The sequence below is a fragment of the Myodes glareolus genome, chromosome 27 (genome assembly GCF_982192425.1).
Source record: "Myodes glareolus chromosome 27, mMyoGla1.1, whole genome shotgun sequence".
Lineage (NCBI taxonomy): Eukaryota > Metazoa > Chordata > Mammalia > Rodentia > Cricetidae > Myodes > Myodes glareolus.
The window spans coordinates 30,951,785-31,064,761 of NC_142052.1; the positions used below are offsets into that span (position 1 = coordinate 30,951,785).

At 37.8% G+C, this 112,977-nt stretch overlaps 2 protein-coding genes across 3 annotated transcripts; one reads left to right on the forward strand and one right to left on the reverse strand.

Annotated features, from left to right (window-relative positions):
• Nucleotides 1-40,197: 40,197 nt before the first annotated feature.
• Nucleotides 40,198-105,330, reverse strand: LOC148117665 (zinc finger protein 431-like). Of its 2 annotated transcripts, XM_087902267.1 has the most exons (5): nucleotides 105,236-105,330; nucleotides 76,626-76,793; nucleotides 59,774-59,900; nucleotides 59,518-59,578; nucleotides 40,198-40,372 (listed from the first exon to the last, which is right to left on the reverse strand). In XM_087902267.1, exons 2-5 carry the CDS (start codon nucleotides 76,635-76,637, stop codon nucleotides 40,324-40,326), a joined length of 249 nt encoding a protein of 82 aa, XP_087758393.1. In that variant the 5' UTR covers nucleotides 76,638-76,793; nucleotides 105,236-105,330; the 3' UTR covers nucleotides 40,198-40,323. The 2 variants fall into 2 exon arrangements, 1 of the variants encoding a protein (XP_087758393.1); XR_015736798.1 differs by lacking the exons at nucleotides 59,518-59,578; nucleotides 59,774-59,900.
• LOC148117666 (zinc finger protein 431-like) lies at nucleotides 43,505-46,617 on the forward strand. Its single transcript, XM_087902221.1, has 4 exons — nucleotides 43,505-43,525; nucleotides 44,283-44,409; nucleotides 44,603-44,663; nucleotides 46,599-46,617. The coding sequence occupies exons 1-4, from the start codon at nucleotides 43,505-43,507 to the stop codon at nucleotides 46,615-46,617; spliced, it is 228 nt and encodes a 75-aa protein (XP_087758347.1).
• Nucleotides 105,331-112,977: the final 7,647 nt, after the last annotated feature.

The window sequence follows — 112,977 nt, forward strand, 5'->3', positions numbered from 1 at the left end:
AAATTTTGACTTACGTACTTGGAGTTCCTCAAGCTCCTCAAACCATAAGAAGCTTTGGCTAAAGTACTGGTAAGGGTCTGAGCACTAGAAGGTGCAGGATGGATCAGAGACTGCAGAAGGAACCCAAGTATCTCCCATAACACATGAAGGTGGACCTCGGAACTCACATCATGTTTATGTCAGGACATAGAATTGGAGCTGGGGTGATCTAAAATCTAGAGATAGGGAATTCCTGAGGTATTTTTAATTTTTTGCTGTGTAAAAGCAAGGCAGGGCTAAGTAAAACACCTCTGTTCCTGGCTGAAACTGCCTTGCACTGTTCTACAATAGCAAGGAAGAAGATAGGAGCAGAAACCAACAATATAACACAAAAAAATGAAAAAACTAATAAGACCATAATACGATTCTTTTTAAAACCATGATCAGATTGTAAAAATTTAGAGGAAAAAGACTCATGTTCTTAGAATCAGAAAATAAATGGAAGACACCATTCTCAGTTTTGCAGAATAAGGAACATAAAGTAATAGTGTAACATCTTGTAGAAGATAAAAGCCTACAATGTTAAACAGTGTATTTGAGCCTAATGGAAACAAAATCTACTTTCTGAATCTTTTCAGCAAAGCTTCCAACAGTGTGGGTTCAGCAGACCAGTGCTGGCAACACAAGAGCTTATTTTCTGAACCAAATTTGGGCCAATGTTTTCTACTTTGTGAGTTTACTGCTAGGAAAAGCCATCTTAATTTAAAAATTGAAATTATATTTCAGGGTTCACTTTATTGTAAATGACTTCTGCCACAGCTGGCTGTTTAACTCAGTGCTGGAGCTCTTGCTTAGCATGCATGTCACACTGGATTTACGTATCAGGAAACAGGAGGGAGAAGAATGTGGAATAATAAACCTTAGAGAACAATATCTGCTCCTCTGTTTCAGAAAATCTAGATTTCTTGTCTTGTACGTGTTCTTGACAGACAATTCCATAAGTAACACAATGTATCTTGTTTATACTTTCTTCACAACCTTTATGCATGCTCTCTTTTTGCCCTAATTTTTCCTCCCTTCCTCACCCCCTATCTGCTGGAATGCTGACTGATCTAGTTGGATGGATCTTATTAAGGTCTTAAGCAGGCAACAACCACAAATATTTCATGAGTATAGTACCTATGTCATATCTAGAGGTCAGTAATTTATGTCCTCCAACTCGTCCAGCAATACTGGATCCTTTCCATGCTGATTGCAGATTTCTTTCTTCAGGGTGTCATAGTATCAAAAATTAGTAAAGCCTAGAGGCAACATGCACATTCACCCAACAGGAACACCAAAATTTTATATTTCCTATATCCCTAGGTCCATGATTCCTGCTTTTTATTATAAAATAGAGAGGGAATGTAACGTTCTGTCTCTTTAAGAGATGAGTCATGCACACTCCCTTCCTGCTAGCAGTCAGAAAGAAAAAACCCTTTTCTTTTCTTTTAATCTTCTCTCAAAGAGGCAACTTTCACCTCTCCCCACTTCTACCCTTCCTCTCTCTCTCTCTCTCATATCTTCTCCCCTTCTTCCTGCCCCTCAATAATCACTAAATAAATGTCCAATTCCACTCTGTATGGTGTGCCTATCTGTCTGTTTCCCACCTGTCGCCCATATGGCTCATCAGAGAACTGCCGTGCGGTCTCATGTGCCATACTGGGACCCACTATCTGCCATTGTTGGGATCCCACAGCAAGCTGCTGGGGACTCGCAGCATTTTTAATAATCCATTTCACACATACATCTGAAAATCCATTAAGTACCGATGATACTAGTATAAGATACCTCCATTTGGACACTAATGTTGAATTTCATTCCGTATGTCAAATTAATTTATTTTTATTTTATGTGTATTTATGCTTTGGATTTATGTATGTCTATGTGACTGTGTCATGTTTTCAAGAAATGGAGCTACAGACAGTTGTGAGATTCCATGTAGGTGCAGAAAATTGTGCCAAGGTCCACTAGAAGAGATGTCAGTACTCTTAACCACAATACCATCTCTCCAGCCCCATCATTCAAGTACAATTCCAAATTTGGCTTCAGAACTGCAGACGGAGTTTATTTTCTCAGTCACTAGTGGTTGGAGCTTTGATGGTGGTATTCCCCTTTTAAACATCAATTTACATAAGTTTTGAATTTTAATAGACCTGAAAAAATGACTACAAGATTTAATTAATAGATAAATAGATTTCCACTAACAAGTACCTACCAACTGGATCAAAACAAATAATAAATCTTGACATGGTTCTAATGACATCATCAGAAATATCACTCAACCCTATGTTTTACTGTTTCTTTATCTTATTACAGTATGAAAGGTTATTGTCTTCAAATGTATATAATTTGATAATAAAATATTTGCTATGATTGTTTGGATGTGTAGTTTGAGTATAAATAGAAAAATTAGGAACTAAAAGTTTAAAAATTTAATTGACTGAAAATCACAGTATATTAGTCAGGGTTTGCTAGAGTCACAGAACTTATTAACTAAAACCCTCTCTCCATCCATCTATCTATTTATCTATCTATCTATGTGTATATGGGGATTTATTGCAATAACTTCCAGAGTGCAGTCCAACAATGGCTGTTAGTGAATGGAAAATTCACGAATATAGTAGATGCTCAGTACCACAAGAATCTTCTCAGCTGCTTTGTGTATATGTTAACATCCCTAAGAAGTAAACTTCAATGACAATGAAGTAATACCTGTGCTGACAAGGTGAGGGAAAACAGAGAAATGTTGGAGTCCACAAGACTGTTAAGTGAATGCACAGCTGATAGACCATAGGCAGTTCCACTGGAAGTGTATACATACATGTCCACATGGAGCAATCAATTTTGCAGAGCTGCGGGAACACTTATTTTTTGGAAACATCACTATTATATCTGTGGAAACCCTGGGAAGCATGATTCTTCACTTTAAAATGAGATTTTTTCCTAAAACACCTCAGCAGTGTTACTTATGCAGGACAACTGAGTGAACTTGCTCCATAACCCCATACCAGGAGGCCTTAGAGGGATAACTTTCATTCTTGTTCTAGCAGTCAAATTTACATAGAGTTAATCCCACAAAATTACCCACTCACAGAGTACAGAAATTTTTATAGAAGACAGGCCCTAGCAGGAACGCAGCAAGTCCCACCTTTGCAAACAAACAAATCTTGGCATTCCCAAATCTGGTTATCACCAAAGAGATTTGATAAGAAGAATGGGTGAATCCAAGACTCAGGTGTGTTTATTAACTTTATAGTTGTTTGGAATGTAAGGAACCTCCTTTGGAATGCGGGCTCTTTCCTGGGTCGGGTCACCTGTTCTGGAGTACTGCTTTGTCAGGTTCTACCTGTCTCTTTTGTGATTTTGATATGCATATTATCATTGTGCTTGCCTGTGAAATATTCCAACTATGTCTGTAAAGACTAAAATCCTCATGGAGATCAGCCCTTACTCTTACTCTTATTCTTCTCCTTACTACTTCTACTTCTTCCCCTTACTTTCCTTTCTTCTCCTTATTCTTTCCTTTCTTTTCTGTTTATTGTTTTTCTCCACTGTGCACCTTTCATTTCATTTTCCCCTTGCATAAAAAATAAAGAAGATATTGAGTTAATGAACTTAAGGTTAATTTTTACACTCAGATCCTTGCCTGCCGTAGACATCCAATTCTGAGACCCAAGGGGTTACTGAGGCTGGTACACAAGGCACCTGATAGACAAATAACACCCCACTTTTCTTCATCAATTGTCCTCCCAGCAGAAAGTGTGACATATATTAAAACTGTCCTCCAGCTTCCAGATCTAGATTAAAGACATGTGTCATCTTTCCTAGGTACTTGGATCAAGTTCTGTTATCTTTTTACCTTAAGGTCCAGATCACAACTGTGACCTCCATTTCTGAATTGTAGTTATCCCAGATATAGTCAAGTCGACAAACAGGAACAGCTATCATAATCCACACCTTGCCAATCAGCATACAATCATAATACCTTATTAATTTCCAAATGAAAATCAATAAGCCAGATGTAATTATTCCTAAACATAAGTAAATAAAATACAAATGTATTATAAATTTATGATAGTGGTAATGTTCCTTGGAGGACATCTTTTTAGTATCTCAATCTTACTTCTGATAACCACAGATGTTCTCTTAATGATGTTGCAACATATAATAAAGAAATTCAAAGGTTATATAAATGACATTACAAATGCATTATCAACAAAATACAATACAAGTGCTCATATCAGTCAAAACTATCATTTTCACAATGGTCACATGGCCTTAGATGGTACTTAGAACTGCCATTCTCTGCTACCCATTTTGCATTTCTTCTAACATCTGCAAGCACTTCACAAAGGTTTTGCATCTTTTCCTAGGGAAGTGGTCCATCCTGTCATTGCTGAGAGATATGTGACATTTGTCATACTTATTGGATTATAATGTTCTTGTTTCTGATTAGTTTTAGTCACAAGGCATAATATCACAACGAGATGCCCTAAAGGCTCTCTTGCAGTTCAGACATAATCCTTCTTATCTCTTGTGCAAAGACAATCAAATTTCTCCATGCTAATCTGGATATATCACCCTGCATAAGGTTGTTATTTCTTTCTTAATCTTTTTTTAAGAGTCTTCAAAGCGCAAATGGCCAGGAGAAACTCTGCATTTAATGTTTAATAGAATATTTGCTGTTTCCTGAAAGGAAGTCTTCCTCTTTGGCACCATAACTTCTGGGCTAACAGAACTTAGGGTGGCAGAAATAGGACACAAAGATGTCTTAGAGGGTCAGTAGTAGGTATAGTGAGAGGAATTTTTCCCCTTTTCAGCCCTTGATTCCTGGACCCATTGATGCTGGCAATAGGAGAAACCATATCATACATTGCCTGCTGATTCAGAGCATACAGGGCTTTCTGGAGAACCTTGCGTCAGCTGTCAAGATGCTGAAATCTAATTGGTTTTGTAACTTTATCTTCAAAAGAACAAAGTACATTCAATCTTATAATCAGGGCAGCTTCTTAGGGATGCTGGAGAACATGTTAGTACTAGTGGATGACATGATTATGGGCCCTGTCTCATGTTTCTCTGGCTGTGATGAGAGTTTCTTGGTCAGAAGTTATACTGTGTAAAATATAGTGCAAGTGAACAATAAATTCTGAAAATGCATCAAAGCATTGCATGTAGGAAAGATAAATCCATAATCAGAATAAGCCTATCATCTGATAAGGACAAAGACGTGTCCTTTCCATGGATACTGTTGTCCCATGCAGTCAACCTGCTTGTAGGTTGCTGGCTGGTCACTCCAGAATGGTGTCATATATGGGGCTCAGTTTTGGCCTCTGATGATGTGCAACATCTCAACTTATCACCAGCTGTAGCCAAGTCAGCCATGATGAATGCAAGTCTATGTTGTTGAACCCATACCTATCTCTCATCTATGGCACTGTGTCCCTATTCCTCATGGGCCCATTGGACACAGACATGAAGAGTTGGTAAAAGAGGCTGACAGCAGACTCATTCTGCCTACTTGAGGGTTGAACTTCTCTGAATTCACCTTTTGATCAGCATTTACATGGAATATAAGTCTCTTTTTACACTTCTCCCATTTGCAGAGATTATTCACATTCTTCTTCCTCAGATGTCTTCTCTCACCAATTTTCTACTCATGCTCTTTACTAATCCCTGACCATCCAGCCAAGCCACTGGACAGAGTCCATCAATCAGTGAATTGCTAGTCACATATAAGGCCATTTCTCCTAGCAAATAAATCACATGGAAGTATGTACTGTTTGGATTTTAGCCCACTTTGAAGATTGACCTTCACAAGTGTCCTTCATGGTTGTCCCAGAAAGGGGATGTAATCCTGCAGCTGTTCAATTCTGCATTGTTCCAGCATGATGGAGAGACTCATCAGCCCGGCCTTAGTCTTCTCTTCTTCATTCAACCAATCTTAGGGAGTAAATACCTCATGAGACTATAGGGGTATGCTTGACATCAGAAGGCATAGTTACAAGAGCAGAAACCATTGGCATTTGGCCACTTTTTCATATAGCTCCTTTGTGCCTTCAAGACTTGCTTGTTCCTGATTTCTTATATACCATTTCCATTTGATAACAGATCACAGCTGTACATATTTTACTTTATAAATTGATGGAGCCAATGATACCCAGTTCATGATGGGCATTTCAGGTCACTTGGTAAGTTAGTGACCCTCTGTCAAATATTCAGTTTCTCCCAGTGCTTGGAATTAATGGCATGTGCTCACATGTTTCACTATATTTATGTTGAAAATTGATTATATGGGCAAAAGTGGCACATACTTTAAAGGAATTTAAGAGGTACCATATTATTACAACTCTCCAGTGCTTCTTTTCTTGTATGTTATTCAGTTCTCTCTCTCTCTCTCTCTCTCTCTCTCTCTCTCTCTCTCTCTCTCTTTCTCTCTGTCTCTTTCTCGATCTCTCTCTCCTCTCTCTTTCTGTCTCCCTCTGAGTGTATGTGTGTTTGTGTGCAGACTATTTACCACTAGCTACAAAATGCACATTGATGTTCCGGCCACTGTGTCCATATTAGTGGTACTAAATAATGTACTATCAGATACAGCTTGAAAAATAAATTTTATGTTGCACGCCTCTTTTTCTTTTCTTCTGTTTTCCCAATTATAAATAGGCATTGTATTTTAAGCAGGAATCCATACAAGTTTTATGACTTAAAGTTCTACAAAGTAGAAAAATTTACAAATAACCCCAAACTTTGCAGGATTCTGTTGTGGAATTCTGATTACTTGAAACATTTCTGGATTGATCTAAATTAGCATGTTCCAGCTGCTTTTCCTCTGCTTTGACCTGTTCTTCTTCATTTGTACTGGCAGAAGGAATGTGTGGACCATCTGCAGTATCTGTATTTAATCCACTGAGTCTTCTTGATCCTCACCAGTGCTGCTCTCTTCAACTGTCTGTGGCCAGGATGTGCTCATTAACACATCATTGTCTGGGGACTGGCGATTACTCAGTAGATTTGCCTGCCTTCTTTCTAAGCCAGTTGTTTATTTCTCTCAATCCTCTGTTGCTGCTCTTGTGATAGACTTCTTGATTCAGAGGCCAACTTCTTGCTTTCATCTGAGCTTTTTTTTGTGTGTTAGCATCTCCTTTCATTGTGTTGTTCTCTGCTTAATTAATTAGTTTGATTAATACGTTAGTTAGTTAATTTAATCATTCGAGGTAGAGTCATTCATTAGACTTGAATATATTTTTATCAGTTCAGATATGCTGACTGATTGGTCAATGAGATCTGACTTTACCTGCTCCACCCTCAAAATGCTGGAGTTACATATATATGTTCCATGTTCAAGGCATGCTTTTATGTGAGTGCTTGGGATCCAAACATAGCTCTTTATTCTTTTTTTTTCTTATCTTTTTTTCCTTATTTATTTATTTAAAGAATTTCCACTTCCCTCCTTCCAATATCTTCCTGCTCCCCCCACTCCCTCTCCTCCTCCCTCACCATTCCCAAGAGCAGTCAGGGTTTCCTGCCCTGTGGGAAATCCAAGTTCCTCCCCACTCCCTCCAGGTCCAGGAAGGTGAGCATCCAAACAGACCAAGATCCCAAAAAGCCAGTCCATGCAGACGAAACAAGACCCAGTGCCATTGTCAATGGCTTCTCAGTCAGCCCCAGAGAATTCACAACAGATGAACTTCGAATGGCCAAAAGACAATTAAGGTCAAGCTCAACCTCCTTAGCGATCAGGGAAATGCAAATCAAAATAACTTTGAGATACCATCTCACACCTGTCAGAATAGCTAAACTCAAAAACACCAATGATAGCCTATGCTGGAGAGGATGTAGAGTGAGGGGAACACTCATTCATTGTTAGTGGGAATGCAAACTTGTGCAGCCACTATGGAAATCAGTGTGGCGGTTTCTCAGGAAACTGGGAGTCCATCTCCTTCAGGACCCAGAAATTCCACTCTTGGGAATATACCCAAGAGATGCCCTATCATACTACAAAAGTATTTGTTCAACTATGTTCATAGCTGCACTATTTGTAATAGCCAGAACATGGAAGCAACCTAGGTGCCCCTCAATAGAAGAATGGTTAAAAAAGGTGTGGAACATATACACATTAGAGTTTTACTCAGTGGTAAAAAGCAATGATATCTTGAATTTTGCATGCAAATGGATGGAAATAGAAAACGTTTTACTGAATGAGGTAACCCAGACCCAAAAAGAGAAATATGGTATGTACTCACTCATAAGTGGATTCTAGCCATAGTTAAAGGTCTTTGAGTCTAGAATTTGTGATTCTAGGGAAGCTAAATAAGAAGGTGTCCCTGAAGAAAATCATATAGTTATCCTCCTGGATATTAGAAGTAGATAAGCTTGCCAAGCAATCTTGGGTGCATGGGGGTGGGGAATGGAAGTAAGGGGAGATGGTTAGGGAGAGGGGAGAGGGGGAGGATTGGGGATGGATTGGGGGAATGGGAGGGGGGAGGGAGGAGGGATGAGGCATGGTTTTGGGAGCAGGGAAGTTTATATCTCAACTAAGGGAGCCATTTTAGCATTTGCTAGAGACTTGATTCTGGAGGGGTTCCCAGTAAAAATGAAATAAAAAAATAAATAAAATAAAAAAATTAAAAAAATAATAAAAAAAAGAAAAGAAAACGCTTTACTGAGTCAGGTAAGCCAGACCCAAAAAGAGGAATATGGTATGTATTCACTAATAAATGGATTCTAGCCATAATTAAAGTTCTTTGAGCCTATTATTCGTGATCCTAGAGAAGCTGGATAGGAGGGTGAACCTGAAGAAAATTCAGGTAGTTTTCCTCCTGGAGATTGGAAATAGACAAGAGTCCCAGGTAACCTCGGGTGCATGGGGGGGTGGGAGGGTTGTTGGAAGGGGAGAGGGTTAGAGAGAAGGGAGCAGGGGAGGAATGGGGAATGCTCGGGGGACTGGGAGGGGGGAGGGAGGAAGGATAGATATGGGATCAGGGAAGAATATATCTCAACTAAGGGAGTCAGTTTAGGGTTTACTAGAGGCTTGATTATAAATGGGATCCCAGTTCCAAGGAGAGATCCCCAGATTGTTCTCTGGACAGAGGAGAGGGTGCCTGAACTGGCCTTGTACCATAACCATACTGATGAATATTTTGCTTATCATAGATCCTTCATCTGGCGATGGATGGAGATGGAGATGGAGACCCACATTGGAACACTGGACTTAACTCCCTAGGTCCAAACGAGAAGTAGAAGGAAAGAGAACGTGAGCAAGGAGGGCAAGACCAGAGGGAACCTTCATCCGACAATGGATGGCGATACAGACGGAGACCCACATTGGAGCACCGGACTGAGTCCCCAAAGGTCCAAATGAGGAGCAGAAGGAGGAAGAACATGAAAAAAGAAATCAGGACCGCGAGGGGTGCGATCACTCACTGATACAAGGGGACTGATCTAATGAGAGTTCATCAAGGCCAGTTGACTGGGACTGAGTGAGCACATGATCCAGCCAGATTCTCCGAATGAGGCCGGATTCTCTGAATGTGGCTGTCCCGGAGTCTTTCTGAAAAGCCATTGACAATGACACTGGGACTTGTTTCCTCTGCATATACTGGATTTCTGGGAAGCAGTCTGTTTGGATGCTCACCTTCCTGGACCTGCAGGGAGGGGGGAGGAGCTTGAACTACCCACAGAGCAGGAGACCCTGACTGCTCTTGGGGATGAAGAGGGAGGTGGGGAGGAAGTGGGGGGAGTGGGAGGGGGTTGGGAGGAGGGGCAGAAATGGAGACTTTTGTATTTTAATAAACTTTGAGAATAAATAAATAAATAAATAAACAAACAAACAAATTGGGGGTATAATTATGGTTACCAGAAGACTGTGAGTGGTCATCAGGATGGAAGATAGAAGGTGGTTACAAGGAATATTTTCTTGTAATAGTAAGATCGCTACAATTAATATATCATAAAAACATCACCCTTAAGAATAGCCACAAATAAAATATAATATTGTGGAATAACTCTAAAAAAGTGGAAGACCTATATGAGAAGAACTTTACACTTTGAAAGAAAGGAACTGAAGGAGAGACCAGAGTATGGGAAGATCTCCCATGCCCTTTGGTAGGTTGAAATTAATATAGTAAAAATGAAAAACTTTCCAAAGGCAATCAACTGGTTCAATACCATTCCCATGTAAATCTCAGCAAAATTTTTCAAAAACCTTAAAAAAATACTCAACTTCATATAAAAAAGCAAAAAGCCCACGTCATAAAACCAACCATATTGAATCACAAAAAAGGAGAATGTGGGAAGTATATTTGAGCTCATTTGCACAGGAGACCATTTTCTAAATATAACCCCAGCGGCACAGACACTGAGAGTAATAATTAATAAATGGTACCTCCTGATACTGAGAAATTTCTGTGAACCAAAGGACATGATCAACAATACAAAAAAGATTGCCTATAGTATGGGAAAAAGATCTTCACCTACGCCCCACTGGACAGAGGACTGATCTCCAAAACATACAAAGAACTAAAAAAAAATGGTCATCAAAAGAACAAATAATCCAATAAAAAGTGGGGTGCAGACCTAATCAGAGAACTCTCAATACATGAATCTAAATTGCCTGAGAGAAACTTAGGGAAATTTCCAACATCCTTAGCGTTTAGAGAAATGAAAATCAAAACAACTCTGAGATTCCATCTTACATCTGTAACAATACCCAAGATCAAAAATACTGATGACAACTTAAGCTGGAGAGGATGTGGGATTAAGGGAACGGTCCTCCATTGCTGATGGGAGTGCACATTTGTACAGCCACTTTGGATATCAACATGTTGATTTCTCAGAAAATTAGGAAGCAAACCACCTGGTGATGGTTTAATCCCTGCACTGAGGAGACAAAGACAGACAGATCTCTGTGATTTTGAGGCTCGCCTGGTTTACAATAGCTACTTCAGGACACGCTCCAAAGCTACAGAGAAACAATGTCTTAAAAAACCAAAAAATAAGAAAGAAAGAAAATAAGGTAACAACCTATCTCAAAACATAACCATACAACTTTTGGTTATGTAACCAATGAATGCTAAACCATACTACAAGGACAAGTGCTCAACTATGTTCACAGCAACATTATTTTTCACAGCCAGAACCTGAAAACAACCCCTCCACTGAAGAATTGATAAAGAAATTATAGTATATTTGCACAATGGAGTACTACACAGTGGATAAAAATAATGAATCTTGAAATTTATGGGCAAATTGCTGGATCTAAAAACATCATAAAAGAGTGAGTTAACCCAGACCCGGAAAGACAAATAGAATATGTACTCACTCCTAAGTGGTTTTTAGATATAAAGCAAAGGACAAATATCTTACAATTCACAATGCCAGAGAATATGGACAACAAAAAGGAGCCTACGAGAGACATACATGGATCTATTTTACATAGGACATAGAGAAAAACAATATCTCAATAAACATGGAGCATGTGGATCAAGAGTGAAGGGGAGTGGAGAAGAAAGGAAAGTAGTGGAAAATATATAGTTGAATAAAAAACAGTTTAAAAATCCTTGCTACACAGAAGATCATGGCTGAATTATCCAAAGTGAAAGTAATAAATGAATATCTGAAATATGGAACTTTGCTTAATTATGTAGTTGAATAAAATAACTCCTCATTCTAAGGAAAACTGACTTATGGCATCTAATTAAAAATAATCTACATATATTTTGCAACAGAAAATTGAATATTCTGCGTTGTTGCCACAGACTTTCCAGACTAATATTATGCCTTTCTGAGTTCTTTGATTGAGTTCAGAACTCTATAATTATAGTTTTCCTTAGTTATGGTGTGTGTAAATATAAAAGTTGAGACTCACCAAAGTAGTATAGATGATATACTTTACTGTGCCAAAAGTAAGTTGACTAAATATTGTAACTATAATTAAACCAATTAAAATGCCCATGTTTTATTAAGCACAGCACTCTTGGGTGGCTGAGAACATGGCAGGGGACACAGAAAACCTGGGAGCAAACCTCAGACTATGGGTTCCTTTTCTAGAAGCCCACTTAATACCCTGTTGAAGTGGTCTTAAACCCCTCTTGAGAAGGAATCAGGACCCGACATGCTGAGATTTGGAGTCCAAACCAATGAAACTCCCCAGCTGGTGTCTGGGATAGATGCCAGGGGCTAGGGTGTTGCTTCCAATTTAGCATTCCAGACTCTTTGGATATAGGGGTCACAGAAAGTTGAGATGATAATTATGACTGATATTTTAGGCACTCTTTGGAAAAGTGGTAAACTCAAGTCTGACTACTTCCTGTGGGCATGGGATGACATGGGAGGGGCAGAGTTGAAAGTTGGTGGGTGTAGAAGGAGCGGTGGGCTGCTTGCCACCCTGCCCGGCTCCTGGCCACCTGGCTAACTTCCAAAATAATTACATGGAAACTGTTTTCTTTTAAACACTGCCTGGTGCATCTCTCCAGCCACTTATTGGCTAACTTTCACATATTGATTCAACCCATTTCTAATAATCTGTGTAGTAGCACGAGCTCATGGCTTACGGGGAAAGACTCAGCATGTCTGACCTGGCAGCTTTATTGTGGGCAGCTCTCCTGACCCTGCTTTCTTTCTCCCACAATTCTCTTCTGTTTTCCCTGCCTACATATGTTCTGACCTATCAGGCCAAACAGTTTCTTTATTAATTAACCAATGAAAGCAACATATAGAAAGAAGACTCTCCTACATCAGGTGGGTATAGAAAGGCATTCTGTTCATTATCATCCCAGAAATTAGAGGCACCTACTTCTTGAGGGAGGTAAGAAGGCAGGAGTCAAGGAGAAAAAATATTGTCTCTACTGACTCTATGAAATGGAGCTATCCATGGGATTTGACACAATAGCAGGTGAAACTAGATTTTTGTTGGCAGGTGTTCTTAATCCAGAAGACCTGGCAGGTGTCCTTGATCTAAGAGAGCTGGTATCAATGGTAAGGTCCCAGGAGCTGGTACTGGTGCTTTTGGCATTACCCTCAGAGTGCCTTGTTGGTTGGTCTCAAGGTTAAGCAGCAGGAATGACCAACAAAATATGCTTAAAACTGGCTGGGGTTAATGTAACATAACACAACAAAAAAATTAAAAACCCTGGATTTTACCACACATGATTCTGATGTAACAATAGAATCTTTCCAGGAAATTGTAAGAGAACTGGAACAGATTTTATATCTTGGTGTAATAGCAAAAGGCTTCAGGTTAGAAGGCAATTAAAGGAAATTGAGAACTATGGACCTCTGAAGATTGAAACCTGTTAATCCTGGACTCTGAGGCCTGTTAAAGAAGAGTACCTTGAGTTGTCAAATGCCTTTAGACAGATCTGGGAGGAATTAATGAGCAAAAATGAGACAGCTTTTTGCTAGCAAGCAATCCCAAATCCTCTCCATGTTTTTAGAGAACATCAGTCTTAGAAGCAGTGCTTGCTATTAACTGCTGTGTGTGAGAGACCTAAAGATTTTCCTGTAAGGGGGAAGATTTAGTGTAACTGTCTTGCCAAGTTGAAGGGATCGATTCCCTGGGTGAAACATCCAGGAGATGAGTGGTACAAGGCCTCCTTTTGCTTCTGTGTGGGTGACTTTGCCAAACCCTGGGCAAGTCTGGAGATAGTCTTCTTGAAGAAGCCATAGGGTGCCACGAAATCTGGCATGTCTATGTGTGAGAAATTCTGGTTGTTCAAATGCCATGATCTCAGATCTCTAAAGACACTTGAGAGCCAGGTACTATTACCTGGTATTTTAAACTGGGCATATAAGCTAAATTTTTAGAGCTGTTGTAATTTGGAAGCACACATGTACATAAAACTTATGTTTAGAGTCTTTGTTATTCATGCCACAACTGTGAATGACAAGGCTGAGTGTCTGGCCTATGCTGCAGCTTAGGGGACAGGGCACATCAGAATCACACCAGAGCCCATCTTCTGGGCTTACCGGATGGCATGAGAGAGCTGTCTGTAAACAAGCAGGAGGGGGACAGGAAGTTGGGGCACTTGAGAATGAGGTCCCAACTGCGAGGAGGCAGCCAAGTGGGAGGGGGCTAAATGGAAGTTAGGGCAGAACAAGAGATCTGCCCTTGACTAAGCACACAGAGAGAGATGGAAATGGGGGCAGGATGAGAGAACTGTTTACAGAGCCTGAGCATCTGAACATAGGACAAGAGAGCTGTCTTCTAATGAGCAGACAAGGAAAGGCAGAAATAGTGGGTTGCCAACCACTTGGTTGCTTGGTTGCAAATAAACAGAGAGAGAAAAGCAGAAGGGGAGGGTAAGAATGAGGGTGCACTTAGAAAAGGTTGGATTTTGGAGCATAATTGCTTTAAGTTGGATAGTCTCAATAAAAAAAATTATAAATTCCTGCTTAAAGACATTTTGAAATTGGCTAGGAATCACAAGAAACCCACTTTAAATGCAGGCCTGTGACTCAAGGCCATTGCAGTGCATCCACTGGAATGGTGTTGAGTTAGGAAACCGGGGTACATGAGAAATTGGCCAGGGAGATCTCCTTCCCAATTCACATCTCAGCAAGAGGCCTGCTGCCTGTGTGTAACAGGCTTTTGGCATGTCTGAGTCTTCAGCAAAAGCCTTAAAAGTGAATGAGTCACCTCAAATCCCTACCCGCATGCAGTTTAAAAAGGGGATCTCACCAAGTAAAGCCAACGCACTTGATGGAGTACGTGGACAGGAAGGGCAATTTCCAGCATTGTCCTGGGACCTGAGTTCACAGAAAAAACTGAACCTCCTTGTTGGTACCTCCATGTTAGGAAAAAATTCTATGGCAAGCCACATTGCTGGCACACAAATGTCCAATTAAAACAGATTAAATCAAATTTAAATGTCCATGGTTTATTAAGTGCAATGCTCTCAGGGGGCTCAAAGCATGGCAGAAGGGGTAGGAAATGGGGGAGCACATGCAAACCCAGAACCACTTGTTCCTTGCTGGAAGCACACTTAAATACCTTGTGAGAGGGGCCAGGACCTGGCATGCTCGGTTTGGGGTCCACACCAAAGCAACTTCCAGGTCATGGGTCTGGGATGGATGTCAGGGGCTAGCATGACACTTCCAAGTTAACAATAATGTAGAACTGTAGGATTAGTGATAGAAAGGATTTACCAATGCTTAGGAAACAGTTAAATATCATAAAATAGAATGGAGCTCAGAAAAGACTGCATCTAGACGCTCAAAAGATAAAAATATGTTAATCAGGTTTGTTAGAGATAAGAATGCTTGGGTACACATTGTTCATCAGGATGGTACAGTGACTCCAAACCATTATAAAGAAGCCATCACTGGTTTAAAACCAGGCACTTTGCCCATCCCCATATCAAAGGACAGACCTCTAACAAACTGCTCAATGAGGCATTACAGGGTCACAACCAATCTTAAGGCCGATTAGCCATAAAGTTCCAGTTTTCTTTTTGAGAAAAACATAGTTCTGCCAGATGGACAATATGACAACAGGTGACATGTGTTTGAAATGTAAAACACTGTTGTATGAAGGACTGGCCTGATCAATCAAAAACTTTATTTTGAACCTAAGACAGGAAAGAGGTATAATCTTGGGAGACCTAGTATAATTTGGGACCTAAGCCTTATGCGTTTCACTGAGGACCTGATGTATTGATAATAAAACAGAGCTCCTTCAGTAATACTAGGAATATACTTTGGAGAGCTGGTAATGGCCTGGTGTCAAGGCCTTTGTGGAGGAGTTGCTGCAGATCTTGAGAAAACAGTTCTTTCCCCTATATGGGGCTATGGTTGTCAGCTCAAGGCAACTATGCACTTAGTAAATATTTCAAAAAACCCTGTGTACCTATTGTGTAGAGCTGTTGGACTAGCCTCCCCCTAAACTTGCCTCATTGTGTGATAGTTTCTACTGACTTCTTATAATTTATATATTTCTTCCATTTCTTTCTTGGAAGTATATAGTAATATTTTATTTCTTCCTTCCTTTCTTTCTTCCTTTCTTCTTTGTCTTCTTCTTCTTCTTCATCATCATCTTCTTCTTCTTTTTCTTCTTCTTCTTCTTCTTCTTCTTCTTCTTCTTCTTCTTCTTCTTCTTCTTCTTCTTTTGTTTTTTCAAGATAACGTTTAACTGGGACTGTCCTGACTCTCCTGGAACTCACTCTGTATACCAGGCTGTCCTTGAACTCACTGACAACCACATGGTTCTTCACCCTGAGTCTTGAGATTAAATGTGTAAACCACCAACTCCTAGGAAGAGGCTATTTTTCTTAAGAAGCCTCTAGGGTTGGGATGTATCTACTGCAATACCTCCCCACCCTATTTAACTTTTTAACTTTTACTTGTCCTGTCTCTTGTGTTCTTCACATTAAAACCCCATCAGTGAAGAATGACATGCTGTTTTCATCTCACTGGTGTACTCAAGAAAATATTCCTGAAATATCTTTGTTGTGTAACTCTCCCTTCTGACTAAATGGCCAGACTGGCAACTTGCCTGTTTCTATTTCAATTGTTCAAAATATAATCTTTATCATGAGCCTAAAGGACACTTAAGGATAATAGCATACATGGAATACAAAATCTGTCTAAGATGTCTCCTCTTTGAGCATTAGCCAGAGATTAATGCATACCATCATTAAAGAGATTTTTCTATATTAATCTCCTAAATGTGTAAAGTGATTTCTCGATGGAAAGGCATATTAATTCTAGAGCAGTTGTATTTCCCTCCTGTTAGGAAAGTTGTTTCTGAGACAATTTCTCCTAGGTAGACTCAAGTGGCCTTCATCCCTGTCTGTTAGTTTTCGGTGCAATTACCTTGAGTGTCCTCTATATTTTGCCTTCAAAATTTTTAAATGATTATACCACCACACAATTTTAAAATTATATATTTGAGTCATGTAGTTGATAATTCAATGCAGTCCCAGTAAAAGGATTTGAATATGGAGCATTCTTTCTGTCTTCAAACCAGAATAAGAGGAATAAATTATTGTATACTCTGCAGGAGAAAAAGCATTGGCATTCAGTTGTTGGAGCCGCCATTATAAAATATTGCCTGATTGTGGTAGGGGGAGTGATTTTGTATTTTTCCTGCATGTTTTAATTAATGTCATGTGAATGAACACAACAGATTGTGTGGTTGCACAGATTGGAATGTTTATTTTGAGCCAAAAAACATTGAATTTGCAATTACACAACTATCCTATGCAGATATAATTGATCTTGCTTGACACAGTTATGTCAGCTCAGAGATTGGAGAAACAGGCCACTGACTGTAACTCTATTTGTCAGGATCAGATCTCAGCAGCCAACATAAATATATGGGCAACATCCACCTATCTCTTATTAGTGACATCCTCTCTTTCAGGGAAGGGTCTACTCTTTTTTCAAAGTCAATATAAACATGTTGTATTTAATTTTAGAAGTGTATCGTTAGGGCTGGAGAGATGGTTCAGTGGTTAAGAACACTGACTACTCTTCCAACGGTCCTGAGTTCATTTCCCAGCAACCACGTGGTAGCTTAAAATTATGTAAAATGAGATCTGGTGCCCTCTTCTGGCCTGCAAGCATGCAGGCAGGCAGAACACTGCATGCATAATATATAAATAAATCTTTTTAAAAAGTGCATTTTTATCATCACTTTAAAAAAATCACTTTTTGGTATCATTTTTAAACACCTTCTTAAGTGTTTTGCTACTCTTATCTCAATTTGTTTCTGTTCTATCATGTTTCTATGTCATTAATATTTTCATTTCATTTCTCTAGCATTATCTTGGTTATTGATTTCTGTGTAGAGCAATGTCTTCTATAGTTAAAGCTTGCTCATTCTATGCAAATGAGAACTATTTTGAACACCTAATTTTACCTCTGCTGCCCAGTAATGGGACAACAGTCCTGTGAGTCCTTCCAGGTTTGACCTTGAGTATTCAGTGAGAAAAAAATTAGAGCAGTTAATGAGTGTCTGTAGATGGAGCAGTGGGCTGCATTTTCTCAGCAGCAGGCTGTGTTCTCTCCCGGATCCCAGCTAGCTTACCCCTAAAATAATTACACGGAACCTGTACTCTTTTAAACACTGCCTGGACCATTAGTTTTACCCTCTTATTGGCTAATTCTCACATCTTGATTAACCCATTTCTATTAATGTGTGTAGCACCATGAAGTGGTGGCTAACTGGGAAGATTCTAACCTATGTCCATCTTGGGCCAGAGCTTCATCATCTGCCTCACTTCCCTTCTTCACAGCATTCTGTTCTGTCGACTCCAAGTGTCTGCTAATCATTCTGGCTTGTATTGGGGACTTACAAGTGAAGAGAGACTGGTACAAGACTTGAACTCAATGATCAACTTTAAAGCTGGTGGAGGCACAGTACAGAAAGGGAGCACTTAGGCTAAGGGTGAGAGCTTTCCTCCTTCAACAGGCTTTGAAGTTAGCTATGTAGAATCAGGTAGTCAATGGTAGATGCTCTATGAATGTCCTGATTGACCACTGTTTGCACTCTACAGACCAGGGAAAACAAGATTCTGGGTAAGGGATTGACCTGATCTGAAACCTAATTGCTATATTTAAAGTAGTTTATCCAAAATAGAAGATCTGGGTAAAATATTGTGGCCCTACCTGACAGAACTGTTACTTCTCTGGATTACGATGTTTATCTTTAGAGAAAATATATGGAAAATGCTTAATATGTTCTAATACAAATTCCTAGGCTTTGGAGCACATGGCCATTAAGCCACTTTCAATATTTCTAAGTAATTTTTAGATTAAAACTGCACCATAGTCACATTATCTTTGCTCCGTCCAAGCCCTAACAAGATCCTGATTGTTTTGAATTCCTTCTATGTTTTTTAAACAAGTTACAAATTAATAACAGTTACAGAGTAGCAGTAGTTACTTTATGAATGTGACCTGTGTTTGTCTTCAGGACTTTGCATCTCTGAGGCAATGGGATGACTGCACTGGGAAGAGTGTGTGTAATGGAATGTGTGCACAAAGGTCACTGTACTTTGTATGAGGGGCAGGATGTGCTCTAGGAGAGTGGAATAATGTGTCCTAAATACAAACTTTCTTAGCTATGGCCCTTTCTTCTGGGCTGGAAGGGCAGAATTGGAAGGGCTGTACTGTATGAGTCATTTGATCTTTGATCCTCCAGAAGAGGAGCTGCTAATATTACGAGGCCCAGCTGGGTGGCCCTAGCCAATGAGAGATTCTGGGAAGTGTTAGCAGTCAGGTGTACTAGTGGCAAGTAGTTAACATGTTCTTTCTACAATTCTCTTCTCTCTCTGCTATAGGGAGTTGTAAGAAAGACCAGAAGCTACAGCATAGTGAGTGTTGGATATTCATAGCAGGTTTGTTGAACTGCCATTTCTGCTTTGGCTTGGATGAACCATGAGCCAGACTGTAATTATGTTGGTCCGTGTGGTTTTTGTTGGTGGTGGCCCTTCTTTTCTGAGACACACTATGTATGAATTGACTAGGGAAAGGCAGACTATGCTACCTGGAATTGGATGATATGACACTGATTGTATCGCTGTCCAGATTACACACATTGGCAATCCTTTTGTTTTGCAGTGAGAAGAGAGATTAGAAATCTGAAGGTAATTTTGGTCTCCTGCTATATCTCCTGCTAAAAAAAAGTGACCTTAATTAAATTCATTGCTTCTATGTTAGATGGACAGACCACTTCATAAATCCAGTGATTCTCACCCTCTCTGCAAGCTCCCAGATCCAAGATATCCAGTCTACCTGGTGTCTACTGCTCTTCAAAGTATTTTCTAGGGTCCAAGTGGGAAAAATTTACCAAGGATTCATTTTACCTGGACTAGGCTTTGAGTCCTAGAAGGCCTTCTTGACTTTCCACATCTTGTCTCTTCCCCCTTTCACCTCTGCCAGGATATTCAGATCCCATCATTCCCTCATGAATCTCCTTTCTGGCATTCATCAGGGATTTCTAGAGTCAAAGAGAGCCTTGAAATTGCACAAGCAACAATTAACAGAGTCCTAAAGCTTCTAACTTCCCTTTCTGAGAATTGAATTTCCTTGTGTTTCTGATATGTGCGTCCAGATTTCAATGTTGACAAGATTTTTGGTGTTATATCGATTTCTTAAATTAATAGTTATTAGTTCTATTCACTCCCACCATGTGGGTTTATATTGTATGTGAGTCTATACATCTGGGTTTGTGGGCATAAGAGTAGAACAGCACACATGTGGTGGTCAAAACACAACCTTATGGAGCTTCTTCTCTCTTGCCAACTGCATGGATATGGGAAATAGAACTGAGATCATCCTTTTGGCAGTGAGTGATTTTATCCTCTCAGTGATCTCCCCAGCTCAAGGCTGAAGGTTATAAAGCATTTCAGAGCTTGACAAATGAGACAGATTTCTTCTGGGCAAGTTGTTCCCCACCTATAATCCCAACACATTGGATATGGAGAGACGAGGATTTTGCCTTTCAGGTCAGGCTAGTCTACATAGCAAGAACCTGTCTCAAAATAAAGCATTAAACAAACATCGTACATGCCCATTTTGGTGGTTCATACCTCCAATCTCAGTACATAGCAAGCTGATGCAGGAGTATCACCAATAGTTTCAAACCAGGTCAATGTATCTTGTGAGACTCTGTGTCAAATGATTTCTCTTTCCCAAAAGATACAGACTGGTGTTCCTTTTACTATTTCTTAAACCTAACAAAGGTTCACCCATTTGTTTAGAAATGCTGAAACAAATACATAAAATGAAAATAAAGGGCTGGTTAACACTTACTGTAGGTTCTATCTCCAAAATTCTCAAGGGGAAAATTTATCTGAGCACTTTTTACTCCTTTAAATAAGCCAGCCTGTTCAGTTCAGTAACCCATTTTTTAATTTGGTTAATTAGAGTTTTAGTGTCTAGTTTCTTGAGTTCTTTGTATATTTTGGAGATCAGACCTTTGTCTGATGAGGGGTTGTTGAAGATCTTCTCGTAATCAGTAGGTTGCCTTTTTGTCTTAATGACAGTGTCCTTTGCTTTACAGAAGCTTCTTAGTTTCAGGAGGTTTTATTTATTCATTGTTGCTCTTATTGTCTGTGCTACTAGGGTTCTACCTAGGAAGTGTTCTGCTGTGCCCATGTCTTGTAAATTACTTTCTACTTTCTCTTCTATCATGTTCAATGTAGTCAGATTAATATTGAGGTCTCTAATCCATTTGAACTTGAGTTTTGTGCATGGTGATAGATATGGATCTATTTTCATTCATCTACAGGTTGACATCCAGTTATGCCCGCACCATTTGTTAAAGATGCTTTCTTTCATTTTTTTTATAGTTTTAGCTCCTTTGTTGAAAATCAAGTGTTCATAGGTTTGTGGACTAAGATCTGGGTCTTTGATTTGACTCCATTGGCCAACATCTCTGTTTTTGTGCCAATACCAAGCAGTTTTCATTAGTATAGCTCTGTAATAGAGTGTGAAGTCAGGGATGGTAATGTCTCCAGAAGTACTTTTATTGTATAGGTCTGTTTTGGCTATCCTGGGTTTTTTTTGTTTTGCCATATAAAGTTGATTATTGTTCTCTCAAGGTCTATGAATAATTTTGTTGGGATTTTGATGGGGTTTGCATTGAATCTATAGATTGCTTTTGGTAGAATTGCCATTTTTACTATGTTGATCCTCCCAATCCAAGAGCATGAGAATTCTCAACAGAAGATCAAATGGCCAAAAGAAACTTAAGGTCATCCTCAACCTCCTTAGCGATCAGGGAAATGCAAATCACAACAACTTTGAGATACCATCTTGCACCTGTCAGAATACCTAAAATCAAAAATACCATTAATAGCCTATACTGGAATGATGTGGAGTGAGAGGAACACTCATCCATTGTTGGTGGGAATGCAAACTCATGCAGCCACTTTGGAAATCAGTGTGGTGGTTTCTCAGGGAACTGGAAATCAACCTACCTCAGGACCCAAAATTTCCACTCTTGGGAGTATACCCAAGAGATGCCCTATCATACTACAAAAGCATTTGTTCAACTATGTTCATAGCAGCACTATTTGTAATAGCCAGAACCTGGAAACAGTCTAGGTGCTCCTCAATAGAAGAATGGTTAAAGAAGGTGTGGAACATATACACATTAGAATTTTATTCAGCGGTAAAAAAAAATGACATCTTGAATTTTGCATGCAAATGGATGGAAATAGAAAACACTTTTCTGAGTGAGGTAACCCAAACCCAAAAAGAGGAATATGGTATGTACTCACTCATAAGTGGATTATAGCCAATAATTAAAGAACATTGAGATTCGTGATCCTAGAGAAGCTAAATAAGAAGGTGAACCCAAAGAAAATCATATAGTTATCCTCCTGGATATTGGAAATATCAAGATTGCCAGGCAAAACTTGCGTGCATGGGGGAGGTGTATGTAAGGGGAGATGGGTAGAGAGGAGTGACAAGGGGAGGATTCCGGAGAGCTTGGGGGAATGGAATGGGTGCGATGGAGGAAGGGTGGATATGGGAGCAGGGCAGGAAATACCATAATTTAGGGAACCATTTTAGGGTTTGCAAGAGACTTCACTCTAGAAAGGTTCCCAGGTCCAAGGAGATATCCCCAGATTATTCCTTAGGCAGCAAAGGAAAGGGTGCCTGAACTGGCCTTGTCCCATAGCCACACTGATGAATATCTTGCATATCACCATAGAACCTTCATCTGGCATTGGAAGGAGATAGAAACAAAGACCCACAATGCAGCACTGGAGTTAGCTCCCAAATGGTCCAAATGAGGAGCAGAAGGAGGGAGAACGTGACCAAGGATGTCAGGACCACGAGGGGTGGGTCCACCCACTCAGATGGTGGGACTGATCTAATGGGAGCTCACCAAGACCTGCTGGACTGGGAGTGATGGAGCATGTGATCAAACTGGACCCTCTGAATGTGGCTGACAATGAAGGCTGACTGAGAAGCCTAGGACAATGGCACTGGGTTTTTAATTCTACTGCATGGACTGACTTTGTGGGAGCCTGGTTTGTTTGGATGATCACTTTTACAGACCTGGATGGAGTGGGGAGGACCTTGGACTTCCCACTGGGCAGGGAACGCTGACTGCTCTTAAGACTAGAGAGTGAGGAGGCGGAAATTTTTAATAAATAAATAAATAAATCAGCCTGTTAAATATACTATTAAATTAATTTTATTAAATACACAATTATTTACTATTTAGAGAAATTATGTGAGTAAAATCTATCTCAGAAATAATTTCAGATTGTAAATTCAGCACATCCAATACAGAAAGTCAGTGGTTTTTACTTTGCTGTGATTTTTGGATACTTTAAATAAAACCAGGTTGAAATTTTATTTTTTCACAATAACATAAAGAAAAATAAGGAATGAAATAAATCAAACAGTAGGAACCATGATATTTTGATAAAAATATTTTTCATTTGTGTACTTCATAATATTTTTCTATCCGATGTAAATTACACAAGTATTACAAAACAATTAGGCAGTAGAGTATGAACTTCTTTTTAATTAAGTACATATGTACCCCCAAAGCTAATCCTTGACATATAAGTTTTCATTCATGAATGCTTACATTTTATTGAAAGACACAATATAAGTTATCCTCCCAGATACTGCACTTAGTAGCAAAAGCATACTGAATACTCCACCTTATTCTAATTGAGTAACTACAGAGACAAGCCCAAATTCCTCACAGGTTGAATTCACCACAAACACTCTGGGAGCCAGCGCCATTTCATCTACTGATCCTGGGTACTCAATAAATCATTTCTGCAGTACATACTGTCCTTGTCACAAGCTATTAAATTTCCACTCAGAAGATATTCACAGTTTGCAGGACACATTCATCTTCACAGAAAAGAATAGAATGCCATTACAATTATTTATTAAGTTCTATTATTGTTTATCAATCATAGCATTCATTTGTAGTCAGCTCTTTCTTAGACTCTGATTTACAACTCACTGTATAACATATGTATCTTAACATTGTCAGAGCTCAGTCACTCTAAATTTCACTGAAACCACAGATCTTTCTTATACTACATTATGGATTAATTTATGTTACAAAATATAATTTTTAGATGTGTTACATGCATTTATGATGTGGAATATTTGTTTAATGATAAAGATATGTGTTTTTTTCCTTCGTATGTTTAAGTCTATAATACTCTGTTAATTTGCCCACCTGAAACACCTGATTAATCTAATATAGAGCTTATCAATCAAGAGCTATGTAAGAGAGATAAATATGTGGGGAAGGTGGGCAGAGAGAATAAAGAGGAAGAGATATCTAAAAGTTCAGAACAGAGAGAAATGAAGAAGACTCGAAGACTCCACGAGACAGCACCCCAATCATCCAGGCAGCTGCAGATTCAGAAGCAAAGATATATATATATATATATATATATATATATATATATATATATGTATATATATATATGTATATATATAGAGAGAGAGAGAGAGAGAAACAGAGAGAGAGACAGAGAGACAGAGAGACAGCGAGACAGAGAGAACAAGGAATAATAAAACTCCCAGTGAAAAAAGGAGTTAAAGAGAAATGGGACAATTTAAGTTAAAAAATCTGCCTAGTAACAAGCAAAGCCAAGACTGGGAATTCATAATTAAATGTAAGTCTCTATGTATTTATTGGGGAGCTGGGTGGTGGTTCCCCAAAGAGTAAATAAAAAGCAACTACAAATTTATGCACACAAAAATTTTGGAAAAGCAAATATTTCAAACATTAAACAAAAGCAAATGCCAATGACTATCCATTAGACAACAAGCTTTGTGTATGAGAGAGATCACAGGACAGATTGTGTGTTGAAGATGTCTAAGTTACTTTACATTTTCAAAGTGAAAATACATGACATGAGATTTTCTATGTGATCTAAGAAATACAGCTTTCCTGAAGATCAGAAGGTGGAAAAAAAATAATAAGTAACTATAGAGACGAGGCATAGGACAAAAGAAAAACAAAAATTTAGGAACTATTTTATTGCCACTAACTTCCTAATCTTCATCTTATTTTTATTCCTAAACATGGTTCTTAAGGTTTCAATATTATCTCAAAATTGTTGAGATTTTGTATATACATGTATATATTTTAAATTTTTATCATGATATTAATAGTTATCTTAAATGCTAACTAACTCTAGAAAAAGGCTTCATCTACCTCCCTATACATGATTTCGAGTTTGAGTCTTTATCTTTTTTCTCTAGTGAACCATGTCAATGACAACAGCAACCTTTGAAGTCTTCAAAAGAATGATGACTCCCGACAAGGAAGATTCCACAAGGACTATGATAACAGCACAAAGCTGAAAAACACCACCTAAAGATCTTATTTGGAATACAAACTGCTCAGGAAGATTTTGAGGTACCTAACTGAGATGACCCAGCCTCACAGACTACTTTAGCCAGGGCTTGAGACAAGCCCTGCACTGTCCCATTACACAGAGACTGAACATAAAGTTATATAGCTATCTCTCCCAAAATGTTATGATTAACCCTATTTTTATTTTAAGGATCCCATGAAAATGCAATCAACCCCAGGGAGCAGGAAATAAATTTAAGAACAAAACAATCACATCCCTAAGTAGATGAGTGATGTGGAATATCCTTTTGTACATGTGTTGCTTTAATTAGTTGATGAATAATGCTCTTTTGTCCAGTGGTTTTACAGAGGAAAACCAGAGAGGAAATCTGAACAGAAATATATAGAGAGAGTAGGTGGAGTCAAACAGACACCAGTCAGGTGCCAAGGAAAGAAGACATGTAGAAAATGAGGTAATGCCAAGGCCAGGTGACAATACATAGACTAATAGAAATGGGTTAAGATGTGAGATTTAACAGAATATGCCTGAGTTATTGACCACACTGTGCTGAAATTAATATAGTCAGTGTGGTTATTCAGTTGTAGGAGTCCTGAAATTCACAGCGCAGTGCTGTTCATAGTGGGACAGGTGGTTTGTGGTGATCAATGTATTATGTATTATTAAAGTGGAAGGGAAATGGAATCCACAGCATTCAGTATGAGGATTCATGGAGACAGGTTTTTCCCATTTCTGTCTAAGAATTCTGTAGAGGTAAAAGAGCTTTATAGTGATTAGCTCCTTTATTTCTCTGATATCTCTCAATATCTTTGGCTTTTTATATTTGAGAACAATTGGAATTTCTGCTACAGTGATATGTAAAATAAATTTCATTAGTCCATTAATTTCCAGAAAGCCAACAAAACTTTGTTGTTCATATTGTTTTTTAGAGTCTAATATAATTATCAACCCATCCGTTAAAAGCTTTTTATTTTAACCTGCCAGGATAGCTTTCTTTATTAAAGGGGAAATTGAGACAACTGTTATTGCTAAATTATTTGGATATCTGATTTAAACACACCCTAAAATCTGATTGGAAGATCTTTGGTAACTCCTATGGTTGCCTCTGGTTCTAATTTTATATCTTCAGCTTTAGCAACTAAACTATACACACATACCACTAAAATCACTGTAGTTGAGATGATACTAAAATAAGATACTTCCATTTAGCAAGTGATGTTGAATTTCATTTTATTCAGTTAAGTTGGTTTATTTTTATTTTATGTGTATTCGTGTTACATGTCCAAGTATGTCTGTGTGGTGCTGTCATGTCCCCTAAAACTGGAGCTAAACACAGTTGTGAGGTTTCATGTGGTTGCTCACAATTGAACTTGGGTCCTCTAGAAGGACAGTCAGTATTCTTACCCACAGTGTCATCTGCCCAGCCCATCAATCAACTACAATTCTAAATGTGGCTTTAGAAGTGGGGACAGAAGTTACTTTCTCATTTCTTGGTGGTTGGAGCTTTAATGATGGTATTTCCCTTTTAAGCATCAATTTGCTTAATTTTAAATTTTAATAGATGTGACCAAATGACTGCAAGATTAAATTAATAGATAAATAGCTTTCCACTAACAAGTACCAATTACCTTGATCAAAACAATTAACCAAATCTTGTCATGGATCTAATGGTTCTTACTGTTTAATAAATTTTTCATCAGAAATAACACTCAACCCTATGATTCATGGTTTCCCATATTCTTTAACTTATTTCAATACAAAAGGTTGTTTTCTGTAAATGTATATAATGTGGTATTGAAGTATTGCTAAAAGTGTTCAGATGTGTAGTTAGAGTATAAATTGAAAAGCTAGGAACTAGCTGTATAGAAATTTAACTGACTGGACATCCCAGTTTATTATTCAGGGTTCTCTAGAGTTACAGAAATTATGGGCTAAATCTCTCTCTCTCTCTCTCTCTCTCTCTCTCTCTCTCTCTCTCTCTCTCTCTCTCTGTCTCTCTGTCTCTCTGTCTCTATCATTCCCTATCTCTCAGCTATGTATGTGTGAATATATGGGGATTAATTTGAATAACTTTCAGATCTCAGTTCTACAATGGCTGGCACTAAATGGAAAGTCTAAGAATCTAGGCATTGCTCATTCTCACAAGACCGGGTTTCCCAGCTGTTTTGTGTTTGCTGAAATCTCAAAGAAGTAGACTTCAATGACAATGAAGAACCACATATGTTGACAAAGTGAGGGAAAGCAGAGAGAGAAATGACAGCCCACCTTTATTTTCCAATCACCCCACAGCAGAAGTTATGACCCAGATTAAAGTGTGTCTTCTAGCCTCAAGGTCTAGTTTAAAGATATGTTTAATCAATACTCACTATTTGGATCAAAGTCATGTTGTCTTCTTGCCTTGTGTTTCAGATAAAAACTGTGCCCTCCATTTCTGAATTATAGTTTATTCCAGATGTAGTAAACTTTATAACCAAGAACAGCTATCACAATGCATCCCTTGTCAACTTGTCATATAATCATATTAACTTATTAATTTCCAAATGGAAAGCAATAACCTGGTTGTAATTATGTCGAAAAATAATGTAAACATACTAAATACAATTACTAATGGATTATATGTTTAGAATAGTGACAATGTCCCTAGAAACATCTTTCTAGTGTTTCAAAATTATTTCTGATAACCACTGATATTATCTTAAATGATAGTGCAGCATGTGATAAGGAATTAAAATAATAGAGAAATAACCATACAAATGCATTATCAACAAAATAGAATGGAAGCACTCATCACAGTTAAAGTTTTCATTTCTTCTATAGTCACATGGCCTTGGATGGTATTTAGAACAGTCATTTTCTACTACAAATTCTGCATTTCTTTCACCCTCTGCATCACATGATTTACGGTCTTTTCCTAGAGAAGTGACTCATACCTTCACTTCTGATAGGTATGTGAATTTGTCATTCTTCCTGGATAAGACTGTTGTAGTTTTCCATTAACTTTAATCCCTGGGTACTGTACCACAAAGAGTAGTCATAAAGAATCACCCAGCCTTTTTGTGGGGGAGAGATCTTTTTTTGCAATCTGGTTCCTGCTTTTTTCTCATGGTTGTCTGAAATCCCTGTGACTACCTGGTAAAATGTACATTCAGTATATCTGACCTCAGCATGAATTCACACAACAAACATTTCCTTTTGTGATCTTAAAACTCTTTTGGTTGTTAATATTCTGAGCTGCCTTCTACATGTAGGACAGGAAATCACTCCACCAACCTAGCATAGTGTACTGTGCAAGCTAGCTTGCCACATTGTGTTCTTGAGAAAAAAGGCAAAGTTCCTATGGAGTGCAGGATTGTGGGAATGTCTGCTGCTGGAGACAGGCACAAGTGCTATTGAAATGCTTATCTTCGCAGATCTAGAAAAGACCTTTGATAGGGGCAGAAAAGAATGGACAGGAAACGTTGTGCTGTCTCTTTAAGCACACTTTAGCCCTTTGGGAGGTATTCTTGCCACTCAGGCCTTGGTAACCAATCAGGCCCTCCAGGAGGCCTGCCAGTCAGAAATGGTGCTGGGCTCTTCCTGTGACCCACTTTCATGATTGGTTTTCCTCAGGAGCTGGTGCCAGCGGTTTCCTGTGCTGTGGTGCATTTGCTGATACAGGGAGATGAGGAACTGAGAGCTTTGGCGAGCTGGGAAACAGCAATATGGTGAGCTAGGGAATGCAGGCTCCAGATGGGGAGGAGCAGAGGGTGAGGTGTAGGAGACAGTGTGGTGCATTCTCCCTGGATCTGGGTGGAAACCTGCCACGATATTCGCTGTGTCGTGAAGTCCCATGTGGTCCTAGCTAATTTGTGGACCTGCGGGCAGGCCTCTGAATAACTGCTCTGCAGGCTTCATTTTGTTTAGAGAGTTGGGAGCAGGGAGCTGTGTGTACAAACATCTTTCTTGTTAATTTCTGCACGCTTGATACATTCATGAAAACACATTGACCAACTCGGAGAGGCCTAGTTTCTCCAGTATCTTTCTGTCACTCGGTACTTTTAGTTAACCTTCACATATAGTAATCATTAATTTTAAATTTGTGGAGTTTATCAAAGGATTCTCGTGTTTTGGGTAGCATGCCACTGCTATGCTGTAATGTGGAAGAGGAGATTTGGTGATATATAGAGTATTTACCAATGCTTAGGAAATAGGGAAGTCTCACAAAGTAGAATGCAGTTGAGGGACAGCTGTGTCTAAAACACCCAAAATTTAAGTATATGCTCATCAGTACTGGTAGAGATTAGGATGCTTGGGTATGCATTGTTCACCAGTTTTTTTGCAGATATTTGTCTCCAAACTATTACAAAGAAGCTGTCACTGATTTAAAACTAGTCACTGGGCCCTTCTGCATATCAAAAGAGGACTCTAACAAGCTGCTCAAGGAGGCATTACAGGGTCAGAAACAACCTTAAGGCCTGGTGTGCCTTAAAGTTCCTGTTTTCTTTTTGAGAAAAGCATAGTTTTGTCAGATGGGCAATATGACATCAAGTGACAAATATTTGAAAAGTAAAATAGGGTTGTGGTAAGAACTGACATCATCAATCGAGGCTTTCATTTAGGATCTCAGGCAGAGAGAAAGAACATTCTTGGGAACATTCCCTAAGGGGCCAATGTATTGAAAATAAAAGACAGCTCCATCTCTAAAACCAGGAATATGTTTGAAAAAGCTGTAATGGTCGGGGGGGGGCTAAATTTTCCCACCATATGGAGCTATGGTTGTCACCCCATGGCCACTCTGCACTTAGTAAAGGTCTTGAGATACCCTGTGTTCCCTTTGTGTAGAATTGTTTCAATAGCTTCCACCTAAATTTGTGTGATTGTTTCTACTGACTTCTTATAATTCTCCCATTTCCTTCCATTTCTCCCCTGGAAGTATACAAGATACAGGATGCTTTTTTTCTCCATTTTTTTGTTTTTGTTTTTTGAACAGAGTTTCTCTGTAGGACTGACCTGACTATCCTAGACTGTCCTGACTATTCAAGAACTCACTCTGTAGACCAGGCTTGCTTCAAACTCACAGAGATTACTTGGCTCTGTCTCCTGAGTCTTGGGATTAAAGGCATGTGCCAGCACTGCCTAGCAAGAGGCTATGTTGCTTATGAAGCTTACAAAGCATAGGACATTCCTTCTCCAAGACCTCCCCACCCTAGCTTTTTTCCTTTTTACATTTTACTTGTCCTGTCTTTCTCATCCCCTGTGACCTTCACCTCAGAACCCTGTCAGTGAAGAATGCCCTGTTGTTTCAGGTCACCCTGGTACTTAAGAAATCATTCTGACAATATCTTTGATGTGTAACTCTCCCATTTGCCTAATTGTCCAACCTGGCAATTTGTCTTTTGCTATTTCAATTCCTCAAAGTGTAACCTGGAGCCTGAACCTAAAAGACATTTAGCAATAATGGAATATGTGGAACTCAAAATCTGTCTTAGCTGGCTCCTCTTCGAGCATTAGCCAGAGATGGAAGCATTTCATTAATATACAGACTTATCTTTATTAAATTCCTAAATGTGTGAAGTGGTTTCTCGATTGAAAGGCATATCAGTTCTAGAACAGCTGCATTTCCATCTTGTTAGAAAAATTGTTTCTGGGACAACTTCTGTTATATTGACTGTTGCTGTCCAGGGCAATGACCTTCTGTCCTCCATATTATACTTTCAAAATTCATAAACAAAAATATGTTGCATCCTCACAGCATTTGAGTCATGCAGTTGACTATCCAATGGAGTCACAGAAAAGGATTTGCATATGGAGCATTACTTCTGTCTTCAGAACAGGCGGAATAGTTTATTGTGTACACTGCAGGGGACACAACATGGGCAATCAGCTGATGGTGCCACCATTATGAAAAAAGGGCCCAACTGTAGTAGGGGAAATGATTTTGTAATTTCCAAACATATTTTTTTTAATTAATACCCTGTTAATGAATACAGAGCAGATAGTGAGGGGTGAACACTTTGGGAAGGTTGTTGTGAGCCAATGAATGTTGAATTTGCGATTAGGAAACAATCATATGAAGATATGAATGATCTTGCTTGGCACAGTTGTGTCTGCTCAGAGATTTAGAAAACAGGCCATTGACTGTAACTCTCCTTGTCAGGTTTGAGATCTCAGCAGCCAACATAAGCATATCCATCAATCTATCTCTTATTTATGATGTCCTATTCATCATAAGGGTCTATTCCTTTTCAAAGTCAATATAGCAAAGTTTCATTTAATCTTAAAAGTGTAGTATCTTTTTATCACTTTAGAAATCACATATTGGAATCATTTTCAAATATTTAATTTAAGTGTATTGCTGCTCTTTATTTGTTTCTGTTCTCCAATGTTTCTCAGTTATTACTAGTTTCATTTCATTTCTCTCCTGATGGTTGATTTCTGTGTAGAGCAGTGTCTCCTATAGGTTAGCCTTGCCTCATGCTACTTAACTGAGAATCATTTTGAACACCTAAGCCTGTCTCTATTTCCCAGTGCTGGGAAAAGAAACATGTAGCTTCTTCCAGGTTTTGCCTTGACTAGCAATGAGAAAGAAAAATAGGACAGTTAAAGAGTGTCTGCTGATCTTTCTGGCTTTTATTGGGGATTAAGAAGAAGAGGAACTTGTGCAAGGATTGAGCTCATTGACCAAATCTGAAGCTGTGGAGACACAGTACAGAAAGGGAGAGGATGGATGGAGGGTGAGAGCTTTCCTCCTTCAACAGTAGTTGAGGTAACCTATATGGAATCAGAAGTCTATTGTAGATGCGGTGTGATTATCCTGATTGACCATTGTTGGCCATGCACAGACCATGGCAATCAAGAATCTGAGGAATTTACAGACCTTATCTTTAAATATAATTGTTATATTTATAGTAGCTCATCCAAAATAGAAGATCTGGGTCAAATGTATTGGTTCTGCCAAACAGAACTGTTACTTTTCTGAATTAATACGTTCATCTTCAGAGAAAATATATAAGACATCTTTAATGGGCTCTAATACAAATCCCTTGTCTCTGGAGCACATGACCATAAAGTCTGATTCAACTATTCAAAATGATTTTTGTGATTAAACCTGTATCATATTCACATTCTCTTTGCTCCCTCCAAGCCCTAACATGACCCTAATTGTTTTTGAACTCCTGTTTGTTTTTTCATTAACAACAGTTTCAGAGTAACAGCAGTTATACAGTAACAGTAGTTACTTTATGAATGTGACCTGTGATAGTCTACAGGATTTCCCATCTCTGAGGCAATGGGATGGCTGCACTGGGAAGTGAGTGTGCACTGAAATGTGAGCACAGAGGACCCTGTGCTTTGGATGAGGAACAGGATGTGCTCTAGGGGAGTGGAATTGTGTACTAAAATAGACAGTGAACTAGGGAACTGTCTGCTGGGCTGGGAGGGCAGCACTGAATGACCTGTGCTGTCTGAGTCATTTGATCTCTAATCATCTTAAGGGGAGCTGCTAATATTCTGAGGCCCAGATGGATGACCCTAGCCAAGTAGGAATTCTGGGAAGGGTTAGCAATCAGGAGAACTAGTGGCAGGTTAGTGGGTTCTTTCCATGTTTCTCTTCTGACTCTGCAGTAGGAAGACCACAAGCTATACCATGTTGAGTCGAAGGTGTTCAGAGCAGGTCTGTTGAACTGTCATTTCTGCTGTGACTTGGATGGACCATGAGACAGACTGTAGTTATGTTGTTCTTGTTAGCTGGGGTCCTTCTTCTCTGAGCCTCCTTGTGTGTAGATTTACAGGTTAAAGGGAGACTCTGCAGCTCTGGAAATGGAGACTATGATGCAGGTTGTGTCACTCTCCAGGGTATCCACATGGGCACTGCTTTTGTTGTGCAGTGGGGAGTGAGATTAGAAAGCTGAAGGTCTAGATTTCAGAAGTTTTGAATATCTAATTCTAATTTCAGGTTTGTGGTATAAAGATTTTATATAGCTTGGTAACTTGTAGAAAAATGGTGGTATCAAACTTCTTACAGCAATGCATGTTTAGAAGGTTTTTTACCATGATGTTGCTGCTAACCACAATGATGTCATACAGTGAAGCTTACTTCCAGAAAACAAAAGGCATTTCTGAGGTACAGAGACTTCTCAGGTATTCATTGTGTTAGACAGGTAAATAGGGCACAATCCATATCTCCAGTCATATTCCATGTAGCAGGAAGCAAATTTTAAATTATTTTTTTGATTGTTTTGGATTGATCATCAGTGGGGCTGCATTTCCCATAAACCAAAAGAAAGCATGATGGGCAGGAGAGCCATTGAAAGAAATCTCCTCCATTTGAAAGACAGCATCTGTACCATGAGGTTTCTTTCTCTAGAAGAAATCAGTAACTTGCGGCATCAGAAATAACAGTTTAAGGATCATTTTGAAAAAAACCTTTGTGAAAATTGTAAAGTTTGTGATTATTTAATTTCTGTTCACATATTATCAAAGGCAGCTGGGTAACATTGGTCAAGTCACATTTTTCCTTACCTAAGGTTTCTTTGGTCTTTTGATTTAAACTTGACAATATTTCACTGCTTTTGTTCTTTGTTTCTCTCCAACCCTATTATTCTTTTACAAATATTGTACACATTCTTGATTGATGTGCATTTGTGGAAAGTAAAAAAGTCATATTATATGAACCTGTTTTTTCTGTTTATTGGTATAGTTACTGCGGAGAGACTCAATTTCTTTTATCTTAGATGCCTGCCTCTTTCCATTTACTGTTTCCATTTACAGTTGTTGATATCTTTGTATTTGAATCTCTGCTACTAAAGTGTTGGTATGATCAATACGTAATCCCTTTGAGCATTCTTTGTGTTTCCACTGTGATTGTAGCTTTGTATTCAGCTTTCCTGTTGTAAATTGTTGTAGAAAGTTATTGGATTCCATTCTTCTAATTGTGGAAATTTACCAGACACAAAATCTTAATTTTGATGCAACATTTCCTAAGGATAATTTCTTTACTTCTTTATTTATTTATGATTTGTTTTTTTCACTTTATCAATCTTAGATAGACTTGACCTATTGGATAGAAGATTTTATATGTCTTGGCAAGTGGCTCAGCACATATTCTTTTTGTGGATGACCTGAGTTCAGATAATTATACTAAATATGGGAAGTTTGTAAGTCTCTACTATTCTCAATCCATCAGATCTGACAGCCTCCTTTTTTGTATGTCACCTGTATACATATGCAAAACATTCTCTCTCATACACAAACATACACAAGAAATAGCAGTAACCTTGTTTTCAAAAGTGCTTGTGACTTATAATGTCGGAGCAAAGGAAGTTGCTTTACATGAACCCTGATTCTTCAAAAATGTGTTCTTTTGAAATTTCTTTTATAAAAGTTATTATTTCCTCACTGTGATGCAGATTTAGATTCAATATAAATCTATAGACTTTCCTAACTTTGTATTCAGATTATTGCTTATGCTATTTAATTTTTAATTGTGCATTTTTAAATAGTTTCTGTGATAAACAGTTTTAATTGTCTCTTATTGGTCTTAGATCTTTCATTTTCTGGCATTTCTGTGCTTTTTACTCAGTGCTTTCTTCATGCTTGATTTTTTTCTGTTGTTGGTCCTTAAATTCCAACTACCAGGATGAGTTGCCCCAAGAATCATGTCTCACACCACAGTTGATGTAAAAGCATGAGGATTTTATTAATTCTGTCATGACAGGGTCTTTTAGCATTCGAGAAGCCAGAAAGACCCTAAATAGGTGGTACCGGCTATTTTAAAGCAAAAAGCCACAGAAACAAGGGGGGTATCTGGGGGTTGTTTTTTTTTAACTATTATGATTGTCTTATTTAAAAGTACTATTACCAACAATTGGCTGGAAAGCAGTTGCCAGATCAGATGAGGTAAGAGGGAACATCTGAGGGTCATTTGCCCCTTTCCCAGGGACTGAGTCAAAACACCAGGAATGGAGTCATCACCTATGGGTTATATTGCCCCTATTAATAACTGAGTTCTATTTTGAGAACCTTCACAAAGAATCAGGAATATGATGGAAAGTTCCCAACATTTCAGTATGTGTATGCATAGCTGTTAGTTTCCCAGGGACTGGGTGGAGCACTAAGGCACTGAGGCTGAGAGGGCTCAGCTTGAAGTTCTGTACTGCTTACGTCATTGACAAGATTAATACATTGTCTTTGGTTCTCTAAAACCTTCTCAGATATTATAGTGTCTGTGTGCTAATTTGCCTCAGCTGTCAACATGACAAAGCCAAGGTTCACCTGAGGGAATATCAATTAAACATGTTCTTAGATCAGAATGTCTGATCTCTGTCTGAAAGACATTGTGTTAATTGACAATTGATGTTGGAAGATCGTCCACAGAGTTGGCAACATCTCTAATCAAGTGGTCATTGGCTGATTAAGAGAGCTAGCTGAGCATAAGACAGTGACAAAGAACAAGAGAAAACCAGGAAACAATGGTTCCAATACTTTGCGTTCAGTGATTAACTTGACTTTCAATCCTAAGCTCCCTCAATGGTGGACTCTGACTTAGGGGTAACAACCAGATAAACCTGTACATGACCAGAGTTCCTTTTGCTTAGATAATTTAATGACTGCAACAGAGATGAAAGTAGGAACAAAAATTGGTACCTCAACAGTGATTTTGTTGCTGCAATGGACTTGGAAATAGGGACTTTGGAAGAATTTTGAAGATATCGAGACTTTGGATGGCAAAAGTCAGGGAAAGCTCTACACAGAGCATAACTGACTGTTCCTGTAGGACCTGAAAGCCTGGAATGTTGACATTGCTGGCAGGCAGTGGAGGTCAAGGCCCTAGGATTTTAGTGGGCAAAATTCCCTACAGGGAAACAAGGAGTTGATCTGGCCTATCAGTCTTGAGAGATCTTTGTCTCAGGGTTTTCAGGTTAAGTCTATGGCTACTGGGGCACAGTGTGACTTCCAGTTCCTGACATATTGATGGACTCACTCAGGCAAAGGCATTCAGGCTATTTTGTGTTTCTCTTTATAATCCCTTAGTAGTCAAGAAAGCTCAGAAGCTTTAAAGGGCAACTGCTCTGAGACAGTGAACTTGTGTTCCCTGTATAACTTACAATCTTCCTGGCATCCGAGGAACTACAACTGTATTGAGCGCAGACATTGCCAGAAAGTTCTGATTCTGGTAAAAATATAAAAATTCTGATTGTTCTCAATAAGCTTTCATAGCCTCATCTAGCTTTGGACCCTCCAGCCCAAGCCTGGCCTCATTCCTTGTGGCTCTATTAGGTGATATTGGTCTGGTAAGTAAGTACAGGTGCTTTGAAGACTTTATAAAAGTATTCCTGAAGATTATTTTTGTGATCCTTTGACCCAAAATCTTTCTTAATGTTTCCATATGCCAAGAAGGTTATTAAGGCAGAATTAAAAAGTAATAGACTGATATCTTAGAAAAAATATAATTTCTGTTGGATAGTTATTACTGCTGACTCCTTTAGGTCTACAGTGAAAAAGAAACACATAGAAAGGAATGAAAAGAAAGGATTAGGTAATTTCAAATGACTGTCCAGTGATGAAAAAGAGGGATTTTCAAGGATTTTGCACCATTAAAGGGAAGACCCTTGTTCTGCATTGAAAACCAAGCAATATGCCTTACAGTGTAAGACTGTATCCAGGTATTCTCTTAATTTATGGAAGGCATATGCAACAAAATTCCTTATCTCAGGTCAACAGCATACAGAACCTGTAGTAAATTTTGTTCAAGCTTGGTAGAGTACTACACATGGTCTGTCCAGCAGAATTCAGTTGGGGTTCCCTAGGAAGAGACACTGAGATGGAAGAAAATTTAGATCAAGAGAAATGAAGACAGAAACATAGGTTAGACCAGGAGGACTGAAGGCCACTACCAAACAGCTCCGAGTTTATTTCTCAGAAAGCATATATACTGTTTTCAAGTAATGTTCAGTCTCTGAATCTCTTAAATGTCTCCCTACAGTTGTCATGAATTGAGAAAAGAAATCTTGAAACAATTCATCAGGTCTCGGTTCTATCTTAGACAATTCTTTGCAGTGCCGGGTAATTTATACCAAGCCTTTGTCAGCTAGAATATTAAGTTGAGTATATACTGCCATATCAAATTTCAACTGATGACCTAAGTCTTCATAATTACCTTCTTCTGCTCACATGTCAAACTAAACAGGAATTTTTTATGGTTTATTTAACTTTATTTTATGTACATTGGTGTGAAGGTGTCAGATCCCCTGCAAATGGATTTTCAGACAGTTGTGACCTGCCTCGTGGGTGCTGGGAATTGACCCTTGGTCCTCTGGAAGAGCAGTCAGTGCTCCCAACCAGTGAACCCTCTCTCCAGCCCCAGACAGGCATGTTTTGAACTTTGTTAATATTATCTCTAAGTTCACATACTCATGGAAGTAGGATTCCACAATACATACTCTCCTCCAGACAAACAATCTCTAGCCCTTTTTTTCCAGTCCACAGGAGACAAAGCTTCAACTGGTATTGCCTACAAAATTGCTTGAATAAATAAGAGTTTTTGGCCTATATTGAGAACCAGCATTTTTTAATTCTTTAAGTTGTGTAAAAGCTAAAGGTGTGTGAACTCTCAGAACATTTCCTTGAGCATCCTGATGTTCTATAACTGGAAATAAATTAGATCCTTGAATGACTTTTTTCTTGGCTCCTCTCTTAATACTTCTGTATAATTTCCTAATCGTCGAAGTCTGTTTAGAACTTGCAGGCTTCTGGACCATAGAGATTATAGGAAATTTTCTTTCTTTAATAGTATAATCCTCAGGAGAATCTAAATCTGTCTCCTCTCTGGGGGAGGCAAGGGAGTGCTCCATCTTGAGCTTCTCCATGAACTCCTTTGTGAGATCCTTCATGAGTTGTTTTTTTTTTAACCAGGAAGAAATTTGGACTGCTTCCTGTTTTTTTATTTAAAGAGTCCATCAGATTAATCAGTCCCTTATTCTCTGACTGTATTCCAACTCTCTTAGATCATTTACATGACTGTTCTTCTACATTCATAAAACTGTAGGAAATCTGAATCAGGACATTTAGAAGTCCCTTTTTGATTTCACCTCATTATCAGGAAACTATCTTAAATTTTCCCTCATCATCATAATCTGAGGTGACATCATCAGATGACTTTTAGAAGCATTTGCATTAAGCAGTTCCTTCACTGAAACAGAAACTTAGTTTTACTTTTACTTCAGTTTGGGTACAATTTCTGTCTTTCAGGAAAAAGATCTAAGCTGTCAAGAATAAGTGTTGAGAGGCTGAAAATATCTTCTGAAATGTTCTCTGGACAATGTACATCATAATATTGCTGTATTTTAACTCCAATACACCCCCTAATATCTGCATTGATGGTTCCCTGTTCAAGAAACCAAGGAGAAATTCTTTCAATAAATTCCCAAAATTTATACAGTTGCTGACACAATACCTTAGCACCTATGGGTTCTTAAAATTTACCTAAATAAATGTACAAAGAGCCGTTTGCTGTTTTTTGTCTCATAATTACTTTTTACATTTATATAAAAGTTACTACTTTTTCAAGATACTTCCTTCCTTATTATACACTTACACAGCAGTTACTAAATGACTTTTTCATTCTGCATAGCTAACCTCTTTCATCTTGTATATACACTCCTGTGTTTACTTTCCTTTGTATTTACATCTAGGGCTCCCCGAGAAAACTCACTGCAAATCTCCCTTTTACTGAGTATTGAGTACACTCTTTCATCCTGATGTGTCCTTGTGTTGTTCCTCCCACCCCCTTGCACATTCCAGCATTTGGTGCAGATTTCTCTTTGATCTCTGTTAATCTAGTCTGTGTGTCATATGGTTGAACTGCGGTTCTTTTTAAAACTTCTTTAGGCACTTTATCTTTTGAAAATAAGAAAACAAACTATTTCCTTTATACATACCAATCAAAGATGCTGTTCCCTCTCCTTTAATCATTGCCTCGACATAACCTCCCACCCGCCATCTAGTTTTCAGAGAGGGTAAGGCACATTGCTTTGGGGAAATTCCACAGCCCTCCCTACTGTATCTAGCCTGAGCAAGGCATCATTCAAAGAGACTAGGTTCCCAGAAAGCCAGTACTTGCAGCACACCAACTTTGGGACTGAAAGTCTGGCAGTATGTGTAGCGTTTATTATAGAGTGGAGTATGAGCCTAAGGAGGTTAGGACTGCAAACAGAAAAGAGGGGTGAACTTGGGGAAAGTGCTGAGGGTGTAGGAAAGATTTGGGAAGGTCTGTGAGCTGGTGGCCTACATGGAATTCTGGCAGGTTTTTTGTTCATTGAACCAGGGGTCTCCACCCAATTTGGAAGCTACAATACAGACAAGATGAAGGAAGTGGGTTTTTGGTTCCATATTGAGGGTTTTTGAAAGCATGGCGGAAGTCTATGTGAATTTTTGATGGTTGCTATTGGCCTCTCATCCAGCATGTGGTCTTTTCTTCAGTTTACCTACTTGTTCTTCTTGTGGTGTGTCCCGTACTTGAGCAGAGGCTTTCCACCCAATGCGTAAGTTGTGATAATTGTAGGATTGGTTGGGAATTGTGTCTTGGAATGTAGTGAGAGTATTACTTTCATAGACTTGTGGACTGCCTACCTAGTCTTCTGGCTGGAATGATGTGCACATGAACAAGGATTTTCTGCTTGAATTTGAAGCTGAAGCACAATTATATTCCTTTTTCTGAATGGGAGTTTATCCTATGGCATTGTATGTTGGAAATCCTTAATTTGTTTCTTGGAATTTCAAGATGTGTCAGACAAGAGGTTGGCTTGAATGCCAGAAGAGTTTTGAGATATTTGTGCCATATGGGATATTACAGATTATGAAGATCAAAAAACTCAGACTAAATGCATTTTCCATTTGTTATTTTCTATTTCAGTTATTCTTCTCTCATACAATACATGTTGACTGCAGCTTCCACTTCCTTCCCTCCTTGCTTTTTCCCATTCCTCATTCCTCCAGGTCCATTGCTCCTCTTTCATCTGTCACAAAATAGAAGGCCTCCAAGGGATATCAAAAAACCCTTCCTAAAAAGGATCAAGAAAACTAGGTAAAATTTCTCATTAAAACTGGACAAAGCAAATGAATAGCAATGAAGAGGTCACAAAAATTGGAAAGAGTAAGAGATACCAAGAGTTCTACATTTTTGAAAAATTTATTATGATTTATTTAACTTTATTTTATGTGTATTGGTGTGAAGTTGTCAGATCCCCAAGAACAGGAGTTACAGACAGTTGTGAGCTGCTATGTGTTTGCTGGGAATTAAACTCAGGACCTCTGGAAGAGCAGTCAGGGCTCTTAACTGCTGAGCCATCTCTCCAGCCCAAGAGTTCTACATTTAGTAATCACACAAACACCCCAAGCTAACAACCAACGCGTGCATGCACAGGGCATATACAGAGCTGTTCATGTTCCATGACTGGCTCTTCATTCTGTCTGAGACACTATGAGACTTGTTTTGCTGATTCTGTAGGTTTGGTTTTCCTGGGTTCCTCAACCCCTCCAGATCCTACATTTTTTACCCCTTCTTTCCACAGTATTCCAAGAACTCAAGCTAATGTTTGGGTAGGGATCTCTGTCTGTGCAACAATCAGCTGTTGAAAAAATTCTCTCTGGTGATATTTGTGCTGGGAATCAATCTGTGATTTTTAGATATAATGCATTTCATTTCTTTTTTCTTGTTTAGTTGTATTTAGTTCTACCCTAATTCTGGAAGCCATCAAGTTCTGGTTCCTGGCCATCCTGGGAGTATCAGACATTGGCTTCCTCTTACAGTTTGGATTAAAATTTAGACCAGTCATAGGTTGCTCACTTCACAAACTCTGAGGCGCCTTTTCCCCAGTGTATCTTGCTAGCAGAACAAGTGTAGTTCTAAATTTAGTGACTGACTTTGTGTCCCAAACCTACCACTGGAAGCCTCATGTATTTACAGAAGATGGCTGGCTCAGCCTCTGTATTCCTCACTATTAGGAATCTTCAATAGTGTCTTTCTTGTAGTTCTGAAAGTTTTCAGTGTACTTTTTCCACATCTCGTGCAAACAGCTCCTTCATTCCTGTCATCTCTCCTATTCTTTATCTCTGTCCCTTGCTTACTTGATTTCTCCTGTTCCCATCTCCACCTGCCTCCAGTGCACCCACAAAATCTATTCTATTATGTCTTCCCAGAATTCCATGCATGTCCCCTAGATCTGTTCTTGTTACTTAGCCTTTCTGCATCTATGGATTGTGCTGTGATTGACTGTGATTACTATGGTTGTACTTTACTTAACTGCTAATATCCACTTATAACTGACTATATGGTGTTGGTTTATGTGCTTCTGGTTTGCCTCTCAGGGCAATAAAATACTCGTGCAAAAAGACAGAAACCAAATAATTCAAATATGGTGAGGTACACCTGTAAACGGAATACTCAGTAGAGGAATCTATAATAGATGAGACACATTGAAAAATATGTTCAGTATCATTAGCGATTAGGAGATTTCATCATAAACCTAACAGAAAGGATGTGTTCAACAACACAAGTGACAGCTAATGCTCCAATAATGTGGAGCCAGGGGACTCATGCTCTTGCAGTGCAAACTTGTCCAGCCACTCTGGAAATCAATATGCAATTCTCAGAATATTGGGAGTCAATCTACCGCAAGACCCAGGTATACCACTCTGTGCATATTCCCAAAGCATGCTCTTCCATCCTACCACATGGACACTTGCTCGACTCTGTTCATAATAGCCAGAAACTGCTGTGTCTGTGAGAGATTGTGTTGATTGATCATTGATGTAGGAAGCCCCTAAGAAGGTGGATCTGTGCTGAGATATGGTACATTCTGAGCATGAGGTAGTGACTAGGCAACAGAGAAAGGCTGTAAACTGTCTTTGCAAATGTGTTTTGCCTTCAATCTTGCACTTTTTCCTACTCTTCCTAAAATGATTGTGTGAGATTTGACACAATCAATGAAATAATCCCATTTACTGCCTGAGATGCTTTCAGTTTGAGGATTTAATCACAATAGCATAAAAGCAGGCAACACGAACAAGAAAACACAAAAGTTGATTTTGTCAGTAGAATGATGACTTTTTTGAGTTTTTTTTGTTTTCTTTTATTTTCAGTTTTCTTCTTACTTTCCTTTCATCCCTTACTGCATCTTTATTTTTTCTCTTTTGGAATGTTAATGATATTTTGTGACACTGATGTTAGAAATAGGTAACTTGTTTTCAGGTTTGTAAGATGTTGGTGTCCACAGATCGTCTTGAGTACCAGAGGAGCCATTTCTTATTTGGACAGTGTAGGGACCATTGCAGATGACGATCATTAAATGTCTATCCTTGAAATGACTAAATGCATTTTTTCCATTGTTGACCATGAACCAATAATGACTGGGTTCAAAATGTACTTGACTGAATGAACAACCTCCCAGAAAAGATCACATATTTGAACAAGTTTCTCTCCTTGGTGGCTTTCTTTCAATTTCCTGTGAATCTTTAGTAGGAAAAACCTGTCTAGATGAGAGTTCTCATTGAATGTGATAAGTCTCAATACTCTCAAGTAATTTCCTGACATTTATATCTACTGTTTTATGCTTGTCATTAATTAGACAATTTCCTACTTATACTGAAATGCTTTTGCTATTGTTATAGGCTTAATCTCTACAGTCTATAGCTTACCTATATTCTATAGGTAAAAATGACATGTAGTAGAAACAGTGGCTATTAATGAGTTTGGCAACCTGCTATTTTAATTGCTTTGTTTGCTTGTCTAAGTAGCCCTTACTGTGTGGCTCCAAATTCATGAAAGTAAAGGGGGGGCATGATTTCTGGTTCTATCCATTTTTATATTATTGGGTGATAGCCCTGGAATATAGGTTTTTTTAAATGTCAGGAATATGCTGCTGTGCTGAACTTCATGTGTATCTTGAATTTTAAAATTTGACAGAGGGTATCACTCTGATTCCCAGGATGTCATGTCTTTATGACATTAATATGGCCTGAGCATTCTGAGTCAGTTAATTGCAAGTACATGAACTTTGTCTGACTTGTTAGGCTTGATTTGATTTTTTTTTATAATCAATATGACTATTTTGTATGTCTACATGGATATTCATTACATGGGTTCCTGGTCATCAAGGTGATCAAATGATCTCAGAATTCCTGATCATGGAACAATGGAAAGTTGTGATCTCCATGTAAGTACTGAAAAATGTACCCACCTCCATTCAAGACAAGGAAGAACTCTGAATTACTCTGCCCTCTCTTCAGCCCTGTGTTGGTTATTAATGACCAACATTTATATTTCTAGTGTTTTCATCTGTCCATTTTAATGGCTTTATACACGAAGTTGCTTTGTACAAACTGTTATTGGGATTACAGTTTAAATTATGGCACTTCAGATGTCTGGAAGATGAATACAGAACTGGAGTGAATGCAGAATTATTTGTAAGAACTTCAATAAAAGTCTTTCAGGTCTTTCTATCCCATTTGTTTTTTTCACTGATTTTTGCAATGGAGACAGTGTCTTAATGTGTACTTCCTCCTGTCCTGGACCTGACTGCATAGACTTGACTGGCATTCAACTTAAATACAAATATACCCACCTCTGTTTTCTGAGTGTTGTAGTTAAAAACACAATACACCCGGTGTGTCCATATTACTTTTTTGTGTCATCTGTAACTCTTCTTACAATTTTCTCATGCATACTATATACTGTTGATCTTTTTTGTTGTCTCTTCCTCTCAATAGACATTGCTCTTATGAGGTGGTATCCCATATAAAGAGTACAGAAATGACAGAGTTGACTCTGTTTTTCAATTTCCTTCAAAAGTGACTGTCTATTTCATGGAATAAGAGTAAGGAATACCAGAATAATATGTCTATACTCTGAAAGAAGTATGCATTTCCAACTTTGTAATGCTTTCAATTTTACACATGTGTTGTATATTTTAGAAGGCAGTGACCCATGATGATGTGTATATCAACTTTACTAAGGAAGAGTGGGATTTGCTGAATCCTTCCCAGAAGAATCTCTATAAAGATGTAATGCTGGAGACCTACAGGAACCTCATTTCTATAGGTAAAAATGAATTTCCTTCATGTTTACAAATATGGACACAACTTTTCCTTGGTTAAGGATGTTGTTCTACAATTTGATAGAAAGAAGAATGAGGTGAATAAAGCAGTCATAGTTCTTTGGTGCACTTAAGATAATAAGCTAAATGTGGCACATTGTTAAATAATATGACATATATTCTGGTCCTGTATTTTAGGATACATTTGGGAAGACCATAACACTGAAGAACATTGGCAATGTTCTAGAAGACATGGAAGGTAATTTTCATGTGCAGGTTGACAACAATGTGTCCCTGATGAGATTGCCCTTTATTCTTGAACTTTTAAATAAAACCAGCAATGCAAATAAACACAGCTTTAAGTACATAGATGGTTATTAAATCCTCACAAATCCATACACCTCAATTTCATGTATGTGAATTTTTCATCCTTTTCTATGTATATATAAGCTTATGAATATAGGGATTTGGAAAGATTTAACATACATCTCCTTGAGAACAAAAAGAAGATATGCAGTAGTTCCCATGTAGAGTATACATGTTGAATTTGATTCAAGTATACAATTCTGATGGCTTTCTACTATCGTTATTAATATGTAAACTTTACAAAAATGCCCCATGAGTTTTAGGTTTGCACAAATACTTCTAAATGTCTTAGTTCATTAGCAAATATATATGATTCACAGTATAGTAAAATTTATGAATGTAGTAGAGTTGGTAAATCTCTCAGTGTATTCAGTTGTCTTCAAAAATGTGAATAATAACATATAAATTATTATTGTAGATGTGAAAAGGTAAACCATGAAACAAAGGAATTTATCATTATACTTATTTTCTTAGATGCAGCCTAACCCCTAATTATAAAACAAACATGATTGTAAACAGTGTTATGAAACCTTAATACCTAAATCCTTTTAGAATTGGATCAAGTTATAAAATTAATTTATACAGATATATGGTTCAACAGTGTCTTGAACATGGTAAAGCTTTTAAGTGTGCCAATTATCCTTGCAGGATTGAAAGAAATCAAAATGCTGAGAAGAAACTTTCAGTGTATACTGACTGTGTTAAAGCCTTGTCTTATGACACTCGCCTTCTATGGAATGAAAAAACACATACTGGAAAAAAATGCTCTAAAAGTAACCAGTGTGGTAAAGCCTTTGCTTATCACAGTCATATTCAAGTGCTTAAAAGAAAACACACTGGGATGAAACCCAATGAATACAGTCAAGATGATAAAGACTTTGTTCTTAATGAAACTCATAAAAGTCATAAAAGAATACATACTGCAGAGAAACCCTATGAATATAATCAGTGTGGTAATGATTATTCATGTCAGACTAATCTTCAAAAGCATAAAAGAACACATACTGGAGAGAAACCTTATGAATGTAATCAGTGTGGTAAGGCCTTTGCTACAAACCGTGCTCTTCAAAATCATAAAAGAACACATACTGGAGAGAAACCCTATGAATGTAATCAGTGTGGTAAAGTCTTTGCCCAGCACAGTAATCTTCAAAAGCATAAAAGAACACATACTGGAGAGAAACCCTATGAATGTAATCAGTGTGATAAAGCCTTTGCAGATCACAGTAATCTTCAAAATCATAAAAGAACACATACTGGAGAGAAACCCTATGAATGTAATCAATGTGGTAAGGCCTTTGCTGCTCACAGTACTCTGAAAAGCCATAAAAGAACACATACTGGAGAGAAACCCTATGAATGTAATCAATGTGGTAAGGCCTTTGCAGCTCACAGTAATCTGAAAAGTCATAAAAGAACACATACTAGAGAGAAACCCTATGAATGTAATCAGTGTTGTAAGGCCTTTGCATGTCACAGTGATCTTCAAAAGCATAAAAGAACACATACGGGAGAGAAACCCTTTGAATGTAATCAATGTGGTAAGGCCTTTGCCCATCACAGTAATCTTCAAACTCATAAAAGAACACACACTGGAGAGAAACCTTTCGAGTGTAATCACTGTGGTAAGGCCTTTGCCCAGCACAGTAGTCTTCAAAAGCATAAAAGAACACATACTGGATAGAAACCCTATAAATGTAATCATTGTGACCTTTACATGTCACAGTGCTTCTCAAAAGCATAAAAGAACACATACTGCAGAGAAATCCTATGAATGTAATCAGTGTTGTAACGTCTTTGTGTATCAAAATAGTCTTCAATTGCATAGAAGAACACATTCTGGATAGAAACACCATGAATGTAATCAGTGTGATAAGGCCGTTTCAAGTTTCAGTCATCTTCAATTGCATAAAAAACACATTCTAGAGAGAAACCCTATGATTGTGATCATTTTGGTAAGGCCTTTGCCAAACACAGTCATCTTCAAATGTACAAAAAATCACAGAGTAGAGAGAACCCCTATGAATGTAGTCAGTGTGGTTAGATCTTTGGAGACCACAATACTCTTCATGGTAATGAAAGAACACACAGTGTAGGGAAACTTTAGGAATGTATATGTGTGTGAGAAAGACTTCACATCTTATTCACCTACAAATGCATAAAAGAACACAGACTGGAGAGATAATGGTAAATGGAATCTGTGGTAAATCCTTTGTCACAATCATCTGCAAATACATAAAATAAACCATCTTGCAGAAAAACTCTGTGAACTTAATGTGTGTATTTTGCAAAACCATGAGAAAAATCGTACTATAGTAAAACTCTATAAGTGAATTTAGTGGTTTAATGTTTTGTATTCATCTAAGAGTAAGACTTTTGTGTGTAATCAACCTGATAAAGCTTATGCATATTACCCCAATTATTTGGGCCTGTGGAAGAAACTGAGGGCTTATTATAACTTATTTTTTAAAGATCTTAAGCCAACAGACATACAGTCAGTTAAGCAACATCAGTTATTGTGTAGAAAAAAATGGATAGCGTAAAAATCTGTTCAAGCGCTATGATATCTCTTTTTCTTTGTTTGAACCAGCAAACTAATGAACAAAACCTTTTTTTGAGCCTTATGGTTAGGGGAAAGAGCTAGTCAAAGAAACACATATCAGACCTGAAAGCAGAGCCAAAGGAAAGCACTTTTTCTCTGAATCTAGAACTGGCTAAAGAAACAATATCTCCCTGAAAACAGCCCATCATTAACAAGTGCCAGTGAAAGAAACACACTCTCAAAACACAACCAAATCAAAAAGCCCCACATTCTACCCTTTTCCAAGTTATCACAAATGTAACCAATCCCTCAGTATAAAATCCAGCCCATCTCTGATCTTGTTCATGATTAGGGATTAAAATCTCACAAATTCTCTCCTTCAAAATCTCCTTTGATATCCCCTGGTTTTAAGAATCCCTATATGAGCCATATTCAAATTCAGTATGCAGCTGCCTCATTCCAAATTGGCAGGGGTATTTATGCTTTTGGTTTCTTCCCTCTCAAATAAATCTCTTGATTGGAGATTTGTGTGAAGACATTGTTTCACTGGAATGCTTCAAAAACTTGAGTTGTGCTGACATACAATTGCTACTTCCCTTTGGAAACCCTTATGAGAACTGAGCTCATCCCAGATGTGAAGGATCACTTTTAACTTCTCTGGCCATAATCAAAGATTTTTTGTTTCTCATCCCTGCAGCTCTTTAACTGCAAGCAGACAATTCTTTGCTGCTGCCCCATTTGCATGAGCATGTCTCTCTGTAGGAGCTCTTCCCATTTGTGCATGCACATTCACCCCTTATCTCTTCCAGAACTGCTGGCAGGCTGTGGTCCAGAGAATAACGAAGGAAGGTGGTCAGTGTCATGCCTCTCCTTAGGAAGCTTTCCTTTTGGGACCCAAAGTTCTAGAACTGATCCAATAAAAATTTCTAGAAGGATAAAGGTAGAGGATGCCTGCCTCATCTCTTTCAGGATAAAAAAGAAGGTGAATACACAAAAATGTACAGTAATTACATACTATCAGGTACTAGTACCACTTAACATTTTTAGAAATATAACCACATAAAACAGCAACGTAGTACCAGTCAAAACACAGACCAAGAAAACATGCACTCATTAATTCATACACAACTTTTTAAAGCTCTAGATTTATACTTCATTCTGGAGGAAACCGGGAACACATATCTTTTATACATTTCAAAAACTGAAGCAATTATTGTTGTCCTTCCTTAGTACCTCTGACCTTTAAAATACCTATAAGTAATGTACAAACAGCTGTTTGCTATTTTCCTGGCCTGTATTTAACTTTTTGAAAATTATATACAAATTACTTCTTATTTTATTATTACTTATTTTACAATCATACTCGAGTTACTCCTTACTTGTTTTTCATGGTGCACAGCTAACCTCTTTTTTATATTTACACTGTGCAACTGCTGATACTCCCGGGAGATCCTTAATGTACTTTAGAGCACCCTTAAAATTTGTGGTGTCCCTACGAAGACACCCTTCCCCAGAAAGCTGCACAGCTGGATGTCACCTGTAGGAGCTGCTCCTACAAGGTCAGCTAGGGTTTCTGGATAGGGGATCCTTGAGGCCAAAGAAAAGTCAGAAGAAACAGACAACATGATAGAATCGGGAGGTGTGTCCAGTCATGCTGAAGCAGACAAACAGCCCAGGGTTTATTTCAGAACTTTCTTAAATACAAAAGCAGATCAAAGCACAGCACAGACAGTCAGTCAGTATCTGACCAAAAGGTTGTGGGGCAAAGGAAACATTCATACATTGCTGGTGGGATAGGGGACAGCCTATTTTGATGTCAGTGTGGCAATTTCTCAGAAAATGAGAAAACAACCTTCTTCAAGACCCAGTAATAACACTTTTGGGTATATATTAAAAGATGCTCAATAGTGTCACAATGACATGTGCTCAACTATGTTCCTAGCAATATTGTTTGTAATAGCCAGAACCTGGAAACAAGCTAAATGTCTTCTCAACCATTAAAAAATGGATAAGGAAAATGTGGTATACTTATACAATGGAGTACTCCACAGCAGAAAATAATAATGTCTTGAATTTTGCAGGTAAATATGTAGAAGTAGAAAACATTATTTTGAGTGAGGTAACCCAGACCCAGAAATAAAATTATCACATGCACTCACTCATAAATGGTTTTTAAGCATCAGACAAAGAAACCCAGTCTACAAATCATAATCCCAGAGAGCCTCAACAACAATTAGGACCATAAAAGAAATATACATAAATCTAATCTACATGGGAAGTAGAAAAAGACAAGTTCTCCTGAGTAATTTGGGAGTGTGGGGATATTGGGAGAGAGTCAAAGGGGAGGGGAGCAGATAAAAATGTAGAACTCAATAGAAATAGATAAAAATCATGCTTCAATGAATAGGCAAAATTTTCACATAAAATCTGAAATAACTTGGAAAAAGATTCTAAACACCCAAGAAGCATAGTCAAATGCAGCTTCTTTGTAACTGCCTTTTTCTGGTGGGCTATGTTTGCTAGCAGTGGCCAGAGGCATACCACCTTTAACAGAGGGCTTTCATTGCTGAAGCTCTCTCTTCCCTCTGATTTATCAGGCTGCACTAGTTGATTAAAACAGATGGGAGAAATAGGTGGGTTGACACCTAACTTACAGCCTAAGCTGTAAGTATATTTTGTTTTCTGATGAACAGAATACTGACTATGCCAGTACTTTAGGAGTGCATGAGCTTTTGACCATTGTTGTCATCATTCATTTTGATTTAGCACAGTGGCCTCATGAGGCACAGCACTGTTCCTCTATATGCGGACATTTAGGTTGTTTGTACATTTTAGCCACAAAGAAAATACCTGCCATAAGTATGAGAATCCTCTACTTTTTAATTCTAATTTCAATAATATGGCAAATATGCTGAGGAGATTGCTGTGATCTATAGTAATTTGTGTCATTTTATGAGAACTCTGTATAATGTGAAGACACATAAGCACAGGAATATAAAGAGAATGTCTAGGCATTACAATTTACTGTGTTTCCTGTGGTAATGGTGCTGGCCCACGCACCAGAATACACATACTAAATATGTGTAATTTTATGTCAACTCTAACAATACAACATGCTGTCATTTAATTTTAGTTGATATCGGTGGGAAATCCCAACCTCCTGCTATCAGAGTCTATTTCCCATGATACTATACAATCTCATGTCACATTCAAATTCACTCTTACATTCCGGAATGTGCATTATTTTCACTGTTTGTTTTCTCATTTACATAATACTGAATGTAAAAGCTTTTAGATGAAAATAGCAATGTATTCTTTGTCACTATCCTATACTGCAGCCTTCTTTCTATGTCTCTTTACTTTATTTTCCTAATCCAAATGCAAGAATGTTTAGAGTCCAGGTTACATACATGATCAACACATGAATGAACAGAACCACACTCTGTCTTATGATCCATCAAACTCCCAGAAGATCTGGCAGTTCAGCCAACATGTTCTTTCTGTTCAGAGGACAATGTACCACTATTTCCCATGGCATGACTTATGGTCTCCCTCACATTTCCCCAGAGCATCATAACCTGAGAATCATAAGAAGAGAAAACTAGAATAATCCAAAAATCTACCTCCCAATGGTGGTAATATCACCCTTCTGGGCCTGGGGAAAATAGCAGCATCCCTAAGAGATGAGCAGAGATCAAATGATTAGACTTCACAGACTTTCCAGCTATGGCCTTCCACCCTAGGGGAAGACAGGAGTCTCATCAAGGAAATTTTGTATTTTAGTAGAATCTCTTGTCAGTCTCTCAGTGCACTTCCTGTTTTTCTTTCAAGATGCAGTGTTCCTTGTGTGCATATTCTACTACACATTCAATGTCCAGTGCAGACTATCCTCTGCATAATAACTCATAAATCCTGATGCCAAATAAAGGTCACATTTAAACAGTAACTTCCGTTAAAGCAAAAAGAGGCTGTGAGTGAGAAAACAATGAAGAGCTATGGAAGGGCTTAGAAGAAGGAAAAGGTAGAGGGAACTGAGCAATTTTTATTCCCAAAAATTGTTTTAAAAAGTTGAAATAGGCTTTATGGCCATGTGCTCTAGAGTTGAAAGATTCGTATTAGAGGACAAGTTTTAGCCACACATTTTCTCTCAGGATGTTCATCTTAAACCTGTTCTTTTAGGCAGGCTCATACCATTTTATCCAGTTCTAATTTGTTCATACTAGTGTATCTTCTGAAATTTGGTTCCATAATAAGTTCTATTCTTTATCTAAATGCTCAGTTCCCTGGTCTGTGTAATCTAGAAATGACCAGTTAGAACATGTATCAATTACAATGTAATATTTTGTATTTGTTCCAGCAAATAAAGCTTTCCTGGACATTAGAGGCTGGAAGTAATCTTTGTTGGATGACAGGATCTGACAGAACATGGCTCATGCTTTTAATTCTACCATTTGGGAGATGAAGACAGGAATATAAGGTGGGTGCAGACAGGATCTCATCCCCCATTCGGTCTGATGACTTGGAGAGGTAAAAAGTGAATTTGACTGCTGGGTTGCTTTTTTGTTCTGTCAGTTTTCCCCCAATATCTGACTCTAGGATTTTATTAACAATACTAATTAGGATCATACTTCAATCAGTCATCTTAACTACTTATTTCTAAAGTGGACTACTTTCAAAAGATGGAAATTTTTGTGTTCCTTTCTGTCTATCACTTTTTGTGCTGGGACTGCACATGGTTTAAAGTTGACCTTTGAACTCAATTATTACACAGGGCAGCACTCATTTACTGGTCTATATTTCTTTCTAACTGACCAGATAAGGCACAGCATTGAAGCAGTTGAAGGACTTGCTTTCCAGCACTGGGCAGCAGAAGGATTATAAGTTTAATAAAATTCTCAACTGCATAGTGTAAGGCAAGCCTAATCTACAGGAGACATTGCTCTAAACAGACATAAATAATCAACATAACTAGAGAAAACAAGGAAGAAATTCTTAATGACCTGGAAACAATTGGGAACAGAAAAAATAAGAGATTAGAGCAAAGATAAATTTAAAGGAATTCAAATTTAAAAAGTAAAGCTCATAATTGTTTTTTTTCTTAAAAAAATATAATTGAAAAATCTATATTGACTTTCCAAAAGGCAAAATAATTCCCTCACAGAGAGAATGGCATTAATAAAATATTACTTCACCCTGTGCTTATGTGTATTGTTTTCTACTGAGACCTGTCACCTGACATATGCAGTTACAGCTAAAGGACATAACAATGACAGCAAGGTTGAACATATCTCTATATGAGAGTTCCTTCTTGCTAATTCCATATTATTTGGTTCAATTAACCTTCCCAAATTGTATACAGAAATCTGGTCTGACTTCATTTGCATGACATGGATCAATACATGTCAGGAAAAAATAAAATTACATATCCATCTACAATCATGTCTTATTTTATAATGGTGACTCCACAACTGTTTGCCTTCACTGTTTCCCCTATAGTCTACACAGTAAACTATTCCACCTATTATGGTATGAAAGCAAAAACCATGCTCCACACACAAATCCTTTTTCTATTACTGAAATGGAAAGTTGACTATATGACTCAAATTTGTAATTTTATGACTGAGTGGTGAATGAGTTGTTTAATCTAAAAATTTAGTTGGTTTAACCATGAGAACAAGGTCATTTCCCCGGGGAACAATGGCATTGGATCAAGGGTATTCGATCCAAAATAGGAACTTTTGATTCAGAAACATTATCGTACAAACTGGAGATACTGATGTTCTAGAATTAATATGCCTTCCTCTGGATAAATTTTTCCAGAAACTTAAAAGTTTAATAAACAAAATCTCTGTAAAAACTGCATGCATCTGGGGTGGTTAATTTTAAAAAGAGGAGCCAGCCAGGAAACACATTTTGCACACCACATAAAATGTCATTTTTAAGTCTCTTTTGGTTTCAGGCCCAAGGTTATACTGTGAACAATTTAAAAAAAAAAACAGGAGAACCTAGGCAGTGGTTGCACATGCCTTTAATCCCAGCACTTTGGAAGCAGAGGCAGGTGGATCTCTGTGACTTCAAGGCCAGCCTGGTCTACAAGAGCTAGTTTTAGGACAGGATATAATGCTACAGAGAAATCCTCTCTTGAGAAAAAAAAACAAGAAACTAACAACAACAACAACAACAAATAAAGACAGAAGGCACATCTAACCACTTAGGCAGATGGAGACTTACAGAGCAAAATTATCTTTTGATCATGCATAATAATCAGAAACTCTAAAAGAACCAAGTCCAAGTTAGATTCTGGTACTGTCAATCTTTTCTTTCTTCTGGGTCATGAAGGCTGAGGCAAAGATAAACTTATTATATCAGCCTTTCCTGTCTCACTATTATTAATGACATGTGCATGAGACTGAAGACTCAGCACTTAGAACACTGGATACTCATTCATATGGCCTAACATTAATACCCAGCACCCACAGCTGTCTGTACCTCCAGACAAAGAGCACTAGACGCCATCTTTTGACCACCACTGGCACCTGGGATGTGGGGCTATAAACCAAACTTGGGTACCCAAGAGTAGCAGTACTTTGAGACAACTCTCCAGTTCCCACATATGTCATTATAATGTAGAAGGTGAAGGTGTCCCACTGTTCCTTCTGTCTCTTAGCACATAAATGCCTTCAAGATTGTTGTCAAATGTTTCAACGGATTGAATGTGAATGGAATATCTATAATGCTTATGTTATTGGTATCACAGTTTTTTTGTGTGTGTGAATAACAATAACAAAAAAATTGGTTGGAATCAATCTGAGTCCAGCCAGATTTTATTAGCAAAAGTTACATAATTTGACGTAGCCTCTATTAGAATTTCTGAGACAGGATTCTTCCTCATAGCCATGGATGCCATGAATTTATTATGGGGAGGAAGCTGGCCTCACTAAGACCAGGCCCACCCACAGTCTTAAGTGCTGTAATTATAGCCTTACACCTCTAAGTCCAGTTGAAATATGTGTTTTTAAAGGACTTATCATTGAATCAGAGAAAAAAAATAATAAAATAAGATATTAAAAGAAACATTGTTGTTTTGCTGGATAGTAATGATTCTTGAAATTCTATGATTTAAATGCCCAAATCATTTCATATGTTCTTAATAATGGGTTAGTTTCTTTGCATTGTTAATTTCATCCATTTAAAAATGGTTAAAGTGTGTTTGTGTGAATACACCTGTGCCATAATATGTGTGTAGCACTGACAGGAAACCTAACAGGGGTCTATGATCTACTCCCGCTTTGTGAATTCTAGTGATTAAACGTTTGGAGTTATTTGACTGCAAATGACCTCAATTGCACTTCTTGTGAAGTGAAGAAATGTGAGAAAATTTGTAGAAGTATTGTGCATAACCCAGAGATAGAACCCAGGTCAGACTTAGCAGCAATGAACTTTACTAAATGAGGCAATTTTCTGGTGTATAATTTTGGTTCTAAGAAAGTGCTATAAATAAATGTGTAGTCCTTAAAATGAACAAATTTTCTGTTGTAATATTTCTTCAAATTGAAGTTGAGCACCAGTGAAATGCCTCAGGGGGAAAGGACTTTTGTAAGACTAGAAACCTATCCTCAATTTCTATAGAACATCAAGCTGTGGTATTAGATACACAGTTGTTTGCTGGTTCTCATACATTATTACATCCATATCAGATAAATGAAATCTTTGAATACACACATGAGGTATTTAATGTTTCTTATAATTTTTTATTAGTCATTTTAATATTTACATTGTTAAATTCTCTTGAAAACACAGCACATTGGGAGTTCATCATCTACCCTTAGACTTCTACTCAAGGGTAAGACAAATAAGCATCATGAGTTCAAATGTATCCTTGAATCAGTACTGACATCCAAGGTAAGATGAATAACAAATAACAAAATCTCAAGGGAATTTGTGAAAACATGAAAATCGAAATCAGGAACACAAACCACCACCCTTATGTGTAATACTTGATCAAACATTGCCTGATATTTCAATAACCAATGGGAAAATTATATGATGGAGGCTCTATTATACATTACAGTAGAAAAATACCTATCACTAGGTACAGATAGAATAGAAGATGAACAAAAGTCATAGAAGGAATAAAATGTCTATGAAATAAACTTCACTAAATGGATTTGCTACGCATACAGCACACTTTAGTGACTCCCTTAAATATTTTAAAATAGAAACCACAATACAATGCTCTCCTCCATCAGTCTTGACTGAATATGATATGTAGTTTACTTCCTTAAATGCTATGATGAAAAATTATTATTCTTGAAGCTAAAGAAATCTGTGATGTTTAATGTCATTAACAAAATTTTTTCATGAATAGGAATGTCTTCCATATGAGTTTATTCCTATTACAGACTTAAAAGTAACCTAAATAGAATTTAAAACATTAATAGCACTAGAGTTATGGTGAGGTGACTAAGAAATGTTCATTCCCAAGACTAAGATCAAATTTTTAACAGTTTCCTTTAATTCCTGCTACAAGAAGTGTTATTTTTCTCAAGATACAGAATGCACATTCAAATAGACACACATACACACACACCACATAATTACAATTAAAATAACTTTTTAATCAAATAATTTTTCAGTCATGAACATATTTCTCCTGTAAGCATTCATTATTCTGAATGAGGAGTTGGGGGATTTTACAGCTCACTTACAGAGTTTTTCTTCATGAATTGGTTCATGAAAGAGAAAGCAAATTTAAGCTTGAAGTAAGAGAAATTAGTCCTTCTAAGTTGCTGGTATCATTTGGGAAGATTTAGGACAAGCTGTCCTGCTGAAGGGAATATGTCACTGAGAGTAGGCTATGAGAATTTATATCCATACACCAGTTCCAGTTCCCACTCTCTGCTTCATGTGGGAGATTAAGGGTGATAGCTCTTAAGCTCCTTTGTCATATGCCATGTCTGACAATTTCTGCCATGGAACTTTCATGGTGATCCTTTTATCTTCTAGAACCAAGGGTCAAATTAAATGCATTTATAATTTGAAATAGAGATTATATCACAACAAAAAGACCCGAGTACACATCCATAAAGAGTTATACCTGAATTATTTATGCCTTGCAACTGCAGAGAAGTATAAACTCAAAAAAGGTTTCATTACCATTCAAATTTGTAACACAAGAGTTATAGTTTTGGAGGAAAAGGTACCCTTACTGCTGGAAGTCAGGAAACACCAACAGTTGTGAAGAGAATGGCACCACAGTAGATGAGGCAATAATGTTCTTCTCTGAGAGAGAGCCATCACAGCTGGGATCCACTCCATTTTTAAAGAGAGTTTCCCAGCAGAAATGTTTGTCACTGTTCTGCTCCACTCCCCTAATAGAGTGCTTCAAAAGAGGTGTCCATTGCTTCTGTGCTCCTCTGGGTTAAATGAGTTTCCAAGTAGAAGTATCAACTATATCTCAGTTCAACTCCACTATGGAGTTTCTGATCCATTCTAGTGAACGAGGATATTCATAGAAATCTCAATCAAGAGATTTATTTGGGAGGGAAGAGAGTGACTGCCTCTGCCAGGGTGGAAAGGAACATATGCCAACTGAATGAGCATGTGACATATATAGGGCTTCTTAAAACCAGATCTCTTCTAATGAGATTTAGAAAGTGGGAATTGGACAGATTTCAATCCCTGAGCTTGAACAACCAGAGAGATGGGCTGGATTTTGTGCTCAGAGATTGGTTGGTTTTGTGCACAGTGATAAAGGGTAGAGTGTGTTTCTTTGGCCCTGGTTTGAGAGCTGAAGTGTGTTTTCTTCATTGGCTCTTTTTAACTATTTGGCTTTGTTTTCAAGGAGATGTTGTTTTGATAACTAGCTCTAGATTCAGGGACAAAGTGTTTTCCTTTGGATCTCATTTCAGTAACAGGGTGTCATTCTCTGACTGGCCAATTTACCTGATTGTAGGACTTCATAACTTCAAAAATTATGTTTTGTCCATTAGTTTGGTGGTGCAATCAAAATAAAGTGTTATCATATTAAAAAGATTATTGACACTATCAATTATTTTCTACAGAATGAATGCTGTTTTTTATCTGACTGTAAGTGTATTGGCTTAGGATCTTGAAAAATAATTTAGAATAAGCCCTCAGGTTCTACTTCAGGTACCCAAAGGCTATTGTAATTTGCAAAAGCTTTATCAGATTGATTGCACACAAAAAGTTTTACTCCTGTATAAATTACAAAACATCGCCACATTGAATTCATTCATAGATTTAACTGCAGTATGATTTTTGTCATGTTTTTCAAGTCTCCATTCATGAAATTCACAGTTTCTCTCCTGGATGGCTTACATAATATATTTGGAGATTTTTGTGACAAAGGATTTACCACACAGATTCCACTCATGGTTATTCTCCTGTATGTGTACATTCCTGCATTTGAAGATGAATAAACCATAGAAAGGCTTTATCACACTGATTTCATTCATACCATTTTTTATTCTTTTAAATCTTTGAAGATTACTGTGATCTGCAAAGGCTTTACTACACTGAATACATCAATGGAGTTTCTCTTTTTTGTATGTTTTTTATGCTTTTGAAGATCACTGTGCTGTGCAAACCTCTTACTACACTGATCACATTCAAAGAGTTTCTATATATGGTGAGATCTTTGATGCCTTTTAAGATTACTTAAAGCTGCAAATGCCTTACCACACTGATTCTATTCATATGGTTTCTCTCCAGTATGTGTTCTTTTATGGTTTCGAAGATTACTCTGATCTAAAAATGCCTTACCACATTGATTACATTCATATGGTTTCTCTCCAGTATGTGTTCTTTTATGTGTTTGAAGATTACTGTGTTGAGCTAAGGCCTTACCACACTGATTACATTCATAGAGTTTCTCTCCAGTGTGTTCTTTTATGGTTTTGAAGTTGACTCTGAGCTGCAAAGGCCTTCCCACACTGAATACATTCATAGGGTTTCTCTCCAGTATGTGTTCTTTCATTCCATTTAAGGTGTCTGACATTTGCCAAGGCTTCATAACATTGAATATATACTAAAAGTTTTTCTCCAACTTGAATTCTTTCAATCCTGCAAGGATAATTGGCACTTATAAAAGCTTTACCACATTTAATGCACTGTTGTGCCTACACATTTGTATAAATTAATTTTATAATATGTTCCAATTATAAAGAGGAATCAGCCACTAAGTTTTTATAACTCTATCTAAACTCAGGCTTTGCTCTTTCATTAAGCACTGTTTTGCCACTTGGAAGATACTTCCAATGGTAAATGCCTTTCTTTTATGGCTTACCTTTTTACCTTCACAGAAACTTTTTCTATATGATATTTTATACATATGTGAAGAGAACTGGATAAACCCAGAGCTTTAACATTCATAAATTCTCCTATACTGTGAATCATATTGCATATGCTATGTGAACTAGGCCACCCATAAGCATTTGCACAGTTCTAGAACTCATAGGCCTTTTTTGCTGTGTGAGTTTTTTCATGTATTAACAGTGATGGTGGAAAACCAATTACTTGTATACTTGAACCAAATTCAACAACGATACTCAACATGGGGACTACTGGTTATCTAATTGTTCTTAGAGAGTGGTATGCTACATTTCTCCAGATCCTTGTGCTCATACACTTGTATCAAGAATAACATATGGTATACATAGTAAAGAAGAATAACAAGTAATAAATTTCCACATTGAATTCTCAGGGTTTGACTTGTTTCTCACAGACTTGTGGTATAGGTATCAAGGTTTCTCTGGAACAACTGCCTCTTGATTCAACTCTAACTGCTTCTATCACTAAACTTAGCACAGTCACAAGAAGTGTATGAGTAATACAAGATTTACTATGGGCTATTGGTTTAGTACAAAATTTTGTAGATATACTTATCATCTCTTCAATGTGTATACATTTGTATTATGGGTAGCAAGAAAGAAATTCATTTGCAGATCTACAACAAAGCTCTCAGGGTGCTAGGCCTCAAAAGATGATATCTTTTTAGTCATTGCTTTCTTGACTTCTTTCTTGAAAGAATATCATTCAAATGCAATTCACATATATGAAATATAGATTTGTGAGAAATTGATAAAATTGTGCTTATTTACAGTGCTGCTTTAGACTAAAACTTTCTGGACACATGAAAATTTCATCAGAGGAACATTGTTATCAGCTTGCATATGAAAATTACCTTTCATGTCTTCTAGAACTTGGACCATGTTCTTCAGTATTATTGTCTTCCCAAATCCATCCTAATATAATACCAGAAAATATATGTTATATTACTGAAAACTGTGCAGTATTTAAGCTGTTAACTTAAGGCACCTTTGGAATGATGACTGCTTTGTTTCTCTCATTCTTATTCTTTCTAAATCAAATTACAGAAGAAGATCATTAACCAAGAAAAATTTGTCCCCTTATTTTGAAACATGAAGGAATCTTTTTACCTACACTAGTGAGGTTCCTGTAGGTCTCCAGCATCACATCTTTGTAGAGATTCTTCTGGGAATGATCCAGCAAATCCCACTCTTCCCAAGTGAAGTTGATATGCACATCATCATAGGTCACTGCCCTCTAAAATATGAATTTAATTCATGTGTATAATAGAAACCATGATGGTGACATCATTGTAAATGTATAATTCTTCATCAGTATAGTCATAAAAATTCTTTCAAATTTTCAAAAAGGTTTTCAAATCAATGGACTTAAGAAACACACAAGTATAGCTATCCTAAAAGCTAACAAAATATACTTCAAAGTCAAGTCAATCAGAATAGATGAAGGACACTTCATACTCATAAAAGGAACAATCCATCAGGATGAAGTCTCAATCCTGAATATCTATGCTCCACATATAAAAAATCCACATATGTAAAAGAAATATTACTAAAGCTTAAAAATGCACATCAAGTCCCACATTATGAGTAGGAGACTTCAATACCCTACTCTCCCCAATGGATTGGTAAATTACACAGAAACTTAACAGAAAAATGAGACAACTAACAGATGTCTTGACTTAAATGGACTCAACAGACATCTACAAAACATTCCACCCAAACAAAAGAACCTTGTGGTATCCTCTCTAAAATGGACTACAAACATGCTAACAAGGCAACCTTCGACACACACTCAAACAAAAACTGGAATAAGCCCCTATACTTTATCAGATCACTATGTTTTAAAGTTAGAATTTAACAACAACACTATTCACAAAAAGCCTAAAAACTCATGGAGATTGAAGAGTGCTCTATTAAACTACCCCTGGGTCAAGGAAGAAATAAAGACATACTACAGAAAAAGTTGTTCTCCACAAAACTGGAAAGTTTAAACACACCTAAAAAGGGTTAGTCAGCAAAATAAAATCAACCTAATGACAGCAGACAACATAACCAATTGTTTTTGGCCAATTTTGTTGAGACCTGATTTTGAAATTCAGGAGCCTAATTAAAAAGTGAAGATTTGAACTAACATAGTAAGGCTATATACACTAATACAATTACTATATTTAATATATACTGGCAAGATTTATATTGACAATGCCAATCCATTTGGTTTGGTAAATTTAGAGAAAATATTTTATCATCTATCCTATCTCAGTAAGCCCAAGGTGTTGTATGTAAATTTCTTTTTATCCTAACTCATATTACCAACCTTATATAATGTTTTTATGTCTCTTCACTTTACATACTTTATACATTTTTGAGTTCATTTTTTCAATATGGTAACATGCATAACTACAATTATTGAGTCTTTAGCTCCATTAGAGAACCCAGAAGGATATAATACTACCTGAGTAAACAGGAAGTGTAAAGCAAACAACATTTAAAATAAAGAAACAACACCAACTGTCTAAAATAAATTTTTGCCAGGCTGTGGTGGTGCATTCCTTTAAACCCAGCACTTTCACAGCAGAGGCAGGTATATCTCATTAACTTAGAGGCCACAATGATATACAAAGTGAGTTCCAGGAAAGCCAGAACAACACAGAGGAATCTGTCTTTAAAAAAAAGGAAACAAAATGTCTTTTTATTTCCCTTGAAAACATCCCTAACATGATAATAATAAGTGACTGTTAGGCCAATTTATTCCTTTGGAGGGGGACATTTTATTTGGATGATGTTGTTTTTTTTTAGATGTCTCAGTTGTCCAGTGAATTTTAGATTCCTTGGTTCTATGTTTTCATGGTTTTGTAAAGATAAAACAAAACTCTGCCCTAACCCTAACTTTATGGAGTTTTATTTTTGGAAATTATATTTAATTAAAAGGAAAACATCTGTTAGTCTTACAAATTAGTTAGGATTGAATGGCAATGTTCTCTGATGAACTATTATCTTTTTTCCTGAAGAGATCTTTTTGTTTGAAACTAATAATTAATGACTTTATTGGTCTCTATAACTTTATTCTCCAATTTAATTCATATCTTGGTTTTTATTCTGATCTCAGCATATCTTTAAAGCATACAGGTTTATTTAGTTTAGCAGGGATTTTTATTATATAATGTCTCCCCACAATTGTTGTTTCCTTTTCATTAGCATTTAAAAATTTTAAAGTCATAATCTATTCTGTAACCTATCTCTGTGGGTCTTAACTACCCCTTTCTCTTAACTGTGCATATCTTTTAAGATGTCTGATGAAGTAAGTGTTAATCTAAATCATCTTCATCAATACAAAATCAGGAGTCAGATAAGGGGGTCTGAACCTGAGAGATCAGAGAAGCAGCAGAGCACCACCAGTGACTCCGACTTCCTCTATCTATAAAAAGAGAAAGATCCTCTCTCAGTCCCACTTGTCTACTTCCTGTCTCTTATCAGTTCACAGTCCTAAAAACCTCTATGATATTTTTGTTCAGCTAATGGCTAAGTCTTATCTCTGACTACAAACAAAGTTTATTATCAAAATAAGGTCAAACTATTACACAGCTCCCTGCAACTTCTCATATACCTCACTCTATTGTTACTTTCATTCCTTATATGTAGACCTCCATGAAAGATATCTCAATGCTTGGAAATTTCAACATCCTGTGGTCTCAAATGTAACCCAGCTTCATCTTCAACACTTAACGCAGTGAACTTCCATAGTCTCTTCACTAGGGCTCTGAATCTCCCAATCATAGATGGCTACAATAGTGATGAATTTACCACAGGAGAAAAATCCACGACCTTTACATTTTGCATCTTTCTTATTTTCAGAATCAGTAAAACGTGGATGATCCTGCCAAGATTTGATGAACCCTACCAAATAATGACTAAATTTGTAGCAGGTTCTGTATGATGTTGCTCCTGAGACTGATGTGGGAGTGCCCTCTGTGTGCTGTGATTACCATTAATGAATAAAGTAACTGTCTTGGCCTGTTGATAGGGCAGAACTTAGGCAGGCAGGGAGGACTGGACTGAATGTTGGAAGAAAGAAGGGCAGAGTCAGGAGATGCCTCGGATCCTCCACTGGAGAAAGATGTGCTCAAAGTTTGCTGGTAGGCCATGAACTTGTGGTGATACACAGATTAATGGAGATGGGTAAAATTAACATGTAAGAGTTAGCTAATAAGAAGTTAGAGCTAATGGGCCAAGCAGTGATTTAATTAATATTGTTTCTGTGTTGTTATTTGGAGGATCTGGGTGGTTGGGAAACAAACAAGTGGCCAAGTGGCATCCCTCCAACAAGAGACAAGAATTACATTGTATATTCCTTCCACAGATTAAGGGCAGAGCTGGATAGAGTTTTAGACATAGGGCCCTTTACTAAACTTTAAATTCCTTTAATGGTGCTGAAAACCATGAAAATCCTTGTTTCTTTTTCATCACTGGACTGCAATCTGAAATTACCTAGTACTTTTATTCTTGAGACATGGAGAAATCAAGATAGTTTTGGAGCCAAATATCACACAAATGATCTCTAGTTAAATGTTTTTATGAAGTCTTCTAAGCCCCAGCTTATTGATCTAAGCCCCACATGTTGATCTGTGACTGTTTATTGAGAGCAATCAGACATTTGATAAATTTATCAAAAATAGGAGAAATTTCCAGGATCAATACAGTTTAGCTGCCAGGATATCATGAAGACTGCAAGCTATACAGGGAATACAGGATTGTGGTCTCAGATCAATTGCCCTGTTGAGTGCCAAACTTCCTTGACCACTAAGGGAATACTCAGAGAAACACGCAGCAACTGAAAGGTACACTGTGTCCTAGGAGCCATGGATTTTAACGTGAAAAAAACTAAGACAAACATCTCTCAGGATAGGTAGACCAATCCAATGCTTTTGTTCCCTGCAGAGCCTTCTTCCCACTAAAATGCTATGATCTTAACCTACACTGTTCACCTGTACTCTCAACATTCCCATCTTTCAGGTCCTACAAGAACACTCAATTAAGATGTGTTGAGTTTTCTGTGACTGACTTTTGCCATCTAAAGTCCTGATATCTTGAAAATTCTTCCACAGACAATATTCCCAAGTCCACTGCAGCAACAAATTCACTTTTAAGGTACCTCTTTTGTTCCAACTTTCTTCTTTGTTGCTGTGATTAAATTATCTAACCAAAACAAAGTAACACTGGTAATGAACACATTTATTCAGTTTTTATTCCTAAGTCAGAGTCCACCACTGTGGGAGGTTAGGATAGAAACTCAAGTTAATCACTGAAGGCAAAACATGCAGAACCATTACTTCCTAATTTTTTCTTTTCCTTTGTCACCGTCTTTTGCTCAGCCTAGGCCCACTTGCTTAGGGACATTGCCAACTCAGTAGAAGGGTCTTCTAACATCAACAATCAATCAACACAGTCTCTTTCAGGCAGAGATCAGACATTCTGATCTAAGCACAGACTCAATTGATGTTCTCTCAGATGACCCTAGGCTTTGTCATGTTGACAGCTGAGGCTAATTAGCACACAGAGACAATATTATATGGAAAGGTTTTAAAGAACTAAAATTAATGCATTATTCTTGTCAATCCCTTAAGCAGCAAAGACCTAAACATGAGGATAACAAAAACTGGAAAACAGAAAATTCTGTCTGTTAGGATTGCCTAGACACCATTTCAATTCCTCCACTTGGTGATTGCCTCTAAGTCTGCACCAAAGTGGAGAAATGAAATCTTTTTAAATAAAATTTTAGGAGAAAGATTTTTAAGGAATCAGTATACATGTGAAGTAACTTGCTTTACTCAGACTGCTTTATAAGTCACAAACACTTTTGAAAACAAGGTTATTCCTGATTTTTGAGTATATTTGTGCATGACACAAAATTCCTTACATATATCATATACAAAAAAAAAGAGACTGTCAGTTCCCCTGGATTGAGAATAGTAGAGATTTATCGACCTCCCAACTTGAATGTAGGTTTAAACTCAGGTCATCCACAAAAAAATGTGTTGGACCACCTACCAAGAGTTATAATAATTTTTATCAAATAAAGAAAGCCTTTCTCAGATTAATAGAAACAAGAAAAAGAAAATATAAACAAACAAAGAAATATATAGTCAACTTTTAATCAAAAGACCAAAGTAATCCTAGACAAGGAAAAGTGTGATCTTGACCAATGTTACCCAGGCAAGTTTCATTGTATGTGTTCAGAAATTAAATAAATAAAAACTTCACCACTTTCACAAAGATATCTCAAAGTGACCTTTAAACTGTTGTTTCTGACCATCCATTGCTAATATGTATTCTGAGACAACAGCCTCATGATATAGATGTTCTCTTTGCAAATAGAGATGATTTCTTGCTACAGCTCTCCAGATCTTTGTGTTTTCTTTTGGTTTAATGTAAACACAGTCCCAAAATGTCCAATACCAAAACAACCAAAAAAGTAATTTAAAATCTGTTTCCTACTACATGGCATATGACAGAATATGCAGATTGTGCCCTGTCTTCCTGTCTAACACAATCGACATCTGAGAAATCTCTGCAAATAAGAAACTTCTTTTGTCCCCTGGTAAGCTTCACTGGATTACACCATTGTGGCATGTGGCAGGATCATGATAAAAGCATTCTACTCAAGTATTGCTCTACCAGATCCTAAACAATTTGTAATCTCTAGAACAGAAACCTGAAATTGAAATGCAATATTAAAGAACTTCAAGAAACTAGAAATTCAGTTTTCTAATCTCTCTTCCCACTGTAAAACAAAAGCAGTGCCAATGTGGATACTCTGGACAAAGACACAACCAGTATCATAACCTCCATTTCCAGGACTTTAGAGTCCCCTATTCTTCAGTAAATCCATACACAAAGAGGCTCAGAGAACAAGGGCCACTGCCAACATGAACCACATGGACCAACATAACTACAGTCTGGCTTGTGGTCTTTCCAAGTCCCAGCAGAAATGACAGTTCAACAGACCTGCTCTGACCACTCCCCACTCATTACGGGATAGCTTATGGTCTTCCTTACCACTCCCTATGGCAGAGACAAAAGAGAATCATGAAAAGAACTCACAAACTGTCTGCCAACAGAACTCCCAGTTTTTAACCTTTCTTAGAGTCCCTCACTGGCTAGAGCCACCCAGCTGGGACTCACAATATTAGCAGCTCCTCTACTGGAGGATCAGAGATCAAATGACTCAGACAGCATAGTTTTTCCATGTCTGCCCTTCCAGCCCAGCAGACAGTTTAAAAAGTTTGTATTTTAGTACACATTATTCCACTCTCCTAGAGCACATCCAGTTCCTCATCTAAAGTACAGAGTCCTTTGTGTGCACATTCCATTGCATACTCACTTTACAGTGAAGCCATCTCATTGCCCCAGAGATGGGAAATTCTGCAGACAACCAGGTCAGATTCATAAAGTGATTACTGTTACTGTGTAACTGTGGTTACTTTGTAACTGTTGTTAAAGAGAAACACACCATGAATTAGAAAACAATTCAGGCATATTTGGGCTTGGAGACAGCAAGGAGAATGTAAATATAATATAGTTTTCATCTTAAAAATTATTTTGAAAACTTGAAATAGACTTTATGGCCATGTGCTCCAGAGACTAGGGATTCCTATTAGAGCACATCTCATGTATTTTCCCTAAAGATGAATGTCTTTATGCCAAATAGCAACAGGCCTGTTAAGCAGGGTCACAACATTTTACCCAGATCTATTTTAGATGAACTACTGTAAATATAGCAATTAGGTTTAAAGATAAGGTCAGTTTCTTTCCCAGATTCTCGATTGCCCTGGTCTGTGAACTGCAAACAATGGTCAATCAGGACAATCATAAAACATCTCCAATTGTCTACCTGATTCTACATAGCTAATCTCAACTACTACTGAAGGGGGAAAGATTTTACCCTTAGTCCAACCTCTCCACTTCTGCACTGTCTCCACTATTTCAAATTGGTCAATGAGCTAAACTTTTGCACAGGTCCCTCTTCTTCTAAGTCCCCAATTAAAGCCAGAAAGATCAGCAGACACTCATTAACTACTTTACATTTCTTCTTCATTGACAAGTCAAGGCCAAACCTGTAAGAAGTTGCAGGACTATTTTCCCAGCACTGGGCAGCAGAGGCAAGATTAGGTGTTCAAAACAATTCTCAATTATATAGTATGAGGCAAGCCTAAACTATAGGAGACATTGTTCTACACAGAAATCAATAATCAACATCACTTGAGAGAAATAAAATGCAACTATGAATGACTTTGAAACACTGGAGAACAGAAACAAACACAAGAGCAGTAATACACTTAAAGAAAATATCTGACAATGACACCAATAAGTGATTTTAAAATGATAAAAATACTACACTCTTAAGATTAAATATAACTGTTTATATTGACTTTGAAACAGAGTAGCCCTTCTACATGAGAGGAGATGTCATTAATAAGAGATAGATTGATGGTGCCCATATACATATGTTGGCTGCTGAGATCTGTATCCTGACACATAGATTTAGTCAATGGCCTGTTTCTCAAAACTCTAAGCAGACATAACTGTGTCAAGCAAGATCAACCACATCTGCCTAGAATTGTTGCCTAATTGATTATCTGGAACTAGCTCTTGTAGACCAAGCTGGCCTTGAATTCACAGAGATCTGCCTGCCTCTGCCTCCCCAGTGCTTGAATTAAAGGCATGCACCACCACTGCCCGGCAAATACATAATTTTAAAACTGTGAATTGGTACAGTCACTTAAGAACTTTGAAGGAATTAAAGACCTACACCACGACTGCCAGGCCAGAAAATTTTTTCATAATGATCACTCCAATAGCTGATTGCCTCCACTGTTTCCCCTGCAGTGTACACAATAAACTATTCCTCCTATTGTGGTCTGAAGACAGAAGGGATGCTCCATATGCAAATCCTTTTCCTACAACTGCAATGCATAGTCAACTACATGACTCAAATGCATAATTTAAAAACTGTGAGGTGGTACCATCATTTTTTAAGGAATTTCAAAAGTCTAATGTACAGGAAAGCAAGGTTATTGCCCTGGACAACAGCAGACCAAGACCACCTGAATCAGCATAAGAGAACTTATGTTCTCTTATTTTTCTAACAGGATGGAAATGCAGCTGTTCTAGAATTAATATGCCTTTCCATTGAGAAATCACTTCACACATGTAGGAGATTAATAAAGAAAAACCTCTAATGATGGTAGACATCAATCTCTGGATGTTCAAAGAGGAGCCAGCTAGACAGATTCCACATTTGCTGTTGACCTTAAGTGTCCTTTAGGATTAGGCTCTAGGTTACACTTTGAACAATTGAAATAGAAATAGGGAACTAGCCAGGCTAGACATTTAGGCAGATAGGAGAGTTACAGAGCAAAGATATTCCCAGGATAATTTCTCCATTGCAATTGTAACAGGAATCAGCAGGCCATGCTTCGGTGATATGTTCCTGAGGTGAAGGTCACAGGGAATGAGAAAGATAGGAAAATTAAAATGTAAAAAAGATAAAAAAAAAATTAGGTCGGGAGGTCTTGTAGATGCCTAGAAAACTTCCTAAGAAAAACAGTATCTTTTTGGGCATTGGTGGCACACACACACCCTTGCTGAGCCAAGTGACCTCTATGAGTTCAAGGACAGCCTGGTCTACCCTGTGAGTTCCAGAATAGTCAGGACACTCCTACAAAGAAACCTTGTCTCAAAAACATTTTTTAAAAAAGGAGAAGAAGAAGAATAGCACCAGGTGGTGGTGGTGCATACCTTTAATCCCAGCACTTGGGAGGCAGAGGCAGGTGGATATCTGAGTTATAGATCAGCCTGGTCTATAAGAGCAGGTTCCAGGACTGGCTCCAAAGCTGAAGAGAAACCCTGTCTTGAAATAAGAAGAAGAAGAAGAAGAAGAAGAAGAAGAAGAGGAAGAGGAAGAGGAAGAGGAAGAGGAAGAGGAAGAGGAAGAGGAGGAAGAGCATCTTGTATACTTCCAGGGGAGAGATGGAAAGAAATGGGAGAAATATAAGAAGTCGGTATGAACTATCACATGAATTTGGGAGGAGGCTACTCAAATAATTCTATACAATGGGATCACAGGGTATCTCAAGAACTTTACTAAGTGCAGAGTGGCCATGGGACTGATATATATATAGCTTCATATGGTGGGAAGAGTTGGTTTCCTAGGATCTGAAGCAACCCCACCACAAAGGTCTTGGCACCAGACCATTACCAGCTCTCCAAAGCATATTCCTGGTTTTAGAGAAGAAGCTATGTTTTTTTTTTTTTACTTTTTAAAAATTTTTTAAAATCTAACTTTATTTCATGCGCATTGGTATAATAATGTCAGATTCTCTTGAATTGGAGCTACAGACAGCTTCGAGCTGCCATGTGGTTGCTGGGAATTGAACCTGGGTCCTCTGGAGTAGCAGTCAGTGCTCTTAACCACTGAGCCATCTCACCAGCCCCCATGGAGCTATGTTTTGTTATCAATACATCAGGTCCTTAGGGAAACTCACAAGGCTTAGGGTCACAGGCTGTTACTATGTCTCCCAAGATTGTTCCTCCTTCCTCAAGAGGCCATAAAAGAAAAGCCTTGATTGATCAGGTTACTCCTCCACACAACAATGTTTTACATTTCAATTATGTCATCTGGTGTCATATTGTTCCTCTGGAAGAATTGTGCTTTTCTCAAATAGAAAACTGGAACTTTAAACCACATTAGTCCTTAAAATAGGTTAGAAACCTGTAATGCCTCCTTTAAAAGGTTGTTAGAGGTTGTTTTTTGATATGGGGATGTGCCTGGTGTCTGGTTTTAAATCAACAGTGGCTCCTTTGTAATGGTTTGGAGCCAAATATCTGGAAAATCCAGTTGAACAATGTGTTCCCTATCATCCTAATCTCTAACAACCCTGATTAAATTACATTTATCTTCTGGGTGACTTAAAGGCAGTCCTCCTTCAGCTAAATTAGACTTTGTGAGACTTAACTATTTCCAAGGCATTGACAAATCCTTCATATCAGCAATTCAACTCTTCTATGTTGCAGCTTAGAAGTGCAGTGCTATCGAACAGGTGAGATGCCTTGATATCGTCCACATAGTTAAAGATAAAGGGAGATTATATGTAAAGGTTAATTGCAAAGTGCTCAATTTCAAGAAGATACTGGAGAAATTAGGCCTCTCAGAGTATGGCATATTGAAGTTGAGGAGAAAGATGTTTGTATACACAGCACCCTGCTTCCAATTCTCTAAGCAGATTAAGGCCACAGCGCAAAGTTATTCAGAGGCCTGTCCCTAGGTCTAGGAATTAACAAAGACAACATGAGACTTCACGATACAGGGAATATGGCAGCAGGTTCCCACACCAATCCCAGGAGGACACACCATGCTGTCTCCTGCACCTCACCCTATGCTCCTCCCCATCTGGAGACAGCATTCCCTCGCTCACTATGTTGTTGTTGTTCAGCTCGCCAAAGCTCTCACTCAGTTCATCAACTCCTAGCAGCAGGAACTTCACTGCAGCACATGAAATCACTGAAGTCAGATCCTCTGCAAAGCCGAGTCTGAACATGGCTGCCAGGAAGAGCCCTGCACCACTAATGACTGGCAGGTCACCTGGAGGGCCTGATTGGCTAGTGCAGTCTGAGTGACAAGAACACTGTCCACAGGGCTGTAGTGTGCTTAAAGACACAGCAGAGTGGTTCCTGACCATTTCTCCCACCCCAGTCAAAGATCTTTTCTAGATAGACCAAGGTAAGCATTTCAATAGCACTTGCCCATGGGCTGGAGAGATGGTTCAGTGGTTAAGAGCATTGCCAGCTCTTCCAAAGGTCCTGAGTTCAATTTCCAGCAACCACATGGCTCACAACCATCTGTAATGAGCTCTGTTGCCCTCTTCTGGACTTCTGGCATACATGCACATAGAATATTATATACATAATAAAATAAATATTTAAAAAAAATAGCATTTGCCCTTGGCTACAAAAGCAGACACAGTCATAATCTTGCACTCCACAGGAACTTTCCCTTTTCCCTCCAGAACACAACGTGGCTAGCTGGCTTGTACTGTGCACTGTGCTTATCTAGGTGGGTGCAGGGATTTCCTATCCCAAAGGGAAAAAGATGTCCAGAATAGTAACAGCTAAATTGAATTTTAAGGTAACCAAAGGAGATGATTGCCATGATGTTAAAAGTGTGCACTGCCACCAAGCAGTTAAAGGTGGTCCTATCATCTCAAATTATACAGACTGATGGAAGCTTTACCCATTTCAAAACCTTTAAGTAAAATATCTCTCAGGTATAATCACCTTTTAGATAATCCCAGAGGTAGTCAATATGACTACCCAAAATCAACATCTTAACAGCCAAGAGAGAAGAAATGAGAAAAAAATACTTGCCTGCAGGAGGCACAAAGTGAATGGGAGTTATTTTCAATACAGAGTTTCTCCTCAACAAAGGAAGCATGGGGATTTTACTTAGGGAGTCTGAACATGCTAATGTTTCTTCTCCCTTTTTCTAAGAATGCTCAATTAACAAATCCACTTCTGAACATGATCACAATGGAAAAAGAGATATTTAGGGGCATTCTTACCTCAAAATCATGAAGGAATATAAGTTACCATTGGTGGTTTTAATCTTAGCCATTCTAACTATTGTAAGATACTATCTCAGAGTCATTTTGATTTACATTTTCATGATTACTAAGGATGTTGAACATTTCCTTAAGTGTCTTTAAGACATTTGAGATTCTGCTGTTGAAATTTCTCTATTTAGATCTGTATCCCACTTTAATTTGTAATTTTTGGAATTTTATGTCTAATATCTTGAGAGTTTATATATTTTTGAGATCAGTCCTTTGTCTGATCTGGGGTTGCGAAGATCTTTACCCATTCAGTGGGATGCCTTTTTACCTTATTGACTGTGTCCTTTGCAATCTTCTCAGTTTCAAAAGGTTCCATTTATTTATTGATGCTCTCAGTGTCTGTGCTACTGATGCTTTATTTAAGGAGTAGTTTCCTATGCCCATACACTGAAGGCTACTTTCCACTTTCTCCTCTACGAGGTTCAATGTGGCCAGATTTGTATTGAGGTATTTAATCCATTTGGACTTGATTTTGTGCATGGGAATAGATATGGATCTACTTGCATTCTTCTTCATTTTGATATCCAGTTATGCCAGCACCATTTGTTCAAGATGCTTTCATTTTTCCATTGTATAATTTTAGTTTCTTTGTCAAAATTAGGTGTTCATAGGTTTGTGGATTCATATCTGAGTCTTGGTTTTGATTCCAATGGTCAACCTGTCTACTTTTATGCCAATACCAATCTGTTTTCATTACTGTAGCTTTATAATCCAGGTTTATGTTAGGAATGGTGATACCTCCAGAAGTTCTACTACTGTACAGGATATTTTGGCTATCCTGGGTATTTCATTTTCCACTGTTTTTTTTTCTGATATTTATTTGAGTAGTGTGCTTTCAAGGTCTATGAAGAATCATGTTGGGATGTTTTAAATTATTTGTGGCTATTGTAAATGGTTATGCTACTCTGATTTCTTTCTCAGCTTTATTATTCTTTGTATATAGGAGGGCTACTGATTTTTTGAGCTGATCTTGTATTCTGACACTTTACTTAAGTTATTTATGGGTTGTAGGATTTCCCAAATAGAGTGCATGGGGTCACTTATGTTACTATCCTATCATCTGTGAATAGGAAAAGCTTGATTTCTTCCTTTCCAGTTTGGATCCCCATGATCTTCTTTTGTTTTCTTTTTGCTCTAGCCAGAGCTTCAAAAACTATGCTTACTAGTTATGGTCAGAGAGGACTGCCTTGTATTGTTCCTGATCTTAGTGGGATCGTTTTGAGATTCTCCCCATTTTTTTTGATGTTTGCTATAGGCTTTCTGCCTATTCCATTTATTATGTTAAGATACTTTCCTTGAAGCCATGATCTCTCCAAGACCTTTATCATGAAGGGGTGTTGGATTTTATCAAATGCTTCTCAGCATGTAATGAGATGATTATATTTTTTCTTCCAAATTTATTTATATGGTGGGTTACATTGACAGACTTTCATATGTTCAACCATTCTGCATCTCTAGGATGAAGCTAATTTCATCATGGTGAATAATGTTTTTGGTGTATTCCCAGATTCAGTTTGTCAGTATTTTACTGGATAATTTTGCATTAATGATCATGAGGGAGACTGGTATGTGATTCTCCTTTTGATACTGTATGTGAGATTAGTATTAGGGTAATTGTAACATTATAAAATGTAAATGTTTGTATGGAAATGTTCCCTCTGTTTTTAATTTGTGTAACAATTTGAGCAATACAGTTGTTACCTCTTCTTTGAAGTCCTGGTAGAATTCTTCACTGATACCATAAAGTCCTGGGTTTTGTGGGGCGTTGGAGGAAGGTTTTTGATGTCTGCTTCTATTTACTTGAAGGTTACAGGTATATTGAAATTGTTTACTGTGTCTTGATTTAATTTTGGTATGTGGTACCTATTCAGAAAATTGTCCATTCACTTTACATTTTCAATTTTGTGGAATGCAGGTTTTGAGGTATGATGAAATGATTCTCTAGATTTTCTCAGTGTCTGTTGCTCTGGCCACCTTTTCATTTATGATTTTGTTAATTTGGATGTTCTCTCTCTCCCTTTTGGTTATGTTGGGTAAGGGTTTGTCTATCTTCTTGATTTTTTTCACGGCAGTAGTTCTTTTTTACATTGATTCTTTAGAGTGTTTTCCTTGTTTCTATTTAATTGACTTCACCCCTAAATTTGATTATTTTCTGTCATCTACTCATCCAGGGTGAGTTTACTTCTTTTGTTCTAGAGCTTTCAGGTTTGTTGGTAACTCACTAGTGTGAGATTTTCCCACTTTCTTTATGCAGGCACTTAGTCCTATAAACTTTCTTCACAGCACTGCTTTCCTAGTGTGCCATAGGTTTGGGTATCTTGTGCCTTCATTTTCACTGTATTCTAGAAAGTCTTTCGTTTCTTTTCTTCTTTCTTCTTTGACTCATTGTTGATTCAACTGAGCACTATTCACATTCCAAGGGTATATATACTTTCTGTGATTAGTGTTGTTGAATTCTAACTTTAAAACATAGTGATCTGTTTGTTTTTGTTTGTTTTATTTTATTTTTCAAAATGGGGTTTCTCTGTAGCTTTGGAGCCTGTCCTGTCCTTGAACTCACAGAGATCTGCCTGCCTCTGCCTACCGAGTGCTGGGATTAAAGGCGTGTGCCACCACCACCTGGCTAAACGTGGTGATCTGACAAGACACAGATGGTTATTACATTTTTTTGTGTCTGTTGAGGTTTGCTTTATTACCATATATAAGGTAAATTTTAGAGAATGTCCATAAGGTGCCAAGAAGAATGTATATTCTTTTGTGTTTGGGAGGAATGTTCTGTAGATGTCTGTTAAGTCCATTTGAGTCATGACATCTGTTAGTTGTCTGATTTCTCTGTTAAGTTTCTGTGTGGTTGACCTTTCCACTGGGGAGAGTGGGGTGTTGAAGTCTCCTACTATTAGTGTGTAGGGTTTGATGTGTGATTTAAGCTTTAGCACTGTTTCTTTTACATATGTGTGTCCTCTTATATTTCAGGCATAGATGTTCAGGATTGAGATTTAGGCATGATGGATATTTTCCCTGTGATGACTATGAAGTGTACTTCCCCTTCTCTTCTGATTGCTTTTAGTTTGAAGGCTCTATTTTATTAGATATTAGGATAGCTATACTTGCTTGTTTCTTAGGTTCATTTTATTGAAAATCTTTTCCCAACCCTTTACTCTGAGGCAATGTCTGTCCTTGAGGTTGAGGTGTGTTTCTTATATAGAGCAAAAGGATATATTCTGCTTTCATATCCATTCTCTTAGCCTGTGTGTGTCTTTTTATAGGTCAATTGAGTCAAAAAAAATTTGGAGATATTTATAACCTGTGATTGATAATTCCTGTTATTTTTGGTGGTAGTGCTTGTGTTTTCCTTCTTTGGGGTTTGCTGATAAGTGGTTATCTGTTGCTTGCATTTTTTCTGGGTATAATTAGCTTTCCTGAGTTGGAGTTTTTCTTCTATTTCTTTCTTTATGCTAGAATTTGTGGATAATTATTGTTTAAATCTGGGTTTGTCATGGAATTTTCTCCATCAATGGTTATTTAAAGATTTGCTGGGTGGTGGTGGCACATGCCTTTAATCCCAACATTCACAAGGCAGAGGCAGGCAGATCTCTGTGAGTTCAAGGCCAGCCTGTTTTACAAGAGGTAGTTCCAGGACAGGCTCCAAAGCTACAGAGAAACCCTGTCTAGGAAAAGAAAAAAGATTTGCTGAGGCTAATTGTCTGTGTTCTATCTGTGGTCTCTTACTGTCTACAGCACATTTGTCCAGGACCTTCTAGCTTTCATGGTTTCAATTAGGAATTCAGGTGTAACTCTGATAGGTTTGCCTTTATATATTACTTGGCTTATTTCTTTTGTAGGTCTCAATATTCTCTCTTTATTCTGTATGCTCTGCATTTTGATTGTTTTATGGTGAGGGGACTTGTGCTCATTCCCGTCTATTTGGTATTCTGTAAGCTTCTTCTACCATCATAGTGATATACTTCTCTAGGTTGGGAAAATTTTCTTCAACAACTTTACTGAACATGTATTCTGTGCCTTTGAGCTGGAGATCTTTTCCTTCTTCTATCCCTGTTATTCTTAGGTTTGAATTTCTCATGATGTCCCAGAGTTCTTGGATGTTTTGTGTTAAAAATTTGTTGAATTAAAAAAAAAACAAAAAAATTGTTGAATTTAAAATTTTCTTTGACCAATGAATATATTTCTTTATTAGGACCTTCAACTCCTGATATTCTTCCTTCCATCTCTTCGATTTTGTTAGTTACATGTGCATCTGTTGTTCCCATTTGTTTAAATAGATTTCCATTACTAGTATTCCCCTTTTGGTGTTTTCTTTATTGCCTTTATTTCAGTTTTCAAGTCTTGAAATGTTTCAACTCTTTGCTTCACGTGTTTGATTATTTTTTCTTGGTTTTCTTTAAGAGATTTGTTGATTTCTTCCAATTTTTTTGTTTGCCTTTTCCTGCATTTCTTTAAGTGAATTTTCTATTTCCTCTTTAAATCTTTCCATCATCCTCTCGATGTTATGTTTAAAACTATTTCTTTCTGCCTCTTCTGGGTTAGGCTGGTCAGGTTTTCCTGTAGTATTTCTATTCAGTTCTGGTATTATCATGTTGCTTTTTAAGTTGTTGAATAAGCTCTTCCATTGGTACCTACCCATCTCTTCCTCCAACTGTTGCTAACAGAGTCTTTGCCTCTTTGTACAATCATTGCCTTTGCTGTCTGTGTCTTTGGGAGCTGTTTTTACCAGCTCTCTACTGATACTGTTTGCATCTTAGGGAGTGACTGAGGACTCTCTTGGCCTTCTGTCTTGTTCCACTGTCTTGGTCTGCTCTCTTGATATTCTCTGTGCAGTAACAGTCTCTGTGTCAGAGTTCCTCCGAGGCCATGCAAGATAGAGGTTTTGGGGCCAGAGTAGGACTTCTAGCATGAGGGCTGCTACTCTGAGAGGTTTGGAGCAGCCAAACTGCTGGATGTTTGCCTGCTGACTGGCTGGATGACCAGAACCTTACTCTACTGAGGGCTTAGAGAGTGAGATATCAAGCTGGGTGGGTGCTCTCTCACCTCTTTGTCTACTGTGTGCAGTAGCAGCCTGTGCATGCAAGTTTCTCTTAGGTCACAGGAGATTTGAAGGTTTGGGGATGGAGTGGGACTTGTAGCTTACAGGGTGCAATAGAGAGGGTGGTGGATTTGGAGCACCCTACCTGTGGGAACCTTACTAGCTGACTGACTAGAGAAGCTGAGGCAGGTGGGGGAGGGCCCAGGGTTTGTCCTGGTGCCAAGGGCCTGGAGAGTGGGTGTGGGTGCTCACTCACCCCTTGTTCCATTGTGTGTCCTCTCAGCCTGTGTTTTCGAGTTCCTCTGATGTCTGCATATGAGTTTTTAATCTGTTAGCATCATGGCTAGTATTAAAGCTGCATCTTTGTTGGCTGGCTCCACTGCATTCTGTAGGTTTCTGAGAGTCTTGCTTCACTGAGGAGGTCCTGAAAGAGAGACATTATGAAAGAGTTTATTATGACAACTCTGGAGTTTCTAGGTCTGCGAAGACACCAAGAAGCCTGCAGCTGACTGCTTATGAACACAATTTAAATGTTTTATGGTATATCTTCTTAAAAGAACTACAATGTTTCTGCCTTTAATGCTGAGTCAGGTAACATCTCTTAAAGGAAACCTTCTTCTGCTTCTAGCAAACAGAGTCCACATGATACAATGTGCTACCACCAAGAAATTATCTATTTCTCCTTAACTGCATTTTCCTCTGAGATTTTTTCTTTTGCTTTTTTATATATCTCTTTCCTCCTGACTTTGTAGCTGACTGGGTGTCTGGGTAGCTTGCTTATGGACTCTTATTTTTCTTCATTTCTCATACCTATGCAATTTTAGATATCTCTTCCTTTTTATACTTTCTGCCCACAAGCCCCAAATATTTCTATCTCTTGTTTAGCTATTGGCTTTCAAGCTCTATATTTGATTAATTAGGTGTTTTAGGCGGGCACATTAGGACAGCTTTATAGACTTAAACAAATGAAAAAAATGAATGCAATACATCTTTGCATCATTAAACAAATATTACACAAGCATAAATGTATGTAACACATCTCAAAATCATATTCCATTACATGAATTAATTCATCACATACTCTAAGCATGATCTATGATTTATGTGAAATTTAGAGTAACTGGGCTCTGCCTATGTAAAGATACATATATCTTACTGTGACTTGAAAATCAGAGTCTCCAGCCGGTTGGTACTAGCACATGCCTTTAATCCCAGCACTCGGGAAGCAGAGGCTGGCACATCTCTGTGAGTTTGAGGCCAGCCATGTCTACAAGAGCTAGTTTCAGGACAGGCAGCAAAGCAATACAGAGAAACCCTGTCTTGAAATAGTAAAAAAAAGAAAAAAGAAAAAAGAAAAAAGAAAAAAAGAAAAAAAGAAAATCAGAGTCTCCTTCCCAGCCCACTCCCCAAAAGAATCCAGGGTTGGATGAGTTCAGAGCAGAATTCCACCAGAACTTCAAAGAAGAGTTAACACCTATACTGCTCAAATTGACTTGGTAGAGTAAGGAATATATTGTGGGAGGGATAGCATCAAATGGCATTCAATCTGAGTATTCATGGAGACACAATCTTGTTCATTTGGTCTGAGGGTTCAGTAGACATAAAAGAACTTTATAGTGTTTGACTCCTTTACTTCTCTGATATTTCAGAATTTATCCCAATATCTGGCTCTGTCTTTTTATAATTAAGAACAATTAGAAGTTGTACTATAGTGATATGTAAAATAAATTTCATTAAACCATTTACTTTCAAAAATTCCACAAAAGTTTCCTGTGTATATTGTTTTTTAGAGTCTACATCATTATTAACACTTAATTTTAGAGTGTTTTATTCCAATTTTATACTTTCAGGTTTAGCAACGGAAGCATGCACACATACCTCTGTAAATCCATCAAGTATGGATGACACCAGCATGAGTGCTCCATTTAGAAACTAATGGTGAATTTTATTCTGTATGATAAATTTATTTATTTTTATGTTATGTGCATTCATGCTTTGCATTCATGAATGTCTGTGTGACAGTGTTATGTCCTCTAGAACTGGAGCTATAGACAGTTGTGAGCTTCCATGTATGTGCTGAGAATTGAGCCAAGTTCCTCTAGAAGATCAGGCAGTGCTCTTAAACCACAGTACCATCTCTCCAGTGCCATCATTCAAGTACAATTCTAAATATGGATTTAGAACAGGAGACAGAGTTTACTTTCCCATGCTTTGGTGGGACAAGCTTTGATTTTCCTGTTAATCATCAATTTACTTAGTTTTTCAATTTTAATAGATGTAAGAAACACATGAATGCAAACATAAACAAATAGAGAAATAGCTTTCCACTAACAAGTACCTATCAACTTGATTAAAACAAATAACCAAATATTTCCATGGATCTAATACTTCATACTGTTTTACATTTTTTTTGTCAGAAGTAGCACTCAATCCTTAACTTTACTGTTTGACTTTTTTTTACCTTATTACAGTATAAATGGTTATTGTCTTAAAATGTTTATAATGTGATATTAAACTTTTTGCTAAAAGTGTTTCTGAAATGTATATAGAGTATAAATAGAAAAATTATAAACTGAAAGTTTAAAAATTTAATTGACTGAAAATCACAGCTTATTATTCAGGGTTCTTAGGGTCATAGAACTTAGGGACTAAATCTCTCTCCATTCATCTATCTATCAATCTATCTCTCTATCTATCTATCAATCTATGTATCTATCTATCTATCTATCTATCTATCTATCTGTGATCATATGGGGATTTTTTTTTTTGGAATAACTATCAGAGTGCAGTCCAAAAATGACTGTCAGTGAATGGAAGATTCAAGAATCTACCTCAGAGTCACAGGTCTGGGAGTCTCGGCTGATTGGTGTATATGCTGGAATCCTAAAGTAGACTTCAATGACAATGAAGGAATACTCCCACTGACAAGGTGTGGGAATTCAGAGATGTTAGAGCACACAGGACTATACAGGGAATGAACTATGACAGATGACTAGGCAGATCCACAGGAAGTGTATACATCCACCTCCACATGGAGCATCCCATTGTGCTGAGCTGTGGGAACACTTCTCTTTTGGAAAAGTCACTGTTGTACCTGTGTTAACTTTGGAAGCCATGATTCTTCCCTTTGAAATGGGAATTTTCCCCCAAAACACCTCAGCAGTGTGACTTCTACAGGGCAATGGTGTGACCTTGCTTCCCCACACCAGGAGGCTTTAGAGTGATAACATTCATTCCTTTTTCTAACAGTCAAATTTACATTTGTCAATCCAATATAGAAATTTCTATAGAAGGCAGGCACTGAGCAGTAAGGCAGCATGCCCCAAATTTGCTAAAAAACAAATCTGGGCATTCCCAAAACTGGTTATCACAAAGAGGTTAGATAAAGAGAATGGTGAATCCAGGATTCAGGCTTGTTTATTAACTTTATGTAATGGTTTGGAATGTCAGGTACTTCCTCTTGAATGCTGGTTCTTTCCTGGGTCAGGTCACCTGGTCAGGAGTACTGCTTTGTCAAGTTCTACCTGCCTGGTTTTGTCATTCCGACATGCCTATTATCATTGTCCTTGCCTGTGGAATATTCCTACTATATCTGTAAAAACTAGAAACCCTGTGGAGATCAGTTCTTACTCTTTTTCTTCTCCTCACTACTTCTACTTCTTCCCCTTTCTCTCCTTTCTTCTCCTTTTCCTTCCTCTTAGTCCATTCCCCTTTCTCTTGCCCTTCCTCTTTCCCTCCTCCTCCTCCTCCTCCTTCTCCTCCTCCTCCTCCTTCTTCTTCTTCTTCTTCTCTGTGACCCTCCACTTAATTTCTTTCCACTTGCATGAAAAATAAAGAAGATGCAGAGGTAATATACTTAAGTTTAACTTTTACACTCAGATCCTTGCCTGCTGTACACATCTAATTCTAAGCACTCTGGGGGTACTGAGGCTGGTACTCAAGGACCCCTGGTAGAGAGAAATAATGCCCCATCTTTTTTCTTCCATTGTCCTTCCAGCAGAAGGTGTGACACAAATTAAAACTGTGCTTTCTAGCTTCAAGGTCTAGATCAAACTTGAGTGTCATCCATCCTTACTATTTGGATCACTGGCCTATTGTTCTCTTCCCTGAAGGTACAGAGCACAACTGTGCCCTCCATTTTCATATTGTAGTTCATTCCTGATATAATAAAGTTGAAAACCAAGAACAACTATCATGATCAGTCCATTGTCAACTTGGCATACAATCATATCTCCTTATGAATTTCCAAATTAAAATCAATAATCGGGTTCTAATTATGACTAAACATAACATACTTATGTCAAATACAAATGATTATATATTTAGAATAGTGACAATGTCCCTTGGAGGATATCTTTCTGGTATCTAAAACTTTTGATAACCACAACTATTGGGTTGTGTGATTGTTTTGTTTGTAGACTATGTAGCAGCTGTGGCCTTCTGCCTAGTCAGCCTGTTCAGACCAAAAACAGCTTTCTTTGAGATTAATAGAGATCATCAGAGCTGTTCTTCCAGAAGCACTATATAGAGGACTGTTAGGTGATTTTTCCTTGAAGTTTTCTGGTTTTGTGTTCTCTATTTTTTTGTGTTTGTGAAAATTATGCTGTAGGTAAACATATCTTTTAGAATAAGCATCAAGATTGATAATCAAATTTTTACAGTGTCATCTACTTGATTTTCAAGCAAGACCTTATGGTACAATATGAACATGCCGGAGGCATTTCTTTCCATCATTTCTCCAATTTACATTTGTTCCCACATGATTTTGAGGTGAGAATATCCCTAAATGTCTTTGCTTTTACATTGTGATTGTGGTTAGAAGTGAATTTGTTAACTTGGCATGCTTAAGGAAAGGAAGAACATTTCATGAGCATGTTCACCTCCCTACGTAAAATCTCCATGCTTCATTTGTTGAGGAAAAACACTGTTTTGAAAAAAATCTCTCATGGTTTTTGTACCTCTTGCAGGCAAGTATTTTTTCTCATTTCTTCTGTTTTGGCTGTTGAAATGGCTGGCTATTTTTGATAGTTAAAATTGACTACCTCTGGGATCATCTGATACACAAAGAACTGGTTATACCTGAGAGAGATTTTACATAAAGGTTTTACAGTGGGAAAATCCTCCATTAATCTGTATAATTTGAGATGATAGGACCCACCTTAAGCTCCTTGGTGTTTGTGCACACTTAACCAGTGAGCCTTCTCTACAGCACATGTCTTTGCACAGTTTTAACACCGTCACTCATGAGCTGAGGTAGTGGGATTTTCTGCGTTTGAGACTAGTCTGTCCTACAGAATGAGATCTACAACTACACAGAAAATTCCTGTCTTGAAGTCACCAAAAAAAAAAAAAACCAAAAAAACAAAAACAAAAAAAAACCCAGAATTAAACAAAGACCATGACCCAACTTTAATCAGCATCTTACATTCTGGTAGCAGCAGTCCCATATAAAGTATTTTGAAGAATAACAGCCTTTTGCTGCCTCTGTGTTCTGGCTCTGGCTCCCAAACTCATTCCTTTACTAGCATTAGCGCCTACTTCATTGTAATTTTAGTGTATACTTAAAACCAGCTGAGTCACAGAGCCTTGTTGGCAGAATAACTACTGGATTCTTCACTAGACCTTAGACAAAAGGCTGAGAAGCAAGCTATTGGATTCTTCAATTGCCATTGGTAGGTAGCTAGTCTTAAGTTACCCGGACCACAGCTTGTGAGACATTCTAATAAGTTCACTTTTTTACATCCATGGTGAGATTCATTCTACCTATCCTGTTCATGTAGAGAATCTTGAATACCGCAGCTGTATATTTTATTCACCTGACTATGGAGGAAGATGTGCTGGCTAACAATAGTGCTCTTGAAGACATTCTTTCAAGCTCCATTATTCTCTACATATTCAAATTTCCATGAACACTATTCTTTTTATTTTTATTCATTTGCCTGGAGTTTGCTTCAAATTTAAGGAACAAAACCCATCAAACAATGGAGCCATCATCCAGCTTTCTGATGGGGAAAAGACAAATAATTTTATTGATATCTGGTTTCTGCTTTTCTCTTTCCTGTTGTGTAAAATCCCTGTGAAAACCATGTAAAAAGTACCTTCAGTTTATCTGACCTCAGAATTAAGCCACAGAGCAAATATTTCATTTTGTAACTTTAAAACTCTCTTTAGTTGTTATTATTCTAGCCATCCTTACATCTGTAGGACAGAAAATTACTCCACCCACCTAGCACTGTGCACCCCACAAGTCATATACTGTGCTGGAAGAAAAAGGGAAAGTTCCTATGGAGTGCAAGAAGATGACATTGATTGCTTTTGTCGCTAGGTGCAAGTGCTATTGAAATGTATATAAACACAGATCTAGAAAAGTTCTCTGTTGGGGTGAATGGAATGGACAGGAACCAGTATTCTGTCTCTTTGAGCACACTATAGCCCTATGGGAGGTGCTCTTGCCACACAGGACTCACTAGCCATTCATGTACTCCAGGTGACCTGCCAGTCAGAAGCAGAGCAGGTCTCTTTCGGGCAGCTACCTTCAGTCTTGGCTTTGACGAGGAGCTGGTGCCAGTGGATCCTCCTGTTCTTGGGTGGAGTTGCTGTTGCAGAGAGATGATGAGCTGAGAACTTTTGCAAAATGGAGAAGCACAACAAGGTGAGTGAGGGAATGCTGTTTCCTGATGGGGAGAAGCGGAGGGCGAGGTTTGGAAGACACTATGGTTTTACCTCCATGGGTCTGGGTGGGAACCTGCCGCCATATTCTCTGTATTGTGAAGTTCCTCACGGTCCATGCTAACTCATGGGCCTGTCGGCAGGCCTCTATATAACTTTGCTCTATGACTTAATCTGCTTCAAGAGCATTGGGAGCAGCAGGAAGGTGGGTGTACAAACACTTTTCTAGTCAACTTCAACGGGGTTGATTCATTCATAGAATCAAGTTGCCAAACTCAGAGAAGCCTAGATTTTCCAATATCTTCTCAATATTGAGCACTTTGCATTTAAGCTTTAAATATAATCTCTATTTATATTTAAATTTGTGGAGGTTATCAAAGGCATCGCACGTGCTGGCTAGCACTCCACTACTGTACCATAATGTAGAAGAGTAGATTTGTTGATACAAAGGATTTACCAATGCTTCGGAAATAATTAAGGCTCACAAAGTAGAATTTAGCTGAGGGAGTACTGTGTCGAAAATACCCAAAAGCTAAGTATATGCGAATCAGGGCTGGTAGAGGTTAGGATGCTTGGGTATGCATTGTTCACCTGCAATATTTGTGCAAATATTTGGCTCGAACGCATTTCAAAGAAGCCATTACTGATTTAAAAAAATCGCTAGGCCCATCGAAATATCAATGAACAGGTTTCTAAACAGGCTGCTCAAGGAGGCATTACAAGGTCACAACCAACCTTATGGCCTGGTGTGCCTTAAAGTTCCAGTTTTCCTTTTGAGAAAAGCTTAGTTCTACCAGATGGGCAATATGACACCAGGTGACACATATTTGAAATGTAAAACACCATTGTGTGAAGGACTGGCCTGATCAATCAAGTCTTTCATTTTTGACCTCAGGCAGGGAGGAGGGATATTCTTGGGAGACCTAGTAACAGCCTGGGGCCTAAGCCTTGTGAGTTTCTCTAAGGACCTGATGTATTGATAATAAAACAGAGCTCCTTCTCTAAAAATAGGAAAGCCCCAAATAGTCTGATGCCAAGGCCTTTGTAGAGGGTTTGCTTTAGATCTGGACAACTCAACCTTTCCCACTATATGGAGCTATGGTTACCAGTACCAAGTTTGCTCTGAGCTTAGGAAGGATATCAAGATGTGCTATGCCGTGTACCCCTTGTGTAGAATTGTTAGACTAGGTTCCTAGTAAATTTGTCTCATTGTATGACAGTTTCTGCTGACTTCATATAATTCTTCCATTTCCCCCCAGGAAGTAGTATACAAAATGCTAGCTGTCATCTTTTTTGTTTGTTTGTTTGCTGTTGATACAGTGTTTTTCTGTGACAGTACTGACTGTCCTGGAACTCTGTAGACCAGGCTGGCATTGTATTCACAGAGAACCATGGGGCTCTTTATCCTGTGTCTCAGAATTAAAGGTGTGGACCACTGCTACCTGACAAGATGCTATTTTTCTTAAGAAGCTTACTATGCATGGAATATATCTTGTGCAACACCCCCTACCCTATCTCTTTTTATCTTTTACTTGTCCAGTCTGTCTCATCTCTTGTAACTTTCACCTTAGAACCCCATAAGTGAAGAATGGCCTGCTGTAACAGGTCACTGGTGTACTTAAGGAAATATTCTGGGAATATTTTTGCCTAAATAGCTAGACTGGCAAGTTGCTTGTTTCTATTTCATTTGTTCCAAGTATTATCTAGACTATGATCCTAAAAGAATCTTAAGGATAACAGCATATATTGAATGCAAAATCTGTCTATCCTGACTCTCCTTTGAGCATTGGCCAGAGATTGATGCATACCTTCAGTAAAGAGATTTTTTTTATTAAATTCCTAAATGTGCAAGGTGATTTCTCAGTGAAAAAAGGCATATTAATTCTAGAAGAGTTGCATTTTCATCCTGATAGAATTATTGTTTCTGAGACAATTTCGGTTATGTTGAATCAGGTGGCCTTTGTCCCTGTCTGGTGCTTCCCAGGCAGTGACCTTGATTGTCCTCTATTTTAAACCTTCAAAGTTCTTAAATGACTGTACCAATTCACAGTTTTAAAATTATGCATATGCAGGGCTGTTGTGGCACATGCCTTTAATCCCAGCACTCAGAAGGCTGAGGCAGGTGGATCTCTGTGAGTTCAAGGCCAGCCTGGTCTACAAGAGCTAGTTCCAGGACAGGCACCAAAGCTACTGAGAAACCCTGTCTCAAAAAACAAAACAAAACAAAACAAATTTTATGCATTTGAGCCATGCAGTTGACTGTCTAACACAGGTGGCTTAGCACATATTATTTTTTATCACCTGAGTTCAAACCTACACTCAAGTTGGGAAGTTAATAAATTTTTACTATTGCCAATCCATGGGATTTGACCTCTGTTTTTGTATATCACATGTACACATATTTAAGGCTTTTTCTCTCATGCACAAACATTCTCAAAATACATCAATATTTTGTTTTCAAAAGTGTGACTTATAAAGCAGTTGGAGTAAAGCAAGTTACTTTCCATGTACACTGAGTCTTTAAAAGTCTGTTCTCTTGAAATTTCTTTTAAAAAGTTTTAACTTCCTCACTCTGAAGCAGACTTAGGGGCAATCACCAATTGTAGGAAACAAAATGGTGTCTAAGTGATCCTAATAGATATAATTTTATTTTCCATAAGAGAATGAGATGCTTTCAGCAATTAAAACTATTTTCTGTAAAGTAAAAACATCAGAAGACTTCAAGTGAATATTGCAAATTTTGGTGAAACATCCCTTCTCACTGAACCCATTTTCTTTTATAGGTAAATGAGAGAACTGGAATGTACAGGATGTGTGATGGCCAGTTGTTTCTTGTAATTTGATTTTGATTATAATCTTGTAGTTCTTACTTAAGGAACCATAATATATATTTGCAGATCTGTGTTTGTGTCTTGCTTTGTCAATGGTCCATCTATATTGTTGATTTTAGCAATCATAATCTAATTATGTCATTCAATTTTTGAAAATGATGGACTTTCACCAATTTGTACTTAGAATATTTCTTATACTGTTTGGTGATAAACTGTTTTAGTTTTTTCTTCTTGGTCTTAGATGCTTGCTTCTAAGAATTTTATTTTATTTTTTCATTTATATTTTAATAATAAAGCTTGCCTGAATATCGTAAAGTAAAGCAGGCACCCTGGCCAGACTTACAGATGAGACAGTGCTGACACACACCTTTACTTCCAGTAGTCACACTAGTTTGTCCTAGATTCAAGTGTTGGTGTCTCACATATTTAATCCCAGCACTAGAGAGTTGCAGATGGGAAGTGACATGACTGGGCAGAGATGGCAATATAAGGTGGGAGGAGAGGAGCTGAGGATTGAGTGTTTCATAGAAACAGCCTTCAGTCTGAGGACTTATGGAGACAGGATACCCCATTTGATCTATCTAGTAGAGTTCATCTAGGGGTTTTCTGCGAGTGGATGCTGAAACTGAGAAAAAGTTAGACTGAGAGAAATGAAGACAGAAATATAGGTTAGACTGAGAGGAATGAAGGTCAATACAAAACAGCCCAAGTTTATTTCTCAGCCAGTGTATATACTAAGTACAGTCAAAAGGCAGAGCAAAGAGCAGTACAGTCAGCTCACCACCTCCATGCACTGTGCTTGGAGGCAGCTCAAACAGGTGCATTATCTGATTCAGCTAAGCAGCTACTAACCACTAACAAGGAGTGCCCCTGGTTGGCCTACACTAACCCAATTCTTCATAGAAAAAAATGTGCTCTTTCAACTAAGAAAAATGCTTTTTCTGTTGGCTTACACAGATATTACAGCCCCCAAGATTACTGGAAGAAGCACAGCAGGCATGCTTGAACTCAAATGACTTCTTCAAAGTCATTTAAGATCAAAAACACTGATGACTATTTATGCTTGATAGGTTGTGGGAAAAGGGAACACTTCTGCATTGCTGGTGGGAATGCAAGCTGGGATAACCCTTTTGGATGTCATTGTGGTGATTTCTCAGAAAATTAGGAAACAATCTTTCTCAAGACCCGCTAATACCACTTTTGTGTATATATCCAAAGGAGGCTCAATTGTGCCACAAGGACATGTGCTCAACTATGTTCATAGCAACATTGTTTGTCATAACCAATACCTGGAAAAAACCTAAATGCTCCTCGACTGAAGAATGGATACGGAAAATATAGTACGCTTACAAAATGGAGTACTACAGAGCAGAGAAAGATAATGACATCTTGAATTTTGCAGGAAAATGGATGGAGCTAGAAAATGTCATTTTGAGTCAGGTAACCCAGACACAGAAAGACAATTATCACATGTACTCACTTAGGCAGTTTTTAAACATAAAGCAAAGAAAACTAGCCTACAAACTCTAATCCCAGAGAATTTAGACAACAATGGTGACACTAATACAGACTTACATAGATCTAATCTACATGGGAAGTAGAAAGCAGAAAAAGACAAGATCTCTTGAGTGAATTGGGAGCATGGGGATCTTGGGGGGAGGGTTTTTGGGGAAAGGTAGAGGCAGGGAGGGGAGTAGAGAAAAATGTAGAACTCAATAAAAATCAATAAAATAGTCATTTAGCTACAACACTTTGGATTTACCTAGATAGGATAGATAATAAAATATTTTCTCAAAATTTACCAAATGGAAACGTTCATATTTATATTTGTACATAGTTATTGTGTATTTTATATATAGCTTTACTGTCTTAGTAAATCCTTCACTTTTTATTCAGACAAAAAGGGAAGATGTATGACATTTTGATCAAGGTCGCTTGGAGTCAGGACAGAGCTAATGACTACCAGACTGAAAATTACCATAGAGATTTGAGGACTTTGGCCAGGTAGAAGTCAGGGATATTAAGGCAGGTATGAGAGAAGATATGGACACTTTTTTGCAATGAGAAATTGAAGAGGTAGTAGTTACTTGTGGCTGATCAATTGGTTCTCTGATCATTCAAGTTCTTACCCTGCCATCTGACACCTGAGTTTTTATTTTATTTTAGTTCATTTTATTTTAGTTTAGTTTAATTTTTAGAACTGCCTGCCTCTGCCACCTGAGTGCTGGGATTAGAGACATGCACCACCACTGCCCGGTCTGAGTTTTTATTGATAAATATCAACTAAATTAATGCTTCAGTTGGGACAGAGCTATTAAAGTATACCTTTTGAAAATGAAGCCCCACTGGACATTGGTTGTGCATGCCTTTAATTCCAGAAATCGGGAGGCAGAGGCAGGTGGATTTCTGTGAGTTCCAGGTGTATTTCTGTGAGTTCCTGGTCAACTTGGTCTACAAGTGCTAGTTCCAAAACAGGCCCAAATGCTACAGAGAAACCCTGTCTCAAGGAACACAAAAAGATAACAAAAAAACAAACAAAAAATGAAGCCCCATGTACCTGAGAGAGAACCACAGGATTTGTCATTTGCTCTGCTGAATTTTCATTTTTCCTTGATCCAATCTTCCCTGATTTGTCCTCATTCCTCTCTCTCTCATTTGTCTTTTGTTTCTTTTTCTTTCACCTTGACTGCAGTGCTTCCTTCCACCATTTCTCTCAGTCCCACCTTTCCCCAAAATCTTTCTTCTTTGTTTATCTTTGAAAAGAGAAGGTCTTTCATGCATATCAATAAAACATGGGATCTTTTTAAAATTAGGGTTTCTGGTATTGTGATGAAACACCATGCCCAAAAAGGAAGATTGGGTGAAAAGGGTTTATTTGGATTATATTTCCATATTGTTGTTCACTATTAAAGCATACCAGGGAAGGAACTCAAGGAGGGTGGGATCAATTCGAGAATTGATGCAAATATGATGGGGGAGTGCTTCTTACTTTCTTACTTCACATGATTACTCAACCTCTCTTCTTATAAAACCCAGGACCAGCCCAGAGATGGCACAACTCTCAATGGGCTGTGCCTTCTGCCATTGATCAATAATTGAGAGAATGCCTCATTTCTAAATCTCATGGAGGCATTTTTTTCCTGAAGCTCCCTATTCTCTGATGTCTCAAGGACATTGTCTAGTAGACATGGAAAACCAGCCCATATACATGGTACAACAAGTTAAATTAAGACTATGCAGAAACCATGTCAAGCCAGGATATAGAGACTCAGTATGAGGAAAAGGGTTTTAAAAGTTATCAAATGAGTTAAAGTATATGCCACATATACACACCCAGTCTTAGGAGTCCCACAAAGCCCCAAAGTATGAACTAATATCATATGTGTGAGGCATTTAGTATAGGCCCCTATAGGATCAGGAGTCTCTGTGAGCACCAATGACTCCTGCTTAGTTGGTTCTCTGTGCTGTGTTATCCTAGGATCCTCAACCAAGGTGGGAGGTGGTTGCTATAGTACTTCATCCCCATTGCCAGCAGGGTCACCTTAGCTCCTCTTATTGTTTGACTGCCTGTGTCTGCTCCTGCTGCTTTCATTTCCTGGAGTAAGTCAGACTGATAACAATTGGATGAGGTACCATTCTATGAGTATAACATAATATTATTAGAAATCATTTCATGGACTTCCTTTTCCTATCGTGTTTGGTTCTATCATAGACCTGTAGTATAGTGAACTTCAGGTTCTTAGTCATCCAAGTAGTGGTAGGCATGGTCTCCCACTAAAGGAATGAGCCTGGAGTTTCACAAGTTATTTGTTTTTTACTCCTACAAGTTCTGAGGAACAAATACCTCAACATATCTTGCAAGCAGGAATAGTTGTAGATTGAAGTTATGGTTGCTGGGTTGGTGTCCCTGTCCCAATGTTGAAAACTTTGCCTGGTTAGAGAAGGCTCCACAGGGTTCTTATCCCCCTTTCCTAAAAGTCATTGCTAGGAGCATTTTCATACAATCTAATGAGTATTTACTGTACTAGATATCATACCAGCTCCCAAATATGCCCCAATGCCTGCAGTTTTCCCCTTTCTCCCTATATCCAAGCACCCCAATCCTGATTTCTCCTGTTCCCTTCCCCATCCACCCCCATTCAATCCAGAAGACCTATTCTAGTTTGTCTTTCAAGGGAGATCCATGTATCTCCCTTGAGCCTTTGTTGTTAATTAACCTCTCTGTGTCTGCAGATTGTAGCATTATTATCTTTTACTTTACAACTAATATTAATGTATAAGGGAGTTCTTACCATTTTTGTCATTTGTGTTTTGGTTACCTCACTCATAATAATGTTTTTTTTGTATTCTTTCATTGAGCTGCAATTTTATAATGACCCTGTCTATAACTGGTTAATAATTTATTGTATAAATGTACCACGTGATTCTATGCATGTATTGGTTGAGAGACATTGACATCTAGGTTGTTTCTGTCTATTAGGAATAAAGCCTAATAGCTTTATTATCAACACAGCTGAGCAAGTGTTCTTGTGGTAGATGACTGCAAACTTCAATCAACGTAGATTCTTTAGGTCTCTCTTAACTTTAAAAAAGAAGTAAAAATAGTATTTGTCAAATAAAAATAAAAAATGCTTTGGAAAAGATGTTTTGTATTTGTTTCCATGGGAAACAAGAGACTGTAGATTTGTTCCAGTTTGATCAGAGCATAGCCCTTGATTCTTGACAGCTGTATTTCCAGCCTTTTAGATTTTTTTCCTGAGACTAGCTATTTTATCTGACATAAGTGGCTTTGGTCCCAGTCTTTTCCTCTCCAGGGCAATGACTTTGTCCTATATTATACCGTCAAAATATTAAATTAAATGATTCTACAATGTTAGAGTTTCATAGCTATACATTTATGTCATAAAATTGAATATCTGTTGCTGGAAAAGGAAAAGCATTTGCATGTAGAGAGTGGTTTCTACCTTCAGACCAGAAAAGAAGCAACAGTTTTGAGAGTACACTGCCAAGGGAAACAGGGCTACTGGAGTTACAATTATGAAAGAGGAACTGATTGTAATGGGGAGCAATTTCATTATTTTCCAGCATGCATTAACTGATTTCTCTTTAGTGAAGACAGACCAGACTGGTAGGTGCACTCTTTGGGAAGATCAACTTGCACCAAAGGATACTGAATTTTCAATTAGGCATCTTTCCTAGGCCAATATGTTGAATCATGCTGGACACAGTTATGTCATCTGAGAGATTTGAGAAAATGGTTATTGAGAGCAACTCTCAGAGTCATGTTACAAATCTCAGCAGCCAGCAAGTACATATGGATAAAATTAATGAATCTCTTATTAATAATTTTCCTTCTTCTAGAGAAGGTCCTACTCTTTTTTGAAGTCAACATAACTAAGATTTTTTGTCTTACAAATACATTACTTTTATTATTTTAAAGTATCATCTTATTGGCATTATTTTTAACATTTTCTTTAAGTGCATTACTACTCTTATCTCCATTTGTTTGTTTTCTCCAATGTTTCTAGGTCATTTAATAATTTCATTCCATTTTCCTCTAGTGTTGTTGATGATTGATTTCAGTTTGGAGTAATATCTCCTGTAGCTGAAGCTTGTCTCATAGTAAGTAATTTAGAATTACTTTGAAAACCTCATCTCACCTCTGCTGCCCAGCACTGCAACTGCTTCAAGACTGCAACTTGACAGATCAGTGATAATGATTAAATGAACCAGACAATGAGTGGCCATTAGTATTTCTGTCTGATTTTTGGACATATAATTGAATCAGGACCTCTGCAAGAGTTGTTTTCCCTGACCACCTTTGAAGCTGATGTAGAGATATTGCAGAAAGAGAAGGGCAGAAAAGAAAGGGAGAAATTTCCTACTTCAGCGTTAGTTGAGATGAGTAATGTAGAGTCATGTAAATAACATTTGATGATCCATAAATTTTCTGATTGACCATTTCTTGGGGTCCATAGAGCAACACATTCAGTAATCCGGATAAAGGACATAAAGGTCTGATTTTATCATGAAATCAATCTGCATACAGGACTGACTTTATTATGAATTTGAATTACTGTAATTACACTATTTCAACCAGTATAGAAAGTCTGGGTAAAATGGTGTGACCTTGCCTAACAGGGCCATTAATTTTGTGGTTTAAGATGTATAGCCTCAGAAACAGGATGTGAGTAATTCTTGGTTTTCTCTCATACAAACCCCTAGTCTCTGGAACACATGGCCATGATAAGTGTTTCCATTGTTCAAAATAATTTTTGAGATTATGATTCCATAATGTCCATAGTCTATTTCCTGCCTACAGGCTGTACCATTGACTTCTCATTGTTTTCTTATTCATGGCCTGTTTTTCCTTAGCAACAGTTACACACTAACAACAGTTACTGTTTGCATGTGACCTGTTTTTTTGGGGGGGTTGCTTTCTAGTTATGAAGCAAAGGGTTGGCTGAACTGGACAATCAATGTGCATTGGAATTTGTGCACAAAGAACTGTGTTCATTGGGATAGGAGAAGGAGCAGGAAGTGCTCTAGGAATACTAAAGGACTTTTAAACTGAAATTCATATTTCCCAGATTAGGGTCCTGTATAACCCTGAGGTGGAAAGGCTGAGTTTGGAAGACTTCTTTAGCCTGACATGTAAATTCTGATAACCCAGTAGTGGGAAGGGCTGCTCTTGGGAGTCTAATCTGGGCAGTCTTACCTAACATGGGACCCTGGGAAGGCATACCAGTTGCATGTACCTTACAGATTCTTTACAGGTTTCTCCTCTGGCTCTTCTTTAAGGAACTGTGAGGGAGACCAGAAGTCATACCATAGTTGATATATAATGTCCATATGTATATGTGTTGCTTTTATTGATTGACGAATAAAGCTGGTTTGTCCCATGACTTAAGAGGGTAAAGCGAGGTAGGAAGTCCGAACAAAGAAAGTAGGCAGAGTCTAAGAGATGCCATGTAGCCACTGAAGGTGAAAAATGACAAAACATTACATGTAAGCCACAGCATCATGGTGATACATAGTCGAACAGATATCGATAAATTTAACATGTAAGATCTAACTAGGAATATGCAAGAGGTATTGACCAAAAACTGTTGTCATTATATAGTTTGTGTGTAATTATTTGGGTCTGGGCAGACAGAAGATGAAAGTGTAGTCCCTGTTTACATTATAGCACCCAATGTTTGGCATCATACATTCACATAAAACCTAAGGCTTAAAACAAGGGGTTCTAAAAGCACAAAAATGGGAATCAATTCAAACTTTCCATTACAAAAATGTTCCTTATGAGAAAATGATTACAGATACACAGTAAAGGACTCTGTATCGGTCATAGTCTCTTTGATAAATTTCCATGGCCTTAAGACAGAATGGATAAATATAGACAGAATCATAGATTCAAAAATTGTTTAAGGATATTATACTGAAGTTCTTAAATCAAGATAAACAAATAAAGCAAAAATGGGCATTGAAAAGATGGAAAATACACAAATAGTCTAGGTTACATATATTATTTTACTTTCTTTGATATTCTGACTGCAGAAAGACATTTAATTTGGGGGCAGCTCTGGTAACCCCACATATACTTTAAAGGTAGCCTGACCTCAAAATTTGAGTCTAAGGGCTTGTTACTATGGAAAAGAGGTTTTTTGTTGCCACAGACCTTCTGGGCTAATCATTCTGGGTTTTTTGATTGAGTCAAAATCTATGTAGTTATTATTTTTCTTACTTATAGTGAAATGTAAATGAGATATAAAAGTTTAGACTCACAATGATAGAATACATGATAGTCTTTACCTTAATTTGGCAAATATAAATTAACTAAATATTGAAACTATAATTCTTGTTTGATAATGATTTTGTAAATATAATATTTATTATGTTAAAATTAAAACCTTCCTTTTAAGATAGACAGAAGCAGGAAGATGATGGGGATGTCCTTCTGTATAAATCTTGCTTTATTGGTAGATGAATAAAACTGCTTTGGCCAATGGCTTCGAAAGTAAAACCAGATGGAAAATCTAAACAGACATAGAGAGAGAAAATTGGTAGAGTCAAAGAGATACTACATAGCCACTGAAGGATAAAGATGCCAGAATAAAGATGTCACAACCTTCTGGCAAGACATAGATTCATAAAAGTGGGTTTATTTAAGATGTAAGAGCTAACTTGGAATATGCCAGAGCTATTGGTTATACAGTGATGTAATTAACATATTTTTGTGTGATTACTTTAGTGTTGCATATGGGAACTAAAAACAAACAGTGTGTTGAGTATATGTATGGTACTATAAGCCTTCCTTGAAACAGGATTCCTCCACCAGAGAATTATTCATCTGTTGGAGTAACATCTCAACTTTAATGGCTATCTGCTGTAACTCAGAAAAAGCAATTAACACCATTAGCTATCAACATTGGTTCAAGTGTAGTAATGTCCATCACAACTTAGAAGTCAAATCTAGGGATGACAACCTATGTTGCCCTTGTTCTGAAAATAAGAAAGATGCTACACACCAATATGTGGGTGATAGTAGCTGTAGGGTTGGTTGGGGATTGTGCATGATAATGTAGGGAGTGTGTTAGTACCATGGACTGGTGGACTGCCTCCCTGTTCTTCTGGCTCAGGTGATGTGCCTATGAGCAGAGATTTTCTGCTTGAATTTGGGGCTGGAACACAACTGTATTCCTCTTTTTCAGAATGGGAGTTTATCCTCTGCCATTGCATGCTTGAAATCCCTAATTTGTTACTTGGATTTTCAAGATATGTCAGTCAAGAGATTGGCTTGAATGTCAGAATTTTTTATTATTATTATTATTATTTCAGATTTTTTTTTTGATATTTGTGCTATATGGGCTATTACAGATTATGAGGATCAAAGAACTCAGACAAAATGCATTTTCATTTCTTTCTTTTCCTTTTTATTTATTCTTCTGTCAAACAATACGTGTTAACTGCAGCTGCTACTTCCTCCACTCTTCCCAGTTTTCCCCAATGCAAATTTCCCCAGATCTACTGCTATTCCTTCATTTACATAAAATAGCAGGCCTCCAAGGGATACCAAAGAAACACATCATAAAAAGGTGTAAAAAGACTAGGTAAAAAAACCTTTATCAAAAATGGAAAAGGCAAACCAATAGAAAGAAAGGGGTCACAAGAACTGTCAGGAGTCAGAGACACCAAGACACTGGTTACCCAGTGCGGCATGACCTCTTATACTATATATGCTGATGTAAAGCATGCATCGGGACTCTCTTTTCTAGCTGTGGAATTCAGTTTCTGATCTCCATACAAGCAGAGTATTCTGATTTGTGAGTCTACCCCTAAATAGATATACATCTATTTCTCAATTCTGAGCTAGTGTTGGATTTCTTTTAAGTGTCATTTTTCAAGAATCATTAAATGTGAATTGTTGAAGTTTTTTTGAGAAAGTAATTTTATTAAATTATAAAAGTTTCCATTTCCGCCCCTCCTCCCAACAACCTCCCACTCCCCCCACTCCCTCTCCTCCTCCCTCTACATCCCTAAGAGCAGTCAGGGTTTCCTGCCCTGTGGGAAGTTCAAGTTCCTCCCCTCTCCCTCCAGGTCCAGGAAGGTGAGTATCCAAAAAGACTGGATCCCCAAAATCAAGTATATGCAGAGGAAACAAGTCCCAGTGTCATTGTCAATGGCTTTTCAGACAGACTCCGGGCCAGTCACATTCAGAGAATCTGGTGGGATCACATTCTCGTTCAGTCCCAGTCCAACTGGCCTTGGTGAACTCTCATTAGATCAGTCTCCTTGTATCAGTGAGTGATCGCACCCCTCGCAGTCCTGAATTCCTTTTTCATGTTCTTCCTCCTTCTGCTCCTCATTTGGACCTTGGGGGACTCAGTCCAGTGCTTCAATATGGGTCTCCGGCTGTAACGAATCCATCGTCGGATGAAGGTTCCCTCTGGTCTTGCCGTCTTTGCTCACGTTCTCTTTCCTTCTGCTTCCCGTTTGGACCTAGGGAGTTAAGTCCAGTGTTCCAATGTGTGTCTCTGTCTCTATCTCCATCCATCGCCAGATGAAGGTTCTATGGTGATAAGCAAAATATTCATCAGTATGGTTATGAGCCAAGGCCGGTTCAGGCACCCTCTTCTCTGTCCAGAGAACAATCTGGGGATCTCTCCTTGGACCTGGGATCCCATTTATAGTCAAGTCTCTTGTAAACCCTAAAATGACTCCCTTAGTTGAAATATATTCTTCCCTGATCCCATATCCATCCTTCCTCCCTCCCCCCATCCCAGTCCACTGAGCTTTCCCCATTCCTCCCCTACTCCCTTCTCTCTAACCCTCTCCCCTTCCAACAACCCTCCCACCCCCACATGCACCCGAGGTTACCTGGTACTCTTGTCTATTTCCAATATCCAGGAGGATAGCTACATGATTTTCATCAGGTTCACCTTCTTATTTAGCTTCTCTAGAATCACGAATAATAGGCTCAAAGACCTTTAATTACGGTTAGAATCCATTTATGAGTGAATACTTACCATATTCCTCTTTTTGGGTCTGGCTTACCTCACTCAGTAAAGCGTTTTCTATGTCCATCCATTTGCATGCAAAATTCAAGATGTCATTGTTATTTATCGCTGAGTAAAACTCTAATGTGTATATGTTCTACACCTTTTTTAACCATTGTTCTATTGAGGGGCACCTAGGTTGTTTCCAGGTTCTGGCTATTACAAATAGTGCTGCTATGAACATAGTTGAACAAATGCTTTTGTAGTATGTTAGGGCATCTCTTGGCTATTACAAATAGTGCTGCTATGAACATAGTTGAACAAATGCTTTTGTAGTATGTTAGGGCATCTCTTGGGTATATTCCCAAGAGTGGAATTGCTGGGTCCTGAGGGAGGTTGACTCCCAGTTTCCTGAAAAACCGCCACACTGATTTCCACAGTGGCTGCACAAGTTTGCATTCCCACCAACAATGGATGAGTGTTCCCCTCATTCCACATCCTCTCCAGCATAGGCTATCATTGGTGTTTTTAAGTTTGGCTATTCTGACAGTTGTAAGATGATATCTCAAGTTGTTTTGATTTGCATTTCCCTGATCGCTAAGGAGGTTGAGCATGACCTGAAGTGCCTTTTGGCCATTTGAAGTTCATCTGTTGTGAATTCTCTGTTCAGTTCAGTACCCCATTTTTTAATTGGGTTAATTAGAGTTTTAGTGTCTAGTTTCTTGAGGTCTTTGTATATTTTGGAGATCAGACCTTTGTCTGATGAGGGGTTTGTGAAGATCTTCTCCAAGTCCGAAGGTAGCTCTTTTTGTCCTACTGACAGTGTCCTTTGCTTTACAGAAGCTTCTCAGTTTCAGGAGGTCCCATTTATTCATTGATTCTCTTATTGTCTGTGCTCCTGGGGTTCTGCTTAGGAAGTGGTCTAATGTGCTATATCTTGTAGACTACTTCCCACTTTCTCTTCTATCAGGTTCAAAGTGGACGGATTAATGTTGATGTCTTTAATCCATTTGGACCTGAGTTTTGTACATGGTGATAGATATGGATCTATTTTCATTCTTCTACAGGTTGACATCCAGTTATGCCAGCACCATTTGTTAAAGATGCTATCCTTCTTCCATTGTATACCTTTAGCTCCCTTGTCAAAAATCAGGTGTTCATAAGTTTGTGGGTTAATACCTGGGTCTTCGATTTGATTCCATAGGTCGACTTCTCTGTTCTTATGCCAATACCAAGCTGTTTTCAATACTGTTGCTCTGTAATAGAGTTTGATGTCAGGGATGGTAATGCCTACAGAAGTTCCTTTATTGTATAAGATTGTTTTGGCTATCCTGGGTTTTTTTGTTTTTCTATATAAACTTGATTATTTTTCTCTCAAGGTCTGTAAAGAAGTTTGATGGGATTTTGATGGGGATTGCATTGAATCTATAGACTGCTTTTGGTAGAATTGCCATTTTTACTATGTTGATTCTCCCAATCCAAGAGCAGGGGAGGTCTTTCCATTTTCTGGTATCCTCCTCAATTTCTTTCTTCAAGGACTTAAATTTCTTGTGAAATAGGTCTTTCACTTCCTTGGTTAGAGTTACCCCAAGATATTTTATGCTATTTGTGGCTATCATGAAAGGTGACGTTTCTCTGATTTCCCTCTCTGCTTCTTTATCCTTTGTGTATAGGAGGGCAACTGATTTTTTGGAGTTGATCTTGTATCCTGCCACATTACTAAAGGTGTTTATCAACTGTAGGAGTCTTTGGTAGAGTTTTTGGGGTCGCTTATGTACACTATCATATCGTCTGCAAATAACGAAAGTTTAACTTCATCCTTTCCAATTCGAATCCCCTTGATCTCCTTATGTTGTCTTATTGCTATTGCTAGAACTTCAAGCACTATATTGAAGAGGTATGGAGAGAGTGGACAGCCTTGTCGTGTTCCTGATTTTAGTGGAATGGCTTTGAGTTTCTCTCTGTTCAATTTGATGTTGGCTGTCGGCTTGCTATATATTGCTTTTATTATATTTAGGTATGATACTTGTATACCCAATCTCTCCAACACCTTTATCATAAAGGGGTGTTGAATTTTGTCAAATGCTTTTTCGGCATCCAATGAAATGATCATATGGTTTTTTTCTTTCAGTTTATTTATATGATGGATTACATTGATAGATTTGCGTATGTTGAACCAGCCCTGCATCTCTGGGATGAAGCCCACTTGATCATAATGGATAATTTTTCTAATGTATTCTTGGATTCAGTTTGCCAGTATTTTATTGAGTATTTTTACGTCAATATTCATAAGTGAGATTGGTCTGTAATTCTCTTTCTTGGTTGTGTCTTTGTGTGGTTTTGGTATCAGGGTAACTTTAGCTTCATAAAAAGAGTTTGGCAATGATTCTTCTGTTTCTATATTGTGAAATACATTAAGGAATATAGGTATTAGCTCTTCCTGGAAGTTCTGGTAGAATTCTGCATTGAAAACATCTGGTCCTGGGCTTTTTTTGGTAGGGAGATTTTTGATAACAGCTTCTATTTCTTCATGGCTGACATGTCTATTTAGATTGTTTACCTGGTCTTGGTTCAACTTTGATATATGGTACTTATCTAAAAAAATGTCCATTTCTTTTACATTTTCCAACTTTGTGGCATATAAACTTTCGTAGTAAGATCTAATGATTCTCTGAATATCCTCTGTGTCTGTGGTTATGTCCCCCTTTTCATTTCTGATCCTATTAATTTGCATGTTCTCTCCCTGCCGTTTGATTAATTTGGATAGGGGTTTGTCAATCTTGTTGATTTTCTCCAAGAACCAGCTTTTTGATTCATTGATTCTTTGGATTGTTTTCTGTGTTTCTATTTTTTTGATTTCAGCCCTCAGTTTGATTATTTTCAGTCTTCTACTCCTCCTGGGTGAATCAGCTTCTTTTTTTTCTAGAACTTTCAAGTGTGCTGTTAAGTCTCCAATGTGTGCTTTCTCTGTTTTCTTTAATTGGGCACTTAGTGCTATGAACTTTCCTCTTAGCACTGCTTTCATAGTGTCCCATAGGTTTGAGTATGTTGTGTCTTTATTTTCATTAAATTCAAGGAAGACTTTAATTTATTTCTTTATTTCTTCCTTGACCCAGGGGTGATTCAGTAGTTGACTGTTCAACTTCCATGAGTTTGTTGGATTCTTGGGGGTAGCACTGTTGTTGAATTCTAACTTTAATCCATGGTGGTCTGACAAGACACAGGTGGCTACTAATTTTTTTTTGTATCTGTGGAAGTTTGCTTTGTTACCCAGTATGTGGTCAATTTTCGAGAAGGTTCCATGAGCTGCAGAGAAGAAGGTATATTCTTTCCTATTTGGTTGGAATGTTCTATAGATTTCTGTTAAGTCCATTTGATTCAATACCTCCAATAATTCTCTTATTTCTCTGTTAGGTTTCTGTCTGATTGACCTGTCCATTGGTGAGAGAGGAGTGTTGAAGTCTCCTACTATTAGTCTCTGTGGTTTGATGACTGCCTTGAGTTCTAGAAGTGTTTCTTTTACATAAGTAGGAGGCTTTATATTAGGGGCATAGATATTCAGGATTGAGACTTCCTCCTGATGAATTGTTCCTGTTATGAGTATAAAATGTCCGTCTCCATCTCTTCTGATTGATTTTAGTTAGAAGTCAATTTTGTTGGAAATTAGAAAGGCCACACCTGCTTGTTTCTTAGGTCCGTTTGCTTGAAAAACCTTTTCCCAACCCTTTACTCTGAGTAGATGTCTGCCTTTGTGGTGGAGTTGTGTTTCTTATAAACAGCAGAATGTTGGATCCTGTTTTCGTATCCAATCTCTTAGTCTGTGCCTTTTTATAGGTGAATTGAGTTCATTAATATTAAGTGATATTAATGACCAGTGGTTGTTGACTCCGGTTATTATTATTTTTTGTTTGTTTGTTTAATAGAGTTTGTATATGTCCCTTCTTTGAGTTAAGCTCGTGAAGGGTTGCTAGATGTCTGAGTTATTGTAGGCAGTGTTGGCATTGTTGGATTCCTTGGGTTGCGATTTTCCTTATATTACTTTCTGTAAGGCTGGGTTTGTGGCTACGAATTGTTTAAATTTGTTCTTATCCTGGAATATTTTGTTTTCTCCATTGATAGTGAATGATAGCTTGGCTGGGTATAGTAGTCTGGGTTTGCATCCATGGTCTCTTAGTTTCTGCAGTACCTCTATCCAGGACCTTCTGGCTTTCATGGTTTCCATAGAGAAGTCCGGTGTAAGTCTGATAGGTTTACCTTTATAAGTTACTTGACCTTTTTCCCTTGCAGCTCTTAATATTCTTTCTTTAATCTGTATGTTTTGTGTTTTGATTATTATATGGTGAGGGGATTTTTTTTTTGATCAAGTCTATTCGGTGTTCTGTATGCTTCTTGAACTTTCATAGGAATATCATTCTTTAGGTTGGGAAAATTTTCTTCTATAATTTTGTTGAATATATTTTCTGGGCCTTTGATCTGCAATTCTTCTCCTTCTTCAATCCCTATTATTCTTAGACTTGGTTTTTTTTTTTTTATTGTGTCCCAGATTTCTTGAATGTTTTGTGATGAGAATTTGTTGGATTTGCCATTTTCTTTGATCAGAGCATTTATTTTCTCTATGGTATCTTCAGACTCTGAGATTCATTCTTCCATCTCTTGTATCCTATTGGTTATGCTTGATTCTGTAGTCTCTGTTTGTTTACCTAGATTTTCCATATCCAGCCGGCCCTCGTTTTGTGTTTTCTTCATTGCCTCCATTTCAGTTTTCAATTCTTGAACTGTTCCCATTACCTGTTTGATTGTTTTTTCTTGGTTTCCCAGTGTATCATTCACGGATTTACTCATTTCTTCGAACTTTTTGTTATACTTCTCATCCATTTCTTTACTCATTTCTTCAATCTTTTTATTGTACTTCTCATCCAGTTCTTTAAGAGAGTTATTCATATCCTGTTTAAGGGACTCTATTGCTTTCATAATGGCACTTTTTTCCACTTCTTCTGAATTAAGAGGTTCAAGTCCTTCTATTGTAGGATCATTGGGATCTGGTGTTTTCATGTTGTTTTTTAGATTGTTGGAGGAGTTCTTGCCTTGGCGTCTGCCCATCTCTTCCTTCAAATGCTCTCTATTGGATCATCTGGTACCGGGTTAGGTTCCCTTGAAGGGCAGGGACTTCACTGACAGAAGGCCTACCTTTCCTCAGGCAGTCTATTGAAACAAGGCACTCCCTCCTGCCGGGTTGCACTCACAGCCCAGGCCCAGCGTGCAAGGGAGCTGCTCTGGGGAGATCTTGTGGCCCCAGGGGGAAGGGGGAAGAAAGGAAGGTGTACCTGGATATAGGCTGGGATGGGATTCGGGAGAACTCAGCAGGGTGGAGCCACCACTGCAGGGTGACCAGAAAGTCGAGGGGGTCAGGGAAAGTCTGAATTCCTCCTTGCCGAAGCCCTCTGGCCAGGAGCAAACTCACCCCTCCTCCAATGAATGTCTGCTAGAAGTTCACTGCTTCTTGCTGGCCAGGAATATGGCTGAGCTGACACAGGGCCCGCCTGTCCTCAGGCAGGCTATTAAAGCACAGGAACTGCCCCTGCCGGACTGTGCCCACAGCCCAGGCCCAGCGTGCAAGGGAGCTGCTCTGGGGAGATCTTGTGGCCCCAGGGGGAAGGGGGAAGAGAGGAAGGTGTCTTGCTGAAGTTTTTAAATGCATTTTTTTCTGTTTTTGAGCATGAACCAATAGTGACTGGGTTCAGAATGTACTTGAATGAACTAACAACCTCTCAGAAAAGATCATGTATTTGAACAAGTTTCTCTTTTTAGTGGTATTCTTTCAATTTCCTGTGAATCTTTGGTAGGAGAAGCCTTGCTAGATAAAATTCCTCATTGTATGTGATCAGTTTCAATCCTTCATGTAATTTCCTGTAATTTATATCCCCTGTGTTGTGCTTCACATTAATCAGCCAACTTGCTACTTATACTGAAATGCTTTTTCCTTCACTATAGGTTTGTTCTCTAAATCACATAAGATGTAGCAGAAACAGTTGCTATTTAGTGCTAAGGGGTTTGGTAACCTGCTGTATTAATTGTTTTGTGGGCTTATCTAAGTAGTCCTTGCTGTGTGGCTCCAAATTCCTCAAGGAAGTGGGAGACATCATTTCTGTCTCTATTTGCTTTTATGTTGTTGTATGATGTCCCTGGAATGTAGCATTTTTTCATGTCAAGTATAAGCTGCTGTGCTTTGCTTCATGCTTATCTTGAATTTAAAAATTTGACAGAGGGTGTCACTCTGATTTCCAGGGTGCCATGTATTCATGACATTAATACTGCTTGAGTATTCTGAGTCATTAATTGCAGTTGCATGAAATTCTTCCTGCTTGTTAGGCTTGCTTAGATTTTTTAAAATGAGTATGACTATTTTATATGTCTGCATGGATGTGCGCCAAATGGGTACCTGGTCATCAGAGTGATCAAAGGGTCTCATAAATCCTGACCATGGAAAAATGGAAAGTTGTGATACCATGTAAGTACTGGCAAATGTGTTCACCTCCATGCAATCCTAGCAAGAGTTCTATATTATTCTTCCCTCTCTCTAGCTATGTGTTGGTTATTCATGACCAACATTTATATTTCTATTGTTTTCATCTGTTCATCCGTAACTTTTTTTAAACAGACAGTTCTTTTTTCTACAGAATATTCCTGGTATTGCAGTTTATATTAGAGGACTTTAGGGATCTGGAAGATGAATACAGACCTGGAGTGAGAACAACCGTTTGTAGGAACTTCAGCAAAAACCTTTCAGTTTTTCTGTCCCATTGTTTGTTACATTGAGATTTGCAATGGAGACAGGGTCTTAATGTGTACAGCCACCTCTCCTGGACCTGATTGCATAGACTTGACTGACATTCAACTAGGAGACAAATATACCCACCTCTGTTTTGTGAGTGTTGTGGTTAAAGGCACAATACATCAATACACACAGCTTGTTCATCTTTTTTTCCTTTCTCAGTCAGTCATTTTTTAGACACTTTTCTCATGCACACTATGTATTGTTGATCTTTTTCCTTGTCTCTCCCTGTTAACAGACATTGCTCTTATGAGGCAAAATCGCATTCAAAGTGTAGAGGAATGACAGAATTTACTCTCCTTTTCCATTTTCTTCTAAAGTGACTACCTATGTCATGGAATAAGAATAAGGGACACCAGAATCATACAACTATACTGTCAAAGAAGAATGCATTTCCAATGCATGCTTACATTGTACAAATGTATGGTATATTTTAGAAGGCAGTGACCTATGATGATGTCCTTATCAACTTCACTCAGGAAGAGCGGGATTTGCTGAATCCTTCCCAGAAGAATCTCTGCAAAGATGTGATGCTGGAGACCTACAGGAACTATAGGTAAAAATGAATTTACTTCATATTTAAAAATAGGGAGACAACTTTTTTTGGTTTATGATGTTGTTCTGTAATTTGATTTAGAAAGAAGAATGAAGTGAATAATGCGGTCATAGTTCTTATGTTCACTTCAGATAATAAGCTAAATGTTGCATAATGTTAAATAATATAACATACATATTCTGGTCCTGTATTTTAGGATGCATTTGGGAAGACCATAACACTGAAGAACATTGGCAAGGTTCTAGAAGACATGCAAGGTAATTTTCTTGTGCAAGTTGATAACAGTGTGCCTCTGATGAGTTTCTAATGTGTCCTGGAACATTAGTGAAAAGCAACAGTGTAAATAAGCACAGCTTTAAGTGCATTGATGGTTATTAAATTCTCACAAATCCATATACCTAAATTCCATGTATATGAATTGCATTTTCAAGACAGTGACTTAAGAAAAAGTCAAGGAAGCAATGCCTAAACAGATATTACCATTTGAGTTATAGCACCATGACAGCTATATTATAGATCTGCCAATCATTTATTTCTTGCTACTCATGATGCAAAATGTATACACATTTCAGTGATGATAGGTATATCTGCAAAACTTTCTCCTAAATCAAAAGCCCATGGTAAATCTTACATTATTCATATACTTTTTGGGATTGTGCTAAGTTTAGTTAAAGCAGCATTAGAGTCAAGGGTCAAGGGGCCGTTGTTGTGGAGAAACCTTAATATCTATACCTCAATGCTGTGAGGAACAGCAAGTCAAATCATGAGAATTCATTGTGGAAATATTTCATTCACAGTTATTCCTTACTATATGTATCATGTGACTCTTGATGCAAGCATATGAGCAAAGGGATATGGAAAGATTTCACACACCTCTTATTTATGAACAATTAGAAGATAACCAGTAGTTCCCATGTAGAGTATACTTGCTGAATTTGATTCAAGAATACAAGTAACTGGTTTTCTACCATCACAATTAATACATCAAAAAACTCACATTACAAAAAATCCCCATGATTTGTGCAAATTCATCTGTGTCTCTTAGTTCACTTAGCAAGTGTAATATGATTCACAGTATAGTATAATTTATCAATGCAGTAAAAGTGGTAAAGCTCTCAGTGTATCCAGTTCTCTTCAAAATTGTGCAAAATGTCATATAAAAATGTTTCTGTAAAGGTGAAAAGGTAAACCATGAAACAAAGAGATTTACAATCACACATATTTTTCCAGATGCAAAATGACCCCTAATGAAAGAATGAAACATTATTTTAAAGAAAGTTATAAAATCTTAATAATTGATTTCTCTTTACAATTGGAAAAAATTATGAAATTAATTCATATAGATATGACATTCAACTGTGTATTGAATATGGTAAAGCTTTTACATTTGCCAATTATCCTTGAAGGATTGAAAGAAATCTAACTGGAGAGAAACATTCAGTATATATTCACTCTGCAAAAGCCTGGTCTTATGACACTCACCTTCTTAGGAATGGATATGCACATTTTGGAGAACAACAATATGAAATTAAGCAATGGGGAAAAGTCTTTGCTTATCACAGTGATCTTCAAATGCCTAAAAGAAAACACAGTGGAGAGAAACCCTGTGAATACAGTCAAGGTGATAAAGACATTTTTCTTTATGAGACTCATCAAATTTATAAAAGAACACATATTGGAGGGATACTGTATGAATATAATCTTTGTGGTAAAGTCTTTGCTGATCACAGTAGTCTATGAAACCACAAAAGAACACTTACTGGAGAGAAAACCTATGAATGTAATCAGTGTGGTCTTTGCCAGGCACAGTTATCTTCAAAGACACAAAAGATCACATACTGGAGAGAAACCCTATGAATGTAATCAGTGTGGTAAGGCCTTTGCCCAACATATTCATCTTCAAAATCATAAAAGAACACATACTGGAGAGAAACCCTGTCAATGTAACTAGTGTGGTAAGGTCTTTGTCAGGCACAGTTATCTTCAAAGACATTAAAGATCACATACTGGAGAGAAACCCTATGAATGTCATCAGTGTGGTAAGGCATTTGTTTGAAAAAGTAGTCTTCAAAAGCATAAAAGAACACATATTGGTGAGAAGCCCTATTAATGTAATCAGTGTGGTAAGGCCTTTGCCCAAAATAGTCATCTTCAAAATCATAAAAGAACACATACTGTATTACATAGGGTTCTATGAATGTAATCAGTGTGGTAAGACCTTTGCATATCACAATAGTCTTAAAAGGCATAAAAGAACACTTGCTCGAGAGGACCAGTATGAATAAAATTAGTGTGGTAAAGTCTTTTCATATCTTATTCATCTCCAAATGTATTAAAGAATTCATACTGTAGAGAAACTCGTGAATGTAATCTGTGTGCTAGATTCTTTGTCTCAATAATCTCCAAATACATAAAATAAACCATCTTGGAGAGAAACTGCATATATCTAATAAGTGTAGTCTTCAAAAACATGTGAAAAGTCATACTGTAGTGAAACTCTTAAATGAATTCAGTGTGGTAACATTTTATACAGGAGTAAAACATTTTGTGTGTAATCAATTTGATAAAGGTTTTCCATAATATAGAATTCTTTGGGTACCTGAAGGAGATACTGAGAGCTTCTTATTTTGAATTATTTTTTTAAGATCTTAAGCCATCACCCTTATAGTCAATTAATCAAAAGTATTTATTCTGTAGAAAAAAAAATCATAGTGTAAACAATCCATTCAAGAATTATGATACCTGCTTTTATTTTGTTTGCACTAGCAAACTAATGGACAAACCTAATTTAAGAATTTATGAAGTCCTATGAGTAAGAGAGAGAGCAAATCAATGAATCACAACCTGTTCCTCAAATGAGATCCAAAGGAATACACCTTGTCCCTGAATCCAGAACTAGTGAACAAAACAACATAGCCCTAAAAACAGAGACAAAAGGTTATAAAATGCCAGTGATAGAAACCCACTTTGGTTCTCAAACAAGAGCCCAAGGAAAAAAACTCTACCATTGTATATGTGAGCACAAAATCAACCAATCCCTGAGCACAAAATCCACTCTATCTCTGATCATGTTCAAGCTCAGGGATTGAAATCCAACTGGTTCCCACCTTCAAAATCTCCTTAGAAGTGCTCTAGCATTATAAAGTCCTATATAAGCTGTATGGTCATTGAGTAGGCCTCTGCCCCTTTCCAGCCTTGCACATGATGTCACAATCCTGGATTCTTCCCTACCAAATAAATCTCTTGACTGAGATTTTTGAAGACCTTCTTTCACTGGAGTGGATCACAAAATCCCTAGTGGAGTTGAAACAAGATACAATTGATACCTCTGCTCAGATACTCAGCCAAAAAGAGCACAGAAGCAATGGACGCCTCTTATGGGATCGTCACTTAGGAGAGTGGAGCAAATGTATGGAATAAGTAATAAAGGTGTAAATATTTATGGATGTATACTGGATGTGTATTTTCATTTATCTGCTATAGATATTATAAAGTAGGCTAATCAGCAATCAGTTGTGTGTATCATACCATAGCTTGATGTTCTATAGGGATCAAGGTTAAGTTTCTAGCCTTGCACAAAACAGTCCTTTTCACTGAGCCATATGACTGTAATTAAAGTAATATTACATGAGTAAATTATTGTCTTCTGATGTGAGAGTTCCCTTTGTATCCCAGCCAGTGGGAGATGAACAGGTGATCCCTGTAAAACCTAGAGATGGAAAAGAAATGGAGGGGCAAGAGACATGAAAAATGAAGGCAAGACTGGATTTCTCATCAAACCATCGAGTTTATTATTTTCTCAGAAGCTGTTATATAGCAAACGGGCAAGGGGGCGGGGAGGTTTATCAGGTCTGCTGGAATTCAGGCCTGGAGACATCCCTAGCTGATAAGTAAATACTGACTTCTTTTGGAATCTAAAGTGATTTTCTTGACCTAAGGTCTCATTTGTCATCCTGATGACCTCCAACTCTTCATACTACTTAGTGATAGTATCACAGGCACATGCCACTGCACCAAGTTAGTCAAGTGTCCTTGGTGGTTCACAGAAAGCATTTTTGTAGATTACTTCATATAACAATTGAACCCATAACATTTCAGTTTCCTTCATTCTATGGGTACTTATTGAGTTCTTACTCTGTGTCATCTTCAATGACAACTGAATCAATTTGAAGCCATGTGTTTACCATCTCCATAACAAATGGTTGAATGCATGCCACAAGAGATTACTGCTTGCTTAACTTCTTTTAAATCTTTTATACGTATGTTTCCATTTGCATTCTTTGTATCCATTTTGGTATTGAGTATTTGCTGACTTTTCAGAGGCAATAACAGGATAAGTCAAAACACTTGGTGAGTCATTTCTGACTCTGAGAATTACTGGTGATGCTAAATCCTCTGCCTGTATATCCTCTCTTTGTTCTGATAAGTTCCTCAGTCTTTTTAACATTGTTTTTTTTTAAAAAAAATATTTCTTATGATTTATTTAACTTTATTTTATGTGCATTGGTGCAAAGGTGTCAGACCTCCTGGAATTGGATCTTCAGACAGTTGTGAGCTGCCACGTGGGTGCTGGGAATTGAACCCGGGTCCATCTAGAAGGGCAGTCAGTGCTCTTAACCACTGAGCCATCTCTCCGGCCCCTAACATTGTCTTTTATATAGCCTGCATTTTTTGATCTGTGAATAATTTTAATGATTTCTTCGAATCAATTAATTTCTGGTTCTTGTTCAGAATCAAAATCTTGTTGATTCCAAGATTTTAAAATTTTTCAATTAGTGATATCTTCTCATCCTTAAATAGGTGGTATGTAGATTACCTTCCTGAAGGGATGTTTTATCTGCTAGATTATCATGACATTATAACAGAATTTGATTGTCATTTCAACAGTATGAAACCTTTCGGTTAATCTCTCAGTACCTTTTGGAAGGTTTCATAACACATGTGCCATGGATTGAATTTTCCCTCTCAAATTAAAGTCTTCACCTTCAATTGTATGAATCCTTTCAGCTAAAGTCTGTATCCTTTCTAAAGGTTTCACATTCTTGACCACATTACCGAACCATTTCTTTAAGAATATAATAAGAAAATCAAAACTATTAGCCACTATGATCACAAAAATATATGTAGAGGGTAGCTCATGTAGCCCTTGTAGAATTTCATCCATAGTAGAAAAAATGTTAAATTCATGCGTGCAGATATTGTCTGTCATTACTTTGAAGTTGGTTTACAATTTTCAAATTTATTTATTTATTAATCAAATTAACTTACCTCCATTATAACTTACAGAAAATTCTTATAGGTGTAATAATCTTGATTGACCAGCAGGTGTCAAATTTGCAGCAAGAAAGAAGATCCTAGATCAGTACCTGAACTGCCTGAGACTTAGAAATACTAATAAAGTTAGTTACTTACTTAAGAACAGTACATCCTCACACAGAGTTTAGAATTGTGCATAATATCAAGGAAAACAGAACTTGCAGGTAGTTATAAGCTGCGAGGTTACTGGCTGAAACTCAGGCTATAGATTAGAAGATCCAAACTGGGAATGTAAGCTGAAGCAGCCCCTGGTTTGAGAGTCTCAGCTCAGCCTGATCAGAACAGGACTGGCAGAAGCTAGAGAAGTCACAGAGGACTTCCAGCAAAAATCCATAGGCAGGAGAAGTCAGCTGCTTAGTAGGGAAGACCAAGTCACATGGGCATGGGTGCCAGGAAACTCTCAATTTGCCACATAGCAGGTCAGCCAAATGGTGCACAACTGTGTATCAAAGAGATAGTTTATTTGCAGAGGGGTACTTCAGCTGCATGTGATGGGAGAAGACTGCATTAGGGTTCTGGACAGGACCCAGCAATGGCTTGGACTCTGGTCACTTGGTCACCAATTTGTGATTGTACAAAGAGTTCCTCACCAGTCTAGAATAGAGTATAACAAAGGTTTATTAATCTGTGAATGAACTCACAGAAAGAGTAGTAATCCACAGTACTCTGTCAGCATTGGGAACTAGAAATGAATCTAGCAGCCAAGAGGCCTGAAAATGCTTTTCATCTGCATTTATGGTACATGACACTATGCCCAAGGTTGGCTGCTGTCTAAAAGGCTATTGGCTGAAGGAGTTCCCACAACACAAGCTACCCCTGGCACACTTGTTTTTGTACCACAGTGGATGGTGATAACATTTCTACCCAGTCAAGAATCTCCTGAATCTCAGTCTTCCCTCTTGCTCACCCACTTATATGATGCCAAATAGTATAGGTTAATCACATATATTTTCATCAACTCTGTCAATATTTCCTACTTTTCTTTCCAACCATCTGCCTCTGTCTTCTCACATTGCTGGACTTGAATGACCAGCTTTATTACTTCTGCCCTACCAGATCCCATCTACTCTGTAGCAAGATTTCCCCTGACTTCTTTAAAACAATACCATGATTTCTTTGGTGCAATCTTATATTTCTTTAGAAATATCTAACAGTATTAAAAAGGAGAAGAGAAGAGTAGTTTTCTTTGTGCAGAGTGGAAGCAACTGTTAGCATCTCACCACAATTTTCCAGAATTTTCTACAGACTTAATCATTTGGGAGAAATAATTTATAAAATTAGATTAGGACAGAAGTAAATGCAATGTTTGATGATCTGCCCTTTTCCCCCGCCCACTGATTATGTCATCATATTATCCTATAATCCAATATTTCTTTTAAAATATTTTCTTACGTCTGTTGAAAATCATCATTGAATGACAGAGAAAGTTATTTAAACATTCTTTTCAAATTGCACGTCAAATTTTCATTACTTTTTGTAATATGGATTGACATATTAAATATATGTACAATAAATAATGCTTGCACATATTAATCATTAATGGAACCATATTTTCATTTTTTCTATGTGTGTGTGTGCACATGCATGTGTGTGTATCTGAATGTATTTCATGTATTCCAGACTGATCTCATCCTTACTTTGTGCTTGTGGAATTTCTTTAACTTCTAATCTCTCCACCTTTGTCTCCTAAGTACGAGAATCATAGGTATGCACCAACATGCTACATGTGCCCTTTATTTGTTCTTAAACTAGATTTCTAGTGATGGCAGGGAAGGATTAAAAGACCTGACATGCTAAGGTCTTCTATTCATATCCCAATTACAGTATAAGATGTTTATATTGATTTATTACTCCTCCCACTTCTTAGTTAACAATAGGCACATGATCAAGAAAAGAAGATTCACTAAGTGTGTAAGGGTAGATGGTATAATATCAGAGACTAAATAAAAATAGCATCGCCAGACTGCTGCCAGCGCCGAATCATGCATGCACAAGCAGTGGTAATTTCCCCTCGGGACTCTGTGTATCAACTACAGTGGGGGACATATAGTCCAGCATTGCTACAAATCCTTTGGGAGAACTCTACTTAGGAACCACCACTTGGGTAAAATTAAATCCTTAGCTATACAACAGAAAACTATTTTCAGCAGAATTCAAAGGCTTAGAGGAAAAAAGTGTGCATAACTAAGATAGATACTGAATAGTGAGAAACACTGTACTTAGGTGTCCTTACAATAGAGACAAAAATATTTGTCACATAGTTTAATGGATGTAATTCATACTTGGGTATAGTGGTATATGCCTTTAATCCCAGCAGTTTGAGGCATCTGTCTCTGGTGGCAGCTACATGAATTCTCCTCTGACACCGTCTAAACTTTCTATATATTAATTCATTAACCAATAAAAGCAACAATATATAGAAGGACTTCCCACAAAGACAGGCAGACACTAATCTATATAGTTCCAGACTAGCAAAGGGCTACATAAGATTTTGTCTTAAAAAAACAAGAAATAAAATCAAATAATGTAATTCATAAAACTTAAAGATTTAGTACAAATTGAAAGTAGAAGAAATTAAATTTAAAAGCTATTTACTTTATTTTATGTATATTAATATTTGCCTGCTTATCTATATGTGCACCATATTTTTTTAAACTTTTTTTCCGATTATTGATAGCAATCTAGTATCGATCTAGTATCGATTTAGCATCGATTGCTGAACAGAGCACTAAACGGGACTCAAACCCGGGTCCTCTGCCAGAGTGTTAGGCGCTCTTAGCCACTGAGCCATGGCTCAAGCTGCTGGGTATGTGCACCATATGTATGCAGTGTCCATGGAGGCCAAAAGAGGGCTTTGGGTCACCTGGATCTATGTTGTGATCTGCTATGTGGGTGTGAATCCTCTGCAGAACAGTAAATGCTCTTAACTGCTGAGTCATCCTTCCAGGTTTTATTCCTCATCCTCAAGTATTTCCTTTATAAATGAAATTGTAAGGTATATTATTTAGATCTAGAGGTGAGTATGGTATGCTAGCACAGTTAAATGCAATACATAGACATTCTGGCCCTAATTAAAGAGAGTTGTTGTTTATTTTGTGGTTAGGTTGTTACTCATTTATTTTCCCCCCTGCAACAGGGTTTTTCTGTGTAACCACTCTGGCTGTCCTGAAACTTTCTTTGGAGACCAGTCTGGCCTCAAACTCATAGAGGGCCTCCTGCCTCTCCCTCCTAATGTGGGGATTGGAGGAAAACAACCCTATTGCCCATCTTGAGTTCTTGATCATTTTGAAATTTTTCTTTGAGATATCTTTAGAATGATCCATACCACATCTGCAGAAAATCCGTGTTTTATCACTTGTGTTGAAGTTTCTTGGTTCTTAGGGAGGAAAATATACCAACTAGACCCCAGGGGGAGCAGCTTCTAGTCTTTGCTCTGCTCCTTTATTTCCTTGCTCTTTCTAGCTTGCCTCTCTGAGAGTCCCCGTGGACAGGACAGACCCAAAAGGGCAGACAGAGTCCTTTTGAGGAGCTGTGGTGGCCTGGAGTCAGCTAGCAGGAGTGCCACACTGATGTTTTGCATTCAAAACACGGACTGCACCTCAAGCAGCTTCTGTCCCAAGCAGCAATTGCAACTCCACATTTACGAGCAGCAGTTTGTCCTATGGGATACAGCAATGAAGGAATTCTGTTCCCATAGGCACTGGCCTCAGACTCACAGAGATATGAGATAGGGAATCCTAACAAGAGACTCAGAAAATCTATATCTAAATCTCTATCCTTCTATGGAAGTCGGGATTTAAATATTTAGGTAAATTCCTGCTAGCTCAGAGAGGTTGAATAGTGAGATCCTAATGTGTTCTTATTGCTTGCATTTATGAAAAAAGGTGTGTCCTTCTACTCAGCCTTCA

Coding starts and splice junctions, on each gene's coding strand:
- LOC148117666 (XM_087902221.1), top strand. CDS start 43,505: ATGGAAAGTTGTGATCTCCAT. Junction 43,526..44,282: donor TGGAAAGTTGTGATCTCCAT/GTAAGTACTGAA, acceptor TGTATATTTTAG/AAGGCAGTGACCCATGATGA. Junction 44,410..44,602: donor CAGGAACCTCATTTCTATAG/GTAAAAATGAAT, acceptor CCTGTATTTTAG/GATACATTTGGGAAGACCAT.
- LOC148117665 (XM_087902267.1), bottom strand. Junction 59,579..59,773: donor CAGGAACCTCACTAGTGTAG/GTAAAAAGATTC, acceptor GTATTATATTAG/GATGGATTTGGGAAGACAAT. Junction 40,373..59,517: donor AGTTCTAGAAGACATGAAAG/GTAATTTTCATA, acceptor GATCCTTTTTAG/GAAGGGTTTTTTGATATCCC.